Raw genomic sequence first — 144,179 nt, 5'->3', positions numbered from 1 at the left:
GAACAGTTGTACAATGACTTGAAAATACTTAATGCCACTCCTTTGATCATTTAAAACTCATGAGAATGTTAAATTTTATCTTACCATTGTATTTAAATATATGCTATCATATCAAATATTTGTATCTTAAATAATTTACCACCATTTCTTAAAACTGTTTAGTTTTTAAGGTGAAGTCACTTCTTGCATTTCTGTTCACTACTTTTTAAGCTGGCAGTCAAAATTACCTTTCACGGGGCTGGAGAGATAGTACAGCAGGTAGGGCATTTGCCTTGCACGGGACCAACCTGGGTTCGATTCCCAGTATCTCATATGGTCCCCGGAACACTGCCAGGAGTAAATCCTGAGTGTAAATCCAGGAGTAACCCCTGCTCATTGCCGGGTGTGACCCCCCAAAAAAAGCAAAAAGAAATTACCTTTCATAAGAGCAGCATTATTTGGCGGAATGCTAGACCCCAGGAGTGTGGTTTGCAGTGTGATATGCATCACTATATCCCTCTGATTTCAATTTTGTTTATCGACAGTTGTATGTGTTTGAGTGCATATGAGGGATGAAGATAGATGAGAGAGAGAGAGAGACAGAAAGAGATCTTTTTACCTATCTGATAATGTTGAGACTTTTGTAACTGTCACAACTGAAAGCTTACTAATGTTCATGGAGAGGTCAGGGATTATGCTCACACTTCTATAAAGCACATATTCAGTCAACAAATGAGTTGACCTAATATGTCTGCAACAGGGTTAAGATACAAGATACTTTGCTGCAGTTCTGAGTTTATTCTGTTCCTAAGACATGGCATTTGAATGGTCTGTGCTGCATATCTATGACATCTGTCCATCTTAGTGGATCAGTTTGGAGAAACATATATATTTTAGAATTGTTCGACTTTCTTCCCAGCCTATTGCATTTACCACAAACATACAATATTTAGTATATAGCTACAGGGTCATGGGAATATTATGAAGATTTTCACTATTTTTTTCAGTCTGGGTAATTTTCTCCTATTGGTACTCTGAAAAAGATATCATAAAGTCTGTGCTCTTTTGAGTCTGCATTCTTTCAATTACCAAAATCCACGTGGTGTCCTTTGGAGCTGCTACATGTGCCAATATTGCACCGGAGTAGTTTTTGAGTGAAAATGTTATTGTCAGCTTATTTCAGTATTCTGGAATATGCGGGCCGTTGCTGTTTTCTGTTAATGGTAACTAAAGTCTATATAAATATTCACATAAATGGTGGTGTGTGAACATTACTTTTTGTTTCATTTTAGTAAGTAGCAAGTCGTGAGATTTTGGGTCACTCAAATAAGAGTGGGTGTTATTTTGGATCACTCAAATAAAAATGGGTTTATTTCATTAAGATATTGTCAAGAGTTGGAGAGTGAGTAAAGATGTTAAAGTACTCTCCTTGTGCTCAGTCAATACTTGTTCAATCCCTGACATCACATATGCTTTCCTGAGCACCACTAGGATAGATTCTTGAGCACAGAGCCAGGAATAATCCTTGAGCACTATGGGGTAGGATCCCATAGTTCTGCCATCAAAACATTGTCAAATAATTTTCTCAATAGCTTTACCAACTTTTTTTCATTTATTTCTTATATGTATGAAGCAGTTTCAAGAGGTCAGTATGTTTTTGTTTTTATGTTAATTTTAGATGATAATCAAATCCATAAAATGGTGGGCTGGATTTACATTTACTTGAAGACTAATGAGGCTGAGGAATTGTATGTGTGCTTTTTTGCCATGTACATACTTTTTTGGTGATGCATCTTTTCAAATAACTTGCCAATTTTGGTGCTGCATTAGTTTTATTTTTAAAATATTTTTTCTTCCTTTTTTCCTTCTCCTGGCTGCTTTTGGATCACACAAGTTTCTAGTGCTCAGACACTTATTTGTGATGCTTACTGGTGGTCATTTTCAGTTAACTGTGACATGCTTCCATTCCAATTGTCGTGCTTTGGGGGATTGCAGTGACATTCATACACTAGCTCACATGACTTCGAACTCCATAGTACTCACAAATTTTCAGCTGTGGTGATTACACACATCTAGCTATATGTCTGCTTCTGTGCTAGAGATCCCAGGCAGAGAAACAACTGAGGTTTGAGTAAATAGAGAGAAAAGGTAAAATTCATAAATAAAGTGATTATATTCTCAGATAATGTAATGCATAAACGATTTTACTGATTATTGTTTCTGTTAAAATATTGTGACCAATTTTCCTTACCTAAATGACTACAGAAGGAAATGGAAGAGAAATTTGCCTCCTGAATAATTTTTTATTTAACAGGATCTCATAAGTTGATTTCCCTGAAAAGAACTGGAATCAAGGATGGACTAGGAATATTATTCACTAAAAGAATACGAACAACTTCTGCAATGTTAATTTACTTGTGTAAATTTACTTTTTTAAAAAATTAAATCACCATGAGAAATCACCATAAGAAAATCACTGTTTACAAAGTTTTTGTGATTGGGTTTCAATCATACAACGTTACAACAGTCATCCTCCCACCAGTGTACATTTCCCACAACCAATATTCCCTTATTACTCCTATTACCACCACCCCCAGCCTGCCTCCATGGCAGGCAATTTTCTCCTCTCCCCCCTTTTGTTATCCCCTCCCTTTCTGGGCATTATGGTTTGCAACACAGATACTGAGAGGCCATAATATTTGGAACTTTACCCACTTTTCACACACATCTCCCATCCAGAGTGATCTCTTCCAACCATCATTGTGATACCGGTCCCTTCTTTATCTCAACTGCCCATCTCCCATAGCTCTTGGAACAGGCTTCCAACCACAGACCATTCATCTTGGATCTTGTTTCTACTGTCCTTGCAGCACTGGTCACAATAGCCAGAATCTGGAAACAACCTGAGTGCCTGAGAACAGACAACTAGTTAGAGAAAATATGGTACATCTACACAATGGAATATTATACAGCTGTTAGAAAAAAATAAAGTGGAAAAAATAAAATGAAATTCATAATAAAGTGGATGTACATAGAGATTATCTTACTGAGTGAATTAAGTCAAAGGGATATAAGGAAAAAAATTTATGAGATTAATACCCAAGGACTGCAATGTTCTATTAATAGAACTTGACACAAATCCAAAAAGTCTTAAGTTTTACTTTTAGTGTCTAAGGTAAGTAAACATTTATGAACTTGTTATTTAGTTTTCATCAACTGAGAGTTTAACTAAAGAATTAATAATTATCAGAAAACAGTGAATTTCCACTATCTTAATAGAAGATTCTTTAGTGACTGAAATATCATAATAAATATTAAATTATTCTTTATGGTTAGGATTTAATCATTTTACATATGATAACCTAGTGAAGTGTGAATGCTATTTCTTTTGACACAAGTCTTGCATATGTCTGAATGTTATTTTTGTTTCCTGTCTTCCTATAAATCCTGGGAGCTCTTTCCAAAATTTTACTTTTCTTTAATGTATTTACTTTTGCCTTATTCTCATCCTGAATTGGTTTATTACTAAGTCTAAGAAACCAAAAGAATGAGACAGTTTTCTAAATTTTAAAACCATAAAACTTTTTCTGATATGAAAGCTCTCAAAAACAAGTCTCCAACTTTTATATTATGCTTCACAGCATGAGATAAAAATTTTAATCTCTCAATCTGAAATATCCGGGTGACCCTTGGTTGCTCATTTTAGATGAAATAGCTTGCAGTTCTATTGCCAATGATGGCGTAACTCCCTTCTTTACTTGTGTTAATCATCATGCTTAAAGGGACTGGGGTTATTCTTTAAGGGCATTTCAGAAGTAACGCTGACACCACCAAATAAACACATTTAATGAAGTGAGATTACTAGTCACTAAGGTGCTAATGAACTGTAAGATTAGCTGCAGTAAGCAAAATCTCTCTTGTGCCCCATCCTGCCAATAGTCAGGATACCAGCTGGAGAATGAAGATGTGGAATTTATCTAGGTTTCAGTATTTAGATGGCTCAGGCAATTTTTCCGTAGCTCCTGGTGTTCAGGTAGCAGCTAAATTCTGAATCAAAGCTCTCTTTGTATCAATATACCTAGAGACTTGATTGCTTTGTGTTTTCCCTTTCACAGTGGAGTACAAATTCCTTCAAGTCTTGAAATATATACTTAGTCATTATACATTGCTACTCTTTCTTTAATACATTCAAATGATTTTACAACCTGTATTCTTCTGGAAGAGAAAACATTATTGATCTTTATAGAACTGTAACTCAAATTTTATGCTGGTATTGGACAAAATATGACAACAATTAAATAACCAAAAAATGATCAAGCAATGATATAGATATTGGCAAATCACTCTCACAGATATCTTCCCTTAAAGCTACAATTCTACCACAACTCCCCAAATCCACTTTTACTGTAGAAAACAAGAACCTTTTTATGAGGAGACTGGTTAAAGAAACTCTCTGTATATAGTTTGTTTCCTTTTTATTTGTATCTGCTTGTATGTTGTAGCTATTTCAGTAGCATGATCTTCAACAACAACAGCAACAAAACATATTTAGATGTGTTAACTGTGTGCCTTTATTAATGTACAAGGGAATCAAGAACTGGTTAAAGAAAGAAAAACTAAGGAAATGGGAAAAAGCAAGGAGGGAGGAAGGAAGAAGATAGCTAAGCAGGGAGGAATGAATGTGAGAGAAAACCATAGCACTCAGATTTAAGTGATCTACTAATCAAATATATAGGCAAGGCCTATTGATCAATTTAAGCACATTAAGTGGCAGTTATGCATACATTTGAACAAATATACCTTGTAGTCTGTTAATTTGTTTTGTCTAAGGAGTTGTTGCATAATCAATTTGGTTGCTGCAGTCAGTATTGATCAGGAAACAGAAAGACCTTCTGAGCAACCCAGGTCATTTGCTCATTTATTGTGAGCTAAGTCTATTTTAACCTGAAAAGAGTTAGGGAGGGGCTGGAGTGATAGCACAGAGGGTAGGGCATTTGACTTGCACTTGGCTGACCCGGGTTCGATTCCTAGCATCCCATATGGTTCCCCGAGCACCGCCAGGAGTAATTCCTGAGTGCATTAGCCAGGAGTAACCCCTGTGTAATGCCAGGTGTGACCCACCCCCAAAAAAGAGTTGTGGAAAGAATAAATCCATTGAAACAAAAATATAATGTTTTGTAAAAAAGAAAAATACAAATGAAATATTTTGTTGTAGTCTGTATTAAATGCATATGACAATATCTGCCAGGTAAATGAGGTATGATGTGATACAAGTCACTCACCCATATTCTGGAAGGGATGCATGCTCATCTCCTTTCTTGTTTTTACCTTTATTCATATCTGTCCTAGTGGAGCTATGTAGAGATGCATCACCATAAGGCTGCTGAAATTATAACTTCAATACATTCCGGTTAAGTAGGAAGAAAGAGAACAAGCTAAACATATTCTCCCTGTGGGATCAGGTAGGCTTTGCAAGATTTCAACAGTTGAGTTATTTTCAGCCTGTAAGAGGCAATTCAACGTCAAAAGCACATTTTGGGGATAGTTTGCTTGCCTCCCACCCTTTGTTCTACAAGCATCTTGTCTTTATACTATTTGCATCTATATCTCTAGCTAGTTTTGAATCCCAGATTTTTGTTCAAGGAACAAAATTTTGCCCTGAGTTATTCCTTTATCAGATCAAGAGGGGGAATATCAAGAAAAGCTCTCTGGCACTGGGAATAAGGGAAGGTAAAATACGCAACAAGGGAGAACTACAATATGTACCTAGATACCAAGCATGCTTGCGGTTTTGTTCTTGGTCTTAAAATCGTAACCAATAATAATCAATTACTTTTTTTTTCTTGTAACATTTAACAGTATCAAATCAAAGTTCTTTTCTTTCATGAGGCAAAGCATAAATATGCAAATAAAGCTGAAAGAGTTTTACACCATATACACTTTATATTGATGTGTGCAGCTATCTCCACTTTTAAAAATGTTAGTGAGGTCAGAAATAGTAGGGGGTGAAGCAATTGTCTTCATGCTTGTTTGATCCTAGGCTCTGAACACTGCTGAAGTTGCTCCCGTGCCTAAAAACACTATCAATGAGATTTTTTAACTCTATAACTTACCCAGTATCATGGATGGAAATTTATAAATTACATTGAGTGCTTTAGAAATTAATGTTTTTTTGATAAGCTTCCATCATTCTTATTGATAACTACTTTCAGCTTTGGTATAAATGCCAGACCTATTTCAGCTAGCATTTAGAGCTTTTCTCTTATCTCTCTATACCTTTGCTTCAACTTTTCATGATCCCTCACCCTGCCATATTTTCAGATATGAAAACCTATTTGGGGAAGTAATTATCTGTGCTTCTATGTTCCTTCTCTGGTATACTGTCTTCTTTTTTTTCTGTATAATTCAATTTCTTTAAATGACTATGAGACTTGGGGTAAATTATATGGACAAAACCTCACAATCCAGCTTTCAGCTCTGCACTTTTGAGTACTTACTTAAATGTTCTGTGCCTTAGTACTCTAATTCATAATATGAGAGCAATAATAGTACTTTCTTCATTAAGTAGTTCATAGATTAAAAATGTTTATTTATGGAAAAAAGCATTGTTGTTGATTAACCAGAGGTCAAAGCATAATCTAGGTTAAAACCTCATGCACATTTCTCTCTATATATGTATGTATACATAATATGTACATATATACATCTATAAGTATAAGATACTTAGACCTGGAACCTATGCAAACAGGATGAGAAAGCTATTGGGGGATCTTAAAGAGGAATCGAAAGACCTATGCTAGGAGTATCACGTCTCACTCAAGTGAGAGAAGGAATCCGGAGTTCTGACCTCCATCGACGGTCAAGAATTAGGGATGATGTCTCGTTTGCCAACGCATCAAAAATCAGATGGGCCAGCCATGTAATGCGATTCAGAGATGACCGCTGGACTAGAACTGTTACTGACTGGATTCCACGGGACGTCAAAAGACCTTGTGGCCGCCCACCAATGAGATGGTCAGACTTCTTCGTCAAATCCCTGAATGAATGGTTTGAGGCTCTTCCTGTTCCTGGAGCAAGCAGATATCATTGAACTACACTAGCACATGACAGGGACAAATGGAGACATTACTGGGTGCCCGCTCCAGCAAATCGAAGATCAACAGGAAGACAAGTGATACAAGTGAAGTATAAGATGTATGTACATATACATGTACGAATATATAAAACTTTAGTCCTCATCTAAATTATTCCACTGCAAATTTTATAACTTTTGTTTCATATTTTTCTCCTTATGCTCTGTTACTCTGTGCTTCTTTTCTTTTAGTAGAAATACTTGGTGTTTCGGATTGAAATTTTATTTTTATACATACTTCAAAAATTTATTTTGGACTATTACAATTTACTGCAATAGATAGCTCCCCTTCGTTTTGGCAGTCTAGTTGTCCCTGAGATTTTATCAGTCTCTCCTTGCACATCCTTCATAATGCTGCCTTAAAGGGGGCTCTTTCGGTGTCAGGCAAATGAGGCCCATTGTTGTTACTGTTTTTGGCATATTGAATATACCACGGGTAGCTTGCCAGGCTCTGCCGTGCGGTCGAGGGTACTCTTGGTAGCTTGCTGGGCTCTCTGAGAGGGATGGAGGCTTTTAAGGCAGCCTCCAATTACCCTCACAGGTGTTCCCATGGTTCATGCCACATTTGGACCCCATCAAATACGGTGCAGAAATTATGGGAAATGGGTATTATGTGTCTTATGCTGTGTCCAGAAAATGGCCTGGAGCGTGGTGGTGGCTGGGTAGTGGAGGTAGTGGAGGTCTGTCGGTGAGCTATTTACCTAACTCCGGTAGGGTGGGGCATCTGGGTTTGATCATTGGAGAGCTGGAGATTGGAGGATGCAGACAGAGGATCTTGTTTCCAGCTCTCGTTGAGCCTGGAGTCCAAGGTGGCAAGGTTCTGCTTTACCTGGTTCTATGCAAACAGGATGAGAACTCTACTCAGGTATCCTAAAGAGGAATCGAGGAGCTATGCTTGGAGTATCACGTTTCACTCAAGTGAGAGAAGGAATCCGGAGTTCCAACCTCCATGGACCGTCAAGAGTCAGGGCTGTCTCCTTTGCCAAGGCGTCAAATATCAGATGGGCCACGTAATGCGATTCAGAGACGACGGCTGGACTAGAGCTGTTACTGACTGGACGTTAAAAGACTGCGTGGCTGCCCACCAACAAGATGGTCAGACTTGTCAGAACCCTTTATGAATGGTTTGAGGCTCTTCCTGTTCCTGGAGCAAGCAGATATAACTGGGTTACACTAGCACGAGACAGGGTCAAATGGAGGCGTTACTGGTGCCCTTTGGAGCAAATCAGAGTGATACAAGTGATACAAGAAAGCTCCCCATTCTAACATTTATTTAGAACATTTTAGTTGGAAATGTATTGGTATATTATTTTACCACTTATTTTTGCTCCATCTAGTAAAATACCTTCTTCTCATTACTATTATTTTGATTATTTTAATTCTTTTGGTTGACTAATTTGACACTTCTATAGGTAAATTGTTTTGGCATGTATACCTATCTTTCTTTCCAAGGATTCCTTTGTGTGTGTCTGTTCCTTTTGGAGGCATAAGTGGGTTATCAAAATTAACACTCAAGCTCTATGCTGAAGCATACCTATTAAAATCTGACCTCAGTCATTTGAATCAAATTTCAGGCAACCAGGCAAAATATTCAGATGTTTTGTGACCTTCCCTTCCTTTGTGGTCTCAAAATAACAGGATTTATGTCTTTGTGATACTCCAATTTACTATAGAAACTACTTTAATGACTTCTGCAATGAAGTCTCATGTTTCACTTTAACTGTAACATTTTTGGAATGAAAACACTAGAGCTGAAAAATGCCTCAGCCGAATTTGAAATACAGGGGAAGAAAACAGGGCTTTTAGTGCTAAGGTGCCAGATAATGGTGTTTCATTGTTCTTTCTGGGAAATGCATGTGATAAATATCAGAGACAGAATGAAGCATATGATAAACAAGAATAAAATCAGAGGCAGAAAAGTAATCTTTGATGCAACTGATAGTAGCAATAAAATCCTACCTCATGTAAATCCTGTCTCATGTAAATGTGAACCCCATACTAAGTATACAGAATATTAGAAATCATTAGGTATATTAGGTCTACTCAGATATAATGAAACATTCCCACAGAACTAGAAGTTATCTCATAAAAAATTGTTTTCCTGATTTACTTAGGACAAAATAAGATTGTTCATTCCTGGTTAACAATCTATAAGAGTTTTATCTGCTCTCAGGTTTCTGAAACCGTTAAACTAGTATTTTCGGTAAATGTCTACGATATCAAGTTTCTCCAGAGAGCACTATATGCCCACCCCTTTTTGTTGTTGTTGTTGCTTGCCTCCAACATACTATAACTCGATTGTTAAAAAATAGCAGGTGTCTTCATGTCCTTGAGGGCATTCTGAGGGGAAATGGGAACAGACCACAGAATCCTTTTTCATTTCAATAAAGCTGCAAGTTAAATGTCCTACTTTAGCAAGGTATGTTCCTGTATGTCCTGTATGTTCTTGGAAGTAAGGCAGACAGAACAACAATACTATTCTTAGTCCACCTGACTGATCTACTACCCCACTCATGACACAGATATGATATGTCCATACGCTAAAGAAAAGTATTGAGAAAAAAAATAAGAATGAAGGGGGAAATTCCAGGTGCCAACCTTGCATCATAATTACAACTTCCTTACAGAAAGAACTTCTGCATTTTAACTTGGCTTGGTATGTTTAAGAATTCTAGTTGATGGAGGGAATACAATGTAAGGTAGTGGTAAGACAGTGTGTCACAGAAAAAAGGAGAAAAAAATGTAGACTGGGGACACAGTGTCAAGTTGTAGCAAAGCTTCCACTTTGACTACAAATTTGAGATAATGAACTTCCTAAGACAATGTATCAAAGGAGATGAACACATAATTATTTCTCATGTAGTGTATATTGTAATTACTTAGAATAGTATAAATTTCTTCTGTAATAGGAATTAATATTTTTCTATACATATTTATATATTATGCATTATATTCATAGTTAATTCATATATAGGGCTGGAGCAATAGCACAGCAGTAGGGCATTCACCTTGCACTCAGCCTACCTGGGTTTGACTTCTCTGCCCCTCTCGGAGAGCCCGGCAAGCTACTGAGAGTATCTTGCCCGCATGGCAGAGCCTGGCAAGCTACCCGTGGTGTATTCGATATGCCAAAAATAGTAACAACAAGTCTCAAAAATGGAGACGTTACTGGTGCCTGCTCCAGCAAATCGATGAGCAATGAGATGACAGTGATACAGTGATTCAGTGAATTCATATATATGTAAATCATATATTTATATAATTCAAATATATACATGACTTCTGGATACATAACAAGATTTCTCCTCACTCTTGAATGGCACTGAACTCATCTCTCATTTGACCAGGCTTAATGCCTGTACCTCATCTTTCTATGTCACCCAGGTTTGTACTGTTAGAAGCAAGTTGGTCTCTTTCATTGTCTTTAAAGAACCTGGGCTCATTTTCAAATATTTTTATCTTAGGGCTTCTGTGGTTGCTTCTTTGTTTCTGAAATGAAATGCTTCTCTGTCTCTAAAATGGGCTGTTTTAAAGACTCATTCTCTCATTTCATGGATATATCTCAAAAGAAACTATTTTACCTATTTAGAATGACATCTCTCTTCCTTTTCAGTACTTTACCATGTCTTATGTGATTTGACATATTGCAATTTAAGTTTTTAATTTTAATACGTTCATGCACTTATTATCTATCTCCCTTAGATAAAAACACAGTACTGTTTATTTCTACTGATCCCTAGCTGTAGAATAGTGATAATTAGATTGTGTAGAATGAAGTCTTCTACATTCTATATAATGAATAATTATTGTTTAAATAATTTTACTCATCCACCTCTAGAATCTTTAAATTCACATTTACATTTTCCCTGAAATCATATGTGTACAAGAAAACACTGCATCCAAAAATATTACTTAGCATAGCCAAATTATATTAAAATTGATATTTACAATGTTCATATCAAGTTAGAGAGAATACATATTGTATATTTTTCTATATTTATAATCTCTATATATTTGCAGTACTGTTTATGGTAGACATGGAAAAAATAATTTTTCTGGTAAATAAATTCCAATATGTTCTAATATCAGTGATGTTTTTGAAATACTGATATTACAAACTTTTTATTAATGTCATCTGTGAAGTTTTATGAATTTTTATAATTATTTTTACAAACTAGGAAAGTAATTCCCTTTTTTTTTTAACTCAGTTCTGCTTTTTCTCTTTATTTTCTCTTAGAGAAATAGACATGGTACTGAAATCCATTCATTGTAAATGACTTCTTTTTTAATCAAATATTTCAGCTTTCTTTCACCATATAATCATCCACAGAAGTAACTTATTACTCCTCTACCATAAATCCTCAACTTTAATTATTTTGGCAATCCCTAAGGGTTTAAGTTAGAATTCTGTACAATTATTCTGTTATATATTCCAGTGAGTTAGTGAATACTGCATATAAAAATTTGGCCAGGGAAAAATAGAATTTGGTGGAATAAAGACAAAGATATAGATAAGCGTGAGTTGAGGGCTTAAAACATGTTGACAAATTATACTTATATTTTAAAGGGTAGTAGGTTTATATTTCACGCCTATCAAGAAAAATGATAGAAGTATATTCTATTAAAATAAGAACATATATATGGATGTTGACATGAAAAATAAAATGACAATTTCTTAAGATGATAAAAATGTCAAATGCCATATGATCCAGAGGTACAGTTTCTAGTCATTAATCTGTAGAATAAGAAAACACCGTTTTGAAAGAATTATTTACTCATCATAGTAGCAATACTCTTGAGTTCATAGTAGCAGTACTCTTAAAATCAAATATGAAATAAACTTATTTCTTAATATGGATGACCCAACAAAGAAATCATGATGAATACTCAGTTTTTATCTATTTTTCTACATTAAAAAAAGTGAAAGTATGACTTTAGAGAAAAAATTGATATATGGCTCATGATGTGATCATTCTAGTAGAAATAATATTAAGGAGAGTGATATACTGAAATCACTTGTATAAAATATATATTACTAAAACCAATAAATTGATCAGAAATTAAAAATCACTATTAGACTCAATACACTTAATAATGATTGTCAATGGGGATACAAAGTTGATTAGGAGGAAGGAACAGAATGGTCTTTTTGTTGGTTGTATGAGAGTGAAACCTTGGTGGTGAGAGTGATATATATGAATGATACAAAAATAGAGGCAAGAAATTAAATACCTAGAATTCCATTCTATTGTCAATAAATTATAAGACAATAAAATCTTAAGGTAAAGGATAAATATATCATCTATTCAAATTATTTTTGGTAGAATTATGAAGAATATTGTGAATATTGTGAATATCATGAAGAAAATTGTGAATATAATGAACATGGATAATTTTACTTTGCTTTTAATTTGGATGACTGCATGTCTTCCAGTTTCACTGGGTAGATTATCTAGTGGCATGTTGAATAGAAGTAGTATGGGTGCTCATCATTGCCTTGTTCCTGATATTAGAGGAAAAATACTGATTACATTATTCAGGATATTGTTGTTGTTTGTTTACCCATATGAAACTTTTGTTATGATGTTATACATTTTATTTATTTATGTTAGAATTTGTAATCATAAAATATAGGGTTTTATCAAATGTTTTTCATCAAATATTGAGATCATTATATGAATGTGTTTACTTCATTCAAATAATGTTGTCTACCTAATTTATTGACTTATTAATCTATTTTGTATGTTAAAACTATTTTTAAAATTTAGGAAATAAATAATAATTGCTTTTAATAACACTCCTTTAATATGCTGTTGAATTAAGTTTGTTATGATTTAAGTTTTTGTATTGATATTAAAAAGGGATTGATTTATAACTTTATTGAGAATATTTGTAGGTTCTAGTAGGAGTATAATGCAGATTTTAGTAGGATATAATGTCATCACCAAAGAATGAGCCAATAAAGAAGTGTTTCTATCTCTTAAATATTAAAAAAGTTTGAAAGTATTATTATTTTGAAAATGTTTGAATTTACCTGTGAAGATAATTATAGCCTATATTATGTAAAAAATATTTGATTGTTGCTTCATATTCTTACTTATTATATGCCTACCCATATTTTCTATTCCTGGGTAATTTGCTCTGTTTTTTAAAAATGTATCCATTTTTATAACACTCAATTTATGGTAAAATATTCATATTATCATCTTGTGATAAAAAATAAAATATATGAATTAATTAGGTAGCATTGGTACTAATATTTCTTATTAACTTATGATTTTAGTAATTATTGATTCAGATTTTCAGTGCATTTAATTAAAGGTGCATCAATTTTATTGATCTTTTCAAGGAAACAACTTTTATTGTTATTGATGCCTTAATTGTTCTAATATATATTTCATTTCTATTGTTAACCTTATATTTAGTTTCATCTTCTTTCTCTAATGTTTTAAGTTGCATTGTCAGGATATGGATTTGAGATGATTATTGCATTTTAGTTTGTGTGATGAGTGTAAATTTTCCATTGAACACTACTTCTGTATTTAATTATTTTTATTTCATTGTGAATAGAGAAGGTAATTTATATGTTATCTAAATGCACTGGAAAAGAATTTGCATTCTGTTGTTGGGTAGACTGTGTTGTCATATACGCCTATTAGATCTAAAAAACATTATTCTGTACAAGTCTTTTATTTATTTACTTTTTTTATAATTTTTTCACCATTATTAAGAGTTAAGTATAAACTCTAAATTCAGTAGAAGGAAGAAAATAGTAAAATCATAGCAACTTCTTCACAATCTTCTCAGTCAGCCACCTCCACATCCTCTGAACCTCTCCGAGTTCACTTCCAAGATCCCCAAGTGATATTCATCTCTCAGATCATTGACATCCAGGGCATTTTTTTGAAGAGGAATGGATTATTCTCCCTCGCAGAAGAGTTCTAACAGCATCCATGCCTAACCCCTTCCACCAACTTCTCAGCCAGCCACTACTTCCTTATTTGCTGAAACTTTACTTATTCCTCAATCAGGTCAGCCAGGACACAGCAACCAATGGAGAAGCAAAGGGGAAAATACATTGAACCTCACCAAGCTCAATGACTTTAATACATACCCAAAAAATAGGAATGAAGGAAATCTTCTGAACCCATTTATAGGCCAACATGACCCCACCTCTAGAACCAAAGGCATCATATACAAAACAAGAACAGAGTGTGTGTTTATTTGATAAGCTCCAAGTAAAAGAGTTCTCAACAGAATTATTAAAGAAATGGCTTGATGTGATAGTTATAAAATTACTTTAATTAAATGAGTTGTCTTATATTAAGGCAACAATTATGAAAAATTAGTGTTATTTATTTAACTCTAAATGTCTATTTGGATAAATTCTCTATATTTTTCTGTTAACGTTACATTTTGTGATTTTTATGATTGTTGAGCATAGATGATCTTAAGGTTTCTAATTAAATTCAGGTGTACTAGTTCTTTTTGTGAACTTTTAAAATATTAAGTCTAGAAAATATAATTAAATATGGCATGCATTGAAAATAAGAAGGCGAATTAAATGGGTTAAGAAAGAGCAACCTAAGTTGACTTTTTCGAAGATTTTTACTGGAAGAAACAAATTCTGGAACTTACATGATTAATAGGTATAATTAGTTTACAAAGGCTGAAAATCAAGGTTATCTAATGGCTAAATCACTCTATAGTGTAGTCCTAGCCAGAATCAATATAGTAGTGATCATTCTTTCCTCAGATGAGGAGTAAAGTGTAAGCACGTGTGTGTGTGTGTGTGTGTGTGTCTACTTTTGTAACAAATTATGGGGTTTTGTGGTCCAAAACATAGCAAAGACAAGCACCACTTTCATTTAAAAAATCGGTTACATTTCTAAGACATTTGAATACTGTACAGAAGAATTTTCTTAAAGTCTAATTGCTGCAGAAGGCAGCAAAAGAGTATTAAATAATATAAGGAAATCACGTATGCCTTGGGAAAACAAGAGAAAAATGAACATTGACTTTTTATTGTAGTCAATGACCTCTGTAATTTGAAGACAGACCTAGCAAGTAAAATAACTCACCTTTACTGTCTATAGCTAAGCTTTAAATTAAAATGGAATGTTTCAGTACCTTTGACACAAAAAGCCATAAATTAGACAAAATATGAGTTTTTAATATGTATTTTAAGTCCTATGAATAAATATAATTTTAACTTCTCTCTTATTCTATTGATAATATTTTACAGTCTGCATTTCATTATTTTTTATATATGAGTTGGGTCAGATATAGAATAATGTAATATATAAAAATACGTTATGGAGGGGCTGGAGAGATAGCACAGCGGGTAGGGCGTTTGCCTTGCACGCGGCCGACCCGGGTTCAAATCCCAGCATCCCATATGGTCCCCTGAGCACGGCCAGGGGTAATTCCTGAGTGCAGAGCCAGGAGTAACCCCTGTGCATCGCCAGGTGTGACCCAAAAAGCAAAAAAAAAAAAATACGTTATGGATTAGGATAGTGTATAATATGTATCCTATTGCTTAATAAAAATATCTCACACTGTTAAACATAGTTAAGGACAAAGAAGGTGATAGTTTTCTGATGTGAAATATAATTGCATGGTCACTGCCTAGTCATCTGAAGTCTCGATTTCCACTTTTACAAATAATGATGGGCCTAAGTGAAATGAGTCAGAAGGAGAGGGACAGACATGGAATGGCAACACTCATTTGTGGAATATAAAGTAACATAATAGGAGACTAGCAGCGAAGGACAGTAGAGATAAAAGCCAACAATCCTTTATCTCTGTGGATTGCTCCACAGCTTGGAAGCTGGCTTCACATGCTGGGGGAAAAGACAGCTGGGATAGAGATGGGACCACTTGGTAAATTATGGTTGGAGGGCTCGCTTGGGATGGGAGATGTGGGCTGAAAGTAGACTGTGAACCAAATATGATGACCACTTACTACCTGGATTGCAAACCATAACAACCAAAAGGAGAGAGAAAGTAAGAAGGAATATGCTTGCCACAAAGTAAGCGGGGAGGGGAGTGGGTGGTGGGAATGATACTGGGAACATTGTTGGTGGAGAATGGGCACCTGTGGAGGGATGGGTTCTTGATCATTGTATGATTGATACATAAATATGAAAGTTTGTAAGTTTGTAAGTTTGCAACTGTATCTCATGGTGATTATTTTTTTTTTTTTTGCTTTTTGGGTCACACCCAGCGATGCTCAGGGGTTACTCCTGGCTTTGCACTCAGGAATTGCTCCTGGCAATGCTTGGGGAACTACACGGGACGCCGGGGATCGAACCCAGGTCGGCCGCGTGCAAGGCAAACGCCCTACCTGCTGTGCTATCGCTTCCGCCCCCCATGGTGATTAATATTTTAAAAGTTAAAAAAATATAATGGTAGGCCAACCTGCCTGTGCTCTTTGCTCTTTGCTCCTGGCGAGGACCCAAAGATTACCTGGGGTGCCAACGTTGGACAAAGGCAAGTGCTTAATTCACCGTACTTTCTGTCCTCAATTTAAATTATTTACTTTAGATATTTTTTTTGCCATTGGTTCTCAGTACATTTGTTACAGAAATAGTTTTATACCCTTCTTCAAACGTATACTTCAACATATTCAGTATTGATTTAATCTTTAATTCAGCTACTTGTAAATTTTATGAAATTATATATATCTTATCTTCAGAGAATTTGTGACTTACCCTCAGTAACTTGAGCTTTTTCTGTGGAAAAATATATAGCAAAATTCAAAATATCCATTATGGCATTACCCAAAAAAATTATTTGGAAGTTCAAATTAAAAAGATGGAAAATACTTTATATTGATGTAGAAGGTACAACATTTCACATATTACTATCCATAGAAATTAACAAATATTAGGTATGGATCAAAAGTTGAAACACATCACCAAAAACTGTAGAAGTTAAACAAGTAAAAGTTCAGATATAGCATGTGTTAGTGGAAGGTTTATGCTTTTAATCTCCTGAGGGCCTATTTGATATGGCTCATGACAAATGGTAGGGAGAAAAGCAGTGGTCCTGCATTTAAATCCCAAATGTTGACACTAACTAATGGTCTACTGTATATAATACATACTTATGTGGCTGTTTTAAAATTTTAAAAATGTGCTTTTAAACACTTAATATAGTGGCTGGCACGTATCTTTTAATAATTGTAACTAGTAAAAATTAATTATGGAGTAATCCTTCATGCATATTAAAATATAAATATAATATTTACCACGCTTTGTCAATAAAAAGGCAGAGTTTCAGAGATATGTGAATCATATGGCAATATCTGTCCCAATGATTCAGTATGGCAATACAGTTAATGCAACTATAATAAATTAAAACCAGATTCATCATAGCTATAAAAGTAAATAAAAAAACCTGCAATAATGACAAATATGAATCACACTTTTAGAGTCAGCCTCTGAATTGAAATTGCTTGGCTAGAAATCTACCTCATTAAATCTCTTACACTCAAGATAAATGAACCAATTTTATAATGTTAAGAACAGTGAATTATATTTCAGAGAATAATCAGAATTCTTGATAAAAAAGAACATACTTGAAATCTCCCTGATTCTCTAAGACTTGGCATTTCATTGCAAAGCCCAGAATTTTTAGGGGTTGACTTCTATTTATGGTTAAAATTTTAAAACTGTTCTGGTTAAAAGATACCACATAAAAGTGTACCACATAAAAGTATACTTAGATTTTAAATGACTCCCACTTGACTGTGTTTTGATTGCTTTAGTATGCATTCATCACAGACAAAAGATAAACTTTCTCTTGAAATACATTTTGTTTTATTTTTCTCCATGATAGGATAATGAGCTTGGAACAAGGTGCTCTGGAGAAGGCAACTATAAAATTCAAAGTACTTTCAAATAGTGTCTTTCGCCAGTTTTTGACAAAACCAGGGCAAATTCTCCTGAAGCAAACCCGGATATTATAAAGATTTGTCACTTACTAATAGTCTTTGGATTGGTTCCTGGAATTTAATTATTAAAATTGATCTGTGTAAGAAGAGTTATCAGGAGAATATAAATCCTTAGTTGTTTTTGTAGATGTACAAGACTTAGACTGAATTTTATGGAGAATGATATTCCCTCAAGTAATATGGTGTGGGGTATTAGGATTGCTGTAAGAACCTCAAGTGAGCTTGATACTCTGCTCCACAACAACATCAGATATTACCTCCTGTAAGTATTAGATGGTCATGGAAGATTTCATTTTATGAGATTAAAAAAAAAATCTATCACCTGCCAAAAAGGCCTAAAACCCAAGTAATTTAGAGATGAAATGTTTATAGCCAAACATCCACAAAATTAGTCTAGAAATTCAGAGAATTATATCATTGAATATGGGAAATAAGAAATACTATGCAATTCTTATTAAACAACTGTTCATGTTGTCCTCGTTTGCAGAAATGTAACTTTCCTATAGCTTTTATAACAACAAGGAAGAAGAAAATAAAGCATGGTGATTGTAATGATAATACCAATGATGATGGTGCTGATAAAAATATATTTGTGTCCTTATATACATAAGCTCATAGAAAGTTTTTAACCTTGCTGTTCTATAAATTCACAAATTTTATTCCACAGAGATTATATCTTTCTCACCAAGATTTCTGTTTTACATTTTTATGGCTTAAACTGTGTACCCATAATTGAAAACTCTGCATTTTAAAGTACATTTTTACATATTCTCAACAATTTCTTAATGATCTTATTCACTAAAAAGAAGAGATTCCCTAAATGATTCCCTTATTTTCCAGGTCAATTAATTTTGAGTTGATCAACATTAAGTTCAGTGTAACAGTCACCCTTTTATTTTGACAAATTAAAATACCATATATGTCAAGACTCAGTACACAGAATATATAATAAAACCTATGAAAAACAAAATGATAGATATGCGACACATTGTGTTTCAACATCTTATTAAAATATTGACAAGTGTGATAATTCAATACTTGTCAATGATTTTATTTCCATATCCTCCTATCAAACTGTACTGTTTTCACTCCAATTTTTTCTAGTAAGTTTAAATGACTAATACAATAATACCATGATAGCTATATTTCAGTGTTTAACCAGAGCAAGACTATAATAATGTTATCAACAAAATAAATATTTGGCAGTGGGTTAGGGCATTTTATGTGGAAGAGAATGAGCTGAATTTACTTACTGTACTTGATTTGAATATTATTCTTTCTTATTTAGCTTATAGAGCTGTCAGTCGTATCGGTGTTCTTATCAACACCAACTTGGCCATGAGCATTGATTCATTTGAATGCCTAACAACCTGAATTGGATGGCAATACTTGAATAGATGCGGCTCACTGCTTGCAGTTTCCATCTTCATTGTCTACACACGAACATTCAACTATGTTCAACTATGTTCAACTATGAAGAAGAAATTGAGAAGTTCTACATGAAGCTGGAGAATTTCTATTTATAAGAACACACCTTCTACAAGATCTTGTCGGTGAATTTAATGCCAAGATAGGACCGGAGGTCTCCTGAAGAACTCCACATTGGGATCCATGCCCTGTATGGAACGAATAGGGTGAGAGACTGATGTCTGAGTTCATCATGTCAACAAAGACCTTCCATGGTAACTTGCAGTTTCAGAAGGCAGAATCTAAATGTTGAACATGGGAGTCTCCCGGTGGGTAGTTCTACAACAAAATTGACCACATCATATTCAATTGAAGGTTTTGCCTGACCTATGTTGCTGTTCTCTCAAATTCCAAATGGGATCAGACCATCGTCTCCTTTGTGCAAAATTCTACTTCACAGAGCGGGGGAAAGGACTGCAAAGTTTAAGTTTAAGAAGAGAACTTCCAGAAAGTCCACCAACTGGGAGCTCTTTGGCACTATTGTGGCAACGTGAAAAGATGCCGTCCTTGACAACATGACAAGGAATATGACCGACTAGTTCAGCACCTTCATGACTGCGAGAGGAATGCTGAGGGTGGGAAAGCCACAAACAGACACCTGATTTCGGAAATTCTTGAGCTCATTATCTGCTGTCGTTTGGCATGAACCTCAGGAAACCACCACCTAATGTCCGAGCTTGCAAAGCTGTGCAGAGAAGCAATAAAGGAAGACCTCAAAGAGAGAAGACCAGCAGTGTTGGCCGATGCAACAGAAGCTGGGAAAAGTATTCGAAACACTCACCTGTCCTTCACCAACTGCAAGGACAAGATGACTGCCCTCTGATGTCCTGATGGATCTATCACATCTTCCAGAAAGGCAATGGAGAGGATTATTCATGACTTCTACTCGAATGTCTTTGATAGCCACATCCACCTGCCCACATACCAAATTCCACAGGATGGATATGTTGTCCCAACATTCACCCTTTCTAAATCCAACACACCATTTCATCACTAAAGACAAGTACAGCACCCAGTCCAGACAAGGTCAGACCCGAACACCGAAGAATCTGCCAAGTGATACAAGTGATTTAGCTTATTATTTTTTAAATAAAATCTTATTTTATTTTTATAACTTTGTTCACAATAATTGCATTCAATATTCAAACACCAATCCCACCACCATTACACCTTCCCACCACCAATATTTCGAATTTTCCCCACCACAACCCAAGCCTACTCAAATAGCAGAATGTTGCTTGTCATGAATAATCTACTAAAAATGATCACAGTTTTCTTGGAAGAAAGTGTGTTAAGATTGTTTTACCTTAGCCTGGAGCCATTATGTCTTTGTATAAGAGATTTACTAACATGCTGTTATAGATTGAGCATTGTGTGCTAATATATAATATATATGTATATATACACATATATGTATATATATACACACACATATATATATATTATTTTATTATTTATTTATTTTTTTGCTTTTTGGGTCACACCTGGCAATGCACAGCGGTTACTCCTGGCTCTGCACTCAGGAATCACTCCTGGCGGTGCTCAGGGGACCATATGGGATGCTGGAATCAAACCCGGGTCGGCCACGTGCAAGGCAAACGTCCTACCCGTTGTGCTATCGCTCCAGCCCCTATATATATATTTTAATCTAGATCAGGTGCCTTCTACTTTACACCCCATCTAATGTGGCGTGCTACTCCTGGTACATCAGTTGTGTTCATGGACGCACAATCTAGAAATTTGCAAATTTTGAATAGGTTGACACAGCTGAAGTCGTTTTTAATTGAATGGTGACTTTGGAATCCAGAGGCATCTCTGAAGCTTGTTACTCTATTCTGAGATTTACTTATGAGTCTCTAGATCATGACCATTAATGAGCTTATGTGGCACCAGAGGTAGTTCGTGGGCATGACTGCCAGCCTCCAGGAAGCATAGGGAGATGGGAGAAAGTGTCCCATTCCTGACTCGATGCAAGCCTAGAGATTTTAGTCAAAAAACTTGCACACCTGAATTTTTCAGCAGATTTTCTCATCGATGAGGCTTGTCTGGGTCTGTGGTGATGGCCATGAGCATGGCAACAGTTCAGTTCTGGAGATTTTTGAATGTGGGTTTTGTTGGGGCAAGTTTCCCTTACCTGCCCTTGCCCGCCCCGAATTTACCCGAATATGAGATTGAGCTTGAGAGGGCTTTGGAGACATGTTTTCAGCTTGTTGCTCTCTTTTGTGATCTATTTATTAATCAGTCTCTCTGAATATTATTCCTTACTAACAATTTTATAGATTTTATAATATTTAGGAATTCATTTAATTTAGTGGCTGGAGCGATAGCATAGCGGTTGGGCGTTGTCCTTTCACATGGCTGACCCGAGTTCGATTCCTCCGCCCCTTTCGGAGAGCCTGGCAAGCTACTGAGAGTATCAAGCCCGCGCAGCAGAGCCTGGCAAGCTATCCGTGTGTATTGGATATGCAAAAAAACAGTAACAATAAGTCTCTCAATGAGAGATGTTACTGGTGCCCGAGCAAACAAATCGATGAGCAATGGGATGACAGTGACAGTGATTCATTTAATTTTGATGCCTACATATAACTGATTTAATAAATGGTGTATGTGAACTACCATTTCAGGTTTTGAAAGATTGTAGCTAAATGGTAGTGAACAATTCTTTAACTATTATAAATAAGATGCCCCGGATAATTTTGTTCCTGTTGTGTGAAACACATACATGGGCACTACTCTCGAACTTCCGGAGTGAGATTTCTGGGTTATCAGATATAAATTTTCACCTTAAAATGAAAAGACAACACTAAATGGTTCTACATTGTCTGTGCCAACTTTACTACTTATTATCAGTGTACAATAGTTTCAGCATTACTGAATATTCTCATTATTTTTTAATTACATTTGAATGTCTGCTTCTCAAAAATTTCTTGTGAATCCAGTGTACTTCCTGATATTTGTGACTATTTTATTGTATTAATCGTAAGACAGTTTAATGGTCTTCTATCAAATATTTTTGTTTAACTCTAGGACTCAGATCTTGACTCTGAAGTTTCCTTTGTGATAGCAATACCGGAAGTGGAATGGAAGCACTCTCCTAAACTGATCAGCTCAGGTAGATTGGAGATGTAGCTCATTGCCATTTATCTTTGTGGTCTTCCAACTTAGGAACACAAAAAGGAATCATTGTCACTGTTTCAGTGTCGTCCCATTGATCATCGATTTACTCAAGTGGGCGTCAGTAATGTCTCCATTCATCCCAGCCCCAAGATTTTAGCAGCCTCTCCTTTCTCATCTTTCCTAAAGAAAAAGAATCAATATAGAATATTTTGGGATAGTCAGAGCATGCACTATTAAACTATTAAACAAGGAACATTGCAGTTTCCCTAGGTGCTCAACAGATCATTCAGACTGGTTTTCATTGAAAATAACATTATACGATGTCTGCTATTCTTTATAAATATAAAATTCTATAATATAAGTTTCATGCAGAGTTATACACAGCTCTCTAAATCATCGATGTATTTAAAGATAACACATAATTCAGTGTTTCATTAAGCTAGTTACCCTGGCAAACCTGCTCTGTGTTTAACACATCTGTGTTCTACATAGCTTGTACTTTCAAGTGACCTGGAAATGTCTTTGTGTTCTTTCTCTTCAACGCTTTGTGGAAAAGCAACATTTCTTATGTTTATTTATTCATTCAGTTCTTCTAAGAATTATCTAGTCTTTTCAGATACAAATAATGTGTGTTTTGAAAGAGATATTCTAAGATAGAGCAATAATAGAGAGGATGAGATATTTGCATTGCATGTAGTTGACCCAGATTTGACCCCTGGCATTATATGGTCCCTGAGCATTGCCAGGTGTGAAGAACCAGTCCCAAGCACACTGGGTGTGACCCCCCACCTACCCACAAAAGAAAGAAAGAAGGAGAGAGAAAGAAAGAAAGAAAGAAAGAAAGAAAGAAAGAAAGAAAGAAAGAAAGAAAGAAAGAAAGAAAGAAAGAAAGAAAGAAAGAAAGAAAGAAAGAAAGAAAGAGAGAGAGAGAGAGAGGAAGGAAGGAAGGAAGGAAGGAAGGAAGGAAGGAAGGAAGGAAGGAAGGAAGGAAGGAAGGAAGGAAGGAAGGAAGGAAGAGAAAGAAAGGAATAATATTCTAATTGGAATGTTGTACTGGTTTGACTTTCTATATAATGCAAGGAGAAACGTTTATAATATGAAGTGTATTTAAACTGTCAAAGATACCAATTGTTAAGTAGAAAGGGTAATATTTTTCTTGATATCAGCCTTAGATTTTTTGCCACTGGCTGAGTTTTTTATACAGTATTGTAGACTAAATATAGTCAAAAGTTGATCCCTAGAACCATTTGAGATTTTTACAGCTTTCTAAAACCTATCATAAAATGTAGACTTGCATATTCCCCTTGATATATTTTTGCAGTTCAGTTTATGGATGCTTTACAAATCATATATACACATATATAGTGTGTGTAAATATAGATAAATTATAAACATATATTCCTTCTTCCACTATATAATTCTAAGAATAATTTAACACCAAAACTATGTGAGTTTGAGATAACTTTTTATTTCTGTCACTTTTTCTAGAATATTAATTCAAGATGTTCTCTATTCTAGCCATCTGCCAAAGGGAAGAAATTCTAAATCATAAGCACATAAACTTGAAACTAACCCAAACAATAATTTATTAACCCTGCTCTAAAAAGAAAAATATATATCAGAGCCTTAGATATAGGAAATAAATGTGTAGAACAATAGATTCTCAAGATAGAGTAAAACTCTAGAGGTCAACAAAAATAATGCACCGTTTCTTTGCTTGAATGTCCTGTGTAATCATTGACCACTTCCAGAAAGCACTGCAGAAATATAATCCTTTATATTGACTTCAAATATTTCAGTGAATGGTTTCCATGGTGGTAGTTGTAATTTCCAAAACAAACAGAACAGGTCCAAACTTTCTGGCAGTTAGAACTTTACATGTTTAATTGTGACCCTTTAGTTTTCTCCGTAAGTCACCTTCATTTTCTAATATGTAAGTTTCTTTATAAATTCTTAATACATTGAGGTTTGATTATTCTCCCAAATTGCTTCCTCTGTCCTTTCTACCTATTCTAGTTTGTGGCAAAGATTAATATTGCCAGTGTAGTTTTCAGCTATTTGTAAGAAACATCTTTATTCTTTACACTAGATTTTTTTGAGCAACCCAGATGTATATTAGCACTTTTAACAAAAATAAGCATATAAAAATGTATTTCCTAAAATATTTCTGTAACCCTGAATTTGAGCTTTATATAAGTATTAGGTATATAGTATTATAAATCATTATCTGTTTATATGATATTAAGTTCATTACTTAAAGTCTAATTCAATTATTCACTATATAACTGACAAAAGTATATAATCTTTCACTCGTGGAGTTCTTTAGGATTTTGTTTGTTTGTTAAATTCTATTCTGGCCACACCCAGCTTTCCTCAGGGATTACTTCTGGCTCTATGCCTGTACTCAGGATTCAGTGTTATAGTTCACTGTGAAACATATGCAGTGCTACAGATTGAACCCATAGGAGATATAGGAAAGGAAGTGATCTATTACTTATAATGTCGCTCTAAAGTCCTAGTTTTATACAAACTCAAAATTTGATAAGTAATTTAGTTTACCTATCAATCTAAAATTTTTCTCAAGGAAGCATAATTTTAAACAAAATTACACAGTTTGCTTCATAATTCACATTACTTGCATAACATGGCTTATTCAGGGGGTCAGAGTGATAGTATGACAGGTAGGTGTTTGCATTGCCTGCAGAAACATGGGGTTTGATACCCAGCACAACTATGATTCCCTAAATAATACCAGGAGTGAACCCCGGGAGTAGAGCCTGATGTAAGCCCTGAGTACCTCCAAGTAAGAATCCCCCTAAAAACTTTTTAAAAACACAAAACAGTTATTCATGTATAAATATGTTCAGAATGCAGTACTAATCTAACTCATCATAACTGATACCAACACTTTCTAGTATGCTCTGCAGCTTTCAGGCAAGCCCAGGACAGGGTGACGTGTTACTGATCACAGGATTACCTCTGGTGTGTCTGGTGGCTATGGAAGATTTTTCCTTCACCATATGAGAAAATTTTTCCTTCCTCAAACATACAATCAATGAATAAAATAAATGTTCCGCCTAAATGTTAATCACCAGTGAAATTTTTCATCTACAGAAGTTCCCAAATTTAGTTTACTTTTTTTTTTAAAGAAAACAAAAAATTCACTCAGTGTGCCCTGAACATAGATTTTCTTTAACTGAACAAAGAGAGTTGCTCCCAATTGCACTTGAGACTACTATTACCACCTTTGGATTGTATCAGAGTACTTTGAGTGCCAGTGTTGGTCCATTTGGAAATCAAGGACAATTTCAACAGCTAAAATTTATGAACAATTGTTCTACCAGATTATTATAAAAATAAAATATTTATCAGACATGACCTATTATATTTCTAAGTTTTCTCAGCTTTTTATATAAATTTTAAATGGTATTTCCCTTAGTAATGATTGTTTTCATTTCTTACTCTATGAGATAGCTTAAAACTAACATTTTAAGACAGAATACTATTTATATCCTCAAGAAATGTACTCTATTCAGTGCTGGAGTGATAGAACAGTGGTAGGGCATTTGCCTTGCAAACGGTCGATACAGGGTCAATTCCCAGCATCCCATGTAGTCCCCTGAGCACCGCCAGGAGTTAATTCCTAAGTGTATGATGCAGGAGTATCACTGTGCATCACTGGGTGTGACCCAAAAAGCCAAAAAAAAAGGTGAAAAAAAAAAGAAATGCACTCTATTTAAAAATTAGGGTGACTTGCATAACAGTACTGCAAGTACAGTGCTTGCCTTGCATACCGCTGACACTAGTTTGGTCCCTGGCGCCTCATGTAGCACCTGGAACTCACCAGAAGTAATTCCTGAGTGTAGATTCTAAAGTAAATTCTGAGCACTGCTTCATGTATTCAACAACCTCTCAAAAGGAATAAAAAATCCAGTAACAATTGAAAAATGTAATCCAGTAACAATTGAAAAATGATTATAAAAGTTATTAAATTTTGATTGAGAAATCTGGGAGAATAGGTTGGTTTTAAATAGTGAGGTAGGTCAACTCCCTTCTTGAGATGTGGGAAGAAATTTGGGAAGAAAATATAATACATTAAAAAGTGGTTTTCTACTTTTAAAAATAATTTCTCTTGGGGAAGACAGATAATACAGTAGATAGTGCAACACATAGGGAACTTACCTTGCATGCGGATGAACTTGTTTTGATCTGTATAAGGTCTCCTGAAATCCATCAGGCATGATCCCTAAGTGCAACATAAGCCCTGAGCAACTTTGGTTGTAGCACTAATCTTTAAGTAGAAATCAAGACTTCATATGAGTAGGTCATGGCACTCTTATCATATTTGACTGCAGATAGATATCATCTTTACCTTTAACTATATTTAATAGAAGGAGATCTCACTATTTATCTGCACCTATCTTTACCTAAACCCTATCTTTAAAATTTATATCAACTGCTGGAGTTCCTCAGTAAAATTTCAAATTTCCCTTCAACACATTTGAAACATTTCTTTAAGTAAAGAACTGTGAATTTCAAAGTTGTGGATAGTTTGGGTTTTATGAGCACGATATATTTTGTTGTTGTTGTTTTTTGGGGTCACATGTGGCAATGCACAGGGGTTACTCCTGGCTCTGCATTCAGAAATAACTCCTGGCGATGCTCAGGGGACCATATTGGGATGCTGGGAATCAAACCTGGGTCTGCCGCTTGCAAGGCAAATGCCCTACCCACTATGCTACCACTCTAGCCCTTATGAGCACAATATTTTGTGAGATCACCCTGTGTTTCTCAGTTTTTATCTTTGTTTTGTGATACGGATTTTGATGTAGTAGTGAATTAAGGTCACTCTCACTCAAACTGAATGACCTGGTGAACTGAAATGGAAAATATATCTTGGTTGTATTCCAGAATTATTCTCTTTCAATTTGAGCCTTTTATGCAGCCATATCTCTATAATTCTCCAAATATAAATAATCCAATAAAAGAAGTAATTTGCTTCAGTTTCCCGGTTTACACTTCAGGATCTCTGAATACAGTTCCTAGATTCTGGGAATGCAACATAAAACTAAATAGCAGAAACTTGAAGTAATTTAATAAGGTTAAGCAAGATTTTGTGGAATTTATATATAATGGCTAAAATAAATTTTCTCATGAATTTCTCAAGTCAGTTCTATCTAAGTAAATCTTTTTAGTGAATTAACCATTATTTTGATTAATTTCTTCTTTCCTTGTTTGGTACATTCTAGTAATTAAACATATCTTAATTACTTCATTTAGTACTGGGAGATCATCGGGGAGAAAATCAGCATTACAGAACTTCATATTTGCACAAAATTACATGTACAAGATATTTGTTGGAATTTTATGAAATTACTTTTCACCCTTATTTTTCAAAAATGCTTTCAGTCATTTTAAAAAACATCTTTATTTAATCTGCACAATAACCCCCTAAGTTAGCAATTATTCTCCCAATCATAACCATTAGTTTTTTTTCACACTTTACAAAATTAGAAATATTATCTCAAGACTTACAGTTATGAAATGTACCTCCAGAAGTTTTTAGACAATTTATTTTTAATTTCAATTTTATTCTTGCAAAAGACATAGTCTCTTATCTGGAAGGTCTGAATGGACATGAATCAATAAAATTATCTATTACTGACCTCATTACTTTAGAATATTTTCCCTTTATATTTATAGAATAGACAGGAGCGATAGCATAGCGTGTACAGGGTTTACCTTGCACATGGCCGACCCAAGTTCTATTTCTCTGTCCCTATCAGAGAGCATGGCAAGCTACCAAGAGTATCTGGCCCACACGGCAGACCCTGGCAAGCTACCTGTGGCATATTCAATAAGCCAAAAACAGTAACAACAAGTCTCACAATTGAGACGATAGTGGTGCCCGCTCGAGCAAATCGATGAACAATGGGACAACAGTGCTACAGTGCTATATTTATAGATTATAGTTAAAAAAAAACCTGCACCTCTTGATATTAGTTCTTAACAAATAAAATAGCTGAAATTCTAAAAGAATAGCTATAAATGATAGCATCTCTTTCCAGACTCCTTCCTTTCACATTTTAATGGGTTAATATGGCAAAAGTGGAGAAAAATTTTAATAGAGATGTTATAGTTCAGTGCAGGATCTAAATCCAACCTCTTAAAAATTCAAAAAGGAGGTAAGTATTACAATGCCTAATATAGCATTACGTCCCCTAATGCAGTAATATATTAAAATCAAGAAGAAAGAAATTTAAGCTAAAATGGAATAACAAACAAATGGTAAGCCTTGGCAGTGTTAGTACACAAAAAACATTCATTAAATTTAAAAGATTTATCTGTCCTATGTTTTATTAAGAATAATAAAAATCCTGGGGCTGGAGCACAGTGGGTAGGGCGTTTGTCTTGCACGCGGCTGACCCGGATCCTTTTCCCAGCATCCCATATGGTCCCCTGAGTACCGCCAGGAGTTAATTCCTGAGTGCATGAGCCAGGAGTAATCCCTGTGCATTGCCGGGTGTGACCCAAAAAGCCAAAAATAAAAAAAGAATAATATAAATCCTCCATTACTACATCTTTCTTTCATTTTTAATACCCTATATCAAAATAGAGTACTTGACGCATATGCTTGGGTACCAGTACTCCGATAGCATGTCAGAGTAACCGGTACCCAAGCGCATGTTGCTTATATCTCTCCTCTTGATATATGGACTCACATACTTTAATGCTGAGATGTGTACTGCTGACAAGCCTGTGTTCTCTCTTGAGCATGTCACTCTCTTTCACTTTCTCTCCCTCCCTCTTCTTCAAAAGTTTTAAATAAAATTCCGTTTTTGCTTCAAAAATGTAGGAACTATGGAGAGTTGACGTATAAATTTGCTCAATGCTACAATTATTTGCTTAATTATTATTTAAAATTTTATTAGATAATAATTTAGTTGCATTGGACAATGCAAGTATAAAGTATTATTTTTTATAGATAAATCTAAAATCTACGTACTATTCTCTATGTGTTTCTATTCATAACTTATGTGTATTATCTGAGATGCAATAATTTATATCATGAGTTAGTATTTATGTTATACATGTTAGTAAAGGGCCTGGCAAGCTAACCGTGGCGTATTTGCTATGCCAAAAACCATAACAACAAGTCTCACAATAGAGACATTACTGGTGCCTGCTCGAGCAAGTTAGTAAGTGGAATGCATGGCTAAGTCAATAAAACATTGGAGTTATTCTCAAATTTTATTGCTTTCATATAAATATTTTACGACTAAGTTAGTTAAACCATTTTTTAACTTTCTTAAATATTTTTCTTAAAATCCTAAAATATTTTCAGTGGATCCAAATATCTAAAATGATCCCTCTATCACATAACTTTGCAGATGTTTTTCTGAGATCCCTCCGTCCAGCTGAGGGCTGAGCAGGCTGTGTTTTGATCAGCTGCAGTTCAGTTCTTATACTCTCACTACAGCACCAACTCAGGTTTATTTTTCCATTCTTGATTTGCTTCTCTATTGATCAGTCATTTTGTCTGTCACTATGTAGTTTGTTTTCCTCTTGGAAAGAAGGAGAGTCCCCAGGAAATTCCACTGGGAAAGATTGTCTTATTAATATGACTTTTGATCCTCGTTGCAGTTTATCATAGCCTTCTGCCGAGTAAATATTACATTGTGGTGTCGAAATCACCCTTCCCTCTCTCTTTCTTTTACTTGATTTTCATATTTTCTTACCTTAGTCTCTTCTTTCATACAGTGGCAGTTTTGTGAATCATTGGGTGTCTGCTTCTTTGTAGTACTATGGCACTAACTTTTGACTCACTGCCGGGTAAATATGAAGTATTTATTGATGTGTCAAAAAGGCTAATGTAGAGCAGGTCATTTCTAATTTTTCTTGGGATTTTAGTTGGTATTTACCAAGGCTATTTCTCATCTTATCGTTATTCTTAATGTAAATAAACAGGTCATAGTTAATACAAGTAAGAGAAAAAAAGATATATACACCATTGCTCCACTCATTGGATGCTTACTTTTGCTAAATGCTATTAGTTTTATCATCTCTTTATTTTACTTAATACTGTTCCCCAGAGTGGGTAGGTTTGTTCTTCCCCCTTGAAGCAAATAAAAAATATGGTTATATCTTTATTTTTTTCAAGTGATGATTTGAACAAGAATGGGTTGGAATAGATGTGACTGACAAGAAAATCTAACTGGGGAAATTTAGAATATGTCAATTTTCTTCCATGGCACCCACAGACAGGAAGTAGGCAGCTGGAAGAAGTGGGTAGATGGTGCATTACTCAGAGATTCAGAAACTATTTCTGTTATTTAAAGGACTGGTGGTACCCACAATGTTTATTTTATATAGTACTGTCACTATTTTTAATGTTATCAGCTATACTAATTTTAAAGAAAGTTATCACACTTTAATCAGATGCCAACATAAAGCAACACTTTTTCTATGTGTTCTGTTTGTTTTTTTTAATCCCTTAACAGGAATTTTAAACCATATGTAAAAAATTGAAGACTATTAATCACTCTCATCTCTGATTACTTTATTCTAAATGACAATGTAAATCAGGAAATTATTTGAATTATACATAATACTTAATCAAAATTCCCAACTCCTTCTACATCATACAGACATGAAATTCATGTATTTTTTAACCAAAGATTTATTTTTGCTATTAGATGCTGTTACACAGAATTTCAATTTCCCCTCACAGTTCTGGGTGGTGAAAGTCCTAGATCTAGATGTCAGCGGGTTTAATTCCCTCAGAAGCTTCCCTTTCACCTGCTCCTCCCACCCAATTTATTATTGAGATGCTGCGATTTACAGCAGCACTAATAAAAGTCCATGAATGAATGCGTTCAACAGTTACTTACAAACAGCCTGTCTGCTTCCCTCCACTGTTATCCCAAGGACACCTCCCATATATTCATTCCCTCTCTCCCCTTCGGGAACCCAGATCTGTAGAACAATTCCCCAGTTCCGATGCCATTGTCCATTTGTTCCCTTACTGTTTCTTTAATCCCAGATGAAAATGATAGATACAGAATGATTTCTCTCATATGTGGATTATAAGTAACTGCAAAAGACTTCTATTCTTGGGTGGGGGGGTGTGGTCACACCCGGGGAAGCACAGGGTTTATTCCTGCCTCTGCACTCAGGAATTACTCCTGGTGGTGCTCATGGGACTATATGGGATGCTCGAATCAAACGTGGGTTGGTCGAGTGCAAAGCAAACACCCTACCCGCTGTGCTATCCATCCAGCCTCGGAACTTCATTCTTGAAGTAGAGAGATGGATATTTTCTCCCACGGTCTTCCCTCTGCGATTTAGAAGCCTAGTATGTCTTTATGTTTGTACTCTTGGCCTCATCTTATAAGGAGATATCACATTAGAAAAGGGCCCATTCTCAAAACCTTATATTATGTAACCACTACTTTATCTTATTGTGACATCATAGTTTATAATAGTATTGAAATCATTGTGTAATACTTGCAGTGCTGCTACACAAATACTTCCAACCCTTCTCCACTGTAGATTTTTCAGTTCCAAGTTTGATTGGTCTTCTTATGTATCTGTTTTAATTGGTATTGTTTTACCTCATTCTTTGTTTCTTTACCCTATGCATATGAAACAAATTATTAGTATTTGCTCTTTACATTGTGACTCACTTCGCTTGACATGACACCCTTCAATCTTATCTAAGTCATTGAGAACCATAAGATTTCATCTTTTGTCATAGGAAGTAGTATTCAACTGATTATTATTGGTCTTTTTGATTGTTTTATATATCTTAAATATTAACTAGCCCTTTATTCATGCATGCTGTGCAAAGATTTTCATAACTGACACCTATCCTCTTTGTACACATAAATTAACTGTACATTTGAGGAATAATCTCTGGGATCTCAATTTTATTTTATTCTATCTTTGTACCACATTGTTTTGATTAACAAAACATTGCAGAATAAAGTCTGGAAAGTAATGCCTTCCGTATTTTGTACTTAAAATTACTTTGGCTATTCTGGGAGTCTTATGGTTTCATATGAACTTTAGAAGTATATCATTGAAAAATGACATGTAATTTTTTTTTCATTTTGGATCACACACAGCAATGCTCAGGACTTACTCCTGGCTCTATACTCACGGATCATTCCTAAATGGCTCAGGGGTCCATATTGTTTGCTGAGGATCAAACACAGGTGGTCACATGCAAGGCAAACACCTACCTGCTGTACTTTCACTCTGGCTCCCTGGGGAAACTTTTTTGGTGATTAGACTGCATCTGTAATTTACTGTGGACAATGGGAAACTTGTTCATAGATTAATCAACAATATTAAAATAGCTATCTTAATCACTTTAAAATTTCACATCAAGTTCAGTGAGAAATTAAGTTTCAAAGTAGGAATTTGAGAGTGTATATTTAGCATATAATAATAGGTAAAGATAAGGAACAAACCAAGAAAATTTAAAAATAATAGTCAACATTTGTAGCTTAGCAAAATATAGCTATACACTTTTTTTCTCACTTGGTACAGCTTTTATTCCATTGTTTGTTTGTTTGTTTTTTGCTTTTTGGGTCACAACGGGCGATACACAGGGGTCACTCCTAGCTCTGCACTCAGGAATTACCTCTTACAGTGCTCAGGAGACAATATAGGATGCTGGGAATCGAACCCGGGTCCGCCGCTTGCAAGGCAAATGCCCTACCTGCTGTGCTATCACTCCAGCCTCAGGCATGATAAGATTTTACATGCTTATCATAGAATAAATTTTGAGAATATCAGGCTCAATATTATACTTATTTTGAAGCCCTAGAGGTAAAATTCTGTATAGTTGAATTAATGGGAACATTCTTAGTAATCCTGAGAGTTGGCTAATATACTCAAGAGTTAACTAATATACTCAGGACTTGTGTTAGAAAACCTAAACTTAGGAGTTATAAACTGGTTGCATAAGTTACACTGGTTAAGTGCCACATTAAATTTATATTGATATGTGGAACATTAGGAGATAAAAAGTTATGGAACATCAGAAGAATAAAGAAATTGTCAAGGTGGAAGAGGCAGTGATGTCAGAAGAACCTGATTCTAATTGTAAAAAGTGCCCAAAATAGTCTTTTCATAGCTTAATTTAACTCTCAACTTTTATACCTGTAACAAAGGTTTGTCCAATGATTAAAACAGATACTGATTATGAAGTACTTAGTTCAAAAGCTTACTATTGAAATATATTGAATAAACTAGTGTCGTTACTGAAAATCCTAATCCATTAATGGAGTAATTTATTTATTGAGTCAAGTAATATATGCCATGTACCAGGCACTTGGAACATAGCTGAAAAGAGTTAGCTTATTTTTATAATTTGTTTTGTTAGTGAATCACTGTGGGGTACAGTTACAGATTTACAGACTTTCGTGCTTGCGTTTCAGTCATACAATGATCAAGTACCCATCCCTCCACCACTGCCCATTCTCCACCACCAATGATCCCAGTATCCCTAGCCCACCCTACCCACCTGGGTGTTGTAGTTTGCACTAGAGACATTGAGTAGCCATTGTGTTCAATCTATTTTTATTATCACTATTATTACCATGATTACTGTTAAGCCCTGCAAAGATTAAAACTCAATTATCTCTTAGGAACTTTTTAAGGTTCACAATTTAAAATGCATTTATCAAATTTATGATAAAATGGCAGAATATGGTAGTGAAGTAAAGGTGATATTTCATTTAAAAGTGTTCTATTTGGAGAGAACATTCAACAGTGTGGTAGCAACAATTAAGATTAATGATTTGGTATTTTCTACATAGGCTGTCAAAAGAGGTAACTGAAATTCATTCATGTGTATAGAGTTCCTGTTCAAGGGTACATTGCCTTGCACTGTTTTAAATAATAATCTATATCATTATTAAAATAGTGATAACAGTTACATGATGTGAAAGGTCTCATATAAGAGAATATAAAAAATTCAGTAGATGCCTGACCAGATAGTTGTAACCACAAAGATATATCCTCTGGGATGCTCCTGTGTTAAAAAGTCATCGTGGGACTTACTCTCTTATACAATATCATTTTGCCTACTTCCAAAAGATAATTATAGTTCATCTTATTGCCCACTAAGCAGTTTTTATTATCTGAAGACTGCTTAAAGAATATTTTATACTACACCAAAACCACTAAAATTCTCAATTGTTTACATGATATATGGAATTACAGTCACTAAAGATAGCACTTTGCAGTAAAGAACAAAATCAGATACAGTAGAACTAAGCTAAGATGAAAAGTGAAAAAAAATGAAAGTGATGGAACATATTTCTACAACGGAAAAAAGAACACAGTTACAGAGTTGGAGAAATGATTTTAAACACATTTCATGTAGGAAAAACTTTTATATTTTTATATGTTTATATTAGAATCTGAGATTATTCTTAATAAATAGAATCTGGAGACACAGAGAAATAGAGGTATTTTATAAATCTTAAAATAAGACTAGTTTGCTTTGAAGGGATTTCTATTGTGGTGGGGGGAATTCCTGAAATTAGAGTGTCATATTAAAAAGATTTGATTGTCAAAACAACAATTATTCTAGAGATGAAAGTATAGAAAACTTTTGAAAATTCCTTTTACAAGATGTCCAGTTCCTGTGAGAGGTGCTCATGTATTTTGAATGGGAGTGCCTATTAAAAATTGGGAATCTAAAAACAATTTTTATTTTCTTCACATTGCTTCTGCATTTTAAACCATATATACCATTAATTATGGTATTTTTATTACCAAATATTGAGTTCTAATGATAAAGGCAAACATAAGTTGAATTTCCTAAGAAAAGATTTTCTAAGATTCACCACACCACACCACACTCATAAACATGATCATTGCTAAGACAAAATAGCATTTTGTTCTATTTTATTCCTTTTTATAATGAAAGTAAATGAATTAATTGATGAATTACTGTAACTTTATATAACACCAATCCTAGACCACATTTAAAACACATATATATGAAAACAGCTTTTGATGACTGTAGGCAAAATAAATTTGGGGGAATGGCCATTAATTTCCCTTGATTAAAAATGATTAAATTTAGATAGTTACCTGTAAGATTATATTTAGTTTCATAATTACATATAATTAGATTGTGTGTGTCAGTATTTTGACTTCAGAAGATAAAATCTAAGTAAATATTTCATTTTCTTCCAAAAGCTTATTCTACTCCTGGAATCTAAAATTATATAAAACAAAAATGAAAATATATATATAGATCTTAGGTTTTTATGGTTTTTGTCTATTATTTCAATTCATATTTAGCAGCTTCCATATTATATTACATATAATATGCATTATATATTATAAAATAAATTATTTAATTGCAGCATAAAACCATAAATAGCATAAAATATAAGTAGCTTAATTTTTCACAAACTTAGATGAAATAACATGTTATGAGGTTTTATATTATATCGGCAAAGGATATTTTTATCTATACTTATTACTTCATTTCCTTTGGTTTGATAGCCCTCATCTACAATGCATTATCAGTTTATATATTTTAATTTATTTTATATTACTAGAATCTTATAAGTTTTCAATATTAGGGGAATTTAGGAGTTTAGCTACATGTCTCTATATGTGTGTAAGTTGTCACCACACTCTTCATCAAAGTTCTAATGCCATCCCACCACTAAAAAGATACCTCTCCTCCTTCCCTCACCACCCTAACTTTTTTGTCAGTTAACACCATTGTTTTCAACAAGTCTGGAGATTAGTTTTATTGATTTTTTTATGTTAATTAATTTTACTGGTTCAAATTCTACATGGGTTAAACCATCTGTCAGTTGTGTTTAAATACCTTAGTTATTTCAATTATCACAATTACCCCTAGATCAATTCTTTTTTTCAACCTCATGAAAATTATTTCATCATTTTTAATGGCATAGTAATATTTTTAGTGATTGTAAATTGGGGATAACATACTCTGTTGTTTTCAGGGCTTAGTCCGGGCTCTATGCTCAGCGAATAATACTGATGCAGCTCAGAGAATCATATGTGAAACTGGGCATTGAGCAAAGTCATCCAAGTCAGCTAACTATAAGGCAAGTGCCATAACCGCTATCTCGACCATCTTTTTTTTTTAATTATAAAACCTGCATTCACTTACATTTCTAACATCAGTGTGCCAGGATTCAGTCCTCACGTCCTGTCCAACACTTGTGGAAACCAGAGTAATAGCTAACTGCAGTCAAACAAAGCTGCAGACGCACAAATTACCCACTCCTGGTCTATGGAGGTAATGATGCAAAGTAACAGTACACGATTCTTTGAGGCCTTATAATTGGAAAGAGTCCACTTTAAATCTTTTAATGAGGATCCATTAGAGAGCAAAACTGGTGCCAGAGACCTGAGTAATTGTAGTTTCAATGGATACTTTATGTTAATCTTTCTCTAAGCAAGTAAGAAAAATGTTGGTTCCTACTTCAAGAAATTAATTTCACAGGCATTCCAGTCCAGTTGTCCCTAAACTTAGAATGGGGTGAAGAATTACCACATGCCATTTAAGCCACAACAACATTCTCATTTTAGTAGTTTTGTGTCTTAGAAATGTATATTTAGTTCTCATTTAAATACCCAAGATTAAAAATGACAAAAAATAGTGCATGGGTTTAAGCACCGTGCTCAATAATCAGAAATAGACAACAAAAATATTTTTAAATCTCATGTGAAAACTCAGTGACTCTTAATATTTCCCCCTCTATTCTTTTTAAGAAATGCTTGTTTATTATTTGACAAAATAGAACTCCCCGTTGGAAACTTTGTTAAGAAAGTGCAAACATAAGTCTACTAAGTTTAAATTTGAATACTAAATGAAATGGAATTTGAAATAAAAAGACATTTTCTTTGTTTGATTTGGGGGCTACACCCAGTGGTGCTCAGAGTTTACTCCTGGCTCTGTGCTCAGTGATGACACTTGACAAGGCTCAGGGAACCAAATTAGGTGCCAGGAATAGAGTAATATACAAGGCAAGCATCTTACCTGCTGTGCTATTGCTCTGGTCCATTAAAAGACCTTTTTCCCAAAAGCACTTTGTACATTTTTGGGCACTGAGTGCATGTCAGCTAATTCCATTTAACTAGATTCCCGAGAGTATTTAGTTTTTCTCCAGAGATAAGCTCATATTGAAAAAAAATGTATTTGCCATCCACACTGGTTTTTTTTTTTTTTAAATTTTATTGAATCACCATGTGGAGGGTTACATAGTTCTCAGGATTATGTCGGTTATACAATTCTCAAACACCCTTCCCTTCACCAGTGCCCATCTTCCATCACCAACCCCCCCAGTATACCTGCCGCCCCCTCCCACCTCCCCAGTCCCCACCCTTGTAAATGATGTTTCGCTTCATTTACGCCTTATCACGATTACATTCCATGTTTCAACACATAACTCACTACCGTTGTTGGGGTTTCCCCCAAAAAAGAAAAGCAGTCCTATTGCCAAGGAGGCATTTGATAGTTCTCCACTGCTAAGAATATAGAGATATTAAGTCCCGCTGTTTGTTACCTAACTTTTCTTTTTCCCCCTTGCCCCGCGCCACCGAGTTCACGCCTTTTTAGTAATCGCCACGCTGCCTGACAAGGGAAAAAAAAAACGAAAAGGGTGGTTATTTCCCGTCATCAGCAGGCGTGGGGCTCTGGCTTAGTTGATAGACTAGTAGAGTGTCTGCAAGCAGTTTCTGGAACCAAAGGTCCTGCGCTGGTATCGGCTCCGGCTCGAGATTCCACCAGCGTCCCACTGTTCCATGTACATAATTTTCCCCTTATATCCCATTCCCACGCCACCAGGTCTATTTGCTTAATGGACATCACACTATGTTTGACACCACGCCACGTTTCTTCCCGAGAAAGAAGGGTATTTCTTCTCAGCCGGCGTGGGGATATAGCTTAGTTCAGTCTAGAGAGATGGCTACCACTTTGATTGCCTTCAATATTTCAGCAACAGACTATTCTTGATAGGATCTCCCACAAAAGTCCGACCTGTTAAAGAGGAACCATTACATATTGCTAATGCTAAGATGACATTAGGCCGCGCGGTTTTGGGTTTGTGTATAAAGTTCAGGGAAAGTACAACCAGAAATAACATCACTACAAACTTTTACCCTTATATGGTGCTCATAAGATGGAGAAACCTAGAGAGAGACTCGGAGTTGAGAGAGAGAGAGGTTAGAGGAATTGGGGGATGCCCGGCTCCCACTGTTTCAGCGCCGTGAGGTCTCTGGTCCCGTGCCGGAATTAGTTCAGTGGGCAGCTTAGAGTCCAAGGACGCTTCCTTGGGCTCTTCCATCGTGCTGGCTCCGCAGCAGGTTCCAAAAGCTGGTTTTTTTTTTAATTTAGCATTCCATTCTACAGGATTTGAGGTAACTGAATAAATTCAGATAATCACATTAATTTTCAATTTGCATCATAAATTGTCCCAACAGTGAGGGGAAAAAAGTAGAAAAAAAACTTATAATACATGAAAATGAATTTGTGGGGCTAGAGTGATAGCACCGTGATTAGGGCATTTGCCTTGCACTTAGCCGACCCAGGTTCGATTCCCAGCATTCCATATGGTCCACTGATCACGGCCAGGAGTAATTCCTGAGTGCATGATCCAGGAGAAACCCTTGCACATCGCTGGGTGTGTCCCAAAAAGCAAAGAAAAAAATGAATTTGTGGAGTACAGAATTTAAAATCAAAGCATATAAAAGTTGCTAATTTAATAATTATTTTAAATTTTATGTGTTTTAAATCACGGACTGGAGCGATAGCTCAACAGGTAGGGTGCTTGCCTTGCACACAGCCAACCCGGGTTGGATTTCTCTGTCCCTCTGGGAGAGCCCGACAAGCTACCAAGAGGATTCTGCCCGCATGGCAGAACCTGGCAAGCTACTGTGGCATATTTGGTATGCCAAAAACAGTAACAAGTCTCACAATGGAGACATTACTGGTTCCCGCTCGAGCAAATCGATGAACAACAGGATGGCAGCGCTACAGTGCTTAGATCACAGTAATTAGACTTCTCAAACAGATTTAATACCTCTATTTATTACACATTCTCTCATAAAGCTTTCTTCAATTTTTCCCACTATTAGCACAGTTTTTAGAAACATCAGGGTAGTTTCAGATGAATTTAATATTCAGAGTTCTCTTTCTTTAATTTTTTTGACAGATTTCACTGGATCTATTTCACAGCTTAATATATATTTAGTGGATAGTACCTTCAAGAAACAAGGACTACAGCTTCAACCTTGACTCACACAATTAGGGGAAATAATACATTAGACAAATATTCATGTTTTATGAAAATTTTGTTTTTAGATTCACAGGGGGACGTGGGGGAAAGTTCAGAGATTCCTCTCACATTTCTCATTGTCCTCACAGATGATAAGTATCCCCCCATTTCAACACCCATCATCAGATTCATATTTGCTATGACTGAAGAATCTACACTAACACATTATAGTTGTTCCAAGACCATAGCTGATCTTAGAGATCATTCAGATACTGTAAAATGCATTTTGCCTTTTCCAAAATATGTGTTTGGGATGATATGGTATGCACTCTTTTCCGATTGGCTCCTTTTATTCAGTAATATGCACCTAGGTTGTTACCATGTCTTTTCATAAATGAATAGCGTGTTTTTTTATATGCTAAACCATACTATAATGGCTATTAACCTATCTTCCTGATTCATTCCCGTAAAGACATAATTGCTGCTACTCCAAATGTTTAGCAGTTTTGAATCAATCTCCTATAAAAGCCCATGTGCATATTTTGTGTGAACATATGTTTCCAGTTCCTCTGCACAAATACTAAATTGCATGATTGATGAATCTTATGATCGGTGCATTAAAAATCTTATAATGATGCATTTTATCAGCTATAGAGTTCCCATTGCTTCATGTCCTTGCCAATATTTAATGTTGTGAATATTTTGGATATTGGTCATTATAATTGTGTAATGGTAGATAGTTGGCATTTTATTGTTCTTGTTTGTTTTCTGTATGTGTGTGTGTGTGTGTGTGTGTGTGTGTTTGTTGGTTGACCACACATGGTGATGCTCAGGACTTATTCCTTTATCCGTGAACAGGGACAATTCTTGACAGTGCAAATGAAGCCATTTATTTGTGGAGCCAGAGATTGAACCAGACTTAACTGTTTATAAAGCAAGAGCCCAATCCACTGTACTGTCATGGTGGATCTGGTACCTAATCCTTGCATTTTCTTACTAATATATGGTGTGGAATTCCTTGCCGTGAAAAATTGTCCCTTAAACAAAAAAAAATGTACCTTTTTATATAATGCAACAGGAGACTAAAATCAAAATAGGTATCAGCCTTCTTCTCCCTCTGAATTTCCTAAAACACTACGTTTAGAAGTTATGGTTCTCGATAATCTAGTTATTTCATGTTACCCAGTAGTACCCATAAATATACTATTTCAAAAAAAGTCACATTCTGAGCTTTTACATAGAGATGAATGTGTATTTGTGTAAGGGGTTTAATACTCAAACTCCCGTAGTTATAAAAATAACATGGATTGTATTATATATTGTATTATAGTGTATATATATTGTATTTTGTATATTGTATATATTATATATTTTATATATTGTATTTTGTGTATTTGTATATTATATATTGTATTATATGGATTGTATTATATAGAAATAACATGTATTATATTTAGAAAGAATTTTATGAAGATATTTTCAGTTACATTTGATGCAATTAGCTATCTTAAGAAATAGTTCAGTGTTTGAACTTTCTATTTTCTAATTGCTAATAACAAATTTCAAATTCAGCAGAGATGTGAAGGAAAAGACTGGGCTTAGCATGCAAGTGGCAGAGCTCAGGCACATTTGGCAAAAAGGTTAAAGACGTCTAAGCAGAAATTGCAAGAATATTTCAAATAATGCTAATCCTTTTATGAAAATGTCAGAGGATCATTGTATGTTTGGTCAGCATTTCTGTGGAGCCTTTGTCTAGAAGCAATATTTCGAGCAGTACAGATGCAAATGGTTTCATCTGCTAATCTCTGAAAATCCCATCTGTTTCTACTCCTCCCGCCAAATCCTAACAGGGAAAATAATTGTGGATATGTAACCAATTTCTGAATAAGGCAAATAAAATAAGGCAAATAAACACATCTTAATAACAAGAATAGCTTTTCTACATTCACGATATTCATCAATAGTGATTTATGTTGCCTATGTTAAAATTAAACCGTGATTCTTCACCTTTGACCAGTTGCATGAAGTCATAATGGTTTGGCAATTCTACTTTATCTAAAATTGTAAAATACTCCCACTTCTTCTCTTTTGGAACCAAGCTTAAACAAATCAGAGCTAGCCTGTTGTACAAAGAGAAACATATTGCCGGTTTACTCCATTATTTTCTTTGATAATCAATCCCCTCAATATGTTACGAAGATCATCTTTGTCTAGTACACTCCAGCAAGGTTTACATACAAACAGTCCCAATCAAGCCTGGGTCAGTTCAGTGGTACTGCACTACTTACAGAAAGATAAGTTGCACCGTAGCACTGTCGTCCCACGTTCATCCTTTTGCTTGAGCGGGCACCAGTAACATCTCCATTGTAAGACTTGTTGTTACTGTTTATGACATATTGAGTATGCCACAGGTAGCTTGCCAGGCTCTGCTGTGTGGGCAGGATACTCTCGGTAGCTTGTCAGGCTCTCCAAGAGGGACAGAGGAATCAAACCCAGGTTGGCCGCATGCAAGGCAAATGCCCTTCCTGCTGTGCTATCGCTCCAATCCAGATGCAAAGTTAGCAAAAATAAATGCTAACTGATTTAAGGCATAAATTTTACCATGGAATGTTAGTAGCAATGCACATTGATGCAAGAAATTTAAATACTAATATGTACCTTAAAGTAATATTTAATATTACTGCTACATTGTTAATGTGCCTCTAACTTAGTTTTAGTATAAGATATGTAAAGAATAATGAACATTTAATAACTAAATTAAACTCCTCAAAATAAGTTATTTCTCAATTGAGTGTTCCCCATGGTTGGAGATTTTATTTCAGTTGTTTCTTTGGCATTTGCTTTTTTATTTTGTGATTTTCTTCTTTTTAATTTGTACCAGCACCCTCTTTATTGTTCACATTACAACCTCAACACATGTCCTGAATGAACACACTGGTGCTTTCTATTTAAAAAATTCAACAAAGATTGTCTCTCTCATTCAGATTATTAGATCAAAAGCTCATCATGAGTGATAGAATCTGTAATCTTTCATTAAATCAGTTATGCCTCTTTGATTTTCCTTTCTCTCTAGCCATCAAAAATGCATGACTAATTTTCTTTCCTTTTAAAATTCATCTGTAATGACTTTTATCAAATAATATTTGCAGTTTATTATCAAGCAATTTATTTGCACTCTTCAGTACATGTCAAAAGAATAGTAACTAAAATGATTTCTATCCACGTTAATTCCAGAATATTGTACTGTCCCCCTCCATAGATTGTGTCTTCTATCTATCTATTACCATATAGCACAAAATTTCACTTCTTTAGTTTTTTGAGGGGGGCGGGGACATTTGGTACTTCTCAGGTATTACTTGGTTTTGTGCTCAGAGATCACTCCTCCTGGAGTTGGGGAACCATATGGGATGTCAGGGATTGAACCCGAGTTAGCAAATATAAAACAAGCATCCTATCTTCTCTCCTATGTCTCTGATCATAACATCACATATCTTAAAGAAACAATGCCCCCTTCATTATAATAGGGTAAGTTACTTCATGATGCTCATGGCCCTTAAACTAAAGCATCAGCACCTCTAGGCCAGCTTGTGAAACTATTTTCATGGGAGAACTGACCTTCATAAAGAGTAATATTACATGATTATTTTTTGCTTGTAGGTATTTACATATGGTCATGCACAACATACATGAAAATCAAAAATGAACAAGCAAAACAATTACATATTACTGATAGGGACATTGTGAACTCCTACTAGTTATTTTTTAATTTTAATGCTAGAAATATAGAGGTTTCTGAGAAAAGAAGATTAATGCTGTTATAGCCGTCACCCTATGTCAGTAGCTCAATTCAGAGCTATCCATGTTTAAAGGTCAATCGCTATTTGATGATTATTAGATGTCAAATAGATTGACTTGGTTTCATTCCAAAAATACATTTATTTTATTGCTCATGTTGTCTTTATTGATAACTAACACCTCTAAGTGATTTTAATTCTGTATGGCTCCAGTAATACAGATTAATTTTAAAGATTAAAATTGCAAATGCAGAGAAAAATTATTCCTCAACGTAGAGTACATCTGTGAAAGAAACTTTTGTAAAAAAGTAAAAATACCCACAAAGGTTGGTCTCAGCTCAATTTTCCAACCCATAAGACAGTGTGACCTTTGTTTGATCTATGGTATTTTGTGTTAGGATCTTATAGATTAACTCAAAACCTACAAATGAAGCTATATTTCTCTGCTTTCAGATCTCTTGGTTAACTGCCCATATACGGAAACACTTTTGCAATTTGGATTATCTTTGATCATTTCCTTTTTTTTCTGTTCTTATATTTTCCTGGTAATATTGCATAACATTGTTTCATACAATCTACTATTTTTGTTAGGGATTCATATTGGTGGTTCTCAGGGATCACTGGTTTTGAAAGACCGTGCTGTGTTGGAAATTGAACCAATATTATGATATGCAAAGAGCCAGCCCTTTGACACAACTTCCAGATCCTAACTCATTCATTTACTGTGTTATTTATTTGTTATTTGACATTATATAGACATTAAAAAATATATAATAATTTAGAAAGCTAACTGTGTTTGTTAATTATTCTATTTAAGTAAGGATATTATATTTAGAAAAGAAGTGAATTGTGTTATAAATTTAATACTAAAATAGTAGAGATTGTTAGATGATGATAATCTAATAGAAGAAGTAATTCTAGGTAAAACACAACATATGTAGCGTGACTCTGGGAAGGATTTAAAAGAAGTTCAGGTGTCATTTCTGCTGTGTTTTTTCACCCTTGGGATATGTTCCCAGAATATGTCACATAGCAGAAATGGTGTTTGCACTTGTATGTTCATTGCAGCAATATTTACAATAACCAATATCTGGATACAACCTGAGAGCCCAAGATCAGACAACTGGTTAAAGAAACTATGGTACATCACCACAAAGGAATATTATGCAGTCGTTAGAAAAAAATGAAGTCATGAAATTCACTTATAAATGGCTGGATATGGAGAGTATCATGCTAAATGAAATGAGTCAGAAGGATAGGGAGAGACGTAGAATGTCTGCACTCATTTGGGAGATATAGAAGTACAGTATGAGACTAACACCCACAGACAGTAGAATCAAGGGCCAGGAAAGTTGGTCCATGGTTGGAAGTTTGCCACAAATGCTGAGGGAAAGGGCAGCTGGGATCTCTATCCCAACTGTCATAGTGGCGACTATAACATAGTCCCAGTGGTGACAATGACAACTATGGTTGGAGGGAATCACTCTGGAAGGGAGATGTGTGCTAAAAGTGGGTTAAGGATGAAAAATGATGGCCTCTCAGTATCTGTATTGCAAACCAGAACGCCACAAAGGGGAGAGAGTAAGACGCAGGAGGGGTTCGGGAGAGTGCTTGGAGTGAAAAGAGGGATACTGGGAACACTGTTGTTCCCAGTGTCTACACGGGTAGAGGGATGGGTATTGGAACATTGTATGACTGAAACCCGATCATGAAACCTTAGTAATTGTATATATCTCATGGTGAGCCAATAAAAAAAATTAAAGAAAAATAAAATAAGTTAGAAATCATTTGCTGGAAATTACCCAATAAAAGAAAAAAATGAGGAGCCAGAGTGTTAGTACAGAGGGTTGGGCAGGTGCTTTGCAGATGATTGACCTGGGTTCAATCCCAGGCACCCCAGATGGTTCCACAAATGTGCCAGGAGTAATCGGTTATCCCTGAGCACCAAGCCAGAAGCCCTGAGCACCACTTGATGTGATCCCAAAACAAAAACAGAAGAAGCAAATATCAAATAGGAATTCTGTAAAGTGGTAAGCTGAGAAGTAGCAAGTAAGTATTAAGGTAATACATTTGAAATGTCTGCTCCATTTCAAAATTTATTAAGAAACAGTTACACAAAACAAGGTAAAAATTGATAAAAATTTCAGACCAGAAAACTGAGTAAAGATAAAATTGTTGAAATCTCATGTCAATCTTTCATTTTTTGATCTGAAAAACTTTCATTTAAAAAGATATCATGAGATAAATCTATAGGTTTCTTTTATACTATTATAATGTCTGAATAAAAGGCAATGAATTTGAATAGTAGCAGCTAAACGAATTCAGAGACAAATATATAGATTTATATATGTAAATATATGATAAGTATACTTAGAGAGAGAGGAGAGGAAAGGAAATGATAATCATCTGTTGTATTTTTAATTAATGTGTGTGATGCTATGAATATTTGTGCAATATCTCTACCCATTAAAATTTTGCCTTTTAAGAGATGATAAATTTTCATGTGTTTTGTCATGTTTGGGGGAATTTTCAGGCAAATTATTTTGTCTAATCTACGTGCTTATAAAAAATAGTAATTTGGGGCTGGAGCAATAGCACAGCGGGTAGGGCATTTGCCTTGCACGCGGCCAACCCGGGTTCGATTCCCAGCATCCCATATGGTCCCCTGAGCACCACCAGGGGTGATTCCTGAGTGCAGAGCCAGGAGTAACCCCTGTGCATCGCCGGGTGTGACCCAAAAAGCAAAAAAAAAAAAAAATAGTAATTTGTTGTAAGCAGTATGTCTCTTCATTTCTTCTACCTGTTACTATTTCAAAAGCAGTAATGAAAACTTAAGGACCATAAATAAGAAGTGGGGTTCTGTGAAGCAGATGAAATGTATTATTTTTTCTTCTGTGATACAATTAATTACTTGGAGTCAAAAACAACAGATTATTGTAAAAATTATAAAAATTTAATTCATATCAGAATTCCCAAATTTAATGATTCTTCTTAATTCTGCAATTATTGGGAAGGTGTATACATGAATATACACATATTTATTTATATATTGTCACCGTCATTGTCACTGCCATCCTGTTGCTCATCGATTTGCTCGAGCGGGCACCAGTAATGTCTCCATTGTGAGACTTGTTGTTACTATCTTTGGCATATCAAATACGCCACGGGTAGCTTGCCAGGCTCTGCCATGCAGGCGAGATACTCTCAGTAGCTTGAGGGCTCTCTGAGAGGGGCGGAGGATTCAGACCCAGGCCGGCTGTGTGCAAGGCAAATACCCTACCCGCTGTGCTATTGCTTTGATCCCTATACATATATGCAAATATATAAATATATATTTATAATATATTATATAAGCATATAGATGCATTAATTATACTTATTAATTTTAATATGACTATATTATATAAGCATATAGATGCATTAAATATTCTTATTAATTTTAATATGACTAAATATATGTAAATTTTATATATTTTTTAAATTGACAATCAATTTTCAACCCCAAACTGTTACCCACACGGCTTTTAGACAGAACTTAAGAACCCATTGCTAAGATCAAGAAAACTGGTTAGAATGGTTGCCAAGGAAGGACATGGTAAAACTAGAGCTTGCAGGTTTGAGTTTGACTTCTACAACCCATAGAAGACCTGGCCGAGGGGAAAATTCTTTACTAATAGCTATTCCTTTTTGGACGCAAACATTATTTTACAAAAATAATGTTTTACCAGACTTCAATAGACTCTGCCCCCAAAAATCAACTTTTGCCAGACATATTTTGGGATGGCAAATATTTGATCTCCTTGTAACAAATTCAATTTTGAGAACAATTATTTTTATCCAGTTGTTATTGCTTTTATTCTGACAAGAAAAGTCAGTGAAGAACAGAGGAAAATAAGCCTCCATTGTATGGAAGTACAGCCCAGAAGTGAAGTAATTTATGGTTTTGTGTGTGTTCCTAGTACTTATGGCTGTGTTTAAGTCTGTTTTAATTTTTTCTTCTTTACAAGATTATTTTATTTAATAAAATTATTAAGACTAGCACTTATATCTTGAATTTTTTAGCATTTGTTTGTATATATGGTCAGGCATTAGCCCTGACTCTGAACTCAGGAATTATTCCTTTCGATGCTCCGAAGACTACATGGAATGTCCTGCCAGGGGTTGTAACTCAGGTTGGCCACATAAAAATCAAGTACTCTTTCCACCCTTTCAGCATTTTTAGTCATCAATAACAGTGTTGGGCAGCCAGAGAGATAGTACAGTGGGTAGTGTATTTGCCTTGCACACAGCCAACCCACCCGGGCTCCAACTTCAGTATTCCTTATGATTCCCTGTACACCATAGGGAGTAATTCCTTGTACACCATGGGGAGTAATTTCTGTGTGCAGAGCCAGGAATCACCCCTGGGCATCGCCAAGTGTGGCCCCCAAACCAAAAAATAAACAAAAGAAAACAAAAGAAAAAGTGTTGAGCTGAAGAAATAATACAGTTAATAAGGTGTTTGTCTGGCATGCAGATGACCAGGGTTTTATCCCAGGAACTAAATTTGGTAACCAGAGTTTGCCAGGAGTGATCTGTAAGCAAAAGTCAGAAGTCAGATGTGGCCCCAAACTGAGAATACCACAGACACACAGACACACAGACAGACACACACAGACACACACGCGCATGCATGCCCACACAACTAGGTACTATGTGTATTAGTTTAGCATCACCTAAATTTAGAATTGAAATTTAAATTGCAGAGGTACCATTAATATCACACATTTTAAAGAAAAAAAATTTGTCAGTACATGGACGGTAGAAAGAAAGGAGTTGAATAAGTCTAGTTATTCTCTTCTAAAGATAGAAGTTCTCAGTGACCTTAATACTAAAAGAGGTGTCAGTTTTGAAGAAAGAATTAGAACTCATCTTTGCAATTTTACTTGACTGACACATCTGTCAGAATCTTTTATGATCCTGGTGACCCGCCTTGACAGAAAGCGCAGCTGTATTTCCAGGTTCTAATGAAGGGCTATTAGGTTGCGCTTCTGAAGTTCGGAACAATCTTACATTTAATATCGTGGGTTAAACAGGACACAAGCAAGTGTTGAATGTGGCTGTGATTTTTGTTTTCTCACTGAGGGCTGATCTTATTACTCGCCTTTCAACTTTTGGAAAAAAAAAATTAAGATAATTTTAAACTTTTTCTAGTTCGCTCGATTTTTTGACCTACAGAATGAGAAATGGATGCAATATTGTTCAGTATTATTGCTTTTGAGGAATCTCTGCTAAAATAACATGTACCAGTGTCTCTGTCTTTGATGTGGATAAATAAGGAGAATATCATTCCTTTAGAATAAAAATTTCAAAAAAATTTGACTGCACTTAATACTTTAATTAGATTAATTAGTGTATAATTTAGGTAAGTTGGTTGTTGTAGTATCGAGAGTAAAATTCATGTTCTACTAAGGGCTGGATAGGTTTTTATTGTGTGCATTGAAAGAGAGAGATAAATGATTCTACTGCATAAGTTTTCTTTCTTTTGCTGTAACAATTGCAACAGATGAACCTCAAATCATGACCAGCCCTTTGGCTAAAGGTAAAACTGCCTTAATAAAAGTGTTATGTAAGTATTATTTAAATTTTTTCCATTTTCCATTTCAAAGAATGCCCTTACCTTCTTGAAAACTATGTATTGTCCTCTCTACCCGAATGATTCCCCAACCGAGCTTTGTGGAAGTGATTTGATATTTTTCCGGTGAAATGGAGTTGGAAAATCAAGTCAAATAGACTGAAATAAACTAGTCACTGGATTTAGAGAAGAGACAGGAGGTGTCTAGGAGATTTTTACCCTGGGGTCAAAGCACTAAGAAAATTTGAAAGAGGACAATTACATGGAGTCTTCCTAAATGTTCCCTGAAGTATCTCTGCGAATATTTCTTCTCCATGAGCTATTGACTATAAATTTGTGATAGCACTATGGGTTATTTCCATTGGGTAATTTTCCTATTAGTTACCTTTGGAGGCACCAAAATGCTTGGGTAAAGTTTTCTGATGACAGTGGTCAACCAAATTAACTTTTTAGATTTTAGGGTCCAATTTGCCCTATGGGGAAATATAATATTCCAAAATACACACTAAGCTCCATTTACTGAAATATACGGAAAATAGATTGTGTTTTTCTTTGGGGAAAGGGGATGTACTCTCACAGGGGGCAACACTGTCAGTACTCAGTAATTACTCCTGTCTCTGTGCTCATGGATCACAAATTGGTGGTAAGGGAGGGGCAATGTTGAGAGACCATATGAATGCTTGTCCCTCGAGCTGAATGAAGGCTGGTATCTCACCTTCTCTACTATCTTCCGAGTCCTATGGGTGGTTTTCATGAACAAATCTGTTGCTTTTTGACTTCTAACACCATTTAGATTTTCAGTTCTTATCGGTGGCTTCGGGTTGGGATGCCTTATTGGGCTTTGACAGGGCAGGGTTAAAATAAACCAAAGGACTTAGGGGGAATTAAGCCACAGGTGGCAAATAACACTGGATTCTGGCAGTCCTGGTGCTATGGGAGTTTTGGTTGCTGAGTGCTGCTGAGACATCCCATTCAAAGTTACAATTTGGTTGATCTCATCCGATGACTGTAATGGGGCAGGTTATTAGATAGATGACATTCTTTTCATCACTTTGTAAGTTGCACATGGTGCTAGGGATTTGAATGTTAAATTCACATTTCAATAGATTCAGAGGAGGAACCAAATGAGGAAAGAATTAGCCCTGAGGATAACTGACCTAATCCTGGGTTGTATTCATAGACAGTTTTACCTGGAATTCCACTGAGCAATGCGCCAAGGAATGACTTACGTAAGGGAAGGAGAACAACTGAACAAGAGCTGTGATATTGCCCGAGGCTTAAATTAAATCTGGACAGAAACAAGATTGAAGAAGGCAATTGGAGCTGCACAAAGGATCTATGTGCAATGGGTCAGGAGAGCTGGGAATTAGAGAATTCTAATGTGGACTGTGAAAGACAAGTACAAGAAGGCCAAATCAGGAAAGTTTTTTTTTTTTTTTTGCCTCAGCTCAGCATGAATATATCAGGAAACTGACTTGAGGGTTGCTAGACCTAGGAAAAGAAAAATCACAGGACATGTTATACTTGAACTTCACATAACCAAAAAATAATATTTCGGAACAAATATGTCCTCAATATTGTGTGCAGCATACTTGTATTAAAACATGTTCAATTGTTTGTATTAAATTCAAAATCGATTAAGTCCTGCATTGCATTTGGCAACTCTATTCTCTGTCAAAAGCCAACTTCCCTATTAACCCATCATAGCAGAAGTTAATAACCTGGGATGACACGGGGGACATTGGATCTTTTGAAATGTACATGCTATTTTGGTCAAGGGTCAGCCAGGGTTGCTGGATAGAGCCAACTGAACAGACAGTGCAGTTGCAAAGCTAATATAAACTTAACTTAGGAAAAAAAATTAATCCGAGTCCTCAAATAGAATATATTCCTAATGATATTTCAATGCTTGAGTCAAGGAAGTCTGCTTAGTAAAAACTTTTCTTAACGATGATGATAGAAAACACCAAGTCAATATGCTAATTCCCTATATTATCATTTCAGAATATGCAATCTTACATTACAACAAAAAGGTCACTTAAACAAAAATATGAACCTCACTGGAAAAATTTGATTGTTCAAAAATCATTTCAAATGACTCATTTTGACTTACAGATGAGAAGCATTTGAGATTCAGATAAATAATAGAGTGATAGTAATCTTGGCTTTCCACACACTCTAAACCTTTTTCCAGCTCTTGCTAATCATTTGTTCTTTAGTGCACTTAGCTACATGCAGATAAGTCATGTTGAAATGATGTCGCACATATTGACAATGAACCATGATTGAATATTCATAATAAACTCTGAGAGAAGTCAATATAAGTTATAATAGAACTGCCCAGTAACTTCTCTGTTGTAAAAACTATGCACGCCGAAGGGCGTGTGTTCTAGGGCTCTCTGGTGGCTCTGTCTCACCACCCGCATTTGGTGCTCTGGAGCCACTGTGTGTGGGCTGTATCAGGACAGCTGTTTTCCAAGGACTGGGAAGAAAGAGGACCAAGGGAAGAATGAGGACCAAGGGAAGAATGAGGACCAAGTTGGTTGCTGGTTAGTTACCATTTATTCATACTTTCGTCTTTCTCATCTCCCACACTCCTTCAGATAGCTCCGTCCTCTCTCTGGATCTATCAAAGCCTCTCTCTCTTCTCTCATCTCTCCTACTCTAGGCTACACCCAGCCTAGGTAGCAAAATCAACATAAGAAAGCCTTTCCTGAGGGCAGGTTATTCCAAAGCCCTTCCTGACTCTTAAGTTTTTTTTCCTTTCCTTAGTCCAAACACTTACTACCATCTTAATACTAGTTATTTTTGTATGGACATAGCAAGAGATACATGGAGGCTTGCAAGGCAGCTCTCCTGGCAACATCTTGCCACAGACTCAGACCACAGCACTCAAGCCAGATTAATCACTCCTAACCCTAGCAGGGTCCAAATATAGTTATCACTGTTTGGATCATGACAACATTTGTCCATGATCAAGTTCTTAACTTATAGTTAAGCATTAGGCACTTTGGACAGGCCCATCTCAATGCCAGGGTAGCACACAACTCACCGCTTGCCCTGGGTCCGTCTCGTCCCTCGTCGGGACCCTGCTTTTGGGGGTGCTAGGAAGTAAGGGCAGCTGAGGCGTAGGTTGAGAGAACAGATGCCCAGGAGGAAAATATCATGTACAGTCAAATGACTCCCAGGTAACAAAAGCATAGCATTTGCTAAGTCTTCCTGTGTCCATACAAAAAGGACATTGCTCTGAATAAGCTATGCAAAGGACTCAAGGAGAAGAGAAAAACAATATTTACAAGTCAACAGAACACTAAGAAAGAAGCTACAAATAAACACAGAGGAGTGGGAGCACTATAATGAGAGTAACCCAATAAACCTAAGCTACCTGAGGCTATGTTATCCTACACTCTGTAAAAAAAAAAAGTGAGTCTCTTGCATAGAAAAGTCTTGAAAAAAAACAACCCCTAAAAATAAAAATCGATATTTTGATGATAAACTAGAGAGAGTAAGTGACATGAGAGGAACTTTATGTTGCAGATGACTTTTCTTCCAAACCTGACTTGTAGAATACAGTCTGGCTATCCTTGGGTCTGAGGTTCATCCTCTCTCTTCCTGTCTCTACACTAGTTGTCAGAGAAAGTGGAGAATGAGTTTCTACCATTCCTTGGAAGAAATACAGAGCTACATTACTACCTACTCTGACTTTCCTGATTGAAGAAACATGAATTCTCTCAGGTGGCTCCGTCTCTACTTATTGACAATGATATCACTTATCAGCTTTGGCTGTAATAAGCTGCCTTATTGACTTCTGCCTTGTCACTCCTGCAGCTAGCTCCTTGTCACAGGCACCACTGCTTTGCATCAGTCTGCTTTTGCCTTATTGGCTTATTGATAGTTCCATCCATCTTCTTCAAGAAGGTTGACAGGCTGGCATTTGACTCATCTGTTTTCCTTTGATTTTACAGCCTGCAGGAGAGCTACCTGAAGTCCCTGGAGTTTTTCCCAAACAACCTGCAATGTGCACTCCAGTCCTCCTCGCTCTAGTAAGGAATGAGACTTTTTGTTTTTGATCTGCAAAATATGGTGTTGCTGACAAATCTCTCCTGTAAAAGACAGAACTAACATTTGACCTGGTACCTATGACCAAACAGATTCACACTGTTTTTCCAGGTGCTTCATGCTAGAGAACCCTCTGATGTTTGGACTAACAGAACCCTGTTTGCCTCCAGGTAGTCAAGCAAAGCCAAATAGCCTCAGGGGTCTGAACTGACTCTCTTGAACAACCTCAGAACAAAGTCAGAGTAGCAAGGACAAGTTGATTTTGTACTGATGCAGTTGTACAACTAATCTCTCAGACTAAACTTCAGTGAATTTCAAGATAGACTAGTGATTAAAAAATTAAGTTTCAAGCTTATGCAATTGCACTTGACTTGTAAACTGTGTATGGTTGACTGGAAACTATTCAAAACATGAAACAGCATGATGTAATCCTAGTTTCCACAGGAAAAAGAAAAGAAAATATTATAAGTGGAAAACTTTCAGAGGTTTAGGTTGCTACATATTATTTAGTATGCATTCATATCCCATCCTTACATGACGTGATGCATGAAAATCATTCTGGGAACACCTGTAGAACATGAATTAAAGAATTTTATCACGTGTAACCTAAAATCTAGTATAAAACATAACTTTAATTTATCTCTGTAGTCATTTGCTGTCATTCATGGATGAACTCTCCAGTGTTAAACAACACGCCTCTTCTTTTGAAGAGTAACCTAAGTCTTTTAAGGAAATAAAAGAGTTAAACAAATGAGAATAACAGTTTTTTTAATCACTATCTGATGTTGAATATAAGTACATAATTTTATACTTTATTTTCATAAAAATTATTTTAAAACATGTGTAAGGTAAATAGGTTAATACTCATTGCTGGATAAGGAAATTGGAACCTGAAAAGGTTAATGTCAAAAATGATAAAGCTAGAAAGTAAGCCCACCAAGAAGTAATCCCACTCTTGTTCTCTTAAAAATTTAGTCTTCTAACTGCTATGTCGCTCTGTCTGCTTTCTATGCATATCTATTTATACTTTTGTTGTGAATTTTTGATACAGTAAAGTATAGACACTGACACAAACTGATATATTCTTGGAATGAGCAACAACCATGAACTTAAAATTGAGTTAATTAAGATGATTATGAAATAAGATTGGTAAAAATTAATTCAAATTAATTATGGGGAACTAGTAAAATAGCAGTACATAAATTTTAATTTAAAATCTGGCAATATCAATTTGGTTCTAATCCATTGCTCCATTTTACTTTAGAGCTAAAGGATTGCATCCCTCTTCCAAGCTACCATTTGTACTATTCTCTCTATTATCACGTATCCCAGCCCATTGACTATTGGGAAACATATTTCTTTTCTCTTTTGAGTTGACATATCATTCATTTAAAACATTCTGTATTAATTAGGACAAGCTTCACTCCTTTTATGCACACAATTTCCTCCACACACTCACCACCAAAGCTCTACCGCTATCTTGTTGCCAAAAATATTCCCTTATTTCTTTTTTTATACACTCCCCCTCCGTTTCCCTCTGTTTTTTACACACTCCCCCTCCGTTTTCCATTAGAAGTTTGAAAAAATTTTAGAATTAGCTTTGTTGGCATTTTTTGTCCATGAATTTACTTCTGTTTTTTTTATTCTCTACGTATGAATAAAGTTCTCTAATAATTATCTTCACTGCTTTTGTTTTCTTCTTTCTTTTTTAATTATTTTTATTTTTTATTAAACCACCATGAGAAACAGTTGCAAAGCTTTCATGTTTGAGATTCAGCCATACAATGATCCCTCCACCAGTGGAAACTTAGCACCACCAATGACTGATGTCCTAATTATCCACCACCCCCCCTTCCTCCCAGTCCTTACTCTGCCTCTATGGCAGACAATTTCTCAGATGCTCTCTCTCTACTTTGAGGCATTATATTTTGCTCAAATTTTTCCACCACCATTCAAGCCTGCCTTTCCAAGGGCAGACGCTAGATCATTTATTTCCCATTGCTCATTTTGCATATCATGAGAGGTCTGAAATTCTAAGATTATAAATGATTGGGTTCCAGAGACATCTCTGTAGGGAGCTAATTTTGGGATTCATTTGGGAGTTTCTGGGCCAGGGTTGTTGGTGCGCCAAGATGGTGCCTGGAGGTGGGTTTGGGGTATGACATCCGGCCTCAAGAGCAGACAGGAAGCTGGGGTGGGACTACCCAGCTCCACTGCCACCATGCGGTTTGGAGACTTAGTTCTGGAGCCCACATACCTGGGCCTTGCTTGGGTAAGCTCATAATCGCTGGGATTCCATCTGGAGTAGGTGGGGAGACCGGAACCCGCTCCATCTAGGGTGCCCTGGTGAGATCAGCTCAGTATAAGCGCCTGAAGAAATTTCTGGTGCTATGGTGCCCTCCCCACCCCAAGCAGAGATCCCAGTGGCCAAAGACCACAGGAACCTAGCTACAGCCATGCTCGAGGCCCCTTTCCACATGATTGAACAGGTCTCACGCATGAAGGTACCAGCAGAGGAACCCAGGTGTGTATAATTCCATCAACGGCCAACATCCAGAGACTTCAAAGCAAGCTCTCAGTAGCAATATCTTGTAGCCTACTTCTCCGTCTGGGAGAAACTGGCAAGTTTCTGAGAGTTTCCTGCCCACATGGGACAGCCTTGCAAGCTTCCCATGGTGTATTCATATGCTAAATCCAGTAACAAGCTGGATCTCATTCCCCAGACCCTGAAAGAGCCCTCAGTGTGACATTGTTGGGAGGGCTGAGCTGAGAGAGACTTCTAAGATCTCAAGAAAAGGACGAATGGAGAGGTTACTGAGTTCGCTCTAGAAATCAACAATTAACGGGGATTTCGTGATTCGTGATTTGTGATTAGTGGTGCCCTCCAGGACTCGCTGCTGCTGTGTTTCTGGGCCCGGCCGTTGGTACGCCAAGATCACTTTTGTTTCTTGACATTAACACAAGTCCCATTCATTTTGTCCCTCAAATCACGATTTCATATGGTGTACTGTTAGAGTGACATTTCTTTGAGTATTTTCTGCAGCTACTTTATCCAGTCATCTATCAATGGATCTTTAGCTTGACTTATTCCTTGGTTCCACTATTAGTAATTATGCAAATATGGACTTAGGGGTGTAAGTATATATTTACATTAGTATTTTTTATAAGTTTCAGCTAAATACTCAGAGTGGTATTATTTGATCATACAGCCTTTCCTTCCCTCCCTTCCTCTCCCCTCCCTTCCTTCTAATCCCCTCTCCTTCCCTCCCATTCCCTTCCCCTTTTTCCTTCCCCATCCCCTTCCTGATTGGACCACCCTCAGCAGTGCACAGAGTTTACTTCTAGTAGTGTGCAGGGGACTACATGGGAAGATTGGGATTGAAACTAGGTTAGCCATGTGAAAAGCAAGCATCCTACTCACTGTACTATCTCCCCAGCTCATTCTTTTTCATTTTATAATAAACTGCATACTGTTTTTTATAGAGGCTGCATTAATTCACATTCTCACCCACAGCTTGTTCTCTCCCTCCATGATAATATTTGCTGTTTCCATTCTCTTTAATATAGGCAATTTTGCTAGTGTGTGATTTTTTAACATTTTCTTGTATTTCCATTTTTCTATTAATAAATAATATTAAACATTTTTATGTGTCTGTTGGTCTTCTCTGGCTAGTGTCTATTCAGGCCTTTTGCTCAGTTTTTAAGGTTTTGTTGTTGGGAATTAGTGTGATAAATTTTGTGGGGAGAGTCAGATCTGTTGGTGCTCAGGGATTACTCCTAGCTCTATGATCTGGGCATACTCCTGGTAGTGTTTGGGGACTATACATGATGGTGGAGATGAAAGCTAAGTTGGCTACAAAGAAAAGTGAGTGCTTTAATTGCTGTACTATCTCTCCAGTCCCATGTCTGTGTTTTTTTTTCAATTTTGGCTATCAATCACTTTTTAGATATCTGTTGTGCAAATATTTTGACTCAATGTCCATGTTACTATCAGTTACTCTGTTTTGTTTCTTTTGCTGTGTATAAGCTTTATAATTACATGTAGGTTTATTTATTTTTTTCTTTTGTTCTTTTTACCAATGCAGTATTTAAATAGCAGTATTGTTTTGTCAACTATGAGTGTAAAAGAGAGAAAAAAATTAGACTATACAACGCTATGCTATGCAGGGCTACTGGAGAGCTATACCAAATCACATGAAAATAATGACTTATAACACTAGAAGTATATTTCCTCACAGTAATAAGCTAGAAACCCAAAGTCAAGAGGTCACATATTTGCCCTTCTTTTGAGATCCTTGACAGAATCCTTTCTTATGGCTGAAGAGCAGTACTTGCCTAGCATGCAGCAGACCCTGGTTCGATATGCCAGGAGTGTCCCTGAACACCAAATCAGGAGTATTCCCTGAGCACAGCTGGGAATGGAACAAAATCACTTCCCCCTGACACACACAAAATTTTTTCTATACCTTTTTTAGATTCCAGTGACCACCAGTTCATGGCATTAATTGATTTATAACTTAAAAAAAAAACATATATTTTGACTTACTTCTGTCTCTGTCTTTAATTGGCTGTCTTATGCCCTAATTCTCCCTCTTATAAGGCCATGAAGTCCTCTTGAATTAACTTTAAGGACCTCATTTTAAGTTTATTGTCTTTGTAAAAATCCTATTTCCAAAAATGGTTAGTTTGAAATATCAGGTTAAGTCTTCAACAGTATTTTTTTGGACACGGTTAAATGATAGCATATACCCTAAAAGGGCAAATCAAATACAGTTCATGTGACAGTAAAAAAGCTCAGGTTACGCTTTGATTGAAGAAGTTGGGAAGTGTGAATTATATAGACTACTATTTCTATTTCTGCTAATCTTAGAACCCTCAACTAAGATCAATACCTTCCCTACATACTTCAGGCTTTCTTCTAGTGGCTTGCAAGATACTTTTCAAGGTATGTTTGAAAAGTTTCTATACCATTTGATTTGAAATACTTTCCTCACCTGTGTCTTTAACACTTCGGTCTTAATAGAAATTTCAAGACAGTATTAATTTTGTTCTAGTGCACAGAGATTTAGGGGTGGACAATAGAATAACACTGTAGAAAAAGACTGGGAAGTGACATCCAATTACTCTTTAGGAAAATTAAAGTCACATAATTCTCATTTATATTGTAGAGAAATAATCAGTCCTTGAAGTAAGATCGTGTCTGGATAATTTAACATGAAGAAATAATGGGAAAATAAGCTAATCTACTTAATCTGAATCATGTTACAAAGGACTTAGTTTGACCTCAAAAAAATGAAGGAACAGTAATGCCCCATTGCTTTTCAACGACGGACAGGATAAGCGTTTCACAGCGAAAAGCAGGAGAGAGCCAGGGGTCTGCTCCATCTCCATTTATCTTTCACATCAGGATAGAATAGTCAAGGACCAAATTAAGAATGAGTTGGAGACATTCTGCTTCCAAAAATCAAATAAAGTGGAATTTTTTTCATTAATAATATTTGATGGTAATTTTATTTGGGAAATGTGGCATCTGCTAAAAAAAGAGCTAAGTAGTGCATATCTTTTTATTTTTGTATTTATACTTTTTATTTTTTACTTATTTTATTTTATTTTATTTTATTTTATTTTATGTTTTTGTTTTTTGGGCCATACCCAGTGATGCACTGGGGTTACTCCTTGCTCTGTACTGGGGAATTGTACTAGCAGTGCTCAGGGGACCATAGAGGATGTTGAGAATTGAACCCAGATTGGCTGTGTGCAAGGCAAATGCCATGCCTGCTTTTCTATTGCCCCAGCCCCTATACTTTTTATTTTTGAAATCAATGTATACCCCGTGTCTGAAGTCATTTTTACCCTAAATCAAACTTATGTATCATTATTCTTAACTAAAATAAATATCACCATGACGTGGATGAAAAGTGATTGCTTTTCAGAGTTTAAAGTTTAGAGCTGCCTTACAGGGGAGGAAGCAGCAAACAGAATTCTGCTTCCCTGTTCCGTATAACCCAACTCCATGCAACCCAGAGTTTACATATGCCATTGTGTGAGTGGCCCGGTCCAATAGATGGGAAATTTCATTGAAAATAATAGTTCAAGAAGCCAGTTTATCTTTTGAGGGGCATATGACAATTCCCAATTACCAGATTGAAAAAGAAATGAAATGATTTTTTTTTTTTAATTTTATTTTATTGAACCACCATGTGGAAAGTTGCAAAGTTCTCAGGCTTATGTCTCAGTTATATAATACTCAAACACCCATCCCTTCACCAGTGCCCATATTCCACCACCAAAGACCCCAGTATACCTCCCAACCCCCGCCCCCCACCCCCCATCCCCGCCTGCTTAGTTGATAAATTTCACTTCATTTTCACTTTACCTTGATTATATTCCATATTTCAGCACAACATTCACTATCGTTGGAGTTTTCCCCCAAGAAAGACGGCCCTAAAGCCAATGAAGCATTTGATAATTAGTTTTCCATTGCTGAGACTGGAGAGATATGAAGTCTCGCTGTTTCAAGTACATAGAATTTCCCACCCCACTTCCTTCCTGCACCACTAAGTTCATGCCTGCTTAATGAATAGTCCTCATATTATGCCTGACACCACTCCGCCTGACGAGAAAAAAGGATATTTCCCATCCTCAGCTGGGGTGGAGCTATGGCTTAGTTCAGTCTAGAGACATGGCTGCAAGGAGTTTCTGGAACTGGAAGTAGTCTAGTTGGACTCCGGATTCTGGTTGATCAGCAGCATCACGGCCACACAAAAGTGTGGCCACCCCAGTCAAATCTTGGCGGAGCATGCGCTGTCTCGGCCTCGTGGTTTTGGATTTTTATATGAAGTCCAGGGAAAATTCTGCCAGTAATTGGATCACTGCAATCTTTTACTTCCCTTTTGTGGTGCTCATATGATAGAGAAGCCTGGAGAGATAAACCCTGCCCCGCTGGCGGCACATGGGCCAGTGGCTCCGATCACACAGTCTGGAGGCATTTTTGGGGAGCTGCTCATGTCCAAAGTAGTTAGTTCAGTTGCCTCCGGGGTCGGGCTTGTGGAGCGGCAGAAAGCGAAACAAAATAAATTTTGAACTCTCAAGTCATTAGTTGAGGCAGGAGATATTCTAAGTATGAAGACATACAAGTTAGAGATAACAACTCATCCTGCAGGATGTTGTTTGGACGAACATTTGACCTGATGATTACTGTGATATTCAAGATGTTAGAGATGGTTTCTTTAAGCTATTGACTTGATCATAGATAAACTGAGGTTTCCATAGGGATTTTGCAAGAAACAATGGGTATTGAAATAAAAAACAAACAAACAAAAACAAATAGAAAATGATCTCTACAAAATTTACTTCTGAACCTAAATATTATTTAATATTACTAATTTTCTGCTTAATTCATTTTTACCTCGTTGCCTTCAGAATACCAAAGTTGAATGACTTCAGCTCAAATTTGTTTCATGTTTTGCATTTTTATTCCTTGAACTAAACATAAATGTTAATCACAACAGACATGGATAACTACTTTAGAAGCAAAAAGACAAAAATAGCAAGATGCTGAATTTCAAACAAAGTTAAAAAATTCTACAGACATTTTTAGATCTTATAGACAAAGTAACAAGTTTTCTTAGAGGTTATTCTTTATAGCTGAATTGCTTTTGCCTTTGTAAACAATTCAAAACTATCCAAGATGAGTATTTCGAACAAATATCAAAGTTGTTTTTACTGAACCTGTGAGAGGAGCAGGTTTTCAATGAATAAAATAATGTACTGTGCAGTTTTTGATACTCTGATGTTGCTAATGAGCACATGCCATCAGGTATCTTCTCTTAATATTAATTAAAAATGTAGATAAACAAATGGTTATGATGTTGCATATAAACTTATTTATTGATGAGACTAAAGTACTTCAGGAAGTCAGAGAAGGAAAGAAGGCTGGAGAGTGTTTCAGGCACCAGGGTAATGTGAAGAATTGCTCTGAAGGTCAAGACAACTCTGTGTGTGTGTGTGTGTGTGTGTGTGTGTGTGTGTGTGTGTGTAAAAGAAAAAGAGAGAGAGGATGAGGTCCTATCATAGTTCCTCTTGCAGTTCTATCCACTCCCCCCAAAGCCCATCATATCCTGAGAAAAACACCGGTGGAGTGATTGGTGTTAAAATATTGTATGCTTAAAACACAACTATCAGGAACTTTGTAAATCATGGCTCTTTTTATGAAAATTTTAAAAAGCTTTTACAAAAAATTAAAAAAAGAAGCTACTGGAAATGTAGTTACGTGGGCATCATGCATCTTTCCCAGTGGATTCTACACTCTCTCCAACCTTTGTGAATTCTTTGGAGAATGATATTTTACAACTCTTATTCAGGTGCATTTCATATGCACTTAAAACATTCACATTTCCGCTGAATTATTATTGTGACTTGACCAAACCAAAAATACTCATGGAAAAACCATTTATATTCCTCATACAATGCAAACTTGTAAGAAAAGCAATAAAAACAGTTAACAATAGCATGCACATTCATCAACGTGTTTGTGTTTTCATCTTTTCATTGCGCAGTGCCATAAAACTCTTAATAGAAAATTTAGTAGATTAGTTGCTCTTAAAAATACTAAAGAATGAAAATGCTAATATAACATCCATTTAAGATTTTTGCCAATTCTTGCTACAGGCAAGATTCTTGCTTTCTGTGAGATATTTGAAAATGAGGAATATTTGTACTCATAAGCCTTTTCCTTCTTAGTTATGATTGCCTTTCTTGTATCCTTTGCTGCTATTTCCTTATTCTTCAAATCACAAAAATTTGACACCCAAATAAAGAGCTATACTTGATAAGTTGATTTTCTCGCTAAGAAAAAAGCGAGTTCATACAAAACACGCTTTTTCCATGTAAGAGGCAATAGCACTTACTTTCCTTCTTACCAAACTATCTTTTTTCCTTCTCTCAATTTTTTCTCATTAGACAAAATGTCACCAACTGTCTCCTTCAGAGATTTTTATTACAGCTGCTCTATAGTAGGTTGTCGGTTTCAAACAGGAGAAGCCAGTTCTATTGAGTTAAGATGAAAATTAACTTGAGAGAAAATAATACTGATCTCACAGATGCTAAAGCATCTGTGATGGAGTAGGATGGAGTAGGATTCAGTGGAGGCAGGTAGTGAGCACCATGGTCCTCCCACCTGTAAAGAGTGTTGGTCTTCAACACTTTTTCCACTGTAGGTTCATACAGCCTGAGCAATAGTACAATGCGTAGGGAGCTTATCTTGCATGCTGCTGAGCCAGTACTCCATATACCCTAAACCTGCGAGGAGTGATCCCTGAATGCAGAGACAGAGTAAGATCTAGCACTGCCATGGACTGGTCTCATCAAATGATACACTTTTTTCTCTCTTAGATGCCCCAGACGACTTACTTTATAGTAAGTTCCTGATTTATAGTAAGTTCCTGATTTGCTCCATTTACGTGAGATTCTGTAGCTGGGCCGGGATGATAGTAAAGCAGGTAGAGCGTTTTCTTTGCACGCAGTGGACCCAGGTTTGATCCCCGGCATCTCATATGCCCCCCAAGCACTGGCGGAATTAATTCTGAGCGCAGAACCAGGAGTAACCCAAGAACATTGCCAGGTGTGATTCAAAAGGAAAAAAAGGAAAATAAAAGAATTGATGGCTATATAAATAACCTATATCTATTACTTAAACAACTTTTTATCTGACTAATGTATCTGGTGTACATTTGTTTATTCACTCAGAAGAACCAGGAGGAATAAGGGAATTTGCCCCTGTGTTCTTACCAAATGCAATCCACAGTGACCCCATCACAATGCCACAACCTTTATTTATATTTGTTTTATTTATTTGTCTTTAATTTTTGGTTTTGGTACCACTCCCAGCTCTCCTCAGGGTTTATATCAGTCTCTGTCCTCAGGGATTACTCCTAGCAATGCTGTGAGGACAGTATGTGATACTGGGGACCAAACTGCGGTGGGCCACATCCAAGAAAAGTGCCAGAACTGCTGTATTATCTCCCCAGACCCAGATTTGCAGATTTAAGTCTGCCACTGTGATTCATAAAATGGTCATTTTCACAGAAATTGGCAGAAAAGTATCATATCCTAGGTAACAAAAACTAAGACAAACCACAGAGGCACTCTGGGCAGAAGTGATTCAGATTTGAATATTTGTCTGTTGTGGGGAGCCGTGAAGCAGCCCGACAGTCTGTCATTGATATATTTACAATTTCTTTGAAATGCATTTAGCTCAACAAGTCAGAATTTGGTATGTGATATGGGGTGTGTGTGTGTGTATGTGTGTGTGTGTGTATGTGTGGTGTGTTTCTAGGGTCATATATTTCACGGATCATTTTGGAATAATAGAATCATAAAATCATCAAGAAAGGACTCTATACAACACTGTCAGGAAATTCACAGAAGTAATGTGATTTTTCAAAGAATATTTGTTCCCATTTAAAAGTGATTCTTATGGGCTGGAGTGATAGCACAGCGGGTAGTGTTTGCCTTGCACGTGGACGACCCAGGTTCGATTCCCAGCATCCCATATGGTCCCCTGAACACCGCCAAGGGTAATTCTTGAGTGAATGAGCCAGGAGTGACCCCTGTGCATCGCCTGGTGTGACCCCCCAAAAAAAGTGATTCTTAGGATATAAATATATAGAAAGTCTTCCGCTATATTAACACTTTAAACCCTTAACCATAAACCTCAAAAAAGTAGTTCTAAGACTATTCAGTAGGCATTTATCAAAGGTTTTCACAAGGTTAGATTATAAATGAAAACTGAGGCGGTAAATTCAGATTTCTACAGATACTCTGTGTCATAATCACCAGATAGAATAAATGAAAAAGATAAAACTAGGACAGATTTAGTGTTTATGTTGCACAGAAGCAAGAGTTTAAAAAAAAATGACTCAAGAAATCTGAAGATCAGAGACCTTGTGCTACTAAAGACTATGATCCAAGAGGTCTTCTAACCCATTTTGTCACACAGAGTGGCTTCTTACAGACATGCATCTAGACTGTGAGCTGTACTATGGCTATGTCCCGCCATGGGAGGGATTTTCTCTCTCCACCCTGTTTTTCAACACAGAAAATGGCGGCGGCGGCATCATCCACCACGAGAGCCACCCCCTAAGACTTCCACCCAGAGGTATGAACTTTGCAATATCGTGGCTCATAGGCGATCATGGGAAGGGGGCGTTACCGGCATGCCCTCAGCCCAGATAAGATCCAGAGCTGCTGCTCACAAAACAGACCCTCTGCTCCTGAAGACTATGATCCAAGAGGTCTTCTAACTCATTTTTGCACCCAGAGTGGCTTCTTACAGAAATGCATCTATACTGTGAACTGAACTAAAATATCAGAAATCCAAAACTACGTGGCCACTGTTGCGGCCATGTGAGCTTATAGAATCTTTATTCTCAGCAATGTAAAGAAATTATTAAATGATGCCTTTTCAGCAGGCCTGATTGTTGGAGGAAAATTCCAAACAGTAATGAGTTCTCTATTGAAATATTGAATGTATTCAAAGTATAGACAGAATAAAATGAATATTATTAGCTACTTAGGTGGGGGCTGGGTGAGAGAGGGTATATTGGGGTTCTTGGTGGTGGAACATGTGCACTGGTGAAGGGATGGGGGTTCAATCATTATATGACTGAGACTTAAACCTGAAATCTTTGTGTTTTTTTCACAGTGATTCAATATAATAAAATAAAATTTAAAAAAAAGAAATCTGAAGATCAATAAAATTTCAATAACAGGATTTTTAAAATTTTTAAAAATTTTATTGAATCACCATTACATAAATGCAAGCTTTTATGTTTGGGTTACAGTCTTACAATGATCAGACACCCATTCTTCCACCAGTGCACATTCCCCACCACCAATATCCCGGGTATACTCCCTCTCTCCCACCCTGCCCCTGCCTCTGTGGCAGACAATATTCCCCATACTCTCTCTCTATTTTTGGGCATCATAGCTTGCAACACAGACACTGAGAGGTCATCAATGTTTAGTCCATTATCTACTTTCGGCATGTATCTCCCATCCCAACTGGTTCCTCCAGCCATCATTTTCTTAGTGATCCCTTCTCTATTCCATCTGCCTTCTCCCCTCTGCTCATGAAGCAGTCTTCCAGTTATGGGGAAATCCTCCTGGCCCTTGTATCTACCAGTAACAGTTATTTTTGAACATTACTGATACTAGATATGAATTAGGAATTTTCATTTCATACCCACATCAAAACAGTGAATTATCATTATTATTATCAGAATCACAATTTAACTCATGGGAAAATTTAAACTCGATAAGATCAAGTGATTCCCAAGGTGTTGTATTTAGTATCTATTTCAATTATTATAAATAAATAAAACAAATCTATGTGATTTGTAAAAACATAAAACAAGTGTTTTATTTTTCATTTAGGATTCTGTAGTATCAGATCTGTGTAAGCATATTGGAGGGCAATTGGTTGATTGATGTGGCATCTCAGAGCTGGGCAAAAAAGCAAAAGTAGAAACTCAATATTTTTTTAAAGCTAAAGCCCATCACTGAAATATATTTGGTTCAGTGGCATTCTATTGGCTAAATAAAATGATAGAGTTGACTCAGCAGACGAGGAGTCTTAATAAGAATATGATTTAGGAAATGAAATAAACAGGGGACAAATTTTGAAGAACTAGCTATCATGATATGTTGTGAAACTAGGGTGGACAATGAGTTGCCCTTACCCAGACCCTATGCTTTGAACGTAAAGTCTATGGAAGTCATGAATTATAGAGAGTGAGAGTGTGAAGGAAAATTATAAAGAACAGGTGATTTATGACGGCCAAAAAACACTTTCTCTTCTCAAAGTTGAAAAAATGTGCATTACCATTTATTTCCACTTATAAGTATGATATTCCCCTTTACCTACTTTATTTCCTGAAGGTGATACCAATGTTACTGAGGAACACACACTTAAAGGATTTCATTTGGAATAAAGAATTTGACTGATAAACTGTCAAAGAGGATATTAAGGAGACCAATAGTTGAATGACCTTCATTTAAAATATTAGTTATACAGCTAAGAAATAGAGAGACATTTAAGCTGAGCTGCCAGGAAATTTAGAAACATATACAATGGTGTCTAATTTGGTTTGAGGGTTTGTTAGAAATTTCAGGAGTCTCAAACTTTCCTAATAGAAAATACATTATTTTCAATTATTGACACCCGCTAACTTCATAATAGCAACTGTCATTTTTTAAGATCATGTTTGAAATTCCAGCAAATGAAAATGGAATAATTTTTTATCAACCACATTATAAAGTGTTTGCCATAAATTCACTATATTGCCCAAACAAACTAAAATTCAACAGAGTTTTCATTCATTTATATGATAGTAATTATTTGCCAGTTTCTCCTTTCTAAAATCAAAAGAGATCAGTAAATCCTCTAAACTCTATAGTCAAGGGGGAGTAGACCATATATTCAGGGATAAAAGAAAAAGTATTATAATAGAAAAAAAAATGTTTGTAAAATCAAAAAGTGCAAGAAATAGCAAAGATGCCTAATTTATAAATTTTGTTAATAAAAATTGAGAAAGTCAAGGTCACTCTACTTGTTAATTCTATAAACTTTTAATAATTGAGTCTATAATTTTCCTTCTACCATCAGCTAAAATCTTTGAGTATAAGATTTCTAAATGAGCCCTTTTATTTGTTAGAAATAGTATACAAATTAAAAATGAACCTAATGACAATGTACTCAAATTCACATGTATAAATACTAATTTCTCTTAAGGGATAATAATCTTGTTCATTTTAATTGAGAGGATAGTAACCCTGTTAGATTTCTATACAAAGAATAATAATACTCTGGCAGTAACTGGGTCATGGGGGTGTAAGCCCTCATGATTAGAATTATTGCATTATCTAAAGCAACCAGAAAATTATCTTGCCCTCTGCTTGTGAACACATAAGGAGCTTCCATAAAGAGGAAGTCACAGTTTATTGGACACTGAAACTGATGACACTTTGACTGTGTTGATAGAATTGCTCACAAGAGTACAAAAGTAGAAACAACCCAACTTCCCATTAACTGATGAATGAGCTACAGAATGTAGATCATCTCTGCAAATAGTTGCGCAATACCAATAAAGTGCTGATCCACACTATAATGCAAATAATCCTTGATATTATTTTACTAACTAAGCAATGCACAAGAAGAATATTTTATTATTTCATTTTGCTTGTTTGATATCAGCTGGAGGTGTCACTTGGCTAATAGAGGTCATCTGTATTCACTGCCCTGAGAACTCGTCCATCTTCCAAACCAGCAACAAAGAACTTGACATCAAAGGAAGACTCACATTTTGATTCTCTGTCTTAAGGAGAGGCTCAGGACTTTAAAATATGATTGACAAAGCCTCTCTTTGTAGCTCTGTCAATTTATTGATTTGTAGCATAAGAGTATGTCATCATCATCACAGGTTCTGTTCACACTAAGTCTAGGGATCAGAAAAGCCACATATCATTGGGTGAAATTTTAGACTATTCTACTCTATCCCAAGAGTAGACCCTCTTACTTCGAATTTCATATACTTTTGCTATTGTTTCTGTCTTTGTAAGGTGTGAGCCTTAATTCTATGCCAATAATTTAATTTTGTTTGACTGTGATTAGACAATATTGACCACACATTTACTCCTTTATAACAAATGCATTAAATATTCATTTTGTTTGTCGTATTATTTGTTTAAAGCCTCATTTCAATGATATAAATTAAGAGTTAATCACATCAGTCTAAAAGAGATCTGACTGTCTACCAATGGGAAGATTTCTAATTAAAGTCTTGCTATGGCATCCCTTATGAAATTCCCCACCAACTACTCTGTCAAACCAGCTATAGCCATTGCAAATAATGAAAAAGTGAAAATGGATCAGATCCCACAGACTAGTTATAAGGTGTCATTTAAAGAAAGTAAAATGAAAAGCTATAGAGATGATACAGGTGGAAGGGTATATATGTGCAGCTAACCCAGGTTCAGTCTCCAACACCCTATATGGTCTTCCGAGTACTGCCAAGAGTAATTCCTGAGTGTAAATGTAGAACCAGGGGTATCTGCTGAGTATTACCAGTTGTGGCCCAAATGACAAAAAAAAATCAAAATCAAAAAAAGGAAAAGGAAGGAAGGAAGGAAGGAAGGAAGGAAGGAAGGAAGGAAGGAAGGAAGGAAGGAAGGAAGGAAGGAAGGAAGGAAGGAAGGAGAAAAGAAACGTGGAAAAATGTCAAATGCACAAGGCCATCATCGATCTAGAGATGAACATAACTTTGTTTTCTAGTTGCTTTTTCTTATTTTGATGGAGAAGGAATACTTCAGTTTTCAAATATAATAATGCAGGGTTAAACATGATTTTCAAATTTGGGAAATATTTGTTGTATCCATATAATTCTCTCAATTATATCTCATCCCCTTATCTTTTTTTGCGGAGGGAGTGTTTGGGGACTACATAAGGTGGTTCTTGAAGCTTACTTTTCTTTTTGTGCTCAAGGATCATTACTGTCAGTGTTATGTGTGTGTGTGTGTCTGTGTGTATGTCTGTGTGCATGCATGTGTGTGTTTGTGTGTGTATGTGTGTGTGTAGCTTGGATACCACTTGCAGTGTGCTGTGTCAGAGATGAATCTTAGGTCAGCCTTCAGCAATACAAGTGTTTCAACTGTCTTCATAGCTCTCCAGCTTCTCCCTTATTGGAGAGAAGGATGAAAAATGAATCATGTGATAAAAAAACTGAACATATAAATTTTAGCTTTTCTACATATCTTTTGTTTCTAGGGTCTCAGATCTGAACTGAACCTGATGCATCATGCTCTCCTGCTTTTCCATCCCACCATATAATACAGTTCTCAAACCAATCTCAAACCAAGGATGGTAGGAAAGTAGGTTGAGTACTATAGATAGAAATGGCTCGTCAAAGTTGAAATGTTGCTACTTATGGTCATTGTTTCAAACACGCACATACACATCCATTTCCAGAGGGCAGTAGAGTTAATGACGTTTAGCTTGATCAAATTTTGATTCAATGACATCTCTAATTGGCATCCTTTTCAACTTTATCTTAGAGTAGCCAATCTGTCTTCATATATATGGCTAAAATTTATGCTGATGAAGAGAAAAATATGTAAGCTGAGAAAATTCAAAAATGGAAAACTGTTTGTTTTCTAAATTTATTATTTATTTATATCCAAGCATGATGTGTTTCTGCTTCACTTACTGCTATAATTAAATTTTACATGGTCTCTGTGACCCCTGGGAGGCACTTATTCACCTGTTAGTCCTAGAGGAATTAACTATATTTTGTGATATTAAAGCCCAAAGAAAATCCAAACTCTGTTATCTTATGACTGAGTAAAAAGCTCCCCGACTTATGTAAACACAATAAACACTTATTGGGGAAAGCTTCATCCTGGAGTTTTAACATTTCTCATCTAGGAGTTTATTAGACTCATCATTCACATATTGTAACGAAGCAAGATGATTTCTCTCAGAAACTTTTTCCCAGTGAGAATACAATTATTAAATTCCATAATCACTGATAATAACTAAATATTATTACCTCAGTTTTACCCCTGTGGGATCAAGCTCCCCAGAGAAGTGAAAAGAATACAACAAATATTCACTTGACCTGGAACAAAGGAAGTGAAGCTGAAGATTGGAATTAAGGTCTCTTGGAGTAGGTTTGGAACCTGGATGTTCCTTTCTTGCAACCTAATACCAAACGTTTGCAATGAAAATTCCCACAGAATAAGGACTAAGAATGTTAGGAATGAAAGTCCAAAAGGATTGAAAGGAAGGGGACACAGAAGGAGTAATTAGGATACAATCAATGTTAGCCACTTTGTATTTGGAAAGCAACTCAGATCTGAGTACATCCTTTCTTTAAAAACCGTAGCAAAAATTAAGTTAGGGCTAGGAAGAATTAACTTACAAAAAATTAATTTACCGATTGTTCTTGAAAATATTATTTTGTACCTGGATACCCCTTCCTAGATGTAGAGACATTTTTTTTTTTAATTTCACTAGTCTATCTTTTGTTAGGTGGAAGGAAAAAAATTATGTGTATTGTGTTTGTGTTTGTGTTTGTATATAAATATACACACATCTGAGTGGGAGAAAAGTGAGCAAGAATCTGTTTACTCAATGATGGTAAATATTTGCCTGCAGTTAATTTTAACTCAGCTGCTTAAAGTGCACAGTAATTAGCCTGGCCGCCTTGAGGGTAATTGTAAATGAAGATGCTTGGACTAAGATTGCTCTGATGAGCAAAGGGGAGGTAATCAAACTTGTGAAGTTGGCAAAAATGACTCTAGGTGAACAGGGAGAGAAAAGTACAATTTTTGTATGCTAGAGACATAAAAGCAAAACATCTTCCATACAGAGCAAAAACACTGTCCATTCTCGTAAGCTTGAATATAACCTCTACGCAAGTAATCATAGGACCTGACTACACCAAAGTTAGAACAACAGTAATACTATTTACAATATTTATTAATTTGGAATTGAATAGGCAAAGTTTCCTTTAAGTATTATTCTGTGTTCCTATCATTTCTTTATCTAATTTGAACTTCTTAAATTGCTGCTGTCCTTATTTTTTTATAGAATTGGGAAATGAATGGTTCTAAACATTACCTTTATGTACAGGTTGTGGAGGGCGAACAAACCATAAGCTGAGAAGCAGGAGGTTTGGTAAGGGAAAACAGTGTGTTGTGTATATAATTTCAACTTTTCTGGTGTGATTTGTATACTCAAAATTGGCATCGGTTTAGGGAGATACAGATAGCTTCTGGAATGTAAGGAAAAAGGGAAAAAAAAGAGAGAGAGCAGGAAAGAAAATGAGTAATGCAACTATTTGCATGAAAGTGGAGTGGCAGAGGGGAGCCAGGTGGTATGGATAATCACTGTGTCACTGTATCACTGTCATCCTATTGCTCATCGATTTGCTCTAGTGGGCACCAGTAACAACTCCATTGTGAGACTAGTTGTTACTGTTTTTGGCATATGGAATACACCACAGGGAACTTCCCAAGCTCTGACGTGTGGGTGGAATACTCTCGGCAGCTTACCAGGCTCTCCCAGAGGGACAGAAGTATCGAACCCGGGTCGGCCGTCTGCAAGGCAAACACCCTACCCACTGTACTATCGCTGCAGCCTGTTATCACATTTTGTTTTATTGAATGTTTCTGTAGTACTGAGACAAAAGAAAAACTTTTCACTTGAAAAGAAAAACAAAATTAGCAGCTATTTTTATTTTTTCTGCATTTACATAGTTACTTCGGCTGCATTTAATCCTTTTTAGGGACTATGTTTGGATAATAATTTGCATTGCCACAGACTGAATATATTCAGTTCTTAAAAGTTTTTTAGAAATATTTTTTGGGTTTTGGACAATACAACTGATCATTTTAAATCTCTGTTTTACTGCTTGTTGGCAGCCAGTCAGAGAGAAGAAATAACTAAGGACAGGTTTAAATAAGAAATAAAATTAATCTCCGCATTGAATTTCATGCCTCTAGATTGAATGTCATGCATGTCATCAGGGAAATACAATTCAAAACAACAATGAGATATAACCTCAACCATGCCGGCACACATAAAAAGAATAAAAACAAGTGTAGGTCTTGATGCCAGAAAAAAGTTTCCTCATCCAATCTTGGTAGGAATGTCAAATGGTTCAACCTCTTTGGAAAACAACATGGACACCTCTCAAAAGATTATGAATTGATCTTACATTCAGTCATGCCGTTATACTACTTGGCGCCTACTCCAAAAGTCCCAAGACACCATTTTGAAAACGTATTTATGTTCTTTTGTTCAGTGCAACTGTTCATAACAGCCAAGATAAGTGAACGATCCAATTGTCCAAGAACAGATGACTATAATTGGATTTTACACATATGTGTATATATACACACATTATATAGGTGATATATGCGCACACATATTGAAATGCTATAGAGTTATAAGAAAAGGTGAAATAATACCATTTGTCCCCATGTGAATAGAGCTAGAGGTTATTGGGCTGAGTGAAGTCACTAAATATCAGAGGGACAGAGTTGATTCAGTCAGAATTGGAGGAAAGAGAGAAAATGATCTCTCTCTTATATGGACTATAAGGCAACACAGTAAAGGAGTAATAAACAATGCATGGCAACAAAATCTGGGACCTGGTCTACAGAACTAATATTAACGAGTGTTGTGGGATGATGGTGAACATGAGGAAACTGTGGACTATTGTTGGAGAGATACAGATACTCTGACAAAGGGTGTGGTACTGGAATGTTGTATGTATAAAACACTAACAGTGTGGTCAATGTGAAAATATCAGAGAGTAGAGAGAGAAACATTTGTATGTTAGGCAAAGGTAAGGAGGTATTGCTTAGATTGAAGTATGGATAGAATTCATAGCACTAGAGTGATCATATAAATTGTTCTATAATGAATATTGGTACTACTACCAATAAAATTAATCTAATATTGTTATAAGAAAATAAAACAAAGCCAAACAGAAGTATACTCTCTCCGAAACTGTAGATCTTTCTTATCCCAGTACTCAGATATAGAAAGATGACAAAGTAAATGGCTTGTCACACACCTGTGCTGTGTGACAGTGGGGCAAAGAGCATCAGGCAGGCAGAGAGAGGTTAGCATCAAGACACCTGTGGCCTCTCTGCAATCATATACTGGACATTGTGAGACTGGAACTTCATACACTGCAGCTCACCGAATGATTAGCACGACACCAAATTGTGTAGACACCAGTGGCAGCTGAACCCTCTGCACTGTTCATAGGTCCAGACCAGTGTAGAACCTGGGTAGCTGCCAGAGCAAAGGTATGCATGTTTTGACTCTTAAATCAAATAACTAAAATATCAAAAACATGCAGGGTTCTGGACACTAATTTTGCAAACAGTTCTAGAGACACCCAAATTAACCTTGGATTTGCCATAAAAAAAAGCACAAAACATGCGAAGCTATGGGAGGAGAAAGACAAAAAAAAAAGGGGGCTGGAGCGATAGCACAGTGGGTTGGGCGTTTGCCTTGCACGCGGCCGACCCGAGTTCGATCCCCGGCATCCCATATGGTCCCCCAAGCACTGCCAGGAGTAATTCCTGAGTGCAAAAGCCAGGAGTAACCCCTGAGCATCGCTGGGTGTGACCCAAAAAGCAAAAAACAAAAAAATAGCGTGGATAAAAGGTGTAAAGATTTGTAATTCTCAGTAAGAAAATCTAAACATCTTGAGCTTATATTTGGTTGAATCTAAACTACTACTTGTTTTGCTGATAATTGCTTTGTTTTCATTAATGAATTTCACATTCCACATAAAGATAGTTATTTTTTGTTTTTGCTTTGTTTTTGTTTGGGAGCCACCCATATTCTGTGCTGCTCAGGGCTTTCCCCTGAGTCTCTACCCAGCATCTTTCCTGGTGGGCTTGAGGGACAAAAGTGGATGCCAGGAACCAAAAGAGGTCAGTTTATTCAAAGTAAGAACCTCTCCTTCTGTACTATGTTTTTGGTTCCAAAAATTTTAACTGATAAGCCTATATTTTTAATACTAAGAGTTCAGGCCCTCTCTCCAAAGTATATTTGTAAAGAGGAAAAACATATTGAGAAGAAAAGCAGGGAAAAGGTGGAGGGTGATGCCTCTGAAGAAAATGTAGAATTTTATTCTATGACATATATTCTGGATTTAAGTAAGTGGTCAGTGACGGGATCTATGAATAAAGCTGTCCACCTGACATGGGGACACTCAGAACTTTTTTCATCCTCTCTTTTGAACAGTTTCCCAGACTGAAGAATTCTGCCATGCACAGACAATCCTCCATTGTTCTTCAAACAATCTTTATCCGAGCCACCTTAGACATGAATAATCGTTTGCCAAATGCATCTCTCCGTTGTGCACTGCAGAGTAGCCAAGTATGTCAGCTTTTATATTGGAAAATTGCTCCAAACTGTGGGTTTACTAGCAAGAAGGAAAGGATCTTCTCTCAAAGAGAGATTTTTCTGAATTGCACTAGGGCTACCTTCTCTTGCTTCTCACTATCTGCTGCCATTACTCTCTTTTATGCCTGCAAGGCCTGTTCTTTATTTGCAGACATATTAGAATCTTGTCTTGATGCTGGTCCTTCTGCACATCCATATTGTCTCCATATGTCTTGACCTAGAGTATTTTTCTGAATTCCCCAGGGTAAACTTTTTGTTGACGACTTCTAGTACTTGACTGGGCTCTCTAGATGGCATCTAATTTTAAGGGGCTGGAGTGATAGCACAGCGGTTGGGAGTTCGCCTTTCATGCGGCTGACCCGAGTTCAATTCCTCTGCCCCTCTCGGAGAGAGCTCTACAAGCTACCGAGAGTATCAAGCCCACGCAGCCGAGCCTGACAAGCTAACTGTGTGTATTGGATATGTCAAAAACAGTAACAATAAGTCTCACAATGAGAGATGTTACTGGTGCCCGCTCGAACAAATCGATGAGCAACGAGATGTCAGTTAGGAACCTCAAAAGAAGCCAATTCTCCTTATCTGGTGGCACATAAGTTTTCATTGAGGTACCTACCAGTGCTGATAAGAAATCCTCATAAAGATAATAGACTTCATAGGAAGAGTTGTTGAGCTTAATTTACAATTGTCAAATGAAAGTTTCTTAAAGAGTAATGCTAAAATTGAGTTTCTGATTTTGTTCAGAGATTTTTGGCATTAGTAGTCAAGACTATGGGGCGAAGCTACCCTGTTATGCATTCTTGATACTCCAACTCTATCCAGAGGACTGAAGTACATGTGTTTATCTAAAAGTGAAAAGAGGATTCCAGGACATTCAAGAAGTTTGCATTTTTATCCATAATAACATTTTATTCTGTCACTGTCACTGTCATCCCATTTCTCATCGATTTATTTTATTTTACTACAGATGGTCTCATGCCCTGACAAGGATCACTCCTGAGCACAGAGGTAGGAGTGATCCTTGAGCACTGCTGAGTGGGGGACTAGAGCAATAGTACAGCTGGTAGGGCATTTGCCTTTATGCTGCTGCCAATTGTATTATATGCAACTGGGTTTGATCCCTGGCACCCCACAGTGTCCTTAGAGCCCCATCAAGAGTGATCCCTGAGCATAGAGCCAAAAAGGAATTCCCTGAGCATCACCACTGTGTGTGGCTCAAAACCCACAAAGCATAAATGAATGAAAAGAAAAGAAACAAAGAATGGGCCTATGAGGGAATACACTAATTACTAACATCCTAGTTCATTAAGTAAAAGTACTTTTTAACCTAGGAAAACCGTGTCTCTATGGCTATAATATGCATAAAAGTGTTAGTGAGGATAGCCGATTTGTGAGTGTGTTTTAGGAAAATATTCACATCTAGTTTTCATAATGCTCTACTGGATCTTTCACGTAGTGGGAGCAGGAAGTAAAATGGTAGGTAGGTGAACAGAACTGTAGTATTGAATGTCTACTTTGTATATGAGACACTGTGTTTCATCCCTGACACCATAAATAAAAATACAGATGCTCAATTAAATTTGAATTTTATATAAACAGGAAAATTTTTAAATTATAGGTATAACCCATGAACTATATATTATAGAGTAATGTATTCCATTTAATATGTATGTTGTCATATGTGATATAGTCTTATGCTAAAAATTATTCATTTTTACCTGATATTTTTCAGGGACGTGATATATCATTAATAAGCATACAAATTCTCTTTTTCAGTCAAAGTTATAGAAAATATGAATTACAAGTACAATATACAGTATGATATATATATATATTGTTTTTATATTTTGATAAGCTTGTCTTTTCCTAAAGGTATAAAATAGAAAACAATATGAAAGTAGAAGTTAATTTTTATAAAATTATAATCTTATTTTCAGCTATTTTATAGCTAAAGAAGGTTGAATTGATAGTAAATTCCCATGTACAACATACCTGTTTTACTAATTATATAAATACAAACGTATGTAGCTAAATATATATTCATGTATGTCTACATTGAGTTAAATTTGAGTAATACGCTGTCTCTGAATACATTGTGGGGATAGTGATAACTTTGCATACCTGTAAGCACCTACTCAATCAGTAAGGAACCTATAATATTCAATTGTCTAATTTTTCTATTCAGTGATTCATTTATATATCATTATTAACAAGTTAACCCAGAAACTATTCCTGGTGCTATGTAATCCCATCAAGGGCCAAGATCCAGAGACTATAAAACCAAGCTCCCAGAAGAGAGCAACACAGAGTCTCTTCCCCCAAGCTTGTCTGTCTTCACCAGAGCCCCTCGGAGGGGTAGGCTGAGTTTCTATCCCCGCCCCAAGAAGAACCTGGCAGACAAAGACCTCTGGAACCCAGCCACAGCCATGCTCAAGGCCCCTCTCCACACACATGGACGAGTTTCACACATGAATGAACTGGCAGAGGAACCCAGGTGTACAGAAACCAGTGCTAAGATATCCAAGCCTGCTCAGATTGGGACTGGGCCACTTCCATTCAGATCCCCCATTTTCTAGTAGTGAGGCAGTCACAACAAGAAACTGCCTCCAGCACTGTGTAATCCCACCAACGGCCAACATCCACAGACTATAAAACCAAGCTCCTCAGAGTGTGCTGCCACTGTAGCAGCCACATCACATCTTATAGACTAATTGTCTCTCTCAGAGAACCTGGCAAACTACGAAGTGTTTGCTGCTCACATAGGAGAGCCTGGAAAGCTTCTCTGGTGTTTTCATAAGCCAAAAACAGTAACAATGATGTGTCTCATTCCCCTGATCCTGAAGAGCATCTAATGCGAAAACATTGGGAAGGACGAGTAAAGAGAGGCTGCTAAAATCTCAAGCTGGGATGAATGGAGACTTACTGGGTCCGCTCGAGCAGATCAGCCATCAACGGGATGACAGTAATACAGTGATATTCACTTGTATCACTTGTCATCCCATTGGTCTTCGATTTGCTAGAGCAGGCACCAGTAATGTTTCAATTCATCCCTGTCGCATGCTAGTATAGCCCAATGGTATCTGCTTGCTTCAGGAACACAAACAGCCTCAAACCATTTGTTCAGGGTTTTGACAAAGAAGTCTGATCATCTCATAGGTGGGCAGCCATGAGGTCTTTTGAAATCCTGTGGAATCTGGTCAGTAACAACTTTAGTCCAGCGGTCGTCTCTAAATTGCATTACATGTCCGGCCCATCTGATTTTTGATGCATTAGCAAACGAGAAAATGTCCCAGATTCTTGATCTTCAACAGAAGTTGGAACTCTGGATTCCTTATGTTACTTGAGTTAAACTTGATACTCCAAGCATAGCTCTTTCGATTCTTCTTTGGGAAGATTCTTCTTCTCGTCCTGTTTTCAAAGGGCCCAGGTCTCAGGAAGAATGGTGGAGTCAAAAAAATGTGCCTGCAGCCAGAGGATTGTCGCCCTCTTAATAACTTCTTCGACACTCTTGAAGGCGGGTCACGCTTCCTCCTGTGCAGTTCTGGTGCGAAGTCATTCCTCATGTTAAGTTCTTGATCCAGGTACACATAGCTGCTACATTCAGAGATGTTACTTCCATTGAGAGCAAATGGAACGTCAGGGACTAGTTCGTTTTTCATGAACATTGTTTTGCTGAGATTCAGCTGTAGTCCGAAATTTCCACACTTGTGGTTGAAGTCGGCCAGCATTTGTGCCGCTTGACTAATATTTGGTGTTATTAGAATGATGTCATCAGCGGAGTGGAGGTGGTGTAGTTGCCAACTGTCTATGTTCACTCAAATTTCTTCCCTTTCCAATCATCACATGATATTCTCGAGAATGGCACTGAAGTGTTTCAGTGAAATGGTATCACCCTGCTGAACCTCTCTCTTTATGTCAATGATTGCTTCCTTGTAGAATGGTGAAATCCTGGTAGTGAATCCATAATATAGCTCACAGAGGATCTTGATGTACTGAGTTTGAATGCTCTGTTTGGCCAGGGCTTCAACGACCACTTCAGTCTCAACAGAATCAAAGGCCTTTTCTAAATCAATGAACATTAGACAGAGCAGCATTTTGAACTCTCGAAAAACTTGAATGAACTTGGTCACTGTGTGGATATGGTTGATCATGCTGAATCCTTTTTGGAACCCAGCTTGCTCACATGGTTGTCCTATGTCTAGTATTCTTCCTATTCTATTCAGGATGACTCAAGTGAACAACTTGTAGACGACAAACAGCAGGCAGATTGGGCGATAGTTGCCAATGTCGTGGACGTTTCCCTTCTTGTACAACAGAATAGTCCTGCTGGTTTTCCATTGGGATAGAATCTTGCATTCAGACAGGTACCGTGTGAAGACCCAAGCCAGTTTATTGACGAGTACTGGTAGCAGATTCTTCAGGTGTTCGGGTCTGACCTTGTCTGGAATGGGTGCTATAGGCATTCTTACTGACAAAATGGCATGTTTGATTTCGAAAGGAAGGACTTTGAGAATGACATATCCATCCTGCAGAATTTGATATGTGGGCAGGTGGATATGGCTGTCAAAGAGATCCGAGTAGAAGTCATGAATAATCCTCTCCATTCCCTTTCTTGAAGATGTATAGATCCATCAGAAAGTCAGAGGGCAGTCATCTTGGTCTTTTAATTGGCGAAGGACAGGTGAGCATTACAAATATGTTTCCTGGCATTTCCCAGCTTCTGTTGCATTAGCCAACACTGTTGCTTTTCTCTCTTTGAAATTTTCCTTTATCATTTTCCTGCACAGCTTTGTGATCTCGGCCATTAGCTTGCGATTGCCTGAGGCTTGTGTCAAACCATGTGGCTAATGAGCTCGAGAGTTTCCGAACACAAGTGTCTGTTTGTGGCTTTCCTACTCTCAGCATTCCTTACGCGGTCATGTGGGTGCTAAACCAGTTGCTCATATTCCTTGTCAATGTTGTCAATGAAGACGTCTTCCCACGCTGCTGCACTAGTGCCAAAGAGCTTCCAGTTGGTGATCATTCTGGGAGTTCTCTTCTTAAACTTAGACTTTGCAGTACTTTCTCCCCTCTCTGTGAAATAGGAATTTGCACAAAGAATACAGTATTCTGATCCCATTTGGAATTTTGGGGGACAATAGTGATATCAGTCAGGCAAAACCTTCGATTGAATATGATGTGGTCAATTTTATCGAATTGTACAGCGGGATACACCCATGCCCAACATTTAGATTCGGCCTTCTGGAACTGTGAGTTACACATGGATGGTCTCGGTCGACATGATGAACTCAGACAGTCTCTCACCCTGTTCATTCCATTCTAGGCCATGGGTCCTGACATGGAGTTCTTCAGGCGACCTTCTCGGTCCTATCTTGGCATTGAAATCACAGACAATGATCTTGTAGAAGGTGTGGTCTTCTTTATAGAACTTCTCCAGCTCCATGTAGAATTTCTCCATTTCTTCTTCATTGTAGTTGGTGTGTATACAACAGAGATTGAAACTGCTGATGGTGAGCCACATCTATTGCAGCATAATCATCCAATTTAGTTCATTAGGCATTCAAATTAATCAATGTTCATGGCCAACTTCGTGTTGACAAGAACACTGACACCACCGCCACCTTTATTGTCGCCTGTTCCGAGGAACAGTTCTTCTCCGGTGTCAAAAATGGCGTGAGGTGATCAATGCCTTTTCATCTCAGTCAGACCAATGATGTTGTACTTGATCTTCTGCGCTTGCTCCATCAGGTCCTCAATGGATGCTTCCAATGCCAGTGTACATGAATTGAAAGTACAGATAATCCTTTTAGTCCTTCTTAGTTTTGGCACTCTCTTTCATCCCTGAGATTTTATCAGCCTCTTCTTGCTCATCCTTCTTAATGCTGCGGTTTTGGGGGTTCTTTCAGTGTCAGACCAATGAGGCCCATTGTTGCTATTGTTTATGGCATAATTGATATGCCATGGGTAGCTTGCCAGGCTCTGCCGTGCAGGTGGGGTACTCTCGGTAGCTTGCCAGGCCATAGGACGGCCTCCAATTGCCCTTACAGAAGTCCCCGTGGTTTACACCATATTTGAACCTCATCAAATTTGGTGCGGTAATTATGGAAAATGTGTATTAAGTGTTACATGATGTGTCGTGCAGCCGCTAGGCAGCCAGTCTGGAAAGAGGCCTGGAGCGTGGTAGTGGCTGGGTAGTGGGGGTGATACAGTGATGTTAACAAGTTAAAATTATAGCATTGATAACTTGAAACACTGGATATAAGTTCTTCAACTATATAACAAGATTAATTCATTTTTGCCCTTAGTATTACATATTTCACATATTTATAAAGTTAAATAGCAAACAATCTATCCTTCCCCACTTTCTCTTCTGTAAGTTTTTATATCTATTTGTCATATAGTTAAACTCTTAGTCTAGTCTGATTTCTTCCTGTTATTTCTTTGATATATTCCTGTTACTATTTTTTTAATTTTTATATATCAAAGTTATAATGTTTGTGCTATAAAATTCTATATGCTTTAATAGGTCACATTGTTAATCTACATCAACCATCATTACCATCACTGTATCACTGTCATCCCTTTGCTCATCAATTTGCTGGAGTGGGCACCAGTAATGTCTCCATTGTGAGACTTGTTGTTACTGTTTTTGGCATATTGGATACACCACAGGTAGCTTGCCAGGCTCTGCCGTGATCATTACCATATAAAACAATAATTTTACTTACTTTTTGTTGAAATATTGAATGTAATAAAAGTAAAGAGAAAGTAAAGTGAAATTTATCAGCTACACAGGCAGGTAAGGGGCTGGAGGGTGGAGGGGTGGGGGGGAGGTTTACTGTGGTTCTTGGTGGTGGAACATGTGCACTGGTGAAGGAATGGGTATTCGAGCATTGTATAACTGAGACTTAATCCTGAAAGCTTTGTAACTTTCCACATGGTGATTCAATAAAAAAAATATTAAAAATTAAAAAAATGTCTGATACTTTTAGCAATTCATATCTACTTTTCTTACAATTTCTGGCAATCAAATTTCATTCTACCATATCTACTTTTTTCTGCTTTAGAGACCATCTAACATGTACCATTTCTCTTCTTGTGGTTTGGAAACTAATATTCTCACCATTGAATATTTTATTGCTTGAATAAGCCATTGGCTTAAAAAATATGTTAATTTATGATGGATATCTTGGTTGTTTCCATTTTCTTGTGTGCCTATGAGTAGTGTTGCTGTAAGTATTCGTAAGCAGGATTTGGGGTGAACATGGATTTTTAAGTGAATTGAATAAAATCTCAGAAGCACGATTTCTAAATACTATTATGTCTAGTTTTTTTACGAAGATGCCAATATGTTTTTTTAAAAAATACCATGCCATTTTGAATTTCTATCACCGATGAAAGAGACCTCTATCCTCATCAACTTCAAAAGAGTAGAAACACCTAGATATTTTAGTTGTATATGTAAGAGTTAGTACTTTTAGCACTTAAACTTATAATTTTGTGCTGACAAATGACAATAGACATATTCTAATATACTTAGAAAAGTTGTTTTTTTTTGTTTTTTTTTTTTCTTTTTGGGTCACACCTGGCGATGCACAGGGGTTACTCCTGGCTCTGCACTCAGGAATTACCCCTGGCCGTGCTCAGGGGACCATATGGGATGCTGGGATTTGAACCCAGGTCGGCCGCATGCAAGGCAAACGCCCTACCCGCTGTGCTATCTCTCCAGCCCCAGAAAAGTTGTTTTGTTAGACAATTTATATAAGCAATGTGTAAAAAGAGAAGAAATCCAAAGCAAAAAAAGAATAGCTTTGATAGTAATTTTATAGCACTATTATGATACAAATTTGCTCCCAGCTTTTGTGATTCTTGGAGGAAGAAGGCCAAATAAAACATCTCAACATAATCTTAATATATTTTAACCTGTGTTCATGTAAAGTTCTGTAATTTAGAAAATGTCATTTAAAATCTGTTTCTATAGTGAAGGGCGGCTTATCTACATGGATTTAGATAGGATATGGATAGTTACCCCAGTGAAATTTCATATCTGTGCCACCTGGTTTACCACTGCTGTTGGTAAAATGGCCTCTTTTTTAAAGAAGAGAAAAAGAATGGTCTGCTGTAGGATTACATCGCCTCAGATAGTTTAGGTTTATTGGGTTACTCCCATCACAGTGCTCCCATTCTTCTGTGTTTATTTGTAGCTTCTTTCTTAGTGTTCTGTCGACTTGTAAATATTGTTTTTCTCTTCTCCTTGAGCCCTTTGCATAGTTTATTCAGATCCATGTCCTTTTTGTATGGACACAGGAATACTTAGCAAATGCTATGCTTTTGTAACCTTGAAGTCATTTGATTCTACATGATATTTTCCTCCTGGGCATCTGTTCTCTCAACCTAAGCCTCAGCTGTCCTTACTTCCTGGCACCCCCAAAAGCAGGGTCCCGACGAGGGACCAGACGGACCCAGGGCAAGCCGTGAGTTGTGTGCTACCCTGGCATCGAGAAGGGCCTGGTCAAAGTACCTAATGCTTAACTATAAGTTAAGAGCTTGATCATAGACAAATGTTGTCATGATCCAAACGGTGATAACTATATTTGGACCCTGCTAGGGTTAGGAGTGATTAATCTGGCCTGAGTGCTGTGGTCTGAGTCTGTGGCAAGATGTTGCCAGGAGAGCTGTCTTGCAAGCCTCAATTTATCTCTTGCTATGTCCATCCAAAAATAACTAGTATTAAGATGTTAGTAAGTGTTTGGACTAAGGCAAGGAAAAAAACCTTAAGAGTCAGGAAGGGCTTTGGAATGCCCTGCCCTCAGGAAGGGCTTTCTTATGTTGATTTTGCTACCTGGCTGGGTATAGCCTAGAGGGCAAGGTGGGAAAGAGTAGGAGGAGAGAGGAGAGAAGTCAGAAAGGCTGGAGCAGAGCCAGAGAGAGGACGGAGCTGGGAGTGCGGCAGATGAGAAAGATGGGGATTGAATAAACTAATAAGCAACCAGCTTCGTCCTCGTTCTTCCTTCGCCTGTCCTTTGCCACCGGCCATCCCGATCCAGCCCTTACACAGAGGTTCCAGAGCACTGAACACGGGTGGTGAGACAGAGCCACCCAGAGAGCCCGAAAGTGCGTGCGCCCCTCTGCGTGTGTTTTAGTTTTTTACAGTCTGCCAAAGTTTGTTTTTGAGTAATTAGAAATAATGTTTTCTGTGTTAAAAAAAATGAGATTCTACAGTTAATATTTTTTATATTAATCGCACTGTCGTCATCCCACTGTTCATCAATTTGCTCAAATGGATATCAGTAACGTCTCCATCGTGAGGCTTGTTACTGTTTTTGTCATACCAAATATGCCACTGGTAGCTTTCCAGGCTCAGCCATATGTGCAGGATACTCTCGATAGCTTACCGGGCTCTCCTACAGGGACGAAGGAATCGAACTTGAGTGGTTGGCCACATGCAAGGTGTGGCCACATGCAAGGTGTGGCCCTACCTGCCGTGCTATCCTATCACTCCAGTCTCTAAGGGGATATATGTCACTGCTCTTGGCTTTGAAAATAGAGCGAGCGCATGACAGACAGATTGTGATCTTTTGTTAATCTATTAATAAAATTATTCTATAGTCCTAGGTTAGTCTTAAAACATCAGTTTATATCTCAAAGCCCTATTTGATAATAATGATTTTAATAAACCATTTAGCTACAATACCAGCCAATGCTCAGAAGAGTGGCCTATAAGAGAGGGGCTCTGATAAGCCCCAATTTTTTTAGTCAAAACTAAATACCAAAATGGTAAAATATATCATGCAAAGTTTATAAGAACATATGGAAAACACTGGATCTGAATAAAATAAAGAAGTTTTAGAATAGAATCAGATTTCTTGACAACTTTGACATATGACTAACATCACACAGAGTGGCCTATTATAATTCAAGAGGAATAGCTGAGAAAGGAAATGAAAGGCAAGACCTTTATAAAAACAATGAATACAAAGCTATTGCTCCTTGGCCCTAGGAAGTAACTACTGAAAGTAAAGCCAGTTGAAAATGACTAGAAAGTGGTTGTGGGTCTCAAATAAAGTCATACAGATTGGGGAACCCGAAATAGGATTGCAGAAAAATTATAGTGAGCGGAAAAAAAAAACAGAGGTAGGAGGATAATTGCAGAATGTATTTACTCATTTTCAATATGTAGAGAAACACATCAAAGGTATGAACAACATCAATATGTAATGATGTTCAAAATTAGGACTGGAGCGATAGCATTGTGGGTAGGGCATTTGCTTGCGTGTGGGCGACCCGGATTCGATTCCTCTAGTGGACGGAGGTTTGAACTCTGTATTCCTTCTCTCACTTGCGTGAAATGTGACATTCCAAGCATTCCTCGTCGATGTTATCAAGGACGGCATCTCCCCATGTTGCAACAATAGTACCAAAGAGCTCCAACTTGGTGATCATTCTGTCAGTTCTCTTCTTAAATTTAAACTTTGCAGTGCTTTCTACTGACTCTGTGAAGTAGAATTTTGCACGAAGTAGACGTTGGTCCAATGCTGTTCGGAATTTTGGGAGAACAGTGACATTGGTCAGGCAAAACCATCGATTGAATGTGATGTGGTCAGCCCCGTGTGATGTTATTCTGTACAAGGGCCAGGAGGATTGTCCCATAGCTGGAAGACTGCTTCATGAGCAGAGGGGAGAAAGCAGATGAAATAGAGAAGGGATCACTAAGAAAATGATGGCAGGAGGAACCAGTTGGGATGGGAGATGCATGCTGAAAGTAGGTAATGGGTCAAACATGATTACCTTTCAGTGTCTGTGTTGCAAGCCATAATGCCCCAAAGTAGAGAGAGAGTATGGGGAATATTGTCTGCCATGGATGCAGGGGGAGGGTGGGAAAGGGGGTGTATACCCGAGATGTCAATGGTGGGGAATGTGCACTGGTGGAGGGATGGGTGTTTGATCATTGTGAGATCGTGACCCAAACATGAATGCTTGTATCTATGTCATGGTGATTCAATAAAATCACAAAAAAAGAAAAGAAATGGCAAAAAAATAAAGAATATTATGTGCTCAATTTCATTGTGGAACTGTCCACCGGGAGACTTCCATGTCCATCGTTTAGATTCAGCCTTCTGAAACTTTGAGTTACCATGGATGGTCTTGGTCGACATGGTGAACTTAGTCTCTCACTCTGTCCATTCCATTCTAGATCATGGGTCCCAATATGGAGTTCTTCGGGCGACCTTCTCGGTACTATCTTGGCATTAAAATCACAATGATCTTGTAGAAGGTGTGGTCTTCTTTATAGAACTTCTCCAGCTACATGTAGAACTTCTCCATTTCTTCTTCATCGTAGTTGGATGTGGTACGTAGATGACAAAGATAGAAATTGTTGGCAGTGAGCCACATCTATTCAAGCGTAATCATTGGATTCGGGTTGTTAGGCATTTGAATGAATCAATGCTCATGGCCAAGTTCGTGTTGACAAGGTCACCGATGCCACCAACACCTCTGTTGTCGCATGTTCCAAGGAACAGTTCTTCTCCAGTGTAGAAATGGTGTTATGTGATTGATGCCTTCTCTTTTTGGTCAGACCAATGATGTCATACTTGATCTTTTGCGGTTGCACCATTAGGTCCTCCATGGATGCTTCCGATGCCAGAGTACGTGCATTCAAAGTACAGACAGTCATTTTAATCCTCTTCGTTTTCACAGTCTAGCTCATCCCTGACATTTTATAAGCCTCTCCTTGTTCATCTTTTTGATGCTGCCATATTGGGGGCTCTTTCAGTGTCAGGCCAATGAGGCTCACTGATTTTACTTCTTTTGGCATCTCAGATATGCTATTCTATATGTTACAGTGCTAAAGAACTAAAATATTTGTTATGTCATATTTCAGAATCCTGTCTCCCTATCTGCTGAAATCACCAGGCATCTTGGCTCTTACCATTGCACTCATAGAGTATTGGCATTCAAGTGGCATAGAAAATCCTCTCTAGTCTTACAATTAGCTCACTTTGTTTTATATTACTTTTAGTTATCATAGTCTGTATAAGCAAATATATTTGTGTCAAATAGTCAAAAGGCTGACTAAACTCTTATCCATAGTTTCTAAAATATAAACAGGGAGTCATCCTCTAGTATTTCCAAGCATGAAATCAGAAAATTTCATATTTAAGCTTCAATATAAACCAGATAACTATGTTATGTATTGATAAAAAGCAGTAAGTTAGGGAGGAGCCAAGATGGTGGCAGTGCAGCCTCGGGCACCAGAGCTGGGAGATGGGTGGAAGCTCTATGCTCTGAAAAGTTGGCCAATGGGGTCATAAAATTTCTACATGAATGAATGTACGTGCTTTTTAACTATTCTATCTCAAAAAGTGAAACCATCATGGTGTTCCCCAGCCCCCACAGAGTGCTGACCCCTAAAGAGGGTGGCAGGCACAGCTACCCCAGATCAGCCAACTGCCAATGCCACCTACAGTGTATTACGGAAGAAAACCTCCCTGTGCAACAACTGGCTGGAGACCAGACTGAAGACAGGGATGAGGCCACCTGGTCATGTTCTCCTGGACTGGTGGTGGCTGCCCACCCAGAGCACCCAAGCCACATACAGTAGCCACTGTGGTTTGGTCCTCATCCCTGCCAGTGCACAGCTGCCATCGCCACTGGAACCCAGGGAATGCAGTGCCGCCCGCAGACCAACCTGGACCTGCAGAGTGAGATCCTCAGTAGCCTGACCATGCCCTTGGGTTTCCTGACACCCTAAAGTCACCGCTCTGCCTCCAACCTGACTCCAAAACTCAGGACCAGGTTTTCTGTGAAATTAAACTTCCAAATTTTTAAATGCCTGGGAACCACGCCTACAAACCACTTTCAGTCTTGCCCTACAATCACATTTATCAGTCTTGCACAAGAGACTCATAAATGAATCTTGCAGAGATCAAAAAGACACAGTAAATCTTCTCAGACTTGTGCATGACTGAACAATCTGGAGAAGGAGATGTGAGTGCAGTGCCTGTCCAAACAGAGTCCCCAGGAGCCACTTTCTACCACAACCCAAAATTACTGCCATAACCCCAGGCAGATTCCACAATCTTGGGATGGACCTCACTGAGATACTAATCTGCTAAAAAATTGGGTATGAGGGTTGTGACAGAAAGCTTCAGGCTTTCTTACAGTGGGAGTGGGCTACCTCTCCCCACTTCCCTATACTTCTGGAAGCTCCTGCAGTCATGTCCACACCCCAATATTACCGCCCATTTGAAAAGGCTAAAGTACTCCCTCAACAAACATGATGACCAATTAGTCATCGCATACCAGAATGCACAAAAGGAAATGGAGAAAGATGAAAAATGCCTGCCATAGAGGCAGGCTAGAGGAAGCAGGGTTGGGTGGAGGGAGAAAAAATGGGACATCGGTGGTGGGAAATGTACATTGGTGGAGGGATGGGTGTTGGAACATTGTATGACTGAAATTCAATCATAAACAGCTTTGTAATGGTCAATAAAATGTAATTATCAATGTTTTTCAGTTTTACATTCAATGTGCATATTTATGTATGTATATTCACACAAAATTGATTAGTTATATATGCTGTAATGTAGGGAAAATAATGAAGTAAGCTTTATTTTTTTGTCCTTAATTTTGCCAATAAAATAAAACTAAAGTGATATTGCATCATTGAGATATTTTTCATTCAAATAATCTAATTTAAATATTAATAGGAAAATTAATTTCTTCTTTTTTGCTCTGGATCACATCCAGCCATATTCAAGGGCTTATTCTTTGCACTGGGTTGGCTGTGTGCAAGACAAGTGCCCTATTCACTGTGTTCTCCACAATGTATTAATTGTGTGCCTATTAGTTACATTACCTAAAAATGGTGTAAGTAAATTTACAATAAGTAAATTTTATTCTCCACTTTGAGTCTAAAATTTTATATTAAGCATTTGTTTGTTTATATCTTACTACATTAGTGAAAGATTTGTCTTAGCTCCAAGAAGTAAGCTTAGCAAAAATTGGACTTTCAAGTCAGGACTTCAGAAGTAAGAAAGCAAAGAAAATAAAACAAATTTAGAGTCAAACTTAATGATACAAAGTACTGCATTTCTTCTGTGTAGTGTAGAAGTAATTAGCACATATAACATAGTTACAATTGAAAATTCCTGCATACAGTAACTGATTTTTACAACTAAAAATGTGACTTAAAAATCTGGAGGGTGAGAGGGTGGGGTGTTGCTCTCTTCATGTGGTGTTAGAGGACATTCGGACCACAGCCAGCCCAGGAGTTCATCATACTTGGGGTAGTCATATGGGAGCCAGAATTTATTTTTGCTTTGCTTGTGTCTCTACACTCCTATTCTATATCTGGGCACACTAATGTACATGGCGTCTTACTGTAAAAGTTTGTATTAAGACTACAATTCTTTTTTTTTTAATTAAATTTTATTGAATCGCCATGTGGAGGGTTACATAGTTCTCAGGATTATGTCAATTATACAATACTCAAACACCCTTCCCTTCACCAGTGCCCCAATTCCATCACCAACCATCCCAGTATACCTCTCGCCCCCCGTACCCGCCCTTGTAATTGATAAGTTTCACTTAGTTTAAGCTTTATCTTGGTTACATTCTATGTTTCAACACATAACTCGCTATTGTTGCTGGGGTTTCAAGCAAGTCCCATTGTTTGTTACATAACTTTTCTATTTTTTTCCCCCCTCGACCCGCGCCACCAAGTTCACGCCTGTTTAGTATTTACCACGCTGCCTGACAAAGGAAAAAAAAACGGAAAAGATGGTTATTTCCTGTCATCAGCCGGCGTAGGGCTCTGGCTTAGTTGATAGTCTGGTAGAAAGTCTGCAAGACTACAATTCTTGACCCATTCTTATAAAGCCAATATTTGTTGGATAACTTTTAAGAATCTTCCATTAAACGGGTAGAGTGTGTTTCTTGGTTCCTGAATCTAATCTTAACCTGGTGATTTCCTTGGGTTAATAGATTGCAGAAAGCAGGATGTTAATTAAGGAGTGTTTTTAGTAGAATTGTGTACCTGGACTCAATCACATGCATGGCTAAGCTATTGGCATAAACAAACTAGCCCACTAGGTTAAGGCCCACTAGGTAAGGGTGTATAAAACTGAATTGTCTAGTTTTACACAGTCCAGTAACAACCTTAAGTTGAATGATACAGATGTGTGAGACATTACTTTTATTATCATTTATTACTAATATTCCCAAAGCTTTATTATATGACATTAGCATTCTGTTATATTTAATGCATATTATTGTTATTCATGTCTCATAGTACTCTCTGATTCAGCCATTACTCCATCTTAAGATAACTGCTAATCTTGAAAAGCATATAATATCAGAATAAAATTCATCAGATTTGTAGGTCTCTAGACTTTTATCATAACTGTATATACATATATATATGGACTAAGTCAACTCACAAGCCATTTTGAATGAAGGCAACCAAATTAGATACAGATATGAAAACATATCCATCAATTATCTTCTATATTTTATTTCCAATGTTTGCTGGAATTTATGACTTATGGGGATTAAGTTGTCAATGAAACAGCATGGATTTTTTTATTCCTATATATTAATACTTTAAGGAAACTGACAAACATTAGAAGTTTTTGACCTCTTAGATTTGTGTGAAGTAAAACAATGAGAGCTGAGCCTCTAATAGATAGGTCATAAAGAAAAGAAGCCAAACAGAAGCTCTCCTCATCCCCAATGAAGAATAATGATACAATGAGGTTATTTGAGTGAGCCACAAACCTAAATTTTTACTTTCTATAATTAGATAATGTAGAGGTCTACCATAACACAACTGATAACCGAAGGTGACAAATACAGATTAATCTGTCCCTCTTGGAGAGCCCGGCAAGCTAGGCAAGCTATCAAGAGTATCCCACCCTCATGGCAGAGCCTGGCAAGCTACCCATACCATATTTGATATGCCTAAAACAGTAACGACAAGTCTCACAATGGAGATGTAAGTCTCACAATGGAGATGTTACTGGTGCCCACTCAAACAAATTGATGAACAATAGCAGGACAGTGCTACAGTGCTACAGAATATATATTTTTAATCAAGAGCTTTCCTATGCAAATATATAATTCCTTTATATAATCTCTTACCATTATAATATTGTTACTCTGAAACAATAAAAATATCTTGAGTTCAATTTTAATGCAAGACAAAAGTATTTTATTTTATAAATGAGCAAAATGTATGTAAATATTTAATAATGTTTGGAAAGTTTTGTCAAACTTGGTATCACACAAGCTTCAACTCAAAACCAGTTCTGTAATTTTCAGTACCAAGTGTGTCTTGGGTTTCCTCACATAATTTCTGCATCATCAGCCTCTTTGACTTTTAATTGTAGTTTGATACCACCTACCCCACAGAGTTGGGCAATAAAAAGAGTTTTAAGGCTGTGTCTACCTACTTCTAATTTTATTTAAAATAAATCATTTAATTTTTTAAACTTTACTGTTTAGTTAAAATCAATATAGAACTGAAGAGTTTTAAAGACATAAACATTGTGCTTGATATTTTATTCTTTTATTCAAGATATGAAAGTTTTCTGTCAAACTGAAATTGCATAGGTTATGGTGTTTCAAGATGGTGAGAATCAATGACAAAATAGTTGAAAACATTAATCACTTCCCTATTCAATGCGTTGAAAGATAAATTGAGGCATATTTAAGATGTTTAGAAATCGAAGAAAATCAGTTCCAATGAATAGCTCCTAAATGGGAGTGCTGAGGAGCAGTATATTTATACAAGCTGGGGAAAATACTTTTATTGAGGGAAAATGTGGAAGCAGACATGGAAATTGGCTAAAGCAAAAGCAAATGCTGTGTCAAAGAAAGCCTAGTTATGCCTACTTATATAAAACCTAGGCTTTTATCTTTAAACCTAAGAAAGGTTAGGGTTAGGGAAAAACCTATGTTATCTTTAGCTCTCTCTCTCTCATTCCTCTCTCTCTCTCTCTCTCTCTCTCTCTCTCTCTCTCTCTCTCTCTCTCTCTCTCTCTGGCTTAAGAGCCACATTAGATAGTATATAGACGTTTCTCACTTTGGGGCTCAGAGTTCCATCCTTGTGAGACTCATGAGATCATGTGGTACTAAGGATTGAATTGTGCCCTCCACTGAGTTTTTTGAGTCTCAAGTTTAAGATTCTTAATCTTGAAGAAGAACGTATACATTTAGGCTGTGGTTATATTTTTTAGGCTACACAGACATCAAAGCCAACTAATTATTTCTAATTCGTTTTATGAATGTGTCTTTTCTGAGTGTTTATGGGTGTTGAGGATGCACACCCTACAGAACTCAGGGCACACCCTGCCTCTGCACTCAAGGATCAATCCTGGAGGTGCTTTGGGGACCATATATGATATAAGGGAACAGAACTGAGTTAGCAACACGTGAAGCAAGTGCATTAATATCTGTTGTATCTACTAAGCTCCCAAAGATTATATTTATCTTTAATGGTCTGTGTTTTTTCCTACGGTATTAATTCATTTCTGTTTATTATTTTTGGCTTATTTCATTTTCCTTGACTTCTGGTCAAGAAGAAATAATGTTCACCATCAGAGTGAACTATCTTTACATATGTCAAATCAGTATTAGTTAAGAAGTTAGGTTGTTTGGTTCTTTTTAAAATCAATCTAGCTTGGAAAACAGTTTATCGTAGTTTGATAGCTTTCATACCTCAAATATACACTCTACTAATTAAGGATACTTTCATAATCCAATTTAGTAACTGTAAGTTAACTAATATCTAGTGATAGACATATTTGAAATTGCATTAATTATATTATTAAAACTTTTAATTAGGCTCCAATATACTTTCCCCATTCATAAAACAAATTGAAATAATTCCAAGTTCATTATCTCTCGATACTATTTATTTCCCAGGAAGATTTATCAAATGCTAAAAAAGCTATGAATTAGATTTAACTTGAACTTGCTTTGTTAGCTCTTCCACCATCCTCTCTCATCAATACAATCTTAATTACAAAATAATTGTATGCATTACTTCCAGTTACCTCTCTTTTATTTTTTAGTATCATGATGAGACAAATCATATACAAACCAAGTAATTAAAGACATGGGAAAAACTACCACCTTCACCAGATCTCTTTTTTTTTTAAAGTAAAAACAGTCTCATTGATATGAGTATTTTTTTAGATTTTAGCAATCAAAAGTATATTACTATTACACTGCTGCTTGTGTCACTTGTGAAGAGAACTAGAAATATCCTCTGCTGGTTAGGAATACATGACTTCCTCTAGAAAGAGGAGAGCATTTTCTTTTAAATTAAGTGAGTATTAACACAAGCTACTGACAGTATCCCGCCCACAGGGAAGAGCCTGGCAAGCTACCCGTGGCGTACTCTTTATGCCAAAAACAGTAACAACAAAGGTCCTCATTCCCCTGATCCTGAAAGAGAACTCCAATACCCTATCGGGCTACACTAGCACGTGACAGGGATGAATGGAGACGTTACTGACACCCTCTCGAGCAACAGTGGGGTGGCAGAGTGGGATGGCAGTGATACAGTGATTAACACAAGATAATACCAAATCAAACAAGCACAGAGACAGCTTCATTGATTGCATTTACCTGATTAAATCACTGTCACTGTCACTGTCATCCCGTTGCTTATCGACTAGATTCAAATCCGGGTGACTAGAGCTGTTACCGACTGGATTCCATGAGACATCAAAAGACCGTGTGGCCATCCACCTATGAGATGGTCAGACTTCTTCGTCAAAACCCTGAACAAACGGTTTGAGGCTCTTCATGTTCCTCGAGTGAACATATACCCTAGCTACACTAGCAAGCGGCAGGAATAAATGGAGACGTTACTGGCTCCTGCTCAGGCAAATCGAAGATCAACGGGATGACAAGTGATACAAGCACTGTAGCACTGTAGCACTGTCGTCCCATAGTTCATCAATTTGCTCGAGCGGGCACCAGTAACGTCTCCATTGTGAGACTTGTTGTTACTGTTTTTGGCATATTGAATACACCATGGAGAGCTTGCCAGGCTCTGCTGTGGGGGCAGGATACTCCCGGTGGCTTGCCGGGCTCTCCAAGAGGGACGGAGGCATCAAACCCGCGTGCAAGGCAAAGGCCCACCCGCTGTGCTATCACTCTGCCTCTTATAGAGCAATATAACAATTAAGAATATAAATTAATATTGAAATGTAGCTATTCCAAATAAATTTCCAAATCAATAATATCCATCTGCTAGGACTTTACTGCCCGCCATGAAGTATTACAGTAGAGGACACATATATGTGCCTATTAGAGAGGGTTCCCGTTTCAATCCCAGAGTCTTAAAGTGGACATTCACTATTAATTCTTAATATTACTATCTTAATATCACTATTAACTCTTAGAAAAAAGTCTTGGCGATTAAAATATTAGTAGGTAAAATGGTTCTATGGTTTTCCCCTATGATTGTAGACAAGCATTTATATTATTTAAGTACTCACTGTGTCTTCCGACTTATGATCACACTACAATCAATGGAATATATTTTATATCCCAGTGGATGCAATTACACATGAAATATCAGCATAAATCTATTTATAGACATATTTTCATATGTCCCTGCAGTGTATTAAAACAATAGTATAAACTCAAGTTTGAGTGTAGAATGTAAAACTTCTATTATTCAGATGAAATCTAGTATTGTTGAATTTTAGAAATCAATAGAAAGATTCTAAAACTTAGTAAGTGGATTAAATTAGCTAAAAGTTACAGTACATGGAAGTGAAAAGTAGATTTGTTTTCATTGCTGTGAAATGACAAAATAACAGTTACAATATTAATCATATTTCATTGTAGATTTCAGTAGTACAAAAACAAGTTACATTGTTTTGCAAAGAAATTTTCATCATTTACAACTCTCATTTGAGAGTTATAGCTGGATCTCTCTACTTACAAACTAATAATACCTCATGAGTCCCTTCTTTATTCTTGAAAAAACACTATTATACTTTATGATTTTTTTTTTGTTTTTTGTACTACTAAAACCTCTTAGTACTTAAATCATACATTGCTTTTCCTATAGGTTTGGGGGCCTCACCTTGCTGTAGTCAGGGCTTACTTCTGGTTCTGCACTAAGGGACCATTAAGCGGACTTGGGGGACCATATATGGTGCTGGGAATAGAACCTGGGTCAGGCGCATGCAAGATAAGCACCCTGACAACTGTATGACAATATCTCGCTTGTCCAGTGTTTTAATTTTGTTTTTTCACTTAACATAATCTACTCAAACTTCATTCATGTTGTATATTATAGAATTACCTTCATTTTGAAGTTTGGATAATGTTTCATTGTATTTATACCACATTTTAAAATTCATTCTTCTGGGTTAGAAATATGGGATGTTTTCAAATGTTTACTAATATGCTTAATGCTGTTAGCATTAACAGAACACACTCACTGTCACTGTCATCCTGTTGCTCATCAATTTATTTGAGCGGGCACCAGTAATGTCTCTCATTATGAGACTTGTTGCTGTTTTTGGCATATCCAATACGCCATGGGTAGCTTGTCAGGTTCTGCCATGTGGGTGCAATACTCTCAGTAGCTTGCCGGGCTCTTTGGGAGGGGCGGAGGAATCGCATAGGGGTCTGTCACTTGAAAGGCGAACACCCTACCTCTGTGCTATCGCTCCAGCCCGTTATCAGCATAGATGTATAAATACCGCTTAGAGCATCTCTTTTTAATTTAATTTGTATATACTGTTCTGTGGAATGACTAAACCACTTTTTTGTTTCAGATACTCAGAACTGCTTAATTTCTATTTTTACTTTTGTAAAGGAGTGCTGTGTTATTTTCTGCAATGGTGCCAATATATTACATTCTGTCCTACCATTATTTCACTGATATTCCAAATTCTCTGTATCATTTATAGTACTGTGGTTTGATAGGTTTTTAAAATAGTCTCCATTCAGAAAGGTAAACACTACAATTCTGATTAATACTTTCACAGCTATTAGTGATGTGAAATACTTTCCCATGTGCTTTTTGGATATTAATATGCTGTATTTAGAGAAATATACAAATATTTAAATTAGTTTTCAAATGGATTATTCTTCTTGCACTTTTTAAGCTTTCTATATATTAATTACTTACCACATAGATTAATATTTATTACTTTCCACAGAGAGTCTCTTGCCTGCATGCCTGGCTGTCTTACGCAGGGCTCCTCGGAGGGGATGGGCTCCAGCTTCCCTCCCCACACCAAGCAGAGCTTCTGGTGGCCTAAGACCACCGGAACCTAGCTGCAGCCATGCTGGAGACTCCTCTCTACATGTTCGGACAGGCCTCATGCATGAAGGTACCAGCAGAGGAACCCAGGTGTGTGTAATCCCATCAACAGCCAACATCCACAGACTTAAAAGCAAGCTCTAAGAAGCGATATCTTTATTTATTTATTTATTTATTTTAAGTTTAATTTAATTTTATTTTTTTTCTTTTATTAGTTCACCATGTGGAAAGTTACAAAGCTTTCAGGTTTAAGTCTCAGTTATACAATGCTCAAACACCCGTCCCTTCACCAGTGCACATATTCCACCACCAAGAATCATAATATATCTCCCCCCTTCCCCCCACCTCCCCAGGCCCCCACCTCACATGTGTAACTGGTAAATTTCACTTATTTTCACTTTACTTTGATTACATTCAATATTTCAATAAAAAAATCACTATTATTGATTTGGAGTTTCTCCCCCCTAAAGTCGATCTGCTGAAAAGAAAGCATTTGGTAATTTGTTTTCCATTGCTGAGAATGAAGAGATATGAGGTCCGGAGGCCGCACTAGCAGCAGGATAGTTTTGGATTTCTGTATTTTAGTAACTAAGTCTAGTGAAATGTCTGCCAGGAATCACAACATTGTAAGCTTGTACCTTTCAGCTACTTTATATTCCACGTATGAGTGCGATCTTTCTATGTCTGTCTCTTTCTTTCTGACTCATTTCACTCAGCATGATACTTTCCATGTTGATCCACTTATATGCAAATTTCATGACTTCATGTTTTCTGACAGCTACATAGTATTCCATTGTGTAAATATACCAGAGTTTCTTTAGCCAATCATATGTTTTCGGGCACTCTGGTTTTTTCCATATTGTGGCTATTGTGAACAGAGCGGCAATGAACATGGAAATGCAGATGTCATCTCTACTATACCTTTTTGCCTCTCCGGGATATATTCCCAGGAGTGGTATTGCTGGGTCAAATGGGAGCTCAATTTCTAACTTTTTGAGAATCATCCATATTGTTTTCCAAAAGGGCTGAACCAGTCGGTATTCCCACCAGCAGTAAAGGAGAGCCCCTTTCTCCCCACATCCATGCCAACACCGGTTGCTTTTGTTTTTTGGGATGTGGGCCAGTCTCTGTGGTGTGAGATGATATCTCATGGTTGTTTTGATCTGCATCTCCCTGATGATTAGTGATGTTGAACATTTTCTCATGTGCCTCTTAGCCATTCGGATTTCTTCTTTGGAAAATTTTCTGTTCATTTCATCAGCCCATTTTTTGATCGGGTTGGCAGTTTTCTTCTTGTGGAGTTCAACCAGTGCATTGTATATCCTTGTTATCAACCCTTTATCGGATGGGTACTGCATAAATATCCTTTCCCATTCTGTAGATTGTCTTTGTATTTTGGTCACTGTTTCTTTTGAGTTGCAGAAGCTTCTTAGTTTGAGATAGTCCCATTTATTTAACTTTATTTTCACTAGCGTGGCCAGTGGCGTGTCAGCTTTGAAGATACCTTTGGCTTCAATGTCGTGGAGGGTTTTGCCGACCTTATCTTCAATGTACCTTAAGGATTCTGGTCTGATGTTGAGGTCTTTAATCCAGTTTGATCTGATTTTTGTACATGGTGATAGATGGAGGTCTAAGCCCATTTTTTTGCATGTAGCCGTCCAGTTTTGCCAGCACAATTTGTTAAACATGCTTTCCTTGCTCCATTTCACATTTCTTGCTCCCTTATCAAAGATTAGATGATCATATATTTGGGGGTGTATGTCAGAGTATTCAACCCTGTTCCATTGGTCTGCCGCTCTGCCTTTGTTCCAGTACCATGCTGTTTTAATGACTACCGCTTTGTAGTAGAGTTGGAAGTTGGGGAGGTTGATTCCTCCCATTTTCTTTTTCCAAAGTATTGCTTTAGCTATTCGTGGGGGCTTATTGTTCCATATGAATTTCAGGAGTGCTTGCTCCATTTCTTTGAAGAATGTCAAGGGTATCCCTATAGGGATCGCATTGAATTTGTACAAGGCTTTGGGGAGAATTGCCATTTTGACAATATTAATTCTTCCAATCCATGAGCAGGGGATGTCTTTCCATTTCCTCGTGTCCTCTTTTATTTCCTGAAGTAGTGTTTTATAGTTTTCATTATACAAGTCCTTTATCTCCTTTGTTAAGCTGATTCCGAGGTATTTGATTTTTTGAGGCACAATTGTGAAAGGGATTGCTTTTCTCAGGTCACTTTCTTCTCTCTCATTATTTGCATATAGGAAAGCCATGGACTTTTGGGTATTGATTCTATAGCCTGCAACTTTACTATACGAGTCTATTGTTTCTAGGAGTTTCTTGGTAGAGGTTTTAGGGTTCTCTAAGTATAGTATCATATCATCTGCAAATAGTGAGAGTTTGATTTCTTCCTTTCCTACCTGAATGCCCTTAATGTCTTTTTCTTGCCTAATCGCTATTGCAAGTTCTTCTAGTACTATGTTGAACAGAAGTGGAGAGAGTGGGCATCCTTGTCTCGTCCCTGTTCTCAGAGGGAAGGCTCTTAGTTTTTCCCCACTGAGGACAATGCTTGCCATAGGCTTGTGATAAATGGCTTTGACAATATTGAGGAAGGTCCCTTCTATACCCATTTTGGCAAGTGTTTTAATCATAAACGGATGCTGGATCTTGTCAAATGCTTTCTCTGCATCTATTGATATGATTATATGATTTTTATCTTTCCTTTTGTTGATATGATGGATTATGTTGATTGATTTCCGGATGTTAAACCATCCTTGCATCCCCGGGATGAATCCCACCTGGTCATGGTATATGATCTTTTTGATGAGTTGTTCAATTCTATTTGCTAATATTTTGTTGAGAATCTTCGCATCTGTGTTCATCAGGGATATTGACCTATAGTTTTCTTTTTTTGTGGTGTCTTTGTTTGCTTTTGGTATTATGGAGATATGAGCCTCATAGAAACTGTTAGGGAGGGTTTCTGTTTCTTCAATTTCCTGGAAGAGCTTGAGAAGGACTGGCAAAATGTCCTCTTTAAATGTTTGGAAGAACTCACTAGTGTATCCGACTGGACCTGGGCTTTTGTTTTTGGGAAGAATTTTGATTACCATTGCAATTTCCTTGATGTTAATTGGACTATTCAGGTACTCCAGGTCTTCTTGGTTCAGCCTTGGGAGATTATAGGAGTCAAGGAATTTATCCATTTCTTCTAGGTTCTCTTGTTTCGTGTCATAGAGATTTTCAAAGTAGTCTCTGATGATCTTTTGAATTTCATTGGTTTCTGTTGTGATGTCCCCCTTTTCATTTCTGATTCGGCTTATAAGGGTTCTCTCTCTCTCTTTCTTTGTGAGTCTTGCTAGTGTTTTATCAATCTTGTTTATTTTCTCGAAGAACCAGCTCTTGGTTTCATTGATCTTCCGGATTGTCTTTTGGGTTTCCATGTCATTAATTTCTGCTCTAAGTTTTATTATCTCTTTCCTTCTGCCTGGTTTTGGCTCCTTTTGTTGGTCCTTTTCCAAGGTCTTGAGCTGTGAAGTCAAGTTATTTATGTGGACCCTTTCTTTTTCCTGAGATATGCTTGCAGAGCTATACATTTCCCCCTTAAAATGGCTTTAGCTGCATCCCACAGGTTCTGGTAGCTCGTGTCTTCATTCTCATTTGTTTCTAGGTACCTTTTGATTTCTTCCTTGATTTCCTTCCTGACCCACTCATTCTTCAATATCGAGCTATTTAATTTCCAGGTGTTTGATTTGGTTTTCTGCATCTGTCGACGATTAAGTTTTATCTTCAGTGCATCATGGTCTGAAAAGATAGCTGGTACAATGTCTATCTTGTTGATTCTGTTGAGGTATGTTGTGTGGCCCAGTGCATGGTCTATTCTGGAAAATGTTCCATGTGCACTGGAAAAGAATGTGCATTCCTTTTTTGGGGGATATAAAGCCCTGTATAGATCTATTAGCCCTCTCTCTTCTATTTCTTCCTTCAAAGCCAGTATTTCATTGGTGAGTTTTAATCTTCAAGATCTGTCCAGAGGAGACAGTGTGGTGTTGAAGTCTCCAACTACTATTGTGTTGCTCGAGATGTCCTTGTCAAGGTCTCTTAGCAGCTGTTGTAGGTATTTAGCTGGTCCCTCATTGGGTGCGTAGACATTTAAGAGTGTGATTTCTTCCTGATGTACACATCCCTTGATTAATAAAAAGTGGCCTTCACTATCCCTTCTAATCTTTTTCAACCTGAAGTCTATGTTGTCCGATACTAGTAAAGCCACCCCGGCTTTCTTGAGGGAGTTGTTTGCTTGCATGATTGTTTTCCATCCTTTGACTTTGAGTCTGTGTTTGATCTGGCTATTCAGATGTGTTTCTTGCAGGCAACAGAAGGTTGGGTTGAGTCTCTGAATCCATTTTGCCAGTCTGTGTCTCTTAATTGGTGAATTCAGACCATTGACATTAAGGGAGATTATTGTTAGGGGATTTTGTGCCGTCTTTGTGCAAGGGTTCGTTGTGTTTGTAGGGGTTCTTCTTGTCTTACAATAGCCCCTTTAGTGCTTCTTTTAGGTTTGGTTTTGAGTCTATGAAGTTCCTGAGCTTTTGTTTATCCCCAAAGTAGTGTATGATTCCTTCTAGTTTGAATGAGAGTTTAGCCGGATAAAGTATTCTTGGTGAAGCGTTGATTTCATTGAGTTTTTTCACTATATCCCACCATTGCCTTCGAACTTGGAGGGTTTCCTCTGATAGATCTGCTGTGAGCCTAAGGGGTGCTCCTTTGTATGCGATTTCCTTCTTGGACCTTGCTGCTTGGAGTATTGTGTCTCTCTGGAAGATGTCCATCACTGTAACTATGATATGTCTTGGGGTTTTTCTGTTAGGATCCCTTTTAGCTGGCACTCTTCGGGCGCCTTGAATCTGGATGCCCGCATTGTCCAGCTGTGGCAAGTTTTTCGCAATGATTTGTTTGACTGTGTCTTTTTCGTTGGGGTTGGTTCCCTGTGGTTCTGGTAGTCCAATGATTCTAATGTTGTTCCTCTTGAATTCATCCCCTAGGACTCTGATTCTGGCTAGGGCTATGTTGAGGTCTCTTGCCATGGTTTGTTGTTGCCTGTAGGCCTCTTGCAGCTCATCTTCAAGCATACTGATTCTGTCTTCGGCTGCAGTCATCCTATTGTTGAGGGCAGCCAGAGAGTTTTTGATTTCATGTATGGAATCCTTCATTTCTTTTTGAAGGTTTTCTTTTTTGCTCTCATTTCTTCCCGTATTTTGTCGGCTGTCTGTTGTATTGTTTCCCCCAGGTCTTCCTTGAAGTTGTCTATCTTTGCATTGAGTTGATTGAACATGTTGAGGATTTCAACCCTGAATTCTTAGAGAGGTCAAGTTTGTAGGAAGCGCCCATTGAGGTTTCCGGACTCCTTTGATCGTCCTCTGGTTGCAATGGGGATTTTCGCTGTTTCTTCATGTTGTTTGTGGTGGTATGAAAGAGGGCCCTTGATGATGAGTATCCCTGTCTCCTTTTGTTGTGAAAAAGGATTGTGGATAGGCTCAGTTAATAGTGGTTACCTTTTAACTTGCCGTTTGTAGAACCTGATCTCCTACTGAGATGTTTCCTTCAATCCTTATGTGAAGTCTTGTGCATTATTGTCCTACTGCTTGCGAATAGCTAGGATGTTAGTCTTGGATAGGATGTCGAGGAAAGTACCTGCAGCCGCCTGAGCTTTGGCTGGTCGGCAACGAGGCCACGCCCACTTTTCTTAGGCCATGCCCCTGGCGGTTAGGCCACGCCCCTTTCCCACAACCCGACAGCGGTCAATGGGCTGGGGGTGCCGTGCTGGCCACTTGGCCGGCAGTCTGGAGGGGAGGGAAGCCCGGGGTGCTCAGGGCCGCGGAGCAGGCTGGGTCCGAAAGCCAGAAGCGATATCTTTAGCCTGCTTCTCCCTTTGGGAGAAACTGGCAGTCTTCTGAGAGTTTCCTGCCCACATGGGACAGCCTTGCAAGCTTCCCATGGTGTATTTATATGCAAAATCCAGTAAGAAGCTGGATCTCATTCCCATGACCCCGAAGAGTCCCCAGTACAACATCGTTTGGAGGGCCAAGTCCAGATGGACTTCTAAGATCTCAGAGAAAGGAAGAGATGAGATGTTACTGGGCCCGCCCGAGAAATTGGTGTTTAATGGGCTATCGTTATCGTGATCGTTATCGTGACCACATAGATGATTTGAAAATATGTTCTTCAAGTCTGTTATTTTTCATCACATGCAATGAACAAAATCTTTGATTGCACATTTTTAATGTTCCTATTATCAATTTATTTATATTTTTTGTTTATATAGAAAATATCAGTGTTGGGCTGGAGAGACAGCACAGCAGGTAGGGCATTTGCCTTGCACGTGGCCGACCCGGGTTTGATTCCCAGCATCCCATATGGTCCCCTGAGCACTGCCAGGAGCAATTTCTGGGTGCATGAGCCAGGAGTAACCCCTGTGCATCGTCAGGTGTGACCCAAAAAAAGCGAGAAAAAAAAAGAAAATATCAGCTTCAAATTCAATGTGATGAAGCTTTAGACTTAAGTTTTCTTCTGTAAGTTTATTTTCTTTAATTGAATCACCATAAGGTGCATGAGTTTTATTGTTTTAAGTCAGAATGCTTGCCTGGACACAGCTGTCCTGGGTTGGATTCCAGACACTTCATATGGTCCCTGGAGAAACTCCAGAGGTGATGCCTCAGGGCAAAGTCAAACGGAGCTTCTGAGAATCGCTTAGCATGGTCAAATGAAAAAATAATTTTACTTCACACTCCCCCTGTCTAGCAACAATTTACAAACCTATATTTAAAGAATATTGTTCAATCTGCACACTAATGGGAAACAATTCAAACATGTGCTTTATTGCAATTGGTTAATTGTCCAAAAAACCCCAAATGTAGTGTTCTTAGATCGCTTTCTACTCCAATATTTGCTTAAGTTAATACTAATTCATAACTCACTATGTACTGTGGATTTAAAAGTACAATATACACAGAAGTTCCTGACCTTTTGGTTCATATTCCAATGAGATAAGAAAGCTGTGAAGTTTCTTTCTGTATTTATAATTGAAATCGTCTACTTATTAGAAATTAGTTACATTTGAATATTTTGCCTTTTCATATATATTGGCGTTAGAAATGATTAGAAATGAGTTATATTTTAATATTTTGATTTATATATATTTGAATGTGGCACAAATGTATTGTTCTTAACATATCTGAGCTTCTGTTTGAATGAAAACCTAATTGAATTTTACTGCAATCAATCCCAAATGTAACCCAATCCTTTTCCCACTTACAAAAAATTGTTTTTGTAGTGAACAAATAAGGTTCTTTATAATTATAATGACTGCAACATTTCCAGAATTTAAACATTTCAAAAAACTTTACCACTACATATTTTCCTTTGACCAAGACTGAGTTTAAAACAGGAACAATGCTATGTAATGTTTTGCAATGTGAGATTAAGATGTGGTGGGATGAATTTAATAAAACAGAAAATGTAAAGTACACTTCCCCCAAGTTAGTACAGACAAGAGGCAAGAGGAGATACTTGTACAATAGCCCTATTTCTCAACACTATAATTTATTTCGTTGCATAATCCCATTAATTTAATTTTATTTATTATAAAATGCAAGGAATTTTCTGTATCCTTTGTTCCTAATGTGATTCTAAAACTTCCTAACTCTTAAGATTTTGATAGTACTCAATGGCTTCTATAGGTACACTGTGAGTGTGGCCACATTAGAGGCTCTTTCAGGGTCAGGAGAATGAGAGCCATCATTGTTACTGTATTTGGTATATGTATCTACCACGGAAAGCTTGCCAGACTCTCCTGTAATACTAGTCATATGGTTCAAAATATTCATTATATGTAACACTATTAAAACTTGCATTGAATGCTTACTATGTGACAATAATTCTGTTTATGGGATAAGCTAGCAAATTCAGCCTTCAAAAATATATTTTTAGAAAGGGGATAAAGAAATAAAGTATGAAAATTTCATCATAAGTGTTATAAGTATGTGCTTGGTTTTCTAGGAGAGAGAAATTCTAGAAGAAATAATCACATGTCTGTGGAAAAGCTTTGAAGAAATGTTTTCTATTTTAATATCTTTTTCTCTTAAAAGGAATTAGAATAAAAGATATGCTTGAAGACCTGTGTGTGTGTTTGTGTGTGTATGTATGTATGTTTGTGTGCATGAGTGTGTATTAGTAAATTTAACTATGGAATAAAAGTATTTGGAAAGAAACAGTCATAAATTTTACTATCACAATATTTCAGAATTTTAGCAAGCCTTGCTATCCACAAGCATTTATTGTTCTTAATAGGGAAATAACACCAATCCTTAAGATCCCTCATTGTTGCCTCTAAAATCTATAGAGATCTCAGAATCTCTACATGGCTTTGACATGGAATATAATTCCTAATTTTCCTATGAATGCACACATCAAGAATTTCTTTTTGTGTCCTTCACACAGACTACCCAAAATAGACAGGGTAACAAAAACAATGGTTCTAATTTTCTCTCTCACAAATCCGGTAAACACTCTAGTCATTCATGTAGCTAATAACTTGTCATCCAGTGGATTACCTGTTGCTAAAATACCAAAGGACTCTGGATAAGATCAAGCAAAGTCACTGTCACTGTCATCCCTTTGCTCATAGATTTGCTCGAGCGGGCACCAGTAACATCTTCATTGTGAGACTTGTTGTTACTGTTTCTGGCATATCGAATACGCCAAGGGTAGTTTGCCAGGCTCTGCTGTGTGGGCAAGCTACTCTTGGTAGCTTGCCAGGCTCTCTGAGAGGGGCGGAGGAATCGAACCCGGGTCAGCCACGTACAAGGCAAATGCCCTACTGCTGTGCTATTGCTCCAGCCCAAGCAAAGTTTAAAGAGCAAATTTGTAACCCAGCTCTTTTGTTTTTACTGAAGATCTGGAAAAGAATCACTTAACTCTTATAAACTGTAATTTCCCTGCTACCATAGAGTGAGAACATTAGTCCAGTAGTTAATTATTGGGAAGATGTAGATAACCTAACTCAGTCTTATCTATGGAAAATTTTAAAACAAACTATAATTCTTATTGAAATAGCTCACATAATGAAATAAACCTAGGATGAAATTAGCTTTCTATCCTCTTGTAGAAATCTACTAACAGTAATTGTGATAATATTAGACAACTGAAATTTAGTTTGGTAGTTTATTCCACTGCTAATACAGAAACATCTACATTATACATAATGTTGTTTACCAGTTGGTTTACATGTCTACTATGAAATACTGCTTCCATTTCCCAATCTGTAATTAATGCACCTAGCATTAAAATAGTTGAATAACCAGAAACAGGTTCCAGTCCACAACACATTACTTCCTGAAATAACCAAAATTTATTGCAATCACAAAGGCTCTGTGATCTAGATTCTAAATGCTTTCTTCTTTGAAGCTGTAGCAAGCATGGGGAAAATGAATTTCATGATTTCAATTTTAACAAAATGAGCGATACTGGGCAATACCTAGAAGACATAAGATTTACCATAAAATTTTAAATTTTTAATTCCACATTGTACCTCTTCATATACTTCTAATCTTTCATAATAATTTTAAAAGTCTATGAATGTCTTATATTGTCTTATTTCTCTCATTCCCATGTAGTATTCTGTACCATGTTGCTATTTTACTAGAATAAATAATAACAACATTTATCTTCTATTTGATTTTTCTCAGCATATGGACTTTAGAGGTACATTGGTACTTATTATTTTAAAAATGCAGCCATTATGTCATATATAATATTGGCACAAAACCATAACCTGAGCCAGAAAAAATGAAGCATGTTTCATCACATATGTCTTACTGCATGGTAGAAATAATTTCACAGAAGCCCAGCTCCAGTAGACCTCTCGTATTCAATAATATCTCACTGTCACATTTAAATCAGTAAAAGGAGAGCAACCACAGTTTTATATTTGCCTTAAAATAATCACAGTTTATCTTCTCAAGTGAATAGGTATGAACAAAAGAAGAGGGATGTGCTCTTGGGAAGACAGACAGAATAATTTGCTCCTTTTGCCTTCTTACATGATGTCAAAGTCTGTTTTATTAAATCACAGCACTAGTCTTGTGTCTCTGCCTGTACAAACATTATCATTTGTTCCAGTGGGAGAGGAAAATTGTGGCTTTCTGGAGAAAAGCCTGGATGTTTAAGAACTTACACTAAGTAAATTATCCATGTTGATACAGTTCCTAATATCTTTGTACTGTAACAATGAACTTTAATGATTTCAGTGCTTACTTGTTACTTTGGGAGTCTAAATCCTGAGGAGGTACATGCTTGACTGAATAGTTGCCTAAGCACATGTTTCCTCTGAAATAAAGTATCTGTTTCCCAGGAAATCAAAGTCTCTAAACACCAGTGTCACTGAAGCACAAGAATTAGAAGGTATCATTATCATTAGGGACATATTTATTGTATGTTTAATGTGTATTTCTTATATATATATGCAAAGGCCATTTATATGTAATGGATATGCATGAGCTAGATATATGTATATTTAGTATGTATACAATGGATATATCTGTATCTATACCTATGTCTACTCTCTTCACTGATCTGATCACTATGTCTACTTTACATCAAAAATGGACATTATTCTCTTATTTATGAACTTGAAGTGTGTATATATAAATATACAGACACATATACATATATCTTTAACTCCAGTGATTCAAGAAGTGTGTGGGTTGATTGAATTCACAAATAACTGCATCACTTGCTTTGTTAATTAATAATCTCCAGTTTTAAATACTTTTAATCTTGAAGTGTGTCAACACAAAATACAAAACTGACTTTAATTCCTTATATTCTCAGCATGTGTATGTTATTATTTGAAGCAAAGGAATGTAGTTATTTTATTTCACAATATAAGAGAACATTTGCTCTAAATTATATCTCCAGTTTTGTCTCTCTTGTTTTTCTCCAGAACACACAAATTTAATAATTTCCTTTTAGGAGATGTTGATATAATTTTTCTTTTAATAGATTTTGGTATCATTTTGCCACTATCACTGTCATCCCGTTGTTCATCGATTTGTTCAAGCAGACACCAGTAACGTCTCTCATTGAGAGACTTATTATTACTGTTTTTGGCATATCCAATACGCACAGGTAGCTTGCCAGGCTCTGCCGTGCGGGCTCCATACTCTTGGTAGCTTGCCGGGCTCTCCAAGAGGGGCAGAGGAATCGAACACGGGTTGGCCGCGTGAAAGGCGAAAGCCCAACTGCTGTGCTATCGCTCCAGCCCCTTTGCCACTATAGATGATATAATTCTAAAATTTTGGCATTTTATCACTTCAAATGACAACTTCTTTTTACTAATTAATTCAAATGAGTTGGTGTAACTTAAATGATTAGTCAAGGATACTGACCTTTATATATTTTTTAAGAGTTAAGTCAATGAGCTGCTATGAGAAATTATTAAATGCTAGAGACTTCTGAATATACTTTTTATAATATTAAATAAAATTTCTGTGGAAATCTGTAGAGAGAGTTAACATAATCATGAGGTGCAATTGTGTTTTTATAGTATTATTCTTAGTCAAGAAAACACCAGGAATTCTAACTCAGACTTATTAAAAATTATGGAAAGTTTATGATTCCAAACTAAAATTCATCTTATTATAGTTTGATAAAAGAAAGCAGATTATGAAGAAAATAACAATGGTCAAGAGGAAATAGTATTTATTCCATAGCTCATTACATTTTACCCCAACCTGGTTATATCCAACTGAAAAATGCATAGCAAATCCAGAGGTACTATTTCCTGATCATTTAAAAAGATGAATTTACTCTGGTACTCAAGAAATTAGACACTATAGAACAAAACTTGAACCCTTATCTTGGCTATAAATTACTTATTTCACTGTCTTGTGAGACTATAAACATTTCCACTGATGTAAGGCAATATGAATACTTACAATATGGGATTCACCTAATGTTTTTAGAAACATTTTGGTTATCAGTATTCCAAGAAATATGTAAAAGTTAATATGGTTCCAAGTTGTTATCATTTGTGGCTAATTCAACAGTGGGAGTGTTTCAGATTGTTTGAGCATTTGTTTTTCATATAAAGTAAAATTTTCACTGAATGCTAGTGTGAAACACTTGGCAGTTCCTCTTTTTTGTAAATAAGAATCTTGTTCTGCATATATGACAATTGAAAGATTGTATACATTGGCTAAATAGTATTCAAATATTAAGCTAACATGTGAAATACATCAGAACACGTTTTTCCGATGATCTCACATTAGCAAATATGGTTTTCTGTCTGCTTCCAGAATAAACAGACCATCCTAGTTGAGTATGACCACCTATATGTTAATACATGGAGGCAGAAAGGTATCTGAAGAAACTCTTTGCAGACATGAAGAACTACTGAAAAGAATGACGATCAGTAACTCTGAATGGATATACCTACCTCAGTGGTCAAATCATTAAGTCATAATCATACATCTTCAGTCAGGAGAAAAATATTCAGGGAAAGGTGAAGAGTGAGAAATTGGAGGAATAATTTGTTACTACCTTTAACAAAATTTTATCCATATATATGCTGAGACAAACTGAAAAATATAACACTTTGTGAGGCTTAGTATATAAATGGGCTTTTTTTAAATATTCACCTTGGAAAAAAATACATGATTGTGATTACAAGTGTTGGAAAGTTACATAAAATTATGTTTACATAGATATAATACTGGATTATTCCTGAAAGGAATTTAGCAACATCATTTTACTGATAAGTTCTTTTGCACAAAAAAAAAATGTGAGAATAAAGGTATGTTAAAGTTATGTGTTAAAATCAGAGATTAAAGTCTCTGATCAAAGAAAGCAGGAAATACCTTGAGTGTAGTCAGACTCTAGCAACTCTTCAATGACTCCTCAAAGTCAGGACATAATTTTGATTTCACTCGTTATTATTATGTTTTAAATGCATTTTTTTAAGTTTAGAAAGTTGATTACTTGTAAAAGATCTCCCAGACGGCCAGGGGAGGGTTGATTGATCAGTTTCCCTTTATTCCATTCTCCCCACACACCTGTTTCAGTCTCTCTGAGCTCCCCATTCTAGTCTCACACTGCCCCTCATTCCCGTCTCTCCTGTCTCTCCCGCTCATCTCTCCACGCTCCATCTCGAAGCCTGGGCTCTCTCTCTCCTCTCTGGCTTCTGACTCTGACTGCTTCTCTCCAACAACTCCCTGACTCCCCTTTTCTGCCTCTCCCCAATAGTCTCTCTACCCTTTGCCCTCTGGGCCCAGGCAATACCCCTCTGGTAGCAAAATCATAATAAGAAAGCTCTTCCTGACTGCCCATCAGGCTCAGGGGCAGGACACAGAAACACCACCTGGGGGTATTCCTCTCCTCCTAGCTACTTAATTAACATCCTAATATTAGTTAGTTTTGTATGGGCACAGTAAGAGATACATTGAGGCTTGTAGGGCAGCTCTCCTGGGAACATCTTGCCACAGACTCAGACTACAATACTCAGGCCAGATTAATCATTGTTAACCCTAGCAAGGGTCTGAATCTAGTTATTATTTTTTTGGATCATGATGGCATTTGCCCATGACCAAGCTCTTAACCTATAGATAAGGATTAGGTACTTTGGCCAGGCCTATCTCAATGTCAGGGTAGCACATAGCTCACCGCTTGCCCCGGGTCCATCCTGTCCCTCGTCAGGACCCTGCCTTTGAGGGTGCTAGGATGTAAGGGCAGCTGAGGCTTAGGTCAAGAGAACAGATGCCCAGGAGGAAAGTATCACTAAGTCAATTGACTCCCACTTTATAAAAGCATAGCATTTACTGTCTTCCTGTGCCATACAAAAAGGACATTGCTCTGAATAAACTATGCAAAGGACTTAAGGAGAAGAGGAAAACAATATTTATAAGTCAACAGAGCACAAAGAAAGAAGTTACAAATAAATACAGAGGAATGAGGGCACTGTGATGGGACTAACCCAAATAAACCTAAGCTTCCTGTGGCAATGATATCCTACTGTTACTAATGTTCATAATACTATTAAGAAAAAGTATATACCCCTTTCCTTCAATTTCCCTTTTAGACATTCAAATTCACTAATTAAAATTGGAGCGAATTAAAAAAAAACCTGTAGTTTTTAGATTTAGTAAATTGCTGATAAAAACATTTTATCCAGGAGACTAAATTCCAATTCACTCTGTTATAATATCATCCCATAAAGACATCTTGTTAGTTATTTTATTTGATCTTAATCTGATAAACTGGAGGAGGGATCTTAAAGATTACCATAAATTTATTATAGTAGGAGTTTGGGTCAGAGTACGTATAAGTTAAATATTCCTTTAGAAGGGTCTAATCTATCAATGGATTCCATATTATTTTTGGCAGGGGTAGATTCTAGTATTTCAAATTGTTCTCCCTTTACACAAAACAAAGTAGAAGAAGAAACACAGCAATCAAATTGCAAAAGTAGTTAACTGATCAAACAACTATATGCACACACACACAATCCATTAGGAATTCAAGCTTATTTTTAGAGGTGAGAAACGCATGCATAGTTAAGGTGGTTGGTAAATTTTACAGAAAACATAAAAGGGGTAAGAAAAATGATCAAAACATAGTCTATATGGATTCCAATTTACAACAATATTGTGGGGGTAGAAAACAACCTTTGCTTAGGGAGGAACAACTACAAGGTCCAGGTTTTACAGCATCAGTTCAATACATTCACAAAACCATTACAGCTAGTTAATCGAAGTTTAAATATTGTTCCTGAATGCATCCCTTTGTCATCTCTGAGGCTTGTTTCTATAGTTTCCATCTACTCCATGGTCTAGCTACTGACAGGAAAGAGGCTTTGGAGAAGCTTTTCAAGGAGTTATATTTCTCTGTAGAACAGGTTAGTGCCACAGTCCGCTCTCAACAACAGCCCTTGCTTTCTTCAGTCAAGGGAAAGGTCACACCAGGGCTTAAAGTGGCCAATATTATTAGTCAGTCAGAGAGGATCTAGGGATAAATGAATGAAGGCTTTTGAACTTTATTGAATGGTATCAGAGTAAAAGTATTGGACATGAGTTTTATCTGATGACACACTTCAGTCAGCTGAAAGTTCAAAAACTGACCTGAAAGTTTGGGATTCAAAAGCCGCCAAGGACTGACTTGAAGTCTAAGTGCAAGAGGACAAGAGGGCATGAGCCTGAGAGGAAGCATCACTGTTACCCACAAATTGCCACTTTCTGCTGAAGGGAGGAGTCAGTGGGGACCAAGGTCTGAGAAGAGTCACACTATATGCTTCCAACCAGACAGAAATAGAAGTGAATCTCACTTGGTCTCTAACAGAATCAACTTGATCTCCATATTTCTGAAGCCAGAATGTTGCACAGAGACTGGGAGGCAGATAGCAGAACCAGCCACCATTACTGAGTCTCTAATTAAAGCAAAGATCAGCTCAACCCATTATCTAAAGTGCCTGTTCATTGCACCAGAGGAACATATTCTCTACTATACCACCTTAAGGAAATGGGGAATAATTCAACTGAACTCGAGTGAGAGACCTCTAAACAAGTCCTACATGGAATGAGTCTATGTTAGGCCAAGAGAGGAAGATGAATCCACATCCGCTAGATGAGGAGACAGCACAAAGCCTGATTATGCAAATCTGAATTTCTATGAACTAAGGTCAGGGTGAGGGAGCTCAAAGAGTTGCTTCTGTAACATTTCAGGATGCTGATGGCATGATGGAAGCTTCCCAAAGATGATGCAGATGCCACTTGGTCCTCACTGAGGAAAACCAGTTTCTTGATTTTATTTTCTTTCTGGTCGAGCAGCTTGCTTATCTCCTATTTGGACATTATAATGTAATTGGAAATAATTCTGTGTTGGTTCATGCCAGAAAGCAGGAGTAAGGAGGTTTCTATCTCACCCAAACAATCACCACAAGGGAGGTAATACTGACCATGAAGTGTATTTTTTTTCTTGTCTTCGTGACATGTAAGAGACCTTCTACCAACTCACAGTTATTGTTTTCACCAGATTGCTGCAGATATCACTGAATCTTGGCTGTTCCCAGAGGTCCAATTAATGGAGCCAAAGTTCTACGTGGATACAAAGAAATTTAACAAAACAGAAAGCTCCACCCAAGATGGATGAATCAAGAGAGTAGATAGAACCACTGATGTACCATGAGTAGCACACGACATTGGCTGTGTCACTGTAGAAGGCAATTGCTGGGGAACAGTTTTCCCCAACGATACCCGGACACATTGCACAGCGAATCTGGGCAGACGTGGGGTGAAGGATGATGGGTGCACAAAGATAACACCTTCCAGGAACAGCTGATGACGGTTCACTTTGTTGCCAAATACACATATATTTTATAGAGAGTCTCAGCTAACAAGAAGGTCTAATCACAAGAAGTTTGGTATTATTGGCCTATCAATTTTTATTCTCTGCTTTGCCCCAGTCCAATCCAAATCAAGCCTAGATGCTGTGGTTTAGATGACCTGAAAAGCTTATGTGACACTTTCTGTGTCATTGGCGCATGGGACCAGGAGGTTGAGTGAGGCTCCAGGGCGAACACCCCAAGCAGACACCCTGTTCTTGCCAATTTTGCCCAGATACTCCATTCTGAGAAGTCTCCCTTCGGGGCCGCTTGGCAAGGTCGGGTCTTGCCAAGGCTCCAGTGCCTCTCGCTGTGCTCTAGAGGCAACCAATCTTGATTAAAAAAATATTAGCAGACAAGGCTCAACCTGTAACAACCTGTTAGTAATCTCTTATGCAAGGGTGAGATACAACAATCTTCACCGACTTTCTTCTCAGGAAACCTTTTTGATCACTTGTAGTGAATAATTCATAACAAGCAATACAAAGTAAATTATTTAGGGTCTGCTTTTAGTACAGGCTTGGTTGGTGGTTGGTAAAATCCGAAACAAGGTTGGTGGGAAGGTGCAATGATGGTCAGATTGGTGTTGGACTATTGAATGTGATAAGTTGCTGTAAACAATTTTATAAAAATAAAATACAATTTAAAAAAAAACACACAAGAGAGAATGGATAGAAACACCAAAGACACCTGGCTATGATGGTTGGTGGGAACCCGCTCTTTCTCAGTGGAAAACTGTAATGGCCAGGGGCTGGAACGATAGCACAGCGGGTAGGGCGTTTGCCTTGCACGCAGTCGACCCAGGTTCGATTCCCAGCATCCCATATGGTCCCCTGAGCACCACCAGGGGTAATTCCTGAGTACAGACCGGGTGTGACCCAAAAAGCAAAAAAACAAAAACAAAAACAAAAAAAAGGAACTGTGATGGCCATTAGCCTGATTTTTCCTAGCCTGGCAGCGGCTCTTCCAAGCTTTCAGACACTGCAGCTGGCAGGATGGCGCTGTAATTATCCCCCTTTGCCACAGTCCCTAATCATGCCATCTCAGTGTGCATGCCACAGGCTAGAGAAAAGTTGGCCCACAATCAGCACCAGTGAATTCCATATTTTACAAAATGCAACTTATTATCATGAGGCAGTTGGACATAAGCAAGGGGGGATATTTACATTGCTTACTTCTTTTAAACTATATTATATTCATTATTCTTCATTTTCCATTAATGTTGCATGAAAATATCAAGTGGGAAATGATGAGTGCAAATGAACTTCATGCCTAGCCTAAAGATAAAATAGAATGGGTATATTACTTAATTTTCAGTTCAGTTATGTATAAAGAAAAAGTCCCCAACTTGCCATAACTTGCAGAAGATGGGTGTTTATTGCTCATAGAGAAGATGGGAAGCTTTTCATCACTGCAGTTAAGAGCTGATGGTGGAGGCCAGAGAGATAGCCCAGTGTGTAGGGAAACTTGCCTTGCATGCAGCTGTACATGGTTCAATCCCCACCATGCCCAGCTGGTAGTGATTCCTGAGTGCAGAGCCAGGATTAACTCCTGAGCATCTCAGGGTGCGGCTCTCAAACAAAAACAAAACAAAACAAAACAAACAAAAAGAGCTGATGGGAAATTTACATCATTGAGTTTTCTGTGTGTTGACTAACTCACAATTCCTTCAGAGATGGTCCTTATTCTTCTGATTCAACTTTGTGGCAACTGTTCCCCAGTTAAATGAAATAGGGAAGTAGGAGAGAAGAATTATCAATGGAGAAACAGCAGTTGTGTCTTACAGATTACGAAAGAAGATGATACCAGAATCCCACATCTATGTCATATTGTCAAAATAGTCTCATGTCTAAGTCTTCAGTGTTCATTATTCAAGGTATCCTAAATTCTATTACTGTGGAGTAAAAAAATCACATAAGTAGGTAACTGTTGGTTTCAGTGTTTTCCATAATGCTATGTTTATAAACTTTTGACAAGCAATTCATGTTTTTATCTATGATATTTTTGGGTATTTGGGGGCACACTGGATCGTGTTCAGGGATCATACCTGAAATGCCTGAGGGGCATACAGGCTGCCAAGACCCCATTCTATATTGGCTAAGTACAAATAAAGCATGTGCCCTGCCCTCTGTAACATCCTTTTTACTCCTCTCTCCAAAATTCAACAAGCTTATCAAGCCTTACCAGCACAAACCAACTGTCACATTTATTTGCAAGGGGAGTTACAGTCTAATTTAAAGTTAAGAAGAAACAAGAGAATATGGCACAGAGTTCATGTTTGTCCAGTTCAAATTATTTTTTTTAAAGTTAGAGAAGAGACGAGAGAGATAATAGCAGGCAGGTACTTGCTTTACACCCAACATCCCAGATACAATTCCTAAGCACTGCCAAAAGTGATCACTGAGCCACAGCCAGAAGTAATACCTAGGCACAGCCATGTGTGGCCCCAAACCAAATTTCTTGGAAGTCATGAATATTTATTTAAGGATATTTTGCTAACATCAACTGAGTGAGCATAGAAGACTTATAATGCCCATAGACTGCAAAAATTTTAAGTGAAAATTCTCATTAGGCAAATTATTGATAGACAGGACAAAAAGGATATCAATAGAACATACTAATGAAACTAACATAGCATCCATGCACTTCAGATTATGAAAAGTAAGAGTTGTTCTACCTTTATATCCAGACCTTTTCCTTGTGAACCTATTTTTTCTCCTATCTTCTAATCAAACATTAAGATATATGAGAGTAAATAAACCAAGAAATCAAACTAGCTGTATTCAGTGCCCCCAAGCTATCCTTTGTTTAATATTTGTCCAGTGATTTGGGACCAGATTTAGAATATAGCAGATCGGGTGTTTGCTTTGTTTGTGGCTAACCCAGATTCAATCCCTATCATTATATTTTTTCCTTCCAGGTCATCATTAGGAATGATTCCCAAGCACAAAACCTAAGCATGTGTGTGTTGTGTGTGGGGCATCCGTGTGTGTGTGTGTGTGTGTGTGAATTTGCTCAATGACTATTCAATAGTTAAAAGCCTAAAACACTCTAGAAAATAGAATTATGACACCAAATTTCTTAATTTTTGATTTGAAAATTTTTGTATTAAAACATTAATTATATAAATGTTATTTTAAAATAATTAATGCTATTAATTATATTAACAGCATTTCTCATGTGCATAAGAAACACTATTCGTTTTAATAATTTCAAATTTACCTCGATTTAAAGTGATATTGTTAGGTTGGAGGTTACATTATAGCAAATAAGGCATTTGCCTTGCACACACCCAACCTTGGTGGTTTGAACCCCAGTGCCCTTTATGGGCTTCACTCGAATCCTGCCTGGAACAATCTCTGAGCATGAATCCAGGAGTAATTCTTAAGCATCACTGAGTTTGGGGCAAAACCAAACAAAAACAAAGACGTTGCCCATTTTATAAAAAATCAAATGTAAACTATATGTTTAAACCTATGTAAGGAATCTAAATTCCATGGGAAAGTTGGAACTCTTAGAAAGGGTAGTTGTCGGGGGCTGGAGAGAGAGCGCAACAGATGAGTTTGCCTTGCACTCACCCAACCCGGGTTCAATCCCCAGCATTCATATGGTCTCCTGAGCTTTGCCAGAAGTGATCCTGGGTTGGGATCTACAAGTAACCCCTGAGTACAGCTGAGCGGGCCTTCTTCCACCAAAAGAAAAAGAAAAACACACACAAAAATTGGAAAGGGTAGCTGTTAATCATTTCACTGTATAGTAATTTGATGATGCCATTGCTTTAAACATTTTTATCTCATGAATTTTTTCTAATCTTAGAAATCAGAGGGTAAGAGGAAATTAAAGTAAACAATAAAGCAAACAAGATAAAATGCCTTTTCTGTTAGGCAAGAAACAAAGTCCATGTTGTAGGTGTAGGTCTAAAAAAACCTCTTTTATTTTGAGCATGTAACTGGAAAAGGACACCCTATTTATAGAGATTTATATGGTATCTGACTGATGTCCTTGTATCTTCAAGGGCAAAAGCAGTGATGGCAGAAAAACGTGTGTTTTATTTTTCAATCTGCCAGTTAATTTTATTTATTCTTTTCAGAGAGTAGACCCACTTTTTCTTTGAATAAGTTTGTGTGAGATTTAAGCATCTTTCAAGAGTCCAGAAATCTTATTTATGTTTTTTGAGGTGTCTTAGATTTAATGTCTTTATAGGAAATACAATTAAGTTCAAATAAGTGCTCTAAAATATTTTTATTATAGTAAAATATTTTTTAAAGTTTTACGTAGAAATGTAAAGGGGAAGAAAATGAAGAAGGTGTGATTTCAAGAGAGGACATAAGCTTCTCCAGAGTGGAAAAAAAATTTATTATGACTTTTAAGAGATTAGATACCTTTCCTTCAAATTGTTTTGCCTGGATTTCTCTGCCTGTATAAAAGTTAATCTGGGTGTTTCACAAGACAAAAAATAAATGCCTTATGTTCTTGGTAGTTTTTCCATGCCCTTTAGATTCTCTGATAGCTTCTTCTTTTGTTATGGTCTAACCTTCTCTTGGTGGTACCTCAGTTTTTATATCCATATGGTGCCTCAGTTTCTCCATTTCCCAAGAGCTTAGTATATGCATCTCAAGACCGAATTGTGAGAGTTTATTTTCAAAATGAATCCTATGGCATATAATTATTTTTTAATCTTTTGCCACAATAAGTTGTTCATCTATCTATTTTTTCATTTATTTTTTGTTGAGGTAATATTGGTCTAGAAATGATATAATTGTTTCAGGGTTACAATGTATTGCTTGGTCCATCATCAAAGTTTCAATATCCCTTTACCACTATTTATCAGATATTCTCAGACCACACCCTTGAAACCCCAATTTTAAATACATATTCCTCTGAAATGATCAGAAATCATATTAAATGTTCTAAGATACTTGCTGATAATTTATCTGAGAATCAGTTAAGATTAAAATCTCAAAGAGAGTAAACACCTGTGAAATTAAGACCCTGGGAATTTCCAGCACAAATGATTTCTTCAGTATGAAAGTAAAAAATAATTCTAACATAAATTACCAGTGAAACAGAAGACCTAGATATTGTAGCCCAGATCCTGGCAAGCTAGCGTGTGTATCCCGCCCATATGGCAGAGCCTGGCAAGCTATCCGCGGTGTATTTTATACGCCAAAAACAGTAACAAGTCTCACAATGGAGATGTTACTGGTGCCTGCTCCAGCAAATCAATGAACAACGGGACAACAGTACTACAGTGTTACACCATATTCATTGCTGGCTATTTACATAAAGCTAGGAAATAGGTTCTTCTGAATGCCTAACCTAATATTTAAGAAATAAGTTGCAAAAATAAAAATGGAGCCCTCACCTTTGGAGCTGACCATAAGGTGATTCACTGTTTTCTCCTCTACTCTCATTAATATATGTACACCTCTTAACACTGACTGCTCTTTTCTGATATGGTAACTTATGTCATGAGATGGCATAGGCCCTCATTAACAGGAACCTGTGTCCCGGTTACTGTGTTCTTTTTAGCAAGTTTGTTGCACCTATATATTTACCATCAAAAATTGGGAAGGGAATATGAAAAACTTTTTAACTTGTATTAGTAGAGAATCAGAAAATTTTCATCTTGATCTTCTTTGTGCAATATATTACCTTAAGCTAAACCTACTTTTCATGTTAAAAAAATATAGACTGGCAATGTTAAAAGAACAAAAGTCAGTTGGTTGTGTTAAATTTAGAGTATCTACGAGAATATTTTGCAACTAGATGCTAATGATGCAAATGGTGGAAGGTAATAAATGTCTCTGCACAATATTGATCTTTTATTTTATCAGTTATTTGATACCAGAGTATCGAATAACTGTAGAAATAAAAACAAATGCAATCATTGAAGAAAATAAAAAACAAATGCAATCAAATGGGCCTCTATCAAACTGAAAAGTCTTAGCATTGAAAAGAAAAATATGACTAAAATGAAGACATCCTTTTGAAGAGAAGAAAATATTTATATACAAAGAACTGCTGTCTAAGGTGTGCAGGCTATGTCCAGGGCACCCTGAATACACCTGATCCAAGATTCATAAAGCAATCACAGAGCTCAAGGACCAAAAAACAAAGACAAGATAAAAGTTGAGATAGAAGTTGAAAAGAAACATCCCCAAAGCTGGCATAGTCACTAAAAACTATTAATTATCACTTATCAGGTCAATGAAAATTGGAACATCACTGGACTATGAAATCATACCGATGTAAGTGTCCTATATAGAAAAGAATAGGAGTAATCAATGTTGTTAGAGATGCAGTGAAAAGGATAACTCTCATTCTCTGTTGGAGGGGATGTCATCTGGTTCAACCTCTATGGAAAACAGTATAAAGATTTCTCATACAATTAAATATAGAACATCCATATGACAAAGTAGTTCCACTCCTTAATATCTACCACAAAAAAGTGCTAACCCATTAAGGCATAAAAGAAATATGCAAACTTTTGTTCACTGCAGCCCATTTATGATAGGCAAAATCTAAAAACTATTCAAATATTCAATAAATAAATAAATTGTGGTATAAATAGATAATGACTTTCAGAAACGTAAATTTATTTGAAAGCATCAGTATAAACAGATTAAATGCAAACATTTTATTTTAAAAGTATAAATATAAAACTATTTTAAAATAGAAATACAATAGCCATTACTTTGAAAATGTATTGATTTTGCCCATTCATTAAAATTTTATATTTTATTTGGGATTTTTTTATTCATTGAATGATTTATTGTTTCATAAATAATTTTAATTACTAGACTTCTGCTGAATGTATTAGAACTAAGATGTGAACTGAATGCATATTTAGGACCCTTTTCAATGATGCATCTTTTCAGACTTTGAAAGGTAATATTTTTACACAGAAACCAGGTACATTTCCATCAACACTTCTTACAGTAAAGGATAAAAGTCAACATTCTCTAAATAGATTTATGACTTGATTTCATTTCAGCTTGAATTCTCTCCCTATCGCCTAAGAAAGAAAATAATAGGCTGTCTTTTTTGTTTTTTTAAGAGGAAAATATTTCTAAAAATGGGATGTGTTTCAAGTCTATCTTTGAGGAAAAGAACTACCAAGCATAACCATTCAAAATGAAAACACTGTGAAATATATAAGCTTCTTCATTTCTTAGCAACGTGAGAAGACACTAGATGTCTCTAGGCAAAATTGAAATGCAGCTTGCACTAATATTTCTGCTTCTTTTGTATGAGTTAGTTCTAAGTAAATGGCCGTGAGGCTTTACACTTCCTTTTGTACATAAAGCACCACCCTTGGATGTAAATTCTTGGGCAGCTGGAATAAAAGTACTCCATACCCATTACTCTCCTCAAAGGAACACGTCGCATATCTGCCTTGAATTACTTAAATTACTTTGGATTGCTAATAGATTGAAACATACCTATAACTAAATGAATAATTCACTAGGGTCACTCAGGTATCAATACTATGCTAATCCCTTTACAGTTATCGTTATTTTACTTTCCTGTCATAAACTAGCAGGTCCATGTATCTCTCTTTAGAAAAATAACCATTTTGCATTGTGTCAGTCTCATACATTGCCGCAAACCCACATAAGTAAATGGGAAATGGGAAGAGAATTTATGATGAATATTCCAGTTATTCATTTCATTACTTTTGGCTTATCATGGCAGACTTTAAATGACTTTCCTGCATCTAGTTTCTCCTCAATTTATTTCCTCTTGTAGCCACAGGCAAATAAATCTTTCTAAAACTTACTTTGATCATATCATCTCATATTCAAGAATCTTTGTACTATCACCCATTGCACATAAACTAGGGCCTATGATATTCTTTCCCAAGCTATGTCTTTAATCATATTATCTCTGCCTTCATAAAATGCATTCTTAGTAAACATCAATTGTGGTTGACAATATATATAAAGAATATATACATATACATATATACATATTAAGGATTTTGTAGCATCTTCCATGAAGTAGAATTTATTCTCTCTCTACTTGTTCTAGGCTAGTACACTTTGAGAAACTCACCTCACTGTCTTATGATGTGGCTCTGAGAACATCACACAACAAAACCAGTGTCACACACCAGTGAGAGTTATGTATGTTAGTCAATATGCGATACTATTTGCCTGGCATAAAGAAAGTCATATAATATCCAGCTCAAGTTATTTTTACCCTAAATGTGATCAAAGGACTTAGTCTGAGTGAACCCAGCAGAGGAACTGGCCTCTTAATGTCCCCCAGTTTGTTAAACCAGGCCAAGATTTCCCTAGAGGAATCATACAAAGACAAGTTACAATGCAATAAGCAAAGGGCTTTTATTGGCTAGCTTGAGCTCCAGTCCAAGTCTCATCCAATGCAGTGAAGGTCCCTGACTCCAAATCACAGGCAGTTTATATAGGGTTCAGAGTTAAGAGCAGTTTATATACTGGCCTGGTTTTAGCATCAGTCTTATTACATCAGTGGCCAGCAATTAGACAGCAGGTACTAGTAACAGTTTGGGGTTCTTTCCAAGAAGAGTGTGGTGACCCCTCATGACTGGCCAGATCCAACTACCCCGTTTCTTATCTAGGTGAGTGACTCAATTGGTACTTTACCAGAAACTGCAAGTCCTGCCTCAGGGAAACAGAAACTGAGGCCTAGTTGTGACTTAATTTTAGCTGCAGTTTGTCATGGCATCAGTTCCACCCTCACAAATTCAGTTTGCCATAACAGTATACAGTGAATATTTTATTATTATTTAACTTTCATTTTTGGGGAGTCACAGCTGGCAAAGCACAGAGATTACTCCTGGAGGTGCTTGGGGGACTATATGGGATGCTGGGAATGAAACCTGGGTTGGCCACATGCAAGACAAATATCCTACCCACTGTGCTGTCACTCTAGCCCCTGATTAGAATATTTTAAGTGACAGGTGCTCATTAATTAAAAAAAATAGGCCAGGACCTTGTTATCATGAGTTTAAACTTTATTCAGTAAGTCATAGAAAAAAAATGTATCTGAAAACCCCATATTGGAGTTTATCATAAAGTTCTATGTTTTTTCAAGGGAATCGAGAATATGGTAATAGGATATAAATAAATTGGAGGTGAGGAAAGCCCATTTAGAGACCTCACAAATTAGGCATCCCAAATTGTGTGAAACCTGTAAGAATGTGAGTTTAATGACATAATATTTTAATTTTATTCTTTCTGGAAAATTATCCCCTTAACAAAAAACACCAGGGTTTTTGGGTACCCCAAGCAAGCAGTTTAGGTATTTTAAAATATGATAAGGCAAGTGAAAAATTAATCCAGGAAAGATTAGTATAAAACAGTCTAGGTTCTTTAAATACAGATGGTAATATAGGCAAAAAAGAACAAGAAATTTTCTTGCTAACTTTCCCTAATGTCTCTGTCATCTTAAGCAAAGGCTCAACAATGGCTCCTGTGTAGGGCCCACGGTCAGGGAGAGATGCTGTACTCGGTAAGTGGCCAGTCTGTGAGCTCACTCAGAGCTGCTTCAGTGACCCTAAAACTTGGTCAGTCCTTATATGTTTGTCTTCTTATGTGTGTCTCATTCTCTATGAGTGAACCACACTGGGTGGAAGTTGAAGGTGCCAATCTGATTCACTTGAGACAGTTTTCTTTCTTGTTTTGCTTTTTAAAAACCTGAGTGGTTTGAGATAAATGCATTATCTAAAATTAGAAACGGGGGCTTGAATGATAGCACAGCAGGTAGAATGTTTGCCTTGCATGGGGCCAACTTGGGTTCGATTCCCAGCATCCCATATGGTCCCCTGAGCACCTCCAGGGGTAATTCCTAAGTGTAGAGCCAGGAGTGACCCCTGTGCATCACCGGGTGTGACCCCTCCAAAAAAAGAGTAAATGAGAAGATCCTCCAGTCTTTACAGTATTATACTATACGTAGCCTCCTCCTGTGTTCTCATCCATCTCCCTGGAGAGCGCCTTAAATTATTTTTCTTTGTTTTATACAAGTCTCTCTATATAGACCTTGTGTTTCTCTTTGCTTTCATTAGCTTTGTTCATCCTTTGCAACTCAATTAAATCTCCATTCTTTCAATAAAACAACCTTTTCAATTTTCTCCAGCTTTAATTCAAAAAAAGAGCATTCTGGTTGTTGTTGTTGTTTTGGTTTTGGTTTTGTGTATATGTGTGTATGTGTGTGTGTGTGTGTGTGTGTGTTGCATTCTAATATGAAGAACTCATCTCTCAGAAGAGACTCTAATACCTAACTTTATTCTGATGAAGATTAAAGGTCATTTAGATAAAGTATCCCACATGCCTCCTGGCACAGGGCACAATTAGATGACAGAAATTGTCATCATTATCATCAGTCTATCATTATATTTAATCTTCTGTTGATTCAGATTTAATTTAACGGGTGTCTCTGATACATCAGTTATGGAGCTTCATGCTGGGAAGACAAAAATGAATCACCTCTCTGTCCTAAAGGACTGTGACACCCATTGTGGTTTAAATGATCATAATCAAAACCTCATTTGAACCTGGGAACTTGAAACTGTACCATGGGCCTAACTCTTTGAAGGCATATGCCGTATCTAGTCCCGTCCCAGTTATGCTTTGGGGGTCAGAGGTTCACAGTGGTAAGAAATCATTACTACTCACCCAAATTCACTCCTACTAAGAAAAAAACTTTCTCAAAAATTTTTCAGTTAGAAGCTTTTGGGGAAAAATATATTTATTCATCTGTGTCTCCAAGGAATGCTCCAGAGATCAAAGATATTGACCTTGGCAGTGCTGGGGTCAGGAGCATATGGGGCTTGAGAGTTCAGGCCTTATTGTTTGTTTTTTGCCCACACGTGGTGATACTCAGGGGTTACTCCTGGCTCTGTGATCAGGAATCACTCCTGGTGGGCTCAAGGAACCTTAAGGGATGCCAGAGATTGAGCAAAGGTTGGCCTCAAGGCAACTACCCTATGGCTGTACTACTACTCTGGCCACAAAGAGAGCTCAGGTTTTGCACATCCAATGCATGCAGCCCTGACACCTGAGCTCAAGGTGGTCCCAATAAGCTGGTTTTCTTGGATTCTGTTTTCAAAATAAGCAGAAATGTGTTTGGGTTAATTGATATTATGAAAAGCAAAGCAAAATGAATCCTAAAAGTTGTACTGGGATACAAATGAAAGTATATCAACTATTTTCTATAATATATATTTGACTCATTATTTAACCTCATTCTAGCTACAAAGTTTATTTTTTCTAAGACAAGGCAAGAATGGGCACACATTTAATGCCAGATAGTAAAATTGAGTGAGTATAAGTTTAGAATTGTTTTACTATTAAACATTTGTTCATTCATTTACACTAATTCCATAATCCCTTCATTTTTGTTCATTCTACCCCATTGGCTCACTCTTAATGTACTAGCATTTAGACTTTTTGGTATAATATACCCAGAGAGAGACTTAAAAGCAAGCTCTCAGAAGAGAGTGATGCAGAGAGTCTCTTGCCCGCATGCCTGGCTGTCTTCCCTGTGGCCCCTTGGAGGGGATGGGCTCCAGCTTCCGTCCCCTCCCCAAGCAGAGCTTCTGGCAGCCGAAGACCACTGGAACCTAGCTATAGCCATGCTCAAGGCCCCTCTCCACACGTTCGGGCATGCCTCATGCATGAAGGTACTGGCAGAGGAACCCAGGTGTGTGTAATCCCATCAAAGGCCAACATCCAGAGAGACACTTAAAATCAAGCTCTCAGAAGCACGTGGCCGCTTTGCAGCTGTGAGATATCTTGTAGCCTACTTCTCCCTCTGGGAGAAACTGGCAAGCTTCTGAGAGTTTCCTGCCCACATGGGGCAGCCTTGCAAGCTTCTCATGGTGTATTCATATGCTAAATCCAGTAACAAGCTGGATCTCATTCCCCTGACCCTGAAAGATCCCCCAGTGTGACATCATTGGGAGGGCTGAGTCGAGATACACTTCTAAGATCTCAGGGAAAGGGCGAAATGAGAGGTTACTGGGCCCGCCTGAGAAATCAGTGATTAATAGGATTTTGTGATCGTGATATAATATACCACTGTTTTATGAAAATAATGGTCACTTAACACAGATGCTTGGCATAGATGTTTAATATGAATGTGGTGAGATTTTGATTTCCAAATTGTGCACTAATGCACCCCGGTGCTATGGTGAATTGGCAAGGTATCCACCAGCTCATATAAATAACCCACTGCACAAGATCATTTACACATTTACATGAGTATTGGCTTTAAGTTATTCATAGTTTAAAAATCACATCACTTTGATTGCCTTAGGTGGCACTGTTAGTTTACAATTGGTTTATCTTTTTTGGTTTTGGGGCCACGTTTATCTGTGCTCAGGGTTTTACTGCTAACTTTGTATGCAAGGAACATTTATGGAGATGAGTCAGGAGCCATAATGCTATACCCAGGAGCCAGTAAGGGTCATGCATGTGCAAAGCAAGAACCCTAACCACTATACTATCTCTCATTCCTGTATGAAACTATTGTAAAATTTTCTAAAATAAAAATTGAGCATCACACGACATCCATTGGGGCAACAAAATTAGAGCAATAGAATCCTACCATACTAAATTTTGAGAAGCTAGGCAATGCCCAATAGATATACATGTGTTATTAATAGATCATTGCCATGTCAAAATAAATATTTTATTTCTGCTCATATTTCATATTTCTTAAGTAGCTTCTAATAAGCCAGAGCCAAACTGTTTTTGTAGCTGTCTTTACGTAGTTGTCAATGTAGCACTGTCACTGTAGCACTGTCGTCCTGTTGTTCATCGATTTGCTCAAGCAGGCACCAGTAATGTCTCCATTGTGAGACTTATTGTTACTATTTTTGGCATAGTGAATACACCATGGGTAGCTGGCCAGACTCGCTATTGGGTGGGATACTCTCGGTGGCTTGCCAGGCTCTCTGAGAGAGACGGAGAAATCAAACCCTGGTTAACTTTGTGCAAGGCAAACAAACACCCTACCCGCTGTGCTAGCACTCTGGTGCAATTGTCAATGAACAAAATAAATAAATAAACAAAAGACTGACAAAAAGCAGTTCAGAAAAGCATCTCTCTTCTTTGTACTTTCAAACATTTTCTTCTCTGTACTCTAACCTGTATTATGACAAATTTTATGTCCATATTTTGCTACTGCTCATATGTGTCTGTTTTGAAGCTTTTTAAAGCAAGGGTCAGAAAAATATCTTGTAAAGGGTGAGAGGTCAAATATCTTAGGGCTTGGGGACAGTATAGTCTCCAACTATAACTCCTCAACTCAGCAACCACATTATGAAAGCTAGCATAGACAACATAAAACCCAGGACAGTGGGCTATAATATATATTAAAGCTTTCTTTGCAAAAACAGCTGTTGGCCAGATCTAGTGCATGAGAGACAAAGAATATAAGTAAATTTGGGTGATTATACAGTAGACCTAGGGTTTGTAGATAGAAAAAAGCTCTTGCAAATAAGTATAAATAAAAAAGAAGTTGGTTATTTTTCTGATTCATTCATTTTTATAAATTTTATTTCTAGCATTCAATGAAAAAAATGATTGTTCGAATAAACTCTAGTGATTCATTGCTGAGTGTTCATATGGATATTTACTCTCTATTCATACTTCTTGTCACTCTGAAGGATTTCCTTTCTCTCCCTGCATTTATTATTTCCACTAGAAAACTTTTTATTAAATAAATTGGCATTTCTGAAGAGAAATGGCTTGATTTACGTGTATGCATTTAAGTGTGTGTGTGCATATATATTCATGTGTACAAATCACCTGAGATATATTTTACTCTTCCCTCTAAATATTTTACTGTTTCCAGTCTTAAATCCAAGTTTTTAATCCAATATTATTTTATTTTTATATAGCATCAGATCTCCAAACATATATAAATTAGCTCAAGCATGCAAATAGGTACTTTCATGTTATTGACTACTATAGTTTTTTTACTCTGGGAAATGCACAACTTAACATTTTTCTCCATTATGTATTTTTTAATTGCAGTTTGAAAACTACTTGATATAAAATTTACAAAATATTTATTCTTAAAACTGCATTTATTCTGTTTTAGGTTTTTTTTATTGTTTATTTAGGGGCTATGCCCTGAGGTCATTTTAGGCTTAATTTTGTGAGTTATTTCTGGTGATGCAGGTGAATTGTGTGGTTGTTCAAGCACCTTGTATACAAAAAAGGACTCCAGTTCCTTGTGCTATTCTGCTTTAGTTTTATGATAGCACTTACTTTCATTTGATATGCTGACTATCTTGATCTCATTTAGAATGGGTACTTATGACCACAGGAACTTTATTTTGTTTGGAGCTACATGTTCTGTATCTACTACAATGCCAAACACTTAGTAGGCGCTCAGAAGATAAATGCTGATAAGTAAATACTTCAGATGCAAATTTATTTGTAAGATATTTAGCAGGTTATATAAACAAAACATCTGATGGAGTAGCTCTGAAGTATGAAGAAGCAGGTTTTGAGGATCTGTTTACTGAATCTGGCTTACCAATTAGATGAATTGTGATAATATTCTATAAATCAGAAAAATACTGTGTAGGAGAATGTATTTAAAGAAAGTTACATTTCTTCAAATATATTTGAAGAAATTTGAGTTCAATTTTAAATTATCTGAAACTGACTAGCTTTAGAATTTCTAAGCAACAACATTAAGTCTTGAATCATCTGAGTAAAATCAGCTCAGATCCTATTCAAAATATTCAAATTCAAAAGTTCAGGCTCAATATATCATCTTTATATTATATATCTTTTCTTATCCATTTGTCTAACCTTTTTTTCTCTCAAGTCAGAAATCCATGGGTGTAGATTCCCTTCTTTTCCACATGTCCTGAAGTATGAGGTTATATTTTCTCATTGCAAAAGCCACATGAGATCATTTTTTTTAAAAAATTAACATTTATATGGACAGGTGGCTAAATAAGGAAGAGATAATATTTCCCACAATTTCAAAGACAAAATGCAATGATATCCACAGTATTCCTGACAGAGATATTTGTCATCTTTTTTATATTTTATACTCAGGGATTACTCCTGGCTCTGTGCTCAAGGAACACTCTTGACTCTACTCAAAGCACTATATAGGTTGTCAGGAATGAACCAGTGTTGACCATGTGCAAGACAGATGCTTATTCACTCTGCTGTCCAGTTCTGATATTTTTCTTTTAACTTCACAATGAATTGGGCAGATATGGGCTAATTCAGCACCAAGAATTCTAAAAGCTGGTGATACACCACTGAGTGAGCCAATTCTGTGACAGGAGTGACAGCCCTCAACATTTTGTTCAGAAGAATCCTAATAAAAGGGTGATGAGTAACATAAACAGGAGTACCTATAAGTATTATAAGCAAGAGGTCAAGGTCATCTATCAAGGTTACTCACTCTCCTCCAGTTTTTGTTTTTCTTTAGTTTTGATGATAAATAAACCCTACAAACAGAAAAATACAAAAAAAATAAAGCTTTGTAGAAAAGTACAGGAGAAAATATTCCCTAAAAGTCTAATAATAACAATACTAATCTATTTCAGGAAAAATTGCAAGTTTGATCACATGAGTTTGAAAACTACAGAGTGAAATGATAGGACAAGTTGACTTACTGCAAAGCTCTTTAATATATGATGATGTACATTATATATTCCCAAGAAAGTGATCTAACATCTAAATGATTCAAAACATTTTCCTCTAATAAGACTTTTTAAAAAATCTCAGAAATTATCTGTGAAATATATTTAAAACATGGTCTATAGAGGGATTTGTTTTGGCTATTATTGACTGTCACTGTCACTGTCACCCCATTGCTCATCGATTTGTTCAAGCGGGCACCAGTAACGTCTCTCATTGTGAGAGTTATTCTTACTATTTTTGGCATATCCAATATGCCACAGATAGCTTGCCAGGATCTGCTGTGCAGGCGCAATACTCTCAGTAGCTTACAGGGTTCTCCAAGAGGGGCAGAGGAATTGAGCACAGGTCGGCCACATGAAAGGCGAATGCGCTACCGCTGTGTTATCGCTCCAGCCCTATAGTATATATAAATATACTATTTCACTGTATATTTTATTGTAAATTTATTTATACATCATATAAAAACAAATAAAATATAGTGAAATATACTGCGTAAAATTTGTCAATCAAAATTAAATTGATGCACAAGCCTTAGTTAGAACGTGATTTGACTGAGAGCTATCACCATGCATAGATTCAAAGAAACTGAAAACATTAGACCAAAGCAGAAAACATAGAAACTTTATAATGTGTCTGTGGAGTTGACAGATAGGGATGAAGTGGAGGCTGTGGTGGGGAGGTAATTTGAGAACACGTGGAGGGAAGTTTACACTGGTGAAGGGATTTGTGTTGAATTATTGCATGTCTAAAACTCAACTATTGGTAACTTTATAAATCATGGCTCTTTAATAAAAAAGTAAAAACTTAAAAGATAAAATAAACTGATGCAACTATATTTTTGCAAAAATATTTATCACAAAAGGCACCCATATTTGAATTAAATACATCCACTAGGTTTTAGAACTACTAATCATTCTTATAAATATCACTGTGAACAGTACAGTTTTTAATTAAAATAAAATACAACAACCATCATATGATAAAGGGTTTGAAAGAAGTAATTGTTAATTTCTGTAGCATCACAAAAAAATTATGGATCTGAGAATATTTCAGTTTTTGTTAATTTTAATTTTCAGACAACTTCTTCCTATTTCCTTTTTCTCACCTCAACTAATCTCTAGAATCACTCTCTCCTACTTAGACCAGATGTTCTAGTAATTGATAAGAAATTAAAGGTCTTTTGTATATTCAGACATGACTTCTAAACACAAAGCTCAGATTTTTTTGTTTATTTCTATGACTACTTCGGTCAAAGTTACATCTTGCACCACAGTCTGCAGATTCATAGGATTGAGAAAATAACAAAAATTTCAGCTGAATGTTTGAATAGTTGGGTCCAAGGATCCAACTATTGAATAGTTGGGTCCAAGTTTGAATAGTTGGGTCCAAGGATCTTGTGAACAAAAAAAGTACAACCATAAGTTTTGTAAAATGTTTTTGTTATGGTTGCACATAAAATTTTTTCTTTAACTCTACAATTGGACTGGGCAACAACTATTAAATATTTCCTAAATTGGTATACTTAGATTATTTGAGTTTGGAGCATCTGGCCTTTGAGGAGAAATTTTAGATGTGTGTTGTCACTTGTCACAGGAAGCATGTTTGTATTTATATATGTAGAAAAAAATGTAGAAATGCTAATTCACCTTTATTTTTCTTTTAAACTAACACATTTCTTGAAGAAGATGAAGACTACATATCAATGGTGGCACTGTAGTACTGTCATCTCATTGTTCATCAATTTGCTCCAGAGGGCACCAGTAACTTCTCCATTGTGAGACTTGTTACTATTTTTGGCATACTGAATATGCCAGGGTAGCTTATCAGGCTCTGCTGTGTGGGCAAGAAACTCTCGGTAACTTGCCGACTCTCCAACAGGGACGGAGGAATTGAACTTGGGTCGGCTGCATGTAAGGCAACCATCCTATTCGCTGTGTCTATCCAATGGAAACTTAAGAAAAATATGTGTTTAGTTGTTTGGGAAGTATACAAGCTATGCTCAGGGATTACTGCTGAGTCTGAATTCAGGGATTTTTAGTGGGGCTCTGGGGATCATATATTGCGCTGAGGATAAAACCTTGGTTCATCACATACAAAACAAATGATCTACCCTGTATTAGCTTTCTGACCCCTTCATATCTATATTTAAGACAGCTGACTGGTTTCTAAAGTAATTATACTTTTTTCCCCTCTATGTGTTTAAAACAAATAAACAATTTGGAAACTGGATTTCTATGCGGTGAGAGTTGAAACTGATGGCAGGTGAGGTGTGAAATTCGCAAAGAAATTACCTTGCATGTTATTTGTGAAGAGTTTTAAGACATGGTAAAGTCTTCATAGACTAAAAACAGTATAATATATTGAAAACAGTTGCTATTTTCAGCTATAGTAAGCCCTGAATGAGTTGTTCTTTAAGAATCTATCATCATTGAGAAAAATTAGCCGTTGGCAGTTGCAAATGTTTATAGGTTTCTATCACACAAAGCTAAATAAGAGAATCTTTGGTATGTGAAACATTTCATTTGCATATTCAGCTGATGGAGAAGCACTTTCATGTCAGGAACTTAGAGTAGACTCCAAAAATGACCAAAAAAAGAATTAATGGAAACAATTATTGGTGTTTTTATAGGCCTTAATAGGATTTAATTCACTGCCCAGACTGGAAAGTTCATTCATGTTGTGTAGTGTTCATAGGTAGTCTTTGTCTCAATAATAGAGAAAATCATTGTTTTAAAATGAGTACAGTGTTGTTATATAACAACAGAAAGCTTCATCTTGCACAAAATCACATTTTACAAGTAGTAGTTTATTCCAAAATCATGCTCTGGTACATTTCTAGGAATTAAAAAATATTTATTGGTCCCTGCAAGTTAGTATAAGACATGATATTTCAAAGTCATAACATTTAAAAAATAATCAAAACCAAACAAGAAATGCCATCATTTGAAAATAGAGACAAGAATATTAAAACAGGAATATATTCAGGTAAACTACTTGCAGAACAGAAAGAAGGATCTGGAGCTGAGATGAAAGGGCTCCATCCATTGTTTCATCATCTCACTCCTGGGGCCTTCAGCCATGACACAGGAGAATGGATGGGTTATCATTCCACCTTACTAAGCTTCAGTTGGCCACTTGGAAGGTTACTGTATCTCTTCCAAATGCCCCTTATAATAATAACTTCCAGATAGCATATAGAGTAGACACTATCTCGATAATTCACCATGTCACTGTCACTGTCATCCCGTTGTTCATCGATTTGCTTGAGCAGGCTCCAGTAACATCTCCATCTGTCCCTGTTGCATGCTAGTGTAGCCCTATGGAGTATTGGGGGCTCTTTCCAGGTCAGGGAAATGAGCAATGTCATTGTTACTGTTGTTGGCATATCAAGTACGCCATGGGTAGCTTGCCAGTCTCTGCCTTGTGGGCAGGATACTCTCGGTAGCTTGCCGGGTTCTCCGAGAGGGACAGAGGCTTTGGGGCAGCCTCTAATCCGCCTCTAACTACAGGTGTTCCAAATCTACCAAATATAAGCCTTTGGTGGACTGGCATGTTGTAACAATCTGCACACTGACCAGCACACACCTGCCTGTGTCTCTGGGCAGTACCTGGGGCCTCAGGTTGGTGTCCTTGAGGTTGATGGAGTGCAGCCAGAGGTTGTTGAGCAGCTGGCAGAGCAGGACCCTATCCCAGAGGGCCTGTGCCAGGTTAAACCCCTGCACCGAGTCCCAAGACACCTGGTGGTTGGACGACAGTGTTCCACAGTGGATGAGCCACTGCGTGCTGCTGCCACGGCTCTATGTCCTAAGGCGCTGTGACTTGGCCCAGCTGGGGCAGATGGCGATGCTGCGGCCGCAGCCATGGTTTCTCCATGCCCCACTGATGCCATTTTGTCCAAATGTTGCAAAACAGCCAGTGATGTCCAGCAGGAATCACACTTAGAGTTACGGCAGGGATCATGCATAGAGTTCCATGCCTGGAGTGCTGAGCCGCGCATTGTCTAAGGCGAGATGGTGAGCCGGGTTCGGGAGAGCATGAGGGGTTCGGGCAGTGTCGACGCCATCTTGCCTCCAATATTTTTTATTTTATTTTGCTTCAGTGTCTCACTTCTTCACTTACCCAATTGTGTCTCAGAATATAGTATCCTGAATATGTATATATCATGTATTCAATACATTTATACATATCCTAGTTATATTTAGGATTCTGGAGAAACCTAGGGAACTCACAAAACAAGTTTTTAGAAAGTAGTCTTAAATATATTGTTCATTAACAAGAATATGATTTGAGTCCAGAGATACAGTAGAGCAGGTCAGGTGCTTGCCTTGCCATGAAGGACCCAGGCCAGGGCGTCTATCTCTGGTACCTCATTTGGTTACCAGGAGTGACCTCTGAGCACAGATCCAGAGCTGTGCTGAGTACCAGCATGTGTGACTCCAAAAAAGAAAGAAAACAGAATGCAAGATCATGATTTGTTTAAAATAGTTTGCTTTGAGTGGAAGAGTCACAATGCTTCAACTTGGGAATTGTCATTTATTCTAGGTGCTAGCGCTATGTTCTGAGGGAATTAAAAAAAAAAATCAGAGACATAACTCCTCACCAGGTTCCTAGGAGTTCAAAACCATTAAAAAAATAATTAGTATTTATTAATTTTTTTTTAAAAAATGAGACAAATATGGCTTAGGAATATATGGAGTACATTGTTCAAAAGACAATTGAATAGCAATTTTTGTTATGTATCTAACATTATTAGTTGCTGTCCATTATTACTGTTCACCATTCTTTAAATGAGATCTTTCTCAATAAAAGAAACCAGTTTTCCCCTTTTGTCCCTAAGATGCTTTACAGTAGGACATACAATTCTAACTTCCTCTTGCTGACTGGAAAAGATTTAGGGCTGGAGAGATAGCATAGTGGGTTGGGTGGGGCATTTGTTTTGCATGTGACCGACCCAGGTTCGAATCCTCCATCCCTCTCAGAGAGCCCGGCAAGCTACCGAGAGTATCCGGCCTGCATGGCCAAGCCTGGCAAGCTACCCGTGGCGTACTTGATATGCCAAAAACAGTAACAACAAGTCTCACAATGGAGAAGTTACTGGTGCCCGCTCGAGCAAATCAATGAACGATGGGACAACAGTGCTACAGTGCAATTTTAATTTGGGGGGCACATCCCTGCCAGCAGTGACTATAGCTTATTTTTGGCAGTGAAAAAAAAGTGTTAACAGTTGTCTAAAGTCATCCAAAATTCTGTTTTTTGTTTATGTATGTTTTGGCTTGATTGTTTGTTTTGGGGGCCACACCCAGCATTGTTTCTTGGTCTGCACCCAGGGGTCACTCCTAGTGGATGCAGGGCACTAAAAGGGGTTACTGGGATAGAACTTAGGTCAGCCTGGTACAAGGCGAACTCCCTACCAGCTGTTCTATCACTCCACCCAGAGTTCTTTAACTCAAGTGATTATAAGGTAGTAAATCATGTTTCTCTGTCTCCATTAAGCTATAAAATCGGCATTTTCTTGGTTTACAACACTTTAGTCATACCTGTGATTTGGTTTCCTGATAATAATCTGAATGACTTCTCTTTAGCTAGAGGGAAATTTTGTTCTGTTTTACTGATATAGGATATACTATTCCTACACAAACCAAATTATTCTAGAGTCCCAACAAACAGTAAGGGCAACAAGATTGTGATTTCAACAGTTGAATGAGCACTTTTCTTTTTTTAATGCAAGCACAATGGTAAATGCGATTTCTTACTTGCAGTCCTAGAAAATGTGAATTTTCAGATTCAATCTAATGTAAGAACAGGGTTATTGTTTTATTACTATCCACTGTTATTTTCTTCATTATCTTCCTAAGTGAATAGTATTATCTCTTTTTTGAGCATCTGCAATATTTTTTTGGGTTTTTTTTTTTGGGGGGGGGTCACACCCGGCGATGCACAGGGGTTACTCCTGGCTCTTCACTCAGGAATTAACCCTGGCGGTGCTCAGGGGACCATATGGGATGCTGGGATTCAAACCTGGGTCAGCCGCGTGCAAGGCAAACGCCCTACCCGCTGTGCTATCGCTCCAGCTCCGCATCTGCAATATTTGTAAGAAGATATGGGATAGATAAAAATAGTATATCTACTCATGCACCATAGTAAAATTAAAAAAATTATTATCTCTTGACTTTGGAGTATAGATTCTAGTTTCTGTATAATTGACAATATGCTCACAAGAATATACATTCCAAATTTACAGCCATATTGTGATTCAGTTTAGATATCTCCAAATATTCAGTGGAATTCTTAGTACATTTTTTGTACACTTTTTTCTAATGTGTCAAAAGACTTTTGCTTGGCAGCCAACTCCTCTCTCTCAACCAAAAGTAATACCCTATGTTTTATACCCTCAAAGTCACTAGGTAATTTCTAAAATTCTAAGAATCACAACTAAAGTATAAATACTAGGAAGAAATTGGAAGAGAAAGAAAAGGCAAGTTCCTTTATTCTTTCACTAGCAGAGGAGAAATGACTAGTTGCATCAGCGTTTAATTGTTGTAAAGGATACACTGTTAACTATGACTAAATTAGTATTTTGTTATGTTAGATGAAGTGTCTCCATAGTTGCATAAGCCACCTTCCATATTCCACTGATATAAATATTTAAGCATGTCTCTTATTATCTATTTATTGCTATATTATTTTAATCTTTCTTCTTGATTATCTGAGGATAGTATGCATCTGGTTTCTCTTCGACACCTATACTATATCTCTTGTCGTGTGAGAACAAAGACCTTTGTCCCCAAAAACCATATGTCTCATTAGAATTAAATTCAAGTACAAAGATGGAGAGGAAAATTGTTGCAAGAAAGAAGGCAGCCTATTTAAACTAAAATAAAAAAGTCAGTGTCCCAGGAAATATAAAAAAAGTAACATTAAAAAATCTAGTAGGAAGGAGTGGGAACGCTTCTCAGATAAAAACAATTGTTCAAAACCAATATGGAAAAATATTGAGAGCCTCAAAGACACTTGTCACTAAGTCATGAGACTTCCTTTGTGATGCCATTTCAACAATTTGAGAATATATTGCTATAGCAGAAATGGAGAGCAGTGGCTTAAAGACTGGTGATGCTAAGCTTCCTGAAACACATTTTCTTGTTATATCTGAATCCTATTACCAACTTCATTTCTCTTTTCTCCTGAGGGGTTTCATCACGAGAGCAGTACTACAAAAATGTACAGTGACAAAAATATTCTGCTTTGGAGAGAATTTTGGGAGATGACGAAAATGGTGGCTTTTGATACTTTCCATTTCTTTAAAAATTGAGGGGTATTTTCAAGCATGGAAAATACCAGCCAATGAATCCAGCTATTTTAAGAAAATGAAAAATGCAGGTTTTTCTGTTCTTTCAAAAATGCACAATGTGCATGAATAGTGAATAGTAGTAAAATAAACTTAATCTTTTTTTATTAAGCTTGTTTGCAAAAAGCCTTCATTAAGCTCTTTGCTTTCTTATTTTTCCTTTTCCATTAATCTCCAGGAGGCAAAGAAAGGTTAAACGTGCACAAAAGAATAAAAACTATGAGAAGCAGAGGCGTTAAGCTTATTGTTCTTGACTAGCGGGCCTACTCGAAGTCCTTTGCCTGAAGTACACACTTTGGTTCCTTTCTTTTCCTTTTTATTTATTACAACCATAATTCTTCATGCCCCATTAGGCCTCAACTTTCCAAAATAGACTTAGAAAGATCATTCTAGTAATTTCTCTTGTGAATTCCATGGTCACATTGTTCAGCCCATTACTGCTAACAGTAGATTTGGATCTATGATTGTCTTTTATATATTGTTTGTTTTTTATTCAACATGATCTAATCTTCACACCTCTGTTCTACACATGATTTCTCAGAAGTCACAATCTACTGGGATTCTTGGTTGTCAACCTTGATAAACTTACTCAGAATTTCAGTTAGTACAATTGAACCTGCTCTTTCTCATCTTACGCTTTGGTATGTTGTTATATCCCTCATTTTAGCATTTTTCATAATGGCAGGAGATAAGGAAATTTCAAATCTTCTTTCTTTATAGTTTTCAGATTAGAGAGAATAAAAAGATAACATTCTATAGATTATTCTGGTGATAACAATGGGTTTCAAAAACATGGGCCAATTGATAAATCAGGAGTGTCCAATACTTGCTTGGGAAGCTCTATAGCATGTTTATACTTGTATAATAGGATGAGGTGAGCCATTCCCACCAACAATATAGCTCAATCCTGGTGGTGGTAATAAAATAGGATTTCATTATAGGTAGAAGGAAAATAATATATTTTTATGAAAGATGAGAACAATTTATTGCACGTACAACTGAATTTCTTGAAAACATCTGGTTTTAAAACATGAGTTTGTGTCTTAAATGCGCTTATACATAGGTTGATTTATAAAATTTTCTGCTTCTCTCATTTTCAGTAGAACTTTAGCCGGTATTTATGTAATAATGAAACAGGGATATCCTTATATATGTGAGGAAAGAAAATAGGGTGATCTATATTATTCTCTATCTCATTCTACTTAATTTCCAAGCAGATTGTAATCCTACAAATAATTGAATCAACTATGTAAGATGTGAATGTCCGCATTACTTTCAGTTAGGCAACTATCCTTCTATGTTTCAATTCTTGTGTATAGTCTGAATCTGTTTAAAGACTTTAAATAATATTAAGAAGATAACATAATACCACAGATGTGTCTCAGTAGTACAATAATTGTCTCTCATGTATGACGTACTGGATTCAATCCCTGGCATCACCAGATTAGAAACTGAAGGAGACAGTATATGCTTATCCAGAAAAAAATAAACATAACTTCTATGAATACTGCTATCATGATGTGGAAGGTCTAGAAAATTTAGGAATGCCAAAGTTGTATTAGATTGTAGATCCAGCTATTATTTACTTTTATTCTTCACCTTCTAAAACTCCACTTTATTTGTTTTTTTACGTCTGAAGGTAAAACAGGGTAAAACTAACTATGAAATCAGTGAATCTTTTCTGACTTGGACACTTATTTGGACTCTAGCTATTTCAGCAACAAACAATATTAAAAGAAAAACACAAAACCTCTAGATGATCTGCAAAAATAGCATTTTAGAGTAAAAATTTAAAAAAAATCATCCTTGAAAATAATGTGGATCCTTGAAAAAGATGTGATCCAGTTTTATTAGAATTCTAATATATCGATACACAATTGTCAAGACATCTTTCTTTCCTCTTTGTTATAAACAGATAAGGGTCTTTCATAAAAAACTCCATTTCCTCTCATATAGTTCTAACAATAAAATTTGATGTTTCTCTGGGATGGGGTGGATAGGCCGTGTGTAAAATGCTCCTAAAATGATAGAGCTAACTTACTTTGATTTGTTGGTTTCCTTTCCCATTACAGTGAGCGGCCACATCTTTTCTTCCTAGACACCTTCTTTCATTTGTTCCTTTCAAATAAAAGAGTCCAGCGTTCAACATGTGGCAACTGACCTGGACCAGCTGAAATTTAAGAGTTATATAATCCTGGATCTCTGCCCAGCTGAACTAGCAGAGCCCACACAATATCTTACTTTCTTGGACAAACAAACTTTACACAGGTATAAAAGAAAAAACATCTTTTAAAATTCTTTATGAGTGTTTCAAATTTCACAGTAAAATGGGGACGGGTAATTGGATTTTATAAAATCAAGTAATTTGCTTTATCCAAAAAAAAAAAAGTTCATGACAGGATAGCAGTTTAGAGATGGCAAAGCACTTCTCCTGGAAAGGCCAGATGGGCACAGGACAACAGACACAGAGGACATCGAGGTTAGACAGCAGCAGTATCTCCCAACCAGCGAGTGGAAGCAACACCCAGATCTGGGGGGAGAGGGGTGTGCGGGCGGCACTCGGACGACGTTGGCACAGGAGATAACGATGTGGAGCCTGTTGAGCCGCATAGCTAGACCCAACCTCATTGGCACAGTTGACTCTCTAGCATAGCTGGGGTGCTGGGGAGGGACAGGGCTACTGGGCTATAGGTGGTCGGCTGAGGCCTCTCCCCAGAGAGTGGGTGTAGGGGACAGGATGACAAGAGACAAATACACTTAATGATGGTTATTAACAGGACAGCCAACACATATAGCAAGAGACATTTATAGCACTCGCTTTAGAGCATGAGAATGACGTTTTTTTTCAACCAAGGAACACATATGATACTTGGAAAAGAAGAGTTAAATGATGGACAGTTACTTATTTAAAATCTTACTGCAAAGCATAACTGACAATGTGTTTTTAACTTGGCGATAGAGAGATTGATCAATAAATAGGACAGATTGAGAGTCTATATACATATTTTGGTCAATTTATATTCAATAAGGGTACCGGAGGTATTAATTAGGAGAAATATTTCATTTCCACATTTTATACGTTTGGATAATTTGTGACATTTCATACATTTGGATAATTTACAAAAAAATTGGGTTATATTTTTTCATTAGTCTACATATAAAAAGTAATTTTAAGTCACTTACAGACCAAAACACAACAACTAAATCTAAAAGGAGAAAATAAAACTTTAAAGGAAACGATTGAAACCAATCTGTTGTGATCTTGGCTCAGACAATATCAATTATGCATCAGAAACAAAGCACACAAGTAAAAATGGAAAATGATACATGCTACTTTATCAGTGAACCACAAAAGTGTCACGCTGGTTAGAAGTCAGTTACAAGGTATCAGAAAACTGATCGTGAGATGTGTGAGAAGGCAAACCCTAGAGATATAAAGTATACTCTCGGCTCCCTTAGGATGAATAATAAATGGGAGAAGAGAAAATGAGACTAGGGATTGCTAATTTGAAAGGGTTTTATTTTGTCTCAGCAACATTGTTTTGAAAAACAGAATTTGAGAATGCTCTACAATATACTATGATTAATTTTTTTTAAAAAAACTGAGTAATTAAGTTAAACTTTAACAAACTTTTTATTTTAGATTTTAGGAAAAATTCTTAAAGCAGTTAATAATGTATCATATGAAACACACTGCCTGCTCGAGCAAATCGAAGATCAAGGGAACAACAAGAGACAAGTGAAGAAACACAAAATGTATTTAAACAGGGGCTGGAGAGATAGCACAGCGGGTAGGGCGTTTGCCTTGCACGCGGCCGACCCGGGTTCAAATCCCAGCATCCCATATGGTCCCCTGAGCAGGGCCAGGGGTAATTCCTGAGTGTAGAGCCAGGAGTAACCCCTGTGCATCGCCAGGTGTGACCCCAAAAGCAAAAAAAAAAATGTATTTAAACAATACATATTTTTTATAGAAGGGGAAAAAGTCCAACTAAGAATTTACGAGTTGACCACTTAAAAAGTTGGAAACTAGCTAATTAGGTTTCCCCTATGGATTAGAAAATTTCTCTTCATTGAGTCTGTCATATATTCAGTTGTGTTACTTTAAACAGGTTGAAATAGACCTTATACCTTGGATCTTTTCACTTCTTAAGCCTTTTGAATATTATAAGGTAGAAGACATATAATCTAATTTATGTTTATATAATCGATTAGGAGATTACAAATGAATTATGGTTTTATAAAATCAACTAAGACATTATTATTTTTTATATTATTTTTTTATTTTTTATTTTATTTATTTTTATTTTTTTATTGAGTCACCATGTGGAAAGTTACAAAGTTTTCAGGTTTATATCTCAGTTATACAATGCTCGAATACCCATCCCTTCACCAGTGCTCATATTCCACCACCAAGAATCCCAGTATAGCTCCACCCCCCCACACCCCTAACCCCCCACGCCCCTAGCCCCCCCACCCTTAGCCCCCTCCCGCCTGTGTAACTAATAAATTTCACTTTACTTTCACTTTGATTGCATACAATATTTCCACAAAACTCACTATTATTGTTTGGAGAGTCTCTCCCCTAAAGTCAGACCTGCTGAAAAGGAAGCATTAGATAATTTGTTTTCCATTGCTGAGGATGAAGAGGTATGAGGTCGAGTGACCACACTTAGCGGCCTCTCAGTTTTGGGTTTCTGTAATTTAGTATTTTAGTAACTAAGTCCAGAGAGATATCTGCCAGAAGTTGCATCGTTGCCAACTTGTACTTCTCAGTTACATTATATTCCACATATGAGTGCAATCTTTCTATGTAAGACATTATTTTGAAGGTCTTGAAGTTCTGATTTCATTAATAGGTGGCACTTTGAGCACTTATGAACATCTTTATAGTCATATATGTTTATTTTTTATCACCATAAGGATATAAAGAGCTATGTAAAATGCATGAGAAAAAAGAAAGAGCTCTAGCATCCATCTAACTAGTAAGTTTGAAAGACATGTTTAAGTGGACATTACTTCAAACTAAAGCAGATCTTAAATTTGAACTCACATGCATCTTTTTCAGGCTTGAGTTTTGCTACAAGACATGAATAGAATAGTTGTTAGAACATTTATTTATTTATTTTCTTGAGGTGTTGAAAACTGATGAATCTAGAGTTAAGGGAATGCACACAGCTGGCGGGAAAATAGTTTGTGCCTCGATCCATATGCAGCTCCTACAGACTTTTGAGGCACATTAATAACCTAGAAACTGCTGAGACTCTGGTTTGTTGACAGAGATATCTTTTCTTGCTTGCCAAAATCATGCTCATAGGTTTTCTAGTGCATGATTCCATATGCTATAAATAAAGATAAAATACCAACTCTCTCCGACTTAACATTAATGAGAAACAGGAGAGGGTGCACTTGACTGTTCATGAGCCACTATGTCAAAAGAGAGACAGCAGAAAAAGCATGCCTGTTACAAAATAGAGTCTTTCTTTATATTTCAAGCAGTCATGGTTCACACTGACAACATGTAAAGTCTGGATCTGAGACCTGAGACTTGCCTACATTTGAAAAAAAAACTCATTTTTTTTTTCATAGCCTGTACCCCCTTCCTTGTGATGGCCAAGTGGTATAGGTTAAAGTGGTCTTTTGCTTATTCCTGATAATTCACAGGACACACGCACACGCGCGCGCGCGCGCGCGCGCACACACACACACACACACACACTTACACTCACACTCACACACAAGCAAACATACACACACGTGCGCCCATGTATTTTTCAACAGAAAAATCATAATGAAAAAGGATGAAAGTTCCTTGTTAAATTTAATTCCTACACGTCAGTTATCTTTGTTAGGAATTTTTATCTGCAGGGATTTTCCCGAATTTGCCTTTTCCTCAGGACTGAAATAACCATAGCCGGAGGATAGTCCCACCAGCAGGGGGCAGTGACATACCATACAGAAATCTGTGGCGAGGAAATGTTTCAAACCTGCAACCTGTAGTTAATAAAGTGCGAGGCAGGGGGGCAAAATAACTGGGGTTAGAGAGATTTATTTCAACTACGTAAGTAAGAAAGTTCTACAGCTCCCCGAGAAAACTCCGTCCGTGGAATTCACAGCAGGGCAGAACGTGCCCCTGATCAAAGGCTACAGGGAAGCTCTAAATCACAGTTCATCCAAGTCCCTGTCCCTGGCGTTGCTACCTCTGTCCAGAAAGGAAACCCTTGAAGACAGGCCGAAAAGACTTCAGAATTTTAACCAAAATATTTTAGCTTGTGATGTCTGGTTTGGATAGTGCATGGCATATAAATATGTCTGAATTGAGAAGCTATGGACTCTAGAAACAATTTAAAAAAAAAAAAACACGTTTTAAGCACTTTGCTTTTAATCAGGACGGTAACTCTAGGCAAGTCTCTGAAATCTTCTCCAAAAGTCAGTTTCAATAGTTAAAGATGAATTAGATTACACAACTCCGGAAGGGAACTCCTGCTCTAATATTCCTTCTCTATTGACTCTCTTCTCTGCTGGTGAGATCCCATCAGCCTTTCTCTTAGTACACTGAAAAACAAGAGGGTATGTTCCATACTTTTTTAATAGGGGCTGTAGTTAAAAGATACTTTCAAACCTAGGATGGAACTACTAACTCACATGACAGGGTGTGGAGAGAGTGTTGAAATTTCCCTAGGATTTACGTCAAGGTGATTCCTACTTATTGCTATGCTCTTTCTTTCTCTGTCTCTCTCTCTCTCTCTTTCTTTCTTTCTTTCTTTCTTTCTTTCTTTCTTTCTTTCTTTCTTTCTTTCTTTCTTTCTTTCTTTCTTTCTTTCTTTCTTTCTTTCTTTCTTTCTTTCTTTCTTGCTTTCTTGCTTTCTTTCTTGCTTTCTTGCTTTCTTTCTTGCTTTCCTTTCCTCCCTTCCTTCCTTCCTTCCGTCCTTCCTTCCTTCCTTCCTTCCTTCCTTCCTTCCTTCCTTCCTTCCTTCCTTCCTTCATATACAAAATTCACTTTTATGAAGAATGATATGAAAACCAAATTCACAGATGGCTATTTGAAAAAACTCCATTATCTCAATTTTGTACCTTCATTATTATTTCTGATACGAAGTGGTAAATTTTGATAAAGACTTTAATACAAAGTTTTACAAATTAGTAAAATTTTCATAACACACTAGATATACAACTCATTGTGTAAACAAAAATGTGTTAGCATATGTACACACACATACACACATTTCCTTTATATCAGAGACTGTGCTGATTTCATACCACAATCATACACAATTTGCAGAGTAGAGACTTGGTACTCCCTTGTGAGTCCATCACTGAAATTCATCTGGATCTTCATAATTTAGGGATTGCTCCCATAGGTAGCTATTCCAGATCACTGCAGGCATTAGTATGTGATCTTTGGATGAATACCAATAAAATAATAAATTTGTTCTGAGTTTTTGTTTATTATTTTTGTAAGTACTTTAAAAATTATTTTTAATGAAGTAATGGTGTTTTACAGGAGAGTAAAGGATCGTCTTTTAGAGGTTCAATACTGCCACACTATCCTCGCCATCCAAGTTCAAACATGCCTTCTCCAACAGGATGGAGTTTGTACCCCTTCAGCAAACTCCATCCACAATCTCAGTAACCTCTTCTGAATCAGAAACTAAGCATTCCTTACCAGCAAGCCCAAGGGATGTGGCTATTCCCTGGCTGTATTTCTTTATATACCTCATATATCCTAACTTTGCTTAGCATTAATTCCTTCAGTTCCATCCATGTTGTCAAAAAAAAAGATTTCATTTTCCTCACAGCTCAGTTGTATTCCACATCTATGACTTCCATCAGTTTCCTCAGTATTGCTTTGGGTCACTGACAGATTTTGTAGTTCAATAACAATTTTGTTGTGTTTCATGTCTTTTAAGAATGTCATTGGGATTTTTATAAGGATTTCATTGAATTTGCTTAAAGCTTGTGGTACAATGGGCATTGCAATAATTTTCATAATGGAATACATAATGGTATAATGGTAATTTAATTTAATTATAACTTAATAATTGGAAGAATTAATTATTCTAATACAAAAACATGGAATAGCTTTTATCCCTTGTGTCTTCTAATTTTTATAGGCACATATTGTTATTAATGTTTAAAGCATCCTAGTTCTTTATTAAATTATTCTAGAATCTTTATTCATCTTGAATAAATTGCAAATGTGATTGCTTTCTTGATTATTTGTTTTCCTACTTTATGTTTTGTACATAAAAATGCAAGTTCTTATTATTGAACTTGTGGTCTGCACAAAATCAAGTTATCAGTTTGTAATAGACTTTGAGAGGCTAAGTTTTTTAAATCATATGCATGCATATTATATCATCTTCTATAAATGGTCATAGTTTAAATTATTTTCCATTTAACTCTCTCATAATTTTTATTGCTAGACATGGCAATGTTATGCTGAACAATAATGGAAAGAATTGATATCCAGAATTGCTTCCAAAAGCTAACATCAGTGTCAAGAGTATACAGAGATAGAAATTGAAAAGATGAAAAAAAATAGTCCATGCAAATGGAAATTAAAGAACATCGGGGAAAATTATACTTAAATTAGAAAGAAATAGAAGTTAAATCAGAGACTATAAGATTAATGATTGCTATATAATGAGAAAACCGTCAATTCATTAGAATGAGTTAATATTAGTAAATATTTATGCCATTTACATAGGGTCATCTGAATATAAAAGCAAATGCTAAAAAATATAAATTATTTATTAGTAGAGGAGGTTAAGCTCCACTTTCAACAATGACTAAATAACTCACATAAAATCATGAGTAAACATCATACTTGAAGTGCACGTTGATCAGATAGTCACGAATAGACATTTACAGAACATTTCAACCCAAAGCATTAAAATCCACATTCTTCTCAAGCACACATGGATGATTTTCCAGGATCTCTTATATGGTTACAAAATAATGTATTAAATTTAAGGATATAGACTTTATCTAAAATGGTTGCAAAGGGGCTGGAGAGATAGCACACAGAAGTAAATTGTGTGCACGTGGCCAACCCGGGTTCAAT

This window comes from Sorex araneus, chromosome 3 (assembly GCF_027595985.1).
Source record: "Sorex araneus isolate mSorAra2 chromosome 3, mSorAra2.pri, whole genome shotgun sequence".
Classification (NCBI taxonomy): domain Eukaryota; kingdom Metazoa; phylum Chordata; class Mammalia; order Eulipotyphla; family Soricidae; genus Sorex; species Sorex araneus.
The sequence above is the reverse complement of the archived record's forward strand: the minus strand, read 5'-3'. Positions refer to the sequence as shown.